This window comes from Dasypus novemcinctus, chromosome 14, assembly GCF_030445035.2.
Source record: "Dasypus novemcinctus isolate mDasNov1 chromosome 14, mDasNov1.1.hap2, whole genome shotgun sequence".
NCBI classification, from domain to species: Eukaryota; Metazoa; Chordata; class Mammalia; order Cingulata; family Dasypodidae; genus Dasypus; species Dasypus novemcinctus.
In genome coordinates, this window is record NC_080686.1 from 65969625 (window position 1) to 66113803 (window position 144179).

A 144179-nucleotide genomic window follows, 5' to 3' on the forward strand; every position below is an offset into this window, starting at 1 on the left:
TGATTATACACTTTCTATAGAATAGCCAGAAACAGCAGCTATGTACAGTGGGGAAAACAGAGAGAGATTGAGAGGTGAGAAATTTTCTTGTTTGTTTATTTGTCTTTTTTTGTTTATTATTATTATTGAAATAATGAAAATGCTTTAAAAATGATTTAAGTGATAAATGCACAACTATGTGATTATAGCAATATCATTGATAGTACACCTTGGATGAATTGTATGCTTTATTAATGTGTATCAATAAAATTTATTTTAAAAAAAGACAGAACTACAAGTGTTGGAGAAGATGTAGAGAGATAGGAATACATAGTCACTGTTGGTGGGAATGCAGAATGGTACAGCCACTGTGGAGGACTCCTTGGCAGTTTCTAATGAAGTTGAATATACACTTAGCATGGGACCTGGCAATATCATTGCTAGGTGTATACCCAGAAGAACTGAGAGCAGTGACATGAACAGACATCTGCACATTGATCATAGCGGCGTTATTCATGATTGCCTAAAGTTGGAAAAAACCCAGGTGTCCATCAACCAATGAATGGAAAACAAACTGTGGCATATTCACACGATGGAATAATGCAGCTATAAGAAGAAATGAAGTCATAAAGTATATGACAACATGGATGAACCTGGAGAACACTATGTTGAGTGAAGCAAGCCAGACACAAAAAGACAAATTCTGTATGATTGTGTTACTATGAACCAAATATATTGTGTAACGTATTGTATGATTTTTAAAAAATTTTATGTATCCAGTACATTTAATTGAGAAATGTTTTTATTTGATGGTTTTCTTTTTCTTTTTAAATTATTGTTTACATTTTTCTATTGTTAAATGTACAAAAAAATTAAATCGAGCTAAAATTAATAAAACTCTTATCAGAAAGAAAAAAATACATGGGGAGCGGATGTAGCTCAAGTGGTTGAGCACCTGCTTCCCAAGTACAAGGTCCTGGGCTCAATCCCCAGTACCTCCTTAAAAAAATCAACATCCATACAAACATACCTGGCCAGTTTTGGCTAGATGACTTGAACAGTCTACTCAGTTGAGCAGGTCAGAGGAGCAGGGGTCTTGATATAAGGTCCTGATGATTCATTCTCATGAGAAGCTCATATTGAGACACGTTGGCCTTGCCTACTTCTCTACCCCCAGGACCAAAGATGCCCTTTTTAGTGGACTACTCAAAGTGTTCAGTATGAGGAAGCCCCCTACCTCAGGCGATAATTATGGAGGAGAATCGTGGCAATTTGGGGACATTAAGAAGGATAACCAACTTCATGTTGTGAAGGAATGGCAAGAACCACAGCGCTGGTCAGAGGTAGCACCTAATGGTGTTGAACAGGAAGTATCACAGCGTTCAAGAACTTCTGAGCAACAGAGGACGTGCTTCCAGGTAGTTAACATACCTAGAACCTGTTCTCAACTTGGAAGTTGCTCATTTCCTTCAAAGAGTGAGTGATTGTGAAACTCCTTTCAATACAGCACTGAGGTTCAGAGGGACAGTGGAGAACTGCATTTCCAGGCTAATGGGGTGACCAGACAGGTGGCTTCAGCTTGAACTGTGAAATGCGTATATATAAGAATAAATTTCTTAAATTCCAGCAGTACATGATTCCCACCATAGCCAACACACTTAAATAATATTGACAAAGAGGCAGCTAAAGTTAAGAGAATGAATTTTGCGCATCTGCAAATGGGGAGACTGAGAATTTTCTGTAATTGGTGTGATAGCCACAAATAACACTTGTTTTGAGTAGAGTGAGGCAGAAAAGGCTTGCTGGACAATGGGAAAAAAGGAGCTGACTTGAACCACAACAGAGAGACTATGGACAAGAATAACTAAGGTTTTTACCAATTCACTACAGAGGAAGGATGGGTGTAAGCCAAAAGAACATTGTATGTTAGTTGGAGTGTTTGCTCAATAGCCCAGTGCCTGGAATGTAAGAGGGATCCAGTAAATATCTGTTGAATGAATGGGAAAAAGAAAAAAGCTTAAACTAACTGGTGACTATTGCACAGAGCTCATTTTATTATGTACAATATAAAGCCATAAATTGAAGAACCACTTTAGATCCCTACCACTGTAGTCAAGACCGGTGAGCACAGTGAAAGGGCCAGGTGAGCAGCCAACATTCAGAAGGTGTACTTAAGAAGGCTTACTTCTGAGCAGATAGGCCACATGCTAAAACTGTATGTTAAATTATCCTAGGAAAGAAAAGGCCACAGGTTGACAAAACACTCCTCTGTCTCAAGTGTGGGATTTCCGTGTTTGTGACACTGGCCAGGGCCTTCTGCTCTGTCCCAGTGTGATATTGTTAAAGGAAGCAGACACAGACCAGGCGTGCCAGTTGTGTCAGCCCCTCTGTTCACTTAGCACTTTGCTGGCGCACCTGGGAAGGTGGACAGAGGTGAGGACCTGGCTTCCAGTCCAGCAATAATAGTAATGACTTCAGAGGAATATTTATTTTGTACATGTACCCAGACGTTTGGAAATGAGCTTTAGAAAAATCAATAGAAGCAATATAAACTGTGGGGGAGACTTTGAAAACTTATCTTGTAACTCTCTGTGTTTTATTGAAGGACACAAAAGTTATTAAAATTTTTTTAGTGTTTCTTGCCAAGCGTGACTAAAATATAACCTCTCTTTCTACACACACACATACACACACACATTGAAAATAGAAGTTTTGATTTTTGCCCATTTCTGAGAAAGCTTCTTATCCTAAGGCACTTAGGAAGTTCCAATCAACCCTTTCTGCCAGGGCTACTCAGGGGAGTGGACTGCCTGAGGTGCCAGAATACTTGAATTTTCCTCCCCGCAGTGCTACAAAGAAATCTTGTGGAAGTCATTTAATTTCTTGGGACTCATTCTTCAGCTGCACAATCAAAGGGCTGGGCTAGAGTACCTCTGAGGTGTGGTTACCGCTAACATCCTGGGACCCTGAGTCCCTGCTTGACCAATATGTCCCTTGGAGCCACCTGAGTGAAGACTGTGTGGACACTGGCGGTCTTCCTGCCACCTGGGAAAGGGGAAGAGGCCAAGGGTGTCCATGCGCCCCTTCTATTGGTAACGGCTCTCTGACTTCCCTTAGGGAAGCCACCACCCCTCATCCATGTGCTTTGGGTGGGGCTCTGACCAGATTCCAGACAGGTCTGGACAATCTGTGCCCGAACCTCCCAGGACCCATGATGGGTCCAATCAGAGGGAATCCCAGGACATCTGCTCTTCCTGGAAGAGACTCGGTTTCTACCTGGACCTGGAAGGATGAGAAGCTCGGTGTGCTGCAGACATCTTATCACCAAAGAGGAGAGCTTATCTAAGAAAGGAGCCAACACAGAGGCAGGATTGCTAAGAGATGGAGAAACCAGGGAGATCCTGATGACAGCGTGCCTAAGCCTTGGACTTTTCAATTCATTGAAGTGATAGGCTGTCGTCTTCTTGGTGTAACTTAGGTTGGGTTTTCTGTCACATGCATGAACAGCCCTAAAGTTTCCAAATATTTCTTAAACAGGCAGTATTTCATTTTCATCTTTTTATTCAGTCATTTAACATAACACAAAGATTAAGTCAAGGGAAGCAGACTTGGCCCAGTGGTTAGGGTGTCTGCCTACCACATGGGAGGTCCGCGGTTCAAACCCCAGGCCTCCTTGACCCGTGAGGGGTGGCTTGTGTGAGAAACAGGAAGTAGAACACTTCTCAGCCACATCAAAAATTAGTCAATGAATGTACATTTAGAGGTTTTTATTAATAGTTTAAAGTAGATATGTTTAAATGATTTTCTCATTGAACTTTTTAGATTAACTAACTAATCTCACCAGTCCTGATAAAAGGGAACCTATTAAAAATGTTTTTTCCTAATAGTTGTTTTATTTATTTCTGTTGTTATCAAACTTTATTTCAAATTCAAAAAATGAAAAAACAGAAAAAAGCAGCACAACAAGTTATGGAAGTATTACTCCTAAAAAGTTCTGTTCAGGTACTTTTTTGTTTTTGTTTTCTTGTTGTATGCTTATTATCTTGTGGGGTTTTTTTTCTTTTCTTTTTATTTATTTATTTCTCTCCCCCTTCCCCCTACTGTCTGCTCGCTGTGTGTTCTTTTGTGTCCACTTGTATTATCAGGCAGCACTGAGCAACTGCGTCTCTTTTTGTTGCATCATCTTGCTGCTTCAGCTGTCCGTGTGCGGTGCCACTCCTGGGCAGGATGCGCTTTTTTCAAAAGTGGTGGCTCTCCTTGTGGGGTGCACTCCTTGTGCATGGGGCTTCCCTACTCAGGGGACACCCCTGCATGGCATGGCACTCCTTGCGCGCAGCAACACTGTGCATGGGCCAGCTCGTCACACAGGTCAGGGAGCCCTGGGTATAGAACCCTGGACCCTCCATATGGTAAATGGACATTCTATCAGTTGAGCCACGTCGGTTCCCTATTCAGGCACTTTTATCTCATCTAATTCCAACTAACGCAATTGTTCCTCTAGTGTTCAGCAAAATACACAAATGAACACAGATTAGTTAAATGACATAGTCACAATTTCCTTATTAATGAAAAAGAATGAAGAGAAAAAAATGCTTAATCATATTCATACCTCACAAAACCATACCCCATATTCCTTTTTTTAACCTGTAGCATTAATATAGCACATTCTTTGTTTTTGCTACAAAACCATTGCAATGTTGTTGTTAACATAGTTAATAAATTGCATTAGTTATATTTTTCCCATATATCACCACATTCTTAACACCTTATAGTAGAAGACCTTTCCTGTATCTATATTATTAACCACAATCCTCTTTTGATTCAGGATATCAAAGACTATATTAACTAATTAGGGGTGCAATATTTTGGGAGGAAGGTTATATAGGCTCTGGGTAGGTTATTAGGGGTTGAGGGAAGGTATACCAGGTGAAACAAACAACATACAAGTATCGGGGTAGAAGTGAGGAGGAGTGATCATTTCAACCCACAAGGTAGAACCTGGTGTTCTGAGCGTGGCTCTCAGCCCAGCAGGATCAGCAGGACCCGGAGCTTGTGAGAAATGTAGACTTCAGGCCTCACCATGGATAGACAGAAGCCCCTGGTGACTCACACTAACCTTGGAAAAGCGCTGTTTTAGGGAGAGCGGGAGTCTTCCTAAACTGCACTGAAGGGTTAGTGTGGTGCATAATAAAACAGTGACAACTGAGTTTAAACAGCACCTTCTATGTGCTGTCAGTCCTCAAACATCCCCCGTCTTGTGAAATAGCTTTGCTCTTTATTCTCAATGACAAAACATTCTTCTCTGCTCTCTGTCATCTGTGTGGTTGAAGTTTGTGTAAAGAATACATCACTATCTCAAATAATGCTTTTTGAAACGCAATTGCCATGTAAAACATTTTGACCATAATATTTCTTTGCTTTCTTTGTTCTCTGGGTTGCAAACTCTTATAGGTGGCATGACCATGGATGCCGCAAATATTTCAATCTCTGAGAAATGAGCAACGCAAAGCATTCTGGTTAGAAGAGGGGTAAAGTCAGCTCAAAACACATAGTATGTGGAATATGGGAATGCTAAACTAGATTGAGCCAAATCTTGGAGTGTGTGGAATGGATCTTGATACTCCTACAGAGCTGTGTGCTTAACATTCATGCAAAAGGGGAAGAGTTCAGAGAAACCTTCTCTTTCCCAAGGAAGCATTGAGCAGTCTTTCTTTTCCTTGCCCAGACCAGAAAATATAAAATTCTTTTACCTTCTTGCTCCTTCCTGAGATCAGAGTTTAGCCTGTACCGAACAGGGTAGAAGAAATAGCAGCAGCCACCCGGATGGTTTGGGCACTGCTGGAACACCATAAATATGCTCTGCCTTGCTCACTGGCCGAGTTTTGAGTCAACCTCCTGTTCTGATTAAATTCCTTTCAATAAGAAAGACTCAGTGGGTCTCCACGCACCTTATTCTTTTTCTTACAAAGGGGGAGGGAGGCAGCGGCAGACAGAGGGCCCCTAATACTGTACTAAATGCACAGTGTGTCGGGCTAGGTCCTGGTGCTCGTTGCTTCTGTTTAACCCCAGAACTAAACCCAATTGTGATGGGGATGAGTGGGGAGGGGAATTCCTTGCCCTCACAGTGCACATTGTGTGCTCCAGAGTCAGAAATCTGAGCGTGGGAAGAACTGGGTTAGCCTTAGAGAAAGGGCCATGAGGACCATGGTTCTCTGCAAAGAGCTGGAGGCTAAAAAATTAGGCTGTACTTGCTTACCAACCATGATTCAACGGGGCCTTTTCAGCTCCCAATACAACCTTAGAAGTACCTGAAATGTAAGAAAAATTCCTGAGAAGCACCAACTCTTTTCTGCCTTTACTCTCTACCACCTGAATCCTTACGGAAATGTGTGTATCTAACCAGCATATTTTAAAAACTTTAAAAGTCCTATAGATGCATTAATAATATTTAGTTTGCTTTTATATTATTTAAAATTGTACTCAAATGAAAACATACACATATTCTGAAACTTTCTATGCAATGAATCATGTTTTGTAGATTTATATTTATATTGAGATTTGATATATATGTCATCTCTTTTAACTGGTGTAGAGTATTCCAACACATGAATATATCACATTTTATTTATCTATTCCCCTAGTGAATAGCACTTAGGTTGTTCCAATTTTTCACCATTAAAATAACCTTTGCTTTGAAGTCCAGCCACTTGGACTCTTAGGTCCTAAGTTGGGTCCTCAACTTTTCCTGTTGTCATTGCAGTGTCGAAGAAGTCTCCTTGTGTGCGTCCAGTGAGGCCCTCTGGCTTTCACAACTGGCTTTCACCCTCAGCTGTTCTTTAACTTTCTGCAGCATTTAGCAATATCCATCCAATCAATTATTCTTATAGCTGCCTTTTCCTTCAGAGTCTCAGATGCCTGATGTGTAGCACCTGCTAGTGCTTTCGCTCCCTCTGGTACACACTCCCAATCCACCCCCAGCAAAAGACTGAAAGGTCACCTTGTGGTGGTGTCTGGGCTCCACCAACCACCAGAGATGGGGCCCTTATTGCAAGTAGGACAGTGAGCAAATGCAGGTCCCAAACCTCATCTTCTCACCAGCTTTCTTGGCCCACTCCCAACACCAACAGTTGCAGGTTAGACTCTCCAGACGTTTGGGGTGCAAGATGTTTATTAGAGACCAACACCTGTGAAAGAATGGGAGCAAAGCAGGATTGGGTCATGGAAGACATTAATCTCTAAATTAACTGTCAAAAAGCCTTTGGCAACTGGGCAGGGAAAACTGGAGTGAGTAGCGCTTGTCAGAACTTCCCCGGGTTAGGTCAACATGGCTGGGTCTTTCTACGCCCTCTTTCGCGGTCACTGGATTCAGGCTGTCCCGGGAAGGGCATGACCTCAGCGAAGCAGCTCTTTGCAGCCCTCTGAGGTTGGGGAGCTGAGCGCTCAAGGCTCTTGCTGACTGCACTCGCGGCTGTGCAGGACGTCCTGGAAGGGCGGGGCACCTCGTCTCCACTCAGACCTTCAGGGTCACATTCCTCACGCCCAGCTCTGTCTCACATGATAGTTCTGACACAAGTTCACTTAGAGTTGGCAAGCTGATTGTAGGAGACCACGGAATTATAATACAAGTCGAACAGCATAAATCTCATCCTGAGCCTGAGGAAAAAAAGGCCATTTATTCAAACATTTTGTTTAAATCCCCTTTGTTATTTATTTCAACATGGATACTCACAATGAGAATATTCATTTATATTTTGCTCTTTTAAATGTCCTAGGGAAAAAATCTTGAATGATTTTTCCTTTCCAGCACCACTGGAAAAGCAAAGTCATCTAGTAACCCCTGTTACTAATATACAGTTAAACTGCACATAATTGAGCAGTTTCACATGACTGTCATGGGTTCCCTCTGCAGAGCTGAATCACATATACAAAAGCAAACACTAGAAGAATAACAGAAACGTGGAAAATGAGAGGAAGTCCCACTGTTAGAGACCCAGCAGGAAGGGAGTTTGGAGGTTAGCCATGACCTGAATTCTACGGGTGCTAAAGTCATAAAATGATGTTAGTCAACCCACAAGTGTTTACTTAGCACCTTGAATGTACCTCTAAGGTGCCATATTGTCCTGAAGAGAAGAAGCACAGGGCCTCAGTGACTTGCCCAAGGATGTTGCTGGTTTCTAGCAAAACTGGTACCAAAACCCAGGCCTCCTGGCTCTAGTACAATGCTTGTTTCTGTCTTCGGGTTGCTCGCTCTTCGGCCCAGAATGACATGTTTGGTATGCATATGGGTATAAAACAGAGCAAAATGAGAGCTAAATATTGCATCTTTTTTGAAACTGCTCCACTTGCGAGGTCACTGTAGCATCTGCTGTTGGTACGTGTGGGCTCTGGGTGTGCTTCCCCCACCCCTGTGCCTTCTTCCCTTTGCTGGCCAGGGCTATCTTCAGGCAGACGGGTGTGGGGGGTTAATATTCCCAGACCCTTCCCTTGAATGACACAACTCTGAGATGTGACCTATGCTGACGCGAGAGACAAAGTCAACACTGCAGGCTATCACCCCATTATTCAGCCTCTTTCCTTTTCTGGTCTCATTTCTTTAGTCCCCTAATAGATTGTCCTGACACTTCCTAAGACATACTTTTCATATGAATTCTCCTCATCTCAGAATCTGCTTCTGGGGAACCCAAATTTAAAAACCATCAACTCTGGACTTACACTATTATCATCATCATCATTACAATAACAATTATTACGATTACTATAGCTACCTGACATCTATTTAAGGATCTGGGTATTAGAGAACTTTGGTTAAAATCCTGGATCCATGGCTGACTCGCTGTTTGACTTTGGACATGCTGTTGAACCTCTCATATCCATCTATAAGTTTCCCCATCTATAAAACATGGAAAATAATCTCTGCCTCTCAAGGATAGTAAGTGCCTATCTTTATGTGGGTGTGTGTTGGGGGCTTGGCACTCAATTAGAGAAGAGGCCAGGTCGGTGCCACGGGATTCACATGGTGCTGTGCAGTGAGGCTGCAGCAAAATGATTTGCAGAAGTGTCTACCACTGATGCCTGTGACCACAGAGTGAAAAAAATGTTGCCAAGTCTTGCTGATGGGGGTTGGGGAAGGGGCAAGAGAAATAGTATCCTTCATGGGAGTACATTGAAGGTTTTCTGTAATTGCATATGGACATACTGGTAAACCTAGTCAAGCAAGCTCCCAGAGGGGACTGGAGCTTTGTAGGAAAAAGTGGTGGAAAGTTGGAGACGCCAAAGAGAAGAGAGTAAAAGAGGCACAAGCATTGGATACTTGGAGGGGAAAAGGGGCCTAGTCCAGTGAGGTGCTGGAAAGGAGGATGGTGATGGAGGTGGGAAGGCCAGAGGCATAATTGGGGTAGGTGAAACTGGATGGTGACACATACATAGGCAAACACCCAAGGAAGACACGCTTCCAAGAACAAAGCTTAGGTCCCGATTCAAAAACAATATTTTTTAATATGTGCCAGGCAATAGACAGGGACTTATTGCTTAAAAAACCACAACATTTGTAGGGAGGGCCCCTGGGTGGTGATTTAAGATGGGCTGAAAGCCACTCCCACATATTTCCTTGCACTGGCCAGCAGTAATGCCTGGAATTCTCATAATTAATTAAGCTATTGCTTAAGGCATGAGTTTTTAACTTGGAGTCCAAGGACCTTGAATTCAGGGGTTCTGTGAACTTGGATGGAGAAAATTTATATCTTGATTTTTGCTACCATCTAACTGAAATTTTAGTTACGAATATGGCCCAGAAAACTTAGCACTCCCTAAGACAGTTTCACCAAAAGATATTTTCATCTAACATTATAACTACTGTAGATATTTCAAAATATTCATGCTCATCATAATTTGAAATTAAGGAAACTACTCAATTTGCCTCTAGATCTTGCTTTTTAATGTATTGTATTAATCAGCCGAAGGGGTGCTGATGCAAAATACCAGAAATTGGTTGGTTTTTATAAAGGGTATTTATTTGGGGTAGGAGCTTACAGGTACCAGGCCATAAAGTATAAATTACTTCCCTCACCAAAGTCTATTTTCACGTGTTGGAGCAAGATGGCTGCTGACGTCTGCGAGGGTTCAGGCGTCCTGGGTTCCTCCTTTCTAGGGCTTGCTCCTTCCTGGGCTCAGTGTTCCTTTCTTCCCGGGCCTGACTTCTCTTTTCTCTGTGAGTTTACTTTCCAGGACTCCAGCTTAAGGCTTTAGTATCAAACTCCAACATCAAAACTCCAACATCAGAAACCCTCAACTCTGTCCTTTGCCATGCCTTTTATCTGTGAGTCCCTGTACACCAAGGGGTGAGGACTCAACGTCCTGACGACATGGCCCAATCAAATCCCTAATCATAACTTAATCATGTCCAGGTACAGACCAAATTATAAACATAATCCAATATCTATTTTTGGAATTCATAACCATATCAAACTCTACATGTCTTAATAAAGAAGAACATATATTACTATTTCACATTTAAGAACAATTTTTTAAAAATTAAATAAGTTGCAGGTTTACAGAAAAGTCATACATAAACTATGGAGTTCCCATTTGCCACCCTATTATTATTATTATTATTTTACCACCCTATTAACACACTGCATTAGTGTGATATATTTGTTATAATTCATGAAAGAGTATTTTAATAATTGTACTATTAACTATAGTCAATCATAATAACATTTTGAAAACAGTATTTCAATATAATTGCTTTTCCTTTTCATTTTATTTTGTGCATTTAAAACCATTATTCTGAAAAGAGATACATAGAAAAAAAAAAAGGTTCGAGGCATTGAAGGTCACAAATAAAAAGCTAATGTGAGTAATAGTTACTCTTTTTCTTTAACACTTAAATGAAACTTTTCATCCACCAGTGGGACCTGGAGAGAAGAATGCAATAGAAAAGGTGAATTTTGACAAAGGAGAAAGAAAATGAAGATCTGCTGGGACAGAGCTGGGTGCTGGCACCTTACCTGGGACTTCAGTACCCTGGAACGTCAAGTCACAAAAAAGGAAAGACAGTTATCGAAACAAAACAGAACAAAACAAAACAAAATAAAAAATCCCCCTTCTTTCTACAAAGTGTAAACTGAGGGATGATGCCTCAAGAGTAAGGGAGAATAGAGTTCCTCAAAGCCAATCAGTCCATGATCTGCCATATTACCTGGGCATTGCTAAAAATACATTTTCCTAGGCCTCAGCTTAGAGAGTGAGAATCTGTATTTTTAACAAAGCACACCAGGTGATTTGGGGATAAAATATTCGGTAGGGATCTTGCCTAGGTAAGATTGTTGGGATAGAAGAAAACAATGCAGCTTTCCAGGGAAGGACTTAGCTCTCTTTGACGTGCTGATTTGCACCAGCCATCCCAAGAAATGAAGATTGCCATCTCTGCTGAGTTCTAATTCAGGGGACCCTCCACTCCCAGGAATTTTAATTTCTCTGTCATTCATGAATATACGGTATCGTATCCTTCAAAGCCCCATGCTGGGGCTTCTTTTGGACTAGATTTATCTTTTTAGTAGGTCTGAGTTCTAACAACACTTCCAGTCCCTATTATATAGAGTGAAATCTTTATTTATTCACAAATGCTTATTATGTAAATTATAACATTCTAACCTTAATTAAATGCGATATTTTAGAAGGTCTGAGGAATAGAAACACAGTATGTTTCAAAGAGAGATTTAAATTGCTAATTAGCAAGCTTTGGAATGTGAGGAAGGATTGTCACAGATTTAGCATGAAAACCACATATAATTTTCCTATGTAGTAATCATCTCTTACGTTTTGGTTTGAGGAACAGAAAGAACAAATGTAGCACAAGGAGGAAACTTTTTTGTGTTAAAGGTAATGAGGATTTATAATATAAAGCAAAGTCTCTTTAAAGACCTGGAAGAGCCTCTGCCCACCAGGAAAGTGCTTTCTCTTTAGACCCCACGTGATTTTGCATTTTTGGTCATGCTGAAAAGAATTCATTTTTCCTAATGCTGTTTGAGTTCTACATTTTGGTGCCCAGACCATGGAGGTGAAGTAATACATAAGAGACACACATAATAGAAATATAAAGAACAAGCATATCACCAGATAATATACTTAATCTGGAACAAAGACTTTTTTATTTGCCTAAGGCTCAGAGAATTGTGCCAGAGGATGCTGCAGGGAATTAGAATTGTGTTCCTCCTTTTCCAAATCCAAAATTGCATCTTAGCCAGTTACTCCATATTCATTCTCTCTAACCAAGACATAGTATTTGACTGCTAGTGAGACCTCATTGTGACATTTCTATGGTGTGATTAATGACAATTCAGCCGATTTTTATTGGGTACCTTCCCCATAGGTCTGAGCTAAGCCCTTTAAGTACATTGGTTCATTGGCCCTTCACAATAACCCCATTCGGTAGGTTTTTATCATTCACATTTTACAAAATGAGGTTTTACAGTGGCTGGCCCAGAGTAAGCATCCAGTGAATGGTAGCTATTGTTTTTGTGGGTTTTTTGGAAGATTTCTTATTTATTTATTTCTCTCCCCTTCCCCGCTCCCCGCCCCCCCCACCGCCCCAGGTTGTCTGCTCTCTGTGTCCATTCGCTGTGTATTCTTCTGTTTGTATTCTTGTCAGCGGCACCGGGAATCTGTGTCTCTCTTCGTTGCATCATCTCGCTGCGTCAGCTCTCTGTGTGTGCAGCACCACTCCTGGGCAGGCTGCACTTTTTCGCACTGGGCGGCTCCCCTTACAGGGCACACTCCTTGCGCGTGGGGCTTCCCTACGTGGGGGACACCCCTATGTGGCACAGCACTCCTTGCACGCATCAGCACTGCACGTGGGCCAGCTCATCACACAAGTTAGGAGGCCCTGGGTTTGTACCCTGGACCTCCCATGTAGTAGGTGGATGCTCTAGCCATTGAGCCAAATCTGCTTCCCAGTAGCTATTATTTTTAATCATCATTACTACGTTTATGAATAACTATGAGGTGATCAAGAAAATTCAGATTTTGATTTGGGCTTTGGAAAATAGGTTCAGTTTTGGTAGATACAGATAGAAGGACGCAAATAGTCTAATATAATCCTAAAACTGAAGGAAGGAAACTATGTAGTGTATTTGGGTAATTAGGAGTAAATTAGCTTGGTGAACTAAAGAGATTGTCTTGAGGCTGAAGCTATCTACCCCCCAAGAAACATGTTCTTAAACTTAATTCTGAGGGTGTGAACCCTTGTTAAAAGGACCTGCTGATGAGGTTACTTCAGTTAAGGTATTGACCAACTGAATCAGGATGGCTCTTAAATCTATTACTGCAGGAGGGGGAGGGGGAGGGGGAGGGGGAGGGGGTACAGGGAGCAGCCAGAAGCTGGAAGTTAATGGAACCAGGAAGCAGGAGAGGCTGCCCTTTTCATTGCCATGTGAAAGAAAAACCAAGGACCGAGGATTTAGCAGCCAGTCCCAGAATGCCACAGTCTTCTGAGGGAAAACATTGCTTTAATGACCCCTAGAGTTTGGACTTCTTCTAGCCTCAAAACTATGAGCCAACAAATTCCCGTTGTTTAAGCCAATCCATTGTATGGTATTTGCTAATAGTTAGGAAACTATAACAGAGGTATAGTTGGAGCCATGCCTGAAAAAATAACTTGGGGTGTGATATTTGGGGTTTGCTAAGCTAGGGAGTTTGACATGAATTTAAAGGGGATGAAAATTCATCAACAGCTTCCAAATGGAGACCTGTTCTGGAATATTTGAGAAGGATGGAGAGTGGGGAGCAAGGAGAGGGATCCATTTTATAGACCCCTGCAGCAGTTGGAAGTGACAAGCCTCAGAACTATTCCAGGTTTGAAGTGATAGTCAGAACCTGAACCAGGACAGTGGTAAGAACAGAAAGGAAGGGGTATGGTGAGAGAGATTGTGAGAGAGGACTTATCAGGACTTGGAGACAGGTGAAAATTATGAGGAAGATGAAGAAATCAAAGAGGATCTCGAGGTCTTAACCATTGAAGGACTATATGATTTCCAGAAAGACAGGAAGGTTTTCAGGTATAAATTGATAGTTCTGACTTTGGACACATTAATTTTTATGTCTGTGTTAAATATGCATAACATAAAATTTACCATTTTAACCATTTTTAAGATGTAAAATTCATTCGTACCTAGTACATTCACAATGTTGTGCAACCATCACCACTATTTAGTTTCCAAATATTTTCATCATGCTGAAAGGAAACCCTGTACCCATTAAACAGACACTCCCCAATTCCCTCTTTCCAAGGCCCCTGGAAGCTACTAATCTACTTTTTAAAAATCTTTTGAGGTACTGGGGCCAGGGATTGAAACTGGTTCCTTGTATGTTGGAAGCCAGTGCTCAACCACTGAGCTTTACCAGCTCCCCTAAATTGGTTTTTTCATTTGTTTGCTTGCTAGTGTTGTTAGGAGGTACCAGGGATCAAATTCAGGAGCTTGTATATGGGAAGCAGGTGCTCAACCACTTGAGCTACATCCACTCCCCTAATCTACTTTCTATTTGCCCATTATGGACATTTCCTCTAAATGGCATCATACAATAGGTGACTTTTGCAGACACATTGATATTTTATTTAGATCAGAGCAGTTGTACATTTATAGAAACATCATGCAGAAAGTACAGTCTCCACATATAAACCCTCTTTCACACACATTATTTTACCTATTACTAGTATTTTGCATTAGTGTGGTACCTTCGCTACAATTCATGAAACAACAGTATCATGATTATGATATTAACTCTAGTGCACTGTTTACATTGTGTTGTCCAGTTCTTTAAGTTTGTGTGTAATAATGTATATGCAACCTAAAAATTCATTTTTTCCCTTTTTTGAATATACAGTTCAGTGGTGTTAATTATACACACCAGGGAAGTGGATGTGGCTCAAGTGATTGAGTGCCTGCCTACCACACGGGAGACCCCTGGTTTGGTTCCCCGTGACTCCTAAAGAGAAGATGAAGAGACACATACAGCACACAGAGAATTGATGCAGAAAAAGATCAGTGAGCATAAACAATAAGGAGGGGGGGCTAAGCAAAAATTAATCTTTTTAAAAAAAAGTTACATACACCAAGTTGTGTCTCCATCGCCATCATCCATTGACAAAACTTTTCCATCACCCCAAACAGAAATGCCATATCAATTAAATATTAACGCCCCTTTCCTGTCCCCTACTTGGCCCCTGGTAACCTGTATTCTAGTTTCTGGCTTCATGAATATGCTTATTCTGCTTATTTCATGTGAGTGAAATTATACAGTGTTTGTCCCCTGGTGTCTGGCTTATTTCACTTAACCCAGGGTTCACCAATGTAGCAGCATTCATCAGAACTTCATTCTTTTCTATGGCTGAATAATATTTTATTTATCCACTCATATGTTGATGGACTCTTGGGTTGCTTTCACCTTTTCACAGTTGTGAATAATGCTGTTATGAACATTGGTGTGCAAATGTTTGTTCAAGTTCCTGCTTTCAATTCTTTTGTGTGTATACCTAAAAGTGGGATTGCTGACTCATATGGTAATTCTATACTTAACTTTCTGAGTAATCTCCATGCTGTCTTCCACAGTGGTCACTAGACATTGGTGGGGCCACTCATCTTCTCCTAACCTCCCAGCTTCTGAATGGCACATAAGATTATAGGAGCTTAGGAGAAAGAGTGTAGTTTTGTGGCGTAAAGATTGTAGGTCTTTTTTTATTTTTATTCACAACCTCATGAAAAAAAATTCAATTATGGTCAGTAGTTCCATCTTTGAAGATGGCAATTATATTGTTTTATTTTTATGTCATTGTCTATAGAATCTTGAACTGACATTTAATAAGCATCTACTACATCAGTCAGGTCACTTTGGCTACAAGTAACAGAAACACAGAAACAAACTGACACTAACAAAACTTTGGAAATTCTGAGGTAGAGCAGTTTTTGCGGTTGGTTGATTAGTGGCTCAACAAGGTAATTAAAGACTCAAGTTTTTTCCATTTCGCCTCTCTGCCATTCCCCATGGAAGCTTCATTCTCAGGGAGGTAGGAAGATTGCTTCAGCAACAGGAGTAGGAATATCCAGAGGAAGAACAGAAGCCACCTCTTCTTGCAGCACTCTTCTAGGAGTGAGGAAACTTCACAGACACTTCCCGGCAGACTTCCCCTAATGTCTCATTGGCCAAAATAAGGTCACATGCAAATACCTGAACCAACCGTTGGCAAGAAAAATAGCATTGCTTTTAAACAAAGCAGATCAACTTCTGATAGGTTTCTCTAAAGTACGTGGAGAAGTATAAGTTCCAGAACAAATTTGGGATTCTGTTAAAAGTAAGGAGAGAATGAACCTTGGGTGGACAACTCTTATATGGAGGATACATGATCAGTCTCTAGAATTAAAAAGAAATGTTCACTTATGATCCCTATCTGAAAGGAGCTTTTAATCTAGTTGGTGATAGACACATCAAAAACATGACAACAGGGCTTTTCACACAGTGCTGGACACACAGCAGGCACCCCCCAATAATTGTTGGATGAATGAATACATAGTAGTACAGCCTAAATACTAAATATAGCCATACTACAGAGGTTCAGAAGAAGCATTGCTCAACAAGTTCTAAGGCAATGATTATCAAACTTAGTGAGGTCTTTAAAATTCAGATACCCGGGATACAATCCCCCAAATTCTGATTCAGTGTTTTTCATGGGCCCCAGGTATCTATATTTTTAACAAGGACTCTATGTGTTTCCAGTACAAGCTTTATTGGTGTTAGGAAAGATAGTTATAAGGGTGTGGCTGGGTTAGGTAGGTAGAAGTCCCAAAACAAACAAAAAATCATTTAATGAATCATCATATTAAAAAAACTAGCCGTCTACATTATATTTGTACAGTGGTTTCTAGGATCTACTAAATAGTGTTTTAGCATTCTTATCTAAGACGTATGTACAAAGGGAACTTATGGCACAACTTTTCCCTTCAGGGCCTTAAAGTATTGACTGATTAGGGAAAGGAAGGGTGAACTACAGCTTAACAAAAAATGTTTCCAAGTTTGAAAGTATTTGTTTTATTTATGAATACATTCCCTTGTAAAATTATCAGGTTGGGTTGCTTTTTTTTTTTTTTTTTTTTTTTTAGGGTAGGCAAGGGAATAAAGAGTTTATTAAGAAACCAGAAAATGAGAAAAGTACACAGTCCGAGAAATGGACTGCTGGTGTATATCAGGTTCCTTTTTGATAAATGAATGGATGAATGGAAACATTTGCTCATATTTATCCTTCCTCAACACAATTATCCCCCTTACTTTCTTTATAATTTATTATACCTTTTAAACTTATAAATGTAAAGATAGACTTCTAGTTCTCTCTTGATTACAAAATTTACATTTTTTGAAATATAACTTAAGTTTGCCACAGATCTTATTTAAATGTCTAAAGTAAAGAAATAAAGTCTAAATTGCATCCAGTAGATTCATTCATACTTGCTTTTAGTTGCCAAATTTTCATTTATTTTCCTTTCTTAATTCACCCTTTACTTTTTGCCAGTAGTCATCCCCTTTGCTTAATATGTGTGTGTGTTTTATTTCATTTTCTCAATGAATTCACTGGCACTGGTAATGACATCTTTTTGGATTGGATCTTGGTAAAACCTAGTTGGAGACTGTATATCATAATCATAATCACAGTCAAAATTATATAGTATTATACTTATGATTTCAAAGCATTCTCACCTCTATTATTTCAATGAACCTCTACCCCCAAACCTTAAAATTTATGAGATTTTAATATTAATTTAATAAAACAGGAACCTGATACTTTCTCAGGATCATACAGATATTAAATAGTGGAGCCAGGAAGTGTTTTTTGTTTGTTTGTTTGTTTCCTTACTTGTTTGTTTGGGTATACAATGGTGGATTCAGTATAAACTTGATTTAATGTTGTGGGATTTTTTTTTTCATTTAAAAAAATGTATTGAAGTATATCACTCACACATAAACATATATAAACAAGTGTATAGTAATAGTTGTGAACGTACAAAACAAACATACATAGCATCATACAGGACACTCAGAACTCACCCTACCACCAATAACTTGCATTGTGGTTAAACATTTTAAACTAATGATTAAAGAGTATTGTCAAAATACTATTACTAACCAAAATATTTTCCCCCAACCTACCCTATTATTATTATCTTTATATCATTTATGTGTGAACATATGTAAACAATAAGTGTATAGTAAAAGTTGTGGACTTACAAAGCAAATGTGCATAGCATTATACAGGGGTCCCATACATCAACCCTCCACCAACACCTTGCATTGTCTTAAGATATTTGTTACAGATTATGAAAGAATATTGTCAAAATCTTACTACTAATTATAGTCCTTATCTTACGTTTGGTGTATTTTTCCCCCAACCCACCCTATTATTATTTTTTAAATATATTTTTTATGACAGAAGTTGTAAATTTATAAAAAATCATGCACATGCACATGCACAGAATTCCCAAACAACACCCCTCTATAAACACACCACACTGATTGTTATCATGTCCATAGTGTACATTTGGCATACATTCTCCATACTGCCTGATTATCAACACAGTACATCTTTGGCATAGATGCAAGCATATTACATTATTACTGCTAATCACAATCCGTAGGTCACTCCAGTTATATTTTTCTCATGCTTCTCCACATTCCCACCACCCTGCAGTATTGATGTACATTTGCTGTAGCTCACAAAGGACACTCTTGCATCTGTACCATCAACCACAATTCTCATCCACCTCCTGGTTTACTGTGCTATTCAGTTCCTAGATTATTCTCTAACATTCTTTCAGTTGGAATTTACATCCCTAGACTACCATTTTCAGCCACATCCCCATTTACTCCCTATGTGTTATCATCCACTTAAAAGTGGATTCCTTTAAGAATCTACCACCTACCACCAGGGCTTGAAGATATTTTCCTACAATTTCTCCTAGAAGCTTTATGGATCTTGCTTTTATATTTAGGTTTTTGATCCATTTTGAGTTAATTTTTGGGTAAGGTGTGAGATAGGAGTCCCCTTTCCTTCTTTTGGCTATGGATATCCAATTTTTTCAGCACCATTTATTGAATGGACTGTTCTGCCTGAGCTGTGTGGGTTTGATAGGCTAGTCAAAAATCACTTGACCATACATAGAGGGTCTGTTTCTGAACCATAAATTTGGTTCCATAGGTCTATGTGTTTTTCTTTATGCCAGTACCATGCTGTTTTTACTACTATAGCTAGGTAAAACAATTTAAAGTCTGGAGATGAGAGTTCACTTTTTCCTTTTTTAAGATGTTTCTGGCTGTTCAGTACCCCTCACCCTTTCAAATAAATTTGATAATCATGTTGTGAATTTTTTAAAATGCTGGTGGAATTTTTATCAGGATTGCATTGTATCTCTATATCAATTTGAGTAGAATTGACGTCTTTATGCTATTTAGTCTTCCAATCCATGAGCATGGAATGTTCTTCCAGTTATTTAGGCCTTTTTAAATTTCTTTCAACATTGAGTTGCTGTTTCCTGAATACAAGTGCTTTACATGGTTGGTTAAGTTTATTCCTGACTATTTGAGTTTTATCTGTCATATTTTATTTTCACTACTCTTTTGAAACTTTTGGTTACTTTTGTTGATATAATCTTCATTTCTAGACTCTCCTCCAGACCTTTCTCTCCTGTCTTTTCTTTTCAGGCTCTAGCAGATCCTTTAGCATTTCCTGAAAATCTGGTCTCTTGGTTCAAAATTCTCTGTTTCTGCTTATCTTGAATAGTCTAATCTCACCCTCATTTTTGAAAGACAATCTTGCTGGATATAAGATTCTTGGCTGAAAGTTTTTCTCTTGTAGTATCTTAAATATATCGTACCACTGTCTTCTTGCCTCCATGGTTTCTGGTGAGAAATCAGCACTTAATCTTATTGGGTATCCCTTATATGTTTTGCATTGCTTTTCTTTTGCTGTTCTCAGAATTCTCTCTTTGTCTTTGGCATTTGACATTCTGATTAGTAAGTGTCTCAGAGTTGGATTTTTTTCAGATGGGATTTTTTTCAGATTGTGCTTCTTAGACATGGATATCTATGTCCTTCAATGGGGTGGGAAATTTTCTACCATTATTTCTTCAAACATTCCTTCTGCCCCTTTTCCCTTCTCTTCTCCTTCTGGGACACCCATGACATGTATGTTTGCATGTCTTTTGCTGTCTTTAAGTTCCCTGAGACCTTGTTCAATTTTTTCCATTCTTTTCTTCATCTGTTCTTTTGTATGCTCACTTTCAGAGGCCATTTCTTCAAGCTCACCAATCCTTTCTTCTGCCTCCTCAAATCTGATATTAAATGATTCCAATGTTTATTTAAATTTCATTTATTGTGACTTTCATTCCCATAAGATCTGCTGTTTTTCTATGTATGCTTTCAAATTCTTCTTTGTGCTCATCCAGAGTCTTCTTAATATCCTTAATCTCTTTAGCTGTCTCATCGAATGTATTAAGGAGATTTGTTTGAACATCCATGATTAGTTGTCTCAACTCCTTTATGCCATCTGGAGGCTTATATTATTCCTTCAATTATTCCATATCTTCCAGTTTCTTGGTGTGGATTATAATTTTTTGTTGGTGTCTTGGCATCTGCTTACTAGAGTATTTATTCTGAGTGCAGTTTTTCTCTTTAGTTTAGGGCTTCCTGTTCTTTCTCCCTTGCTGGTTGTGTGGTAGAAACCAAGGATGTAGTTGGTGCTATAAGCTGTGGAGGCTCAAGCTGCCCTCATTTCCCCAAGGACCGATGAAGCTTCTCCCAACTTTCTCCTTTGCCAGAGGTAGGAAAAAACTCACAGCTGTGTGGAATAATCCAATTTCTGCAGGCCTAGACTGTAGTTGCCCAGAGAGACTGATAAGGCTTCACACCCCTTTCTCCTCTGCCTGGGGCATAGATGGAGCTGCAGGTGTGGGCAGCAATCTATGCAGCGTAGGTCCAAGATAACTGCAGTTGCCCTAGTAGACTTCCGATTTTCAGTCTGTGCCAGTCAAAGGTACCTGTAGTTATCTGGATAGGCTGGTGCAGGACGCTCCAGCCTCCTCTCTGCCAGAGGTGGAGCTGAAGCCTAGGCTAGGGCTGCAAGCCAATCTTGGTCAAAGAAACTGGTTCCTACTGCCACTGTGTTTTCGGTCCTGGCTTCCCCTCAGGCTGGGGGTGGAGTCAAAATGGCAGCTACCAGCCTCTTTCCAACTTGGACAGATTCACACTCTAGCTGTTCCTAGGTTCCTAGGATTTAATCTTAGCCAACCTAGTATACTAATCAGTAGCCAAAAATCAGTGGCCAATTGTCTCCTCCTCCTCTATTTTTGGGAAATGGAGCTTCCAATTCCAACCACAGACTAGCTCCTGGGGTGGCTTGCACTGCTGAAGTAGGATAATCACTGGTCTCTGCAGCTTGGCCAATAATTTCCTGGAGAGGCTGGAAGAAGTCCCCACCGCTTTCTCCCTCCCAGAGCTTAGGCTAGAGCTGCAATCTGATCTGGATAAAAGAAACTGGTCCCCACCACTTGATTTTCAGTCTGCCCTGCTTCCCCTCATGCCAGGCGCAGAGTTAAGATGGCAGCTACTGGCCTCTTTCTGGCTTGGATAGGGTCAAACTCTAGCTGTCCTTAGGATTGTACTTTAGTCTGCTGAATTTATTCATCAGTAGCTGCAGTTGGTGCCCAACTGTCTCTTCCTCCCCTGTTTTTGGGAAGTGGAGGTTTCAATTCCAGAACAGCTCCTGAGGTGGCTTGTACCTCCGTGGAGGATGGGCATCTGCCTCCCTGGCATGGAGCGCTCTTCTTATGAGTCTTCTCTGCAGATGGGCAGTCTCCTCCTTCCATTTCTTCAAGGATGAATCTTTTATACCAGATGGGGTACTAATGTACGATGTCAACAGTAGTGGAAACTGGGTGTAGTATATAGGGGAACTCTCCGTACTACCTCTAAAACTTTTCTGTAAATCTAAACCTGGGGTTCTTAACAAGGGGTCTGTGAACTTGAATTGAAATATAAAAAAAAATTATTCTTGTTGGGACATGTTGGTACATGAATTAGTCAGTCAAAGGGGTGCTGATGCAAAATACCAGAAATTTGTTGGTTTTTATAAAGGGTATTTATTTGGGGTAGGAGCTTACAGATACCAGGCCATAAAGCATAAATTACTTCCCTCGCCAAGTCTATTTACATGTGTTGGAGCAAGATGGCTACCGACATCTGTGAGGGTTCAGGCTTCCTGGGTTCTTCTCTTCCAGGGTCTTGCTTCTCTCTGGGTTCAAGATTCCTTTCTTCCAAGGGCTTGTTCCTTCCTGGGCTCAGGGTTCCTTTCTTCCTGGGGCTGGCTTCCCTTTCCTCTGTGAGCTTACTTCCCAGGACTCCAGTTTAAGGCTTCAGCATCAAACTCCAGCATTAAAACTCCAGCATCAAAAACCCTCAACTCTGTCCTTTGCTATGCCTTTTATCTGTGAGTCCCCACATACCAAGGGGTGGGGACTCAACACCCTGATGACATGGCCCAATCAAAATTCTAATCATAACTTAATCATGTCCAGGTACAGACCAGATTACAAACATAATCCAATATCTATTTTTGGAATTCATAACCATATCAAACTGCTACAGTGCGGGTGTGATATATTTATTAAATAATACACAGTATAATATGGACTTAGTAAGGGGTCCATGTTTTTTCACCTGACTGGCAAAGGGTCCATGGAACAAAAAAGTTAAGAACTCCTTTTCTAAACTATTCTAAAGCAAAAATTTTATTAATTTTTTTTTTACCTGCCACTGCTCTGGAGGGAGATACTATATCTTCCAATACTGTTTGTGACATAAACATCCTTGTGAGGAGAGCCCAAATCAAAGACTGTCAGAGCCTTGGCTCTCAAGGCATGCAGAAATGCATGAGGCTTATGAAAATTGTCTCCCCTTAACTTTCTGTATTGGGCCAAAGTATTAATGTACATGATACCTTAGTGATTGTACAAACTCTGCCTTGACCCATAAAAGGAAGGTTAAAGAAATTCTATTGTCTGTAACATCCCTGGCCAGTAAATTAAAGTTGACCTGAATGCCTTCCATGGCCAAGATGGTGTAATTGATCACTTCACCAAAAGTGAAAGGCACATTGCTTATGTTTTCTAATTGTATGGCTTCCATTTTATCTATAACTGCTGCAGAGTGTGCATAAATAATGAGTCAGTTATCCCTCTGGGAAAAACTCCAGGTAACCAAAGAAACTTCATTTTGGTGACATCTCTGCATTTGTCTGAGGGTTACATGATCTATTGAAAGTGTTTTCTCAAAGATCTCAAGGTCTCTTATGAATAACCCTAAGGGGTAAGTTAACATGTTTTCTGGAGGACGTCAAGATAATGCCTGGCTTTCATGCAGGCCTGGGGATACACATGGTATCCCTGGGAAGAAAGTTTTGTTTATAATTGTTTTGACCCCAAAGGGACCTATACTCATTCAAAGGGCACAGGTTGACAGTGCCAGCAAACTCGAATGCAGAATAGTTGGTAAGTCTTAGTGTTCTAGGGTCCTTTTGAATATTTGAATAATCCAGTCTAGTCTTTATTCATGGATAAACTGCTTGAGGGCAGCCAAATCTCTCCTGTTTGTCCATGCCACCTGACAGGTGCCACTTATTCATCCCAAAGAATGACCAAGAAATGACTACAGGATGGGGGTTGGGGAAGACATCCAGAAGTGTTGATAGGTGTTTTGTGTGATAGGTGTAGGAGTTGGGGCCATCCTTTGCTGTTTCTGAAAGACTGATTGGTAAGTTTAAAGGGAATAACAATCAAACAATGGTCAGGGCATTGGGCAGGAGGGGACAGGCATGGGAGGGAATTAAATTTAGGGTGCTTGCAACAGTTTAGGAGGGCCACACTGGGGTGTTTTCCCTCATAAGGAGGGTTCCATGGATGATTCTGAAAGAAAAAGATCAATAAGGACGTTTGCTCCTCCATACCTACTTAGGTCTAGGTATTATTTCCCCAGGTGCTAGGTTCTTGTTCTCCCTCCACAGTCACAAAGTCAGTGTGTTCCATTCTAGTAGCCATAACTTCATCTTTTCCCCAGTCATTCTCTACTCACACTCTGACCTTTAATCCGGAAGTTATGTTAAAGAGACAAGAACACTTTTGTAAAATTTACACACTCATTATGTTCCCAATTCGTACTTTCTGGGTCTTTGTAGGGAGACTTGGCAAGTAGAGTACTCAACAAAGTGGTCATTATCTTCTGATCTCTGTAACAGTGTTTTGATATGAGTTGAAACCTCTGTATACCTAGGAAAAATATTGATAGTTGTCATTATAATGGAGCAGACCTAGGGCTGACCGCCAGATTAGAGAGGAAGTACCTCTGTCTAGGGAAGAGTTAGTAAAAGCCATAGACCCATTTGGGCCACTGTCTTTGAACCTCCGTGGCCTGCAACTACTTTCTCTATTTCTCCTCATTAACAGGCAATAAAGTGGAGGACCATTCACTACTCAGCAGACCATACAATCTGGCCTTCAACTGACTCCTGGGAACCATATAACTTGGCTTCCTACCAATTCCCATGTACTTTCCTCAATTTCTATTAATGTGCCCACGAGGTTCTCATTCTTTCTCTTCCAGAAAGCCATGTCTCTGATGCATCTCATCCATATCACCAACACTATCAAGAACTCTGACAGTCTGAGGTTTTACTCTACAAATTAGCCTGGCCCACCACAGTTGCATGGATGCTGGTAGATGACAAAAGACTCCTGTTTCACAGAGAGAGGACTTCATTATTCACAGCACAGCAAGAAGAACATCACCATACTTGCATGAGTTTCCCTTGTCTCCAGTTCCTGCAGGAGGTATGTGGATGGGCCAGATGGATGCCTGGACATTAAAAGAGAGTAACCCTGAACTTGGGGAAGCCAAATTATTTTTTTAAATTATTTTAAAATTTATTTTACAACCTTAAAATAATTGCAAACTTCCAGAAAAGTTGCAAGAACTACTATGTACACTACAATCAGTTCCCAAATGTTTAGATTTTGCCACAGCTGCTTTACCATTTTTCTTTCTATTCATCCATCATTTTAAAAAATGTATTCTAGTCACATATACACAACCTAAAATTTCCCTTTTTAACCACATTCAAATACATAATTTGGCGGTGCTAATTGCATTCACAATGTTATGCTACTATCACCACCATTCATTACCAAAACTTTTTCATCACCCTAAAGATTAATTTCCCCTTTCCTACCTCCCCCTACCCCCAATAACCTGTATTTTACTTTCTGACTCTATAAATTTGATTATTCTAATTATTGCATATCAACAGATCATATAATATTTGTCTTACATGTTTAGTTTGTTTCACTGAATATGTCTTCAAGGTTCATCATGTAGTTGCATGCATCAGGAAGTCATCCCTTTTAATGGCTGAATAATATTCCATTGTATATATATACCACATTTAAGAAATCCATTGATCAATGAGTGGACACTTGGGTTGCTTCCATCTTTTGGCAGTAGCAAAGAATGCCCACTATGAACATTGGTGTACAAATATCTGTATGAGTCCTTGCTTGCAATCCTTTTGGGTATATATCTAGAATTGTGATTGCTGGGTCATGGTAATTCTGTACTCTCTAGGGAACCACCAACTATTTTCCACTGAGGCTATTTTCCATTTTCCACTCCCACCAACAATGAATGAGTGTTCATATTTGTCAACATCCTCTCCAACACTTGTAATTTTCCATTTTTTAAATTGTAGCCATTTTAGTGGGTGTGAAATGGTATCTCATAGTGGTTTTAATTTGTATTTCCCTAATATCTAGTGATGTTAAGAGTCTTTTCATATATTTATTGGCCATTTATATATCTTATTTGCAGAAATGTCTATTCAAGTCTTTTGCCCATTTGTACAGGAGTTGTTTGTCTTTTGCTAGTAAGATATAGGGTTTCTTCAGTATTCTGGATATTAAACCCTTATCAGATATGTGGTTTCCAAACATTTTCTCTCATTCTTTAGGTTTTCTTTTCACTTTCATGATGAGGTTCTTTGATGAACAAAAGATTTTTAATTTTTATGAGGTCTCAATTATCTTTTTTTGCTTGTTTGTTTGTTTCTGTGCTTTTGGTATAAAGTTTAAGAAACCTTTCCCTAACACAAAGTCCTGAAGATGCTTTGCTATGTTTTTCTTCTAGGAATTTAATAGTTTGGGTTATTATATTTAAGTCTTTGATCCAGTTAGAGTTAATTTTTGTATACATTATGAAGTAGGGGTCTTCCTTCATTCTTTTGCACATGTACATCCACTTTTCCCAGCACCATCTGTTGAAAAGACTATTCTTTCCCCATTAAATTGGCTTGGTACCCTTGTCGAAAATCAATTGGGGGAAGCGGATTAGGCCCAAAGGATAGGGCGTCCCCTACCACATGGGAGGTCCAAGGTTCAAACCAAGGGCCTCCTGATTTGTGTAGTGAGCTGACCTGCATGCAGTGCTGATGTGCGCAAGGAGTGCTGTGCCACGGCAGGGGTGTGTCTTGCCTAGGGGAGCCCCACGCACAAGGAGTGCACCCCGTAAGGAGAGCCGCCCAGTTCAAAAAAAGTGCAGCCTATCCAGAAATGGCACCACACACACGGAGAGCTGATGCAGCAAGATGACGCAACAAAACGAGACACAGATTCCAGGTGCCGCTGACAAGAATACAAGCGGACACAGAAGAACGCAAAACAAATGGACACAGAGAGCAGACAACTGGGGGGGCGGGCAGGGAGAGAAATAAATAAATAAATCTTTTAAAAAATCAATTGGCTATATTAATAGATATGAGATTTAATTCTAAACTCTGAAGTCAATTCCATTGGTTTATATGTTTGATTTTTTACCAGTACCATGCTGGTTTTTTTAAATTAGAAAAGTTGTAGGTTAACGGAAAAATCATATATAAAGTACAGAGTTACCATATAATATCCGATTATTAACAGCTTGCATTAGTGTAGTACATTGGTTATGATTCATAAAAGATCATTTCTATAAATGCACAATTAACTACAGTCCATCATTTACAATAGGGTTAACTATGTTGTACAATCCTATGATTTTTAAAATTTTAATTCTAGTAACATATACTCACCTAAAATTTCCCGTTAACCACATTCAAATATATAATTCTGTACTGTTAATTAAGTTCCCAATGTTGTGCTGTTATCATTACCACTCATGAACAAAACTTTATGATCAAACCAAATAGAAACTCTGTACAATTTACGCATTAACTTCCCATTCTCTATCCCAACCCAGTCCCTGGTAACCTGTATTTTAAATTCTGACTCTAGTAGTTTGCATATTCTAATTATTTCACGTCAGTGAGGTCATACATTTGTCCTTTTGTGTCTGGCTTATTTTATTCCACACGATGCCCTCAAGGTTCATCTATCTTGTCATACGTATGGGAAGCCCATTCCTTTTCATAGCTCAGTAATATTCCACTGTATGTATATATATGACATTTTATTTGTCCATTCATTGGTTAATAGACATTTGGGCTCTTTCTTTCTTTTGGCAATTGTGATAATACTGCTATGAACATTGGTGTGTGTAAATATCTGTTTAAGTCTTTGATTTCATATCTTTCGGGTACACACCTAGAAGTAGGATTGCCAGGTCATATGGTAATTCTATACATACTTCTCTGAGGAACTGCCAAACTACACCATTTTCCATTCCCACAACAGTGAATGAGTATTCATATTTGCGCATATCCTCTCCAACACTTGTAATTTTCCATTTTTTAAATAGTAGCAATTCTAGTGAGTGTGAAATGGTATCTCACTGTTTTTTGATGTGCATTTCCCTAATGGCTAATGATGTTGAGCATCTTTTCATGTGCTTTTTGGCCATTTATTTATCTTCTTTGGGGAGATGTCTATTCAAGTCTTTTACCCATTTTAAAAAATGGCTGTTTGTCTCTTTATTGTTGAGTTGTAGGATTCCTTTGTACATTCTAGATATTAAACCTATATTGGATATGTGGTTTCCAAATATTTTCTCCCATTGAGTAGCTTGTCTTTTTATTTTCATATGAAGTCCTTTGATACACAAAATATTTTTAATTTTGATGCGATCTTACTTATCTATATTTTTCTATTGTTACTTGTGTTTCTGTATGAAATCTAACAAACAATTGCCTAACACAATGTGCTGAAGATGCTTTCCTACATTTTCTTCTAGGAGTTTTATAGTCCTGGTTCTTATATTTAAGTCTATGATGAAATTTTTTAAAAATATATTTTTATTTATTTTCAAAAGATAGATTACATAAAATGTTATTTTAAAAAAAGGATTCCCATATGCCCCACTCCCCACACCTCCCACTTTTCCCCACATTAACAACATTGATTGCAATTGATGAACACGTTTTGGAACATTGCCACTAAGCATGGCTTATAGTTTACAATGTAGTTTACACTCTCTCCCACTCAATTCTGTAGGTTACGGCTGTATATATAATGACCTGTATCTGTTGTTGCAATGTCACTCAGGACAATTCCAAGTCCTGAAAATGCCTCCATATTATACCTCTTTGTCCTTCTCCCTGACTTCAGCACCTCCAGTGGCCACTGTCTCCACAATCTATGATCCAATTTGAGGTGATTTTTGTGTATGGGTCTTCCTGCATTCTTTTGCACATAGACATTCAGTTTTCCCAGCACCATTTGTTGAAGAGATTATTCTTTCCCCATTGTGTGGACTTGACCTTCTTATCAAACACCAATTGGCCATAAATAAGGGGATTGATATCTGAACTCTCAATTGAATTCTATTGGTCTGTATGTCTGTCCTTGTGCCAGTACCATGATGTTTTGATTACTGTAGCTTTGTAATAAGTCTTGAAATTGGGAAGTGAGAGTCCTCCACCTTCATTCTTTTTTTTCAAGATGGTTTTGGCTATTTAGGTCCCCTTAACTTTCCTTATAAATCTGATGACAGGCTTTTCCATTTCTGCAAAGAAGGCTATTGTAGTGTTGATTGGGATTGCATTGAACCTATAAATTAATTCGGGTAGAATTGATGTCTTAACAATATATAGTCTTCCAGTCCATGAATATGGAATGTCCTTCCATTTATTTAGGTCTTCTTTGATTTCTTTTAGCAACGTCTTATAGTTTTCCATGTATGGAACCTGTATAAGACCTGTACATCCTTAGTTAAATTTATTCCTAGATATTTGATTCCTTTAGATGCTCTTTCTTTCAGATTGTTCATTGCTAGTGTATAGAAACATTACTGATTTTTGCATGTTGATCTTGTATTCTGTCATTTTTCTGAAATCTTTATTAGTTCTAGTAACTATGTTGTGGTTTTTTTAGGATGTTCTTTATATAGGATCATGTCATGGGCAAAAAAAAAAAAAAAGCCTTTTTCTTGCCTAATTACTCTAGCTAGGATTTCCAGTACCATATTGATTAACAGTGCTGACAGTGGGCATCCTTGTCTTTTTCCTGATCTTAAAGAGAAAGTTTTCATTCTTTCACCCTTGATAGCTGTGGATTTTTCATATATGTCTTTTATCATGTGAGGACATATCCTTCTATTCCTATTTTTCTAGGTGGCCTTTTTTATCAAGAAGGTGTTGAATTTTGTCAAATGCCTTTTCTTCATCAATTGACATGATCATGTGGGTTTCTTCCCCTTTACTCTATTAAAGAGGTGTATCATACTAATTGATATTCTTATGTTGAACCAACCTTGTATACCAGGGATAAATCCCACTTATTCATGGTGTATAATTCTTTTAATGTTCCGTTGGATTCACATTTACTAGTATTTTGTTGAGGATTTTTGCATTTATATTTATGAGAGCTATTAGTCTGTAATTTTCTTTTCTTGTAGTATCTTTAACTGGCTTTGGTATTGAGGTGCTAAGGTGAGTTAGGGAGTGTTCCCTTCTCTTTAATTTTTGGAAGAGTTTGAGCAGGATTGGTGTTAACTCTTCTCGGAATGTCTGCTAAAAGTCCCCAGTGAAGTCATCTGGTCCTGGGCTTTTCTCTGTTGTGGGGTTTTTGATTACTTATTTAATCTCTTGTTATTGGTCTGTTCTGTTGAGATCTCATATTTCTTCTTCAGTTTTTCTTAATAAATCAATTTTATCGATACATATTAAGAAAGTACATAATTCATTCAAAGTGTACACGCATCGGTATTTGGTATAATCACATAGTTGTGCATTCATCACTTTAATTGTTATTAGAGAATTTTCATTATTTCAATAATAGTAATAATAAAACAGACAGACAAGAAAATTCTTCATCTTTCAATCTCTCTGTTTCTGCTGCTGTACATAGCTGCTATGTACATAGCTGGCTATTCTTGCACAATTATTCATTTATTTATTAAGCAGTTTTGTTGAGATATATTCATATACCATATGATCTACCCAAAGCATATAGTCAATGGCTTTTAGTATAATCACAATGTTGCACATTCATCACCACAAAAATTTTAAAATAATTTCATTACTCAAAAAAAAAAAAAACCACTCCACACCTCTTAACATTCCTTCCCCAGCCCTACATAACCACTAATCTAATTTCATCTTTTCAATTTATTATTGAGTCAGTTCAGGTAGTTTGTGTGTTTCTAGTAATTTGTGCATTTCATCTAGGTTATATAATTTTTTGGTGTAAAGTTGTTCGTAGTGCTCTCTTAGAATCCCTTTTTCCCCCTGTGGGGTTGATAGTAAGTTGGCTTTGGTTAGGTGTGTTCCAACCCAATCAGGGAGGTTCTTAATCCTATTACTGGAGTCATTATAAAGAGAAGGTGGTAGCCTTTCCTGGCCTCTCCCTTGTGACACAGGAGCCAGGGGTCACTGAAAGGCAGCCCCAGAATGCCAGTTTTCAGGAAGAAAGAGTCACCTTGGTGGTGTTTTGATTTGGACTTCTCCTTGTCTCAAAACCATGAGTCAATAAATCCCTGTTGGTTAACCCGACACATTGCATGACATTTGCTTGAGCAGCCAAGGAAACTAAAAGAAATAATACAAATACAGAATGTTCCTCTCTTACAAGGTATTAAGAATATGGTGACACATGGGGAAAATACAACTAATAAACTTATAGACATTATAAGTTAACAGTAATATTATAATATTTTTGCAGCAATGGCAAAGAAGTTGCTATAGCAATGCTAAGAATCAACAATAGGTGGGTATATGGGGGTATGGGACTTTTCTTTTTGGAGTAATGAAAATGCTCTAAAATGGACTGAGGTGATGACTGTACAACTCAGTGATAAACTGGGAGCCACTGAGCATATGCTTTGGATGGATTGTATAAGACAGGGGACTATACAACACAGTGACCCCCATGGTGGATGATGGATTGTGGTTAACATACAAATACGATAACATTCTCTCATGAAATACAACAAATAGACAATATTAACACATGGCATTAATAGTAGGATGTTTGTGGGAAAAATACACCGAATATAAGCTATGGACGAAGGACAGCCGTACTATTAGGACAATGTTCTTTCATCATTTGTAACAAATTTGTCACTACAATGTAAGGGGTTGATGGTGGGGTGCTGCATGAGAATCTTGTATGGTATCCTATATGGTCTGCATGATTGTTTTCTAAACTCACAACTTCTTTAATTAAAAAAAGCTACAGGGGAGCATATGTAGGTCAAATGATTGAACACCCACTTCCAATGTACGAAGTCCCAGGTTTGATCACTAGTATGTTCTAAAAACAAACCAAAAACCAAACACATGAAAAAAAACAATTCTCATTGGGGAGCAGATGTAGCTCAGTGGTTGAGCACCTGCTTCCCATGCATAAGGTCCTTGGTTCAATCCCTGGTACCTCCTTCAAAAAAAATTTATAATGAAAAAAATCATTACAGTGGTTTGAAAAACCAAAACCTCTCTCCTTTTTCTTTGTCAATCTGATAAAGCTTTGTCAGTTTTATTGATCTTTTCAAAGAACCAATTTTTGTTTTCATTGCTTCTATAGCTTTTAAAATACTCTATCATTTATCTCTGCTCTAATTTTCATTATTTCCTTTCTTCTGCTGGCTTTGATTTGCTCTTCTTTTTCTAGAGCATCCAGTTTGTCCTGAGGTCTCTGATTGGAAATGTTTCTTCTTTTTTTAATGTAAACATTTAGAATACAATTTCTCTCTTAGCATTGCCTTTGCTGCATCCCATAAGTTTTTGATATTTTGAGTTTCATTTTCTTTCACCTCAAGATATTTCCTGATTTCCCTTGTGTATTAGTCAGCTAAAGGAGTGCTGATGCAAAATAGAAAAAATTGGTTGGTTTTTATAAAGGGTATTTATTCGGGGTAGGAGCTTACAGACACCAGGCCATAAAGCATAAGTTACTTCCCTCACCAAAGTCTATTTGGAGCAAGATGGCTGCTGACGTCTGCAAGGGTTTTGGCTTCCTGGGTTCCTATGTTCCTGGGCTTGCTTTTCTTTGGCTTCAGTTTCCTTCCTTCCTGGGGCTGGCTTCTGTCTCCTTTGTGAGCTTACTTCCCGGGGCTCCAGCTTAAGTCTTCAGCAACAAACTCCAACATCAAAACTCCAGCATTAGAAGACCTCAACTCTATTCTTTGCCATGCCTTTTATCTGCAAGTCCCTACTGAGGACTCAATGCCCTAATCATAATTCAATCATGCCCAGGTATAGATCAGATTACAAGCATAATCCAATATTTCTTTTTGAAATTCATCAATAATATTAAACTGCTACACCTTGTGATTTTTTCTTTGACCCTTGGTTGTTTAAGAGTACATTGTTTAACTTCCACATACTTCTGCATTTTCCAGTACTCCCTCTCTTATTGATTTCTAGCTTCATTCCATTGTGATCAGAGAAGAAGATACATTGTATGATTTTAATATTTTTGAATATATTAAGACTTCGTTTTTGACCTAACATATTATATCCTGGAGAACAATCACCAGGCACTTAAAATGAGTGTTCAGATCTTTTTGTGATTCATAGGCACAACGAATGGATATTCACGCATTTGTGTGAAATGAGTGTCCCTTAAACCTTGTTATGATGTGAGCACATTACCTGCCTGATGTGAACTGATAATAAATAAATAAAAATAAAATGAGTGTTCATTATTTTTGCTTACAACTTTTTGTTCAGACTCCCCTCCTTCCCCATTCAGTTAATCAGTTGCTCTATGTATTAATAACCATTTTTAAAGATATTTGTAAATTTGGGAAATTCAGAAATTCAAAGTAATAACAAATAGGGGACTGAAGAGAAACTGTTTATAATTATTAAATACAGTAGTTTTTGGTTACCAACATTATAACTACTTAATATTAACTTACTGGGCTGTTACTTTTAGGGTATAAGTAGAAATTGATGAAAATTAAATAGATTTAGTCCATAGGCTACATTTCTTAGTACAGAAGAGTAGTTGGAAAATCTTTCCTACTATGTCATTTATAGGTGGATTGAGCAAATTAGAAAGCAATAATAAGGTGAATAAAATCCCAGAAAGAAGGTGGGAGGGCAGAACTCCTTTTTAAAAATTTTTAACTTTTAATGTTTTATCTTCTTGTTTCTATGAACATTTGCTGCTCCAAAGGTGGTTTCATAACATTTCAAAGGAGAAAATGACGAAGATGGTCATTCCAATTAGTTCAGGGGCCAAGAATACAGGGAATGGAAGGAAGGAGCTGACATTTTAATTACTCAGATATCACAGTACCTCTTCCTTTCCCCTCCCTCTGTCATATACATATTAGGTATTTGGCCTTTCCTTTGGTTGCAAAATAGATTCTGCTATCACCCGTTGAATGCTTACCATGTGTAATGCTTATTCAAGGCTCTCTGAGTAAAAGGTGGTCTCAGTAGGATTGATAAAATGTAAAGAGTGAAATAAGCTAAATGCCATAAGTGCCATGAGAATTCAGAGTATAAAAGGATATGTTTACAAGAGACAGTATGAGAGGCATTATATTGCAGAGATTAAGATCACATGGACCCTGGAGCCATATAATCTGTGTTAAGAACTCAGATTTGGTCAAAGTACATAATCACCAGTGTATTAGTCAGTCAAAACGGGTGCTATGCAAAATACCAGAAATAGGTTGGTTTTTAAAAAGGGTATTTATTTGGGTTATGAGCTTACAGATACCAGGCCATAAAGCATAAATTACTTCCCTCACCAAACTATATTTACGTGTTGGAGCAAAATGGCTGTCATCGTCTGTGAGGGCTCAGGCTTCCTGGGTTCCTCCCTTCCAGGGTCTTGCTTCTCTCTGGGTTCAGGGTTCCTGTCTTCCTGGTGCTTGCTTCTCTTTCCTCTGTGAGCTTACTTCCTAGGGCTCCAGCTTAAGGCCTCAGCATCAAACACCAACATCAAAAACCCACAAATCTGTCCTTTGCCATGCTTTTTATCTGTGAGTCCCCACCCACCAAGGGGTGGGACTCAATGCCCTAATGACATGGCCCAATCAAAGCCCTAATCATAACTTAATCACACCCCGGTACAGATCAGATTACAAACATAATCCAATATCTATTTTGGAATTCATAACCATATCAAGCTGCTACAACCAGTGCCTCAGTTTCCTCATATGTAAATGGGGATAATAATAATCTTACAGGGTTGTCAAGATGATTAAATGAATTAATATGTGTAAAGTACACAGAACAGTGCTGAGCACACAGCTAAGTGCTACAGAAGTTACAGCTGCTGTTGTTCTATCTGGTTACTGGGATTAGAAAAAGCTTCATGGATGAGGAATTCATTAGCAGGGAATGGAACGGAGACACCCCTTAGCTGACAGCCCACCTGAGGCTTCAGGAGGATGGATCTCTTCAACTCCTGTTCCAGGCAAGGTGGACACAGACACTCCTCACCTGCCATCCTGAGTCCATAGCTCCAGTTGCAAATGTTTACGCTTATGAAGAAAAATATTCTTGAAGGATGTATCCAAGAATTTTCCATGAAAGGTAAAATAATGGGTGATTTCTTCTTTTGGCTTATCGATACCTTCTAATTATTAAACAATTAAATGTATTAAGTGTTATAATAGGAATAAGCATTGTAGGTTGTTTAGCAGCACCATGGCCTCTATCCGTCCCGTGCTACTAGCATTCCCCTTTCCAGTGTGACAACCCAAAACCTCTCTAGACATTATCAGATGTCCTCTGGGGGGCAAAATCATGTTCGGTTGTGGACCACTGGTCTAATGCATTTATTCATTAACCCTAAGTAGTAAACTCTAAAAATTCAAGATACAAACTTCCATTTCCAGCACCTTAATTACATAGCGGGCTTAGTTCCTCAAAGAAATCTTTAATAAGGAAACAGATGTGGCTCTACCAGTTGGGCTCCCGTTTACCATGTATGAGGTCCAGGGTTGATGCCCAGGGCCTCCTGGTGGAGGCAAGTTGCCCTGCATGGTGACCTGACGCATAGGGTCCCCTGCGTGGGAGTGCCCCCATTCACAGGAATGCCACCCCACAGAGGAATGCCAGCTGACGTGGAGAGCTGGGGCAGCAAGATGATGCAACAAGAGACACAGAAGAGAGACAGTAAGAGACATAGCAGAACAGGGAGCTGAGGTAGCGCAAGAGAATGTTTGCCTCTCTCCCACTCCAGAAGGTCCCAGGATCAGTTCCGGGAACTGACTAATGAGAATACAAGCAGACACAGAAGAACACACAGCGAATGGACACAGAGAGCAGATAATTGGGGGGTAGATAAAGAAATCTTTAAAAAAAAAAAAAAGAAATCTTTAATAATATATCATTGTTGTTCTAATTTATATTTTTAATACTAGTAAGGGTGAACATTTTCTCATATATTTCAGCCATTGGTAATCCTTCTTTTCTCAAGTGTTTGTGCTCTTTGCTCATTTGTCTTTTGGGGTCTTACTATTATTCTTATCATTTGTCTGAACTCTTTATATAACGTAACATGGATATAAATTTCTACAAAAAATATAGCTCACATAAAGCATCTGACTTTGTTTAAGCAACAATTGAAGCAATCTCAAATAGAAGTCCTTTATCATATTGCTTTCTTCTTTCTCTTCTCTTTTCCCTTCACTTCCCTGTGCCTCCCCTCCCCCCCAAACAATTTCTGTTTCTTTTCAATAGAAACTGATTTAGTCATCTCTGGTTCCTTTGTCTCTATTTACCCAAGATCTCAGTTTATTTTCCAATCCACTGGTTTATCAAGGTATTTAAATAAGGACACTGCCTTTCCTAAAGAGACTATCAGTACCAACTTTCAAGATATCTTGAACATTATGTGGGAGGCAGGTGTAAAAAAAGATTATGAATCCCATGGTCCTATTTGTTTAAAATACGTTCTTCACTTTAATTTAAAATGTTATCTTTGTCCCTTGAATAAGTTGTAAGGGGGGGAAAAATCACTTCTCTATACTTTCTTTCCATGCTTTCAGCTTAGAAGGTGCTTCCAGAAGGATAGTATCTAGAGAGTTGGAAACGGAGGGGAAAGTATGGCATACCTGTTCCACATACTTAAAGGGTCAGTGCTCCTATGCATGTTATAAAAGCAAAATTCCTCTCTCCTTGTAAATTAGAAAGCAATTATGCCATGCTTATGGTAATCATGTTTGCTAAAATTTTAAATGAGATATGCTAGTCCTAATAATTACAGCTAACATTTATTGGATGCTACATTATACTGCCTCTCATGTATAACATGGTGATTAAAACATTGGAGAGTGTTGAGGTCAGAAGTAGAGGCACTTGAGTTTAAAAATTAAGATGATGAGAAGTCATCTAACAAAAATTGTCTTTAGGCCCATTTTGTGATGCCAAATAAATCCTGGGAATTCCTGGCAAGTTTCCAAAGCTGTGCTATATAACTGCTTATTGGAATTGCCTGAATTCCATCCAAAATTAGTGAAAAGCATTCAGGTTAGGGGTAATTGGTTGGTTGTTACTACTACTGAGACTCTGAAGAATTCCTTGGTGAACTTTTACAGAGACACAACAGACAAGGCACAAGACAGGTCAGGAAACTAGGGTCCTATAATATATATTAATATAGCACCATTTACCAGGTGTTTCCTATGTGCCACCCATATACTTCTTTCAATCTTCACATTAGCCCTATCAAATATATATTACACCCATTTTACAGGTGAAGAAACTGTTTAGAGAAACCTAAGGGCACAGAGGTAGTAAGTAGTGGAGCTAGGATATATTTTTTTCCTAACAAATTTTATTCGTACATATTATTGGTACAGCGCAAGTGTATAATCAATGGAATGGAGCCAGGATTTAAAACGAGGTCTCTATTCCCTTATGCCAAACAGCTTTGTGACCTCTAATTCCTCGCTTTCCTCATCTGTAAGAACTAAATCTGAAAGGACTAAATGAGAAAATCTCAAAGGTCTCTACCGTTACTAAAACTGTTCTATATTAGAATAACACTACCAATCTTCTCAAGTCAATAAAATTACCAGGGTTCAGAGGAGCCGCTTGCTTCCTTTTTTCCCCAAAGGTATATACTTCCTCCTATCCATGCCTGTCCTGAAACCTTCCCTGCCTTTTCATTATCTAACGTGGTTTTAACTATTTACGATAGCTATCACACAACACACACGACTTCTGAACAAGATGCTCCTGGTGGCAAGTAATGATTCATTCGCTCAAGTAGGTAATCCTAGGAAAATTAGCACAAGGCTTGGCGGATCGTGAATGCTACATGAACATTTATGGAAGTAAGTCTAATTGGACAAGTGGAAGAAAATGTGAATCGGCCGAAGCAAATTACTGAGGCTATTACTCAACAGTGCCGAAGAAAACCCCGAGTGGAAAAGCCTGTGAAGGACGAATTCAGCTGGAAACAAATTCTGACGCACCGACACTCGAAGATGGGGGAAATTGTAAGGGATGGTAGCGAGTGGCATTCCCTTCACGGGAAGAGACACCACCGGCAACATGGGGAGAAGAACAGAGCCAGCACCAACAACTGGCGGGCTCGATCCCTCAAGGATCGACCTCCCAGCCAGCTCTCCTCTGGGGCCCGGCAGCAGCGGCTGCGGCTGCGCAGTGGCGTGCGCCGAGGCGGAGCAGCGCGCCGCGGGGTCAGCTGACTGCTCTAGTTGGCACGTGACTCGGGCCGTGGGCTCTGGGGTTCAGGAAGCCGTGAGGCCGGAGCTTAGGTACGGGAGAGATGGAGCGCTGAGCCGTTAACGTCTGCTGGCCTGTTTGCCTCCTTACCTGTTGCTGTTGCCGCCTCTTGGTTGACGTCTTCTTGGGTCAGTGAGCGTTGGCTACCCGGGATGGGGTGTCTTGGCCAGGCCGCTGCGGTCACCGTCTGGAAAGTATGGGGGCGGGCGCGGAGGCCAGGCCGTGGCGTTGGAGTTAGCTGGGTGGCTGTGTGTGATTTCTCGGCTCGGGTTCGCCATCGCCTTGGGCCTAGGCTCTGCCTCTGAGGAAGAGGAATGAGGGGGAGAAAGGGCCCTAGGAGGTATTCAGTGGCAGGGACAGAAAAGGAGAGACAGAGCGGGTGCGGGACTTTTCTCTGAGTGGGGATCACAGCACATTTCACGTCCCCTGTTTGACGGTAATGAAAGGGAACAGAGTGGCCCTAGTGAGGACCTGGGGTGGTGTGGGTGGGTGGATGGTTCAGGGGTTCACAGCAAGCGCAAGAGCCTTCACTGCGTGTGTGCGTGCAGGGAGATGGCAGCTTATGTGGTCTAGGAGCCCCCAAGTGCAGGGAGGGTCCCTAACAGAGGGCCCAGGGTCCTTGTAGGCTGAGAAATCTAGAGAACTCAAACCTTTTTTTTTTTTTTTTTGAGTGGGGGAAGGGTAGGCCAGAAACTCCTGAACGGGAACTTGGAGGGAGAGTCAGATAAGGCCAATTGAATCACCTGAGAAACAGTAAGGGAAATAAATATTCTTTAGAGGAAATATGGTATGTTAAGGAAGATCAGACATTTCAGTGAGAATTCGGTGCTTAGCACTATGCTGGTAAATAATGAAGGAGGGGATGCAAACAATCCAGCTTTAGGAGTTTGCACTATGGTTGGGGAGATAAGTCATACACATGACACATTTAAGTATTATGAGGTTATATGTAATTATAAAAAAGAATGCTAAATGCTTCAAAAGTGTGGAGTGGGGAGAGATATACAGATGTGTGAACTGGCCTTAACAGGAGAAACATCCTGGAGAAAAGAAAACTTGAGTTGGCAAACAAGTGAGGTTTGAACAGGCAGAGAGAAATGGGATGAAGTTCCTCAGCAGGAAGAGTTAGCGGATTTGAAGACCTGAAGATGAGGAAAAAGAGTGGTCCTGGGGAAGTCAGAAAGTTCTGGTTTGTGGTGAATTTGAATTGTGAAGTGGGAAATAAGGTTGGGGCAGGTAATGAAGACTTTAAAAAATATTCATTAATTTATATACTCAACTAATAGTTATTGAATGCACACTCTATACCAGGTAGTGTGCTGTTTTAGGGCAATGATGTGGAAAACAGAGTCCTTGTCTCTATAGAGCTTGCAGTCAAATGGAAGAGATGGATTTTAATTAATAATCATGCAAGTGTGAAATGTGCTTTGAAGGAATAGCAGAATGCTGTGAAGAATTTACCAGGGACTTGACCTTAATGGAAAGTTTAAAATGGGCTTTGCTGAGGATATGACATTGGACCTGAGGTCAGAAAAGAAATTCAAAATTAACTGGGCAAAGAGGTGTGTGAAGGTGTGAGTGAAAAGAGCACTCCAGGCTGAGCGAACAATATATGCCAGGACCCTGAGATTTGAGAGGATAAGGGTTTTGAGAGGTTGAATGAGGGCCAGCATGGCTAAAACTGGGAAAGGAGGCAGAGAGAGGGAGAGAGGGAGAGAGATCTAGAAGGATAGGGTCAGGCCCAGCAGGGCATTTATTCCAAAATCAGAGGGAAGCCAGTGACAGCAGCAGGCAGTGGAGTGGATCTTTTGAAAAGATAATTCTGTGGAGGATGGCAAAAGTGAATGAGGGAAGACCACCTGAGGGGGTCGGAGTTGTCATCCAGTTATGAGATTGCAAAACAGTATAAACTTTACTGTAGGAACTGGAGAGTCCCTGAAAGATTTGAAGGCAGGCCACTTAATCTCTCTACGAAGAAATTAAGGGGAATGTTTTAACTGTATTCACTTTTAGAGGGGCTAAGGAGTTTGGAAAGGGAAAGAATAATTAGAGTCTATTTGTATCATTTGCTGAGGTGGGAGGAATTTATTCATAATTATAGCTACTGGCCAAGCAGTCTTGAACTACAAAGGGGAGGCTGGATCATTTTGGGTAGGTAGGAGACCTCTTTTCAAAAATTTGTCTTGGCCTTCTACACACATTTATCCTTTTGCAATGGCATCTTTTTTTTTTTAAAGGAGGTACTGGGAATTGAACCCAGGGCCTTGTACATGTGAATCAGGGGCTCAACTACTGAGCTACACTTGTTCCCTGTGGCATCTATTTTGGAATATCTTTTATTGAAATATGGTCAGTCATAGAGAGGATTCGCCTTTCAGGTTTATTTTATTTACACATATTTTTGAGACAAAGTAGGTAAAATTGCTATTCAGGCAAGCAGATGTGGCTCAAGTGGTTGAGCACCTGCTTCTCACATGGGAGTTCCCGGGTTCAGTTCCCCCATGTTTCTTTAAAAAAAAAACAAAAAACAAAAGCAACCATAGGCCAAAAAAACACAACAACACAGAGGAGCCTATGTGGCTCAGTAGTTAAGGGCTGACTTCCCACATACGAGGTCCTGGGTTCAATTCCCTGCTCCCGGTAACTCAACCACAAAAAAAATTGCTATTCACTGTATAGATAGGAATCTTTCTAGACCCTTAGTACTAGAAACAGAGAGGTAATGTGATTTGTCTAAGTCTGGCAAACATCCACAGTCTGCTGGTGTTTTGTTCCTGATGATTACCTGCACAGTATTTGCAATTACATCAAGAGAGAAGAGTGAGTTTTTTGACGTGCATTGTAATCTTTGATTTAGCACTTTGGGTGAACTTTTTCTAAGTAGGACAGTTTCAGGGGGTTTGGCAGTGATGATCATTGCTTAAAAACCCAACTCTTTGTAAACTTAGGTAAACCTATTCAATTTAAAGTTCTCCTGGAGCAGCTAATAAGGAACAAGGTGAGCGGAAAGTGCTTGGGTTGTCAAACATTGTTATTTGGCAACAAACAAGTTTCAAATTGTGCCAAAAACCAAGTCTCAGGGTTGTGTCTTACAACTCCCCGTATCTTTTTCTCCTTCGGTGTATCTTGCAGGAAGTATATAAAAGAAACTTTACTTAGGATCTGACTAAAGTAAATGCTCAGAGCTTGCAGGGTTAGTATAATTCTGCTTTTAAAACTGGGCAGGAAATAGTTATTTAAATTTTTTGGAATACTAGTTTTAGGATCCTAATTTACAGTAGTTTTTACAACCTAAAGAGAAACTTTTAGGCTTCAAAAATCTGATTCCATGATTATTCCCATAACTTATGAAATAATTCTATTGACCAAAGAGCAAAAAAAAAGAAATTGTCCTTGTATACATCTTGATCTGTCTCTCAGAATAAATCTCTTTTTCCTCACTGGATTTGGAATTATATACCATTTTAGTTATAAATACATGTTAGAATTCCATTCATTTATGTTTTTGAGATAGTAGAAACCATTAAAATAGGTCCTGGGAAAGATAGATCAGGCAATGAACCAGGGTAGTCTAAACTTTCCTTTTGACACAAGTGCTCCTTGGAACTAGAAATTTAGTAAATTAAACCCAAAGCAATCAGAAGGAAGGAAATAAAGATTAGAGTTGAACTAAATAGGAAACAGCAACAACAACAAAAAAATAAAATCAACTAAACCAAAAGTTGATTCTTTGAAAAGATCAGTAAATCGACAAACCTTTAGCTAAACTGATAAAAAATGAGAGGATAAAAATAAAATCAAATAAAAAGGTGGACATTGCTAATGATCCTCCTGAAATTAAAAGGACTGTAAGTGAATACTACAAACAACTGTATGCAAATAAATTAGATAACCTAGATGAAATGGAAAATTCTTAGAAATAGAAACTATCTCCATTGACTTAAGAAGAAATAGAAGATTTCAACAAACCATTTACTAGTAAAGAGATTAAAACAGTAATCAAAAAACTCCGAACAAAGAAAGGCTCAGGACCAGATGGATTCACAGGGGAATTCTGCCAGACATTCCAAGAAGACTAAACTCCAATTCTGTCTAAATTCTTACAAAATTGAAGAGGCAGGAACATTCTATAACTCATTCTACAAAGCCAACATCACCCTCATATCAGAGCCAGATAAAGATACCACAAGAAAAGAAAACTACAGCACATCCTGTCTTAAATGAAACAGAACACTAGGAATAAAAGGAACCTTCCTCAACATGATAAAGGGCATACATGATAAGCCCACAGCTAACATCATACACACTGGTAACATCCTACTCAGTAGTGAAAGACTGAAAGCTTGTACCCAGAAAACCACTGAAAAAAGCATTGCTTAAAGAAAATAATTAAGACTTAAATAAATGGAAAGATATCCCAAGTTTATGAATTGGAAGACTATATTGTTAAGGTATCAATAGTACCCAATGCAATTTATAGATTCCATGCAATCCCAATCAATATTCCAACAAACTTCTTTGCAGAAATGGAAAAGCCAATCATTAAATTTATATGAAAGGGCAAGGGTCCCTGAATAGGTAAACCCTTCTTGAAAAAGAAGAATGGAGGTGGAGGAATCACATTTTCTGACCTTAAAATCTATTACAAAGCCACAGTAATCAAAACAGCATGGTTCTAACACAAGGACAGACCTGTAGACCAATGGAATAGAATTGAGCGCTCAGAGATAAACTCTTAAATTTATGGCTGATACTTGACAAGGGTGCCAAGTCCACTCAATGAGGAAAGAATATTCCTTTCAACAAATGGTGCTGGGAAAACTGGATCTCTGTTTGGGCGGGGGAGGAGGACCCGTCCATCATCCCTGCCGCACATCATATACCAAAAAAACCCCCTTAGAATGGATCTAAGACCTAAATATAAGAGGTAGAATTTCAGGGCCTCGTTTAGACAATGGTGTCTTAGACTTTACAACTAAAATAGAAAAAATAGATAAATGGGACCTCAACAAAATAAAGCTGTTAAAAAATTTTCTATCATGAAAATAAAAAGACAACTTACACAATGGGAGAAAACATTTGGAGACCACCTACCTGATAAAAAATTAATATCCAGTATATATAAAGAAATCTTTCAACTTAAAATGACATATAAATTTTAGAATGGATAACAGACTTGAACAGATATCTCTCCAAAGAATATATACCAGTGGCCAGAAAGCATGTGAAAAGATGTTAATATCATTAGCCATCAGGAAAATACAAATCAAAACCCACAGTGAGATTTCATTTTCCACTCTTTAGAATGACTGTTTAAAAAATGGAAAATAGCAAGTGTTGGAGAGGATTCAGAAAAATAGGAAATCTCATTCATTGCTGGTGGCAATGTGAAAGGGGGTGACTGCTGTGGTAGACAGTTTGGTGGTTCCTCGGCAAGTAAAGTTTAGAACTACCATGTGATGTGGCAATCCCATTAGTAGACACTTATCCAAAAGAATTGAAAGCAGGGACTCGAACAGATATTTTCACACTGATGTTTATAGCAGCATTATTCACAGTAGCCAAAAGAAGGAAGCAACCCAAGTATCTGTCAACCAATGAATGGATAAATAAAATGTGGTATATACATACAGTGGAATATTATTCAGCCATGAGAAGGAATAAAGACTGAAACCCTAATACATACAAGAACATGGATGAACCTTGAAGACATCATGCTGAGTGTAATAAGCCAGACACAAAAGGACAATTGTATGATCTCACTGATTTGAAACCGTTAGAATAAGCAAACTCATAGAGTAAGAATCTAAAATACAGGTTACCAGGGACAGGGTGAGGATAGGGAATGGAAAGTTAAGGCTTAAAATGTTCAGAGTTCCTACTTGGAATGATGAAAATGTTTTGGTAATGGATGGTGGTGATGGTAGCACAACTTTGGAATGCCATTAACTGCACTGAAATACATATCTCAGTATGTTTAAAAGGGAGATTGTATATATGGTAATGGGTTAGAAAATTTTTTAAAATCCATGGAATTACACTACACAGTAAACCCTGTGTTAAACCATGGACTTTAATTAATAGAACACTTGTAAAAATGTACTATCAGAAGTTGTAACAAATGTTCCACATCAGTGCATGGTATTGGTGATGGTGTGGTGTATGGGAATCCTGTATTTTATGCATGATTGTTCTGTAAAGTTACAGCTTTTCTAATAAATACAAAAAAATTCAAAAACAAAAAAAATTCCCATTTCTTGCAACATTGAATTTATTATATAATCATAGAAATGCCTTGTTTTAGTATAGTAGCTGATCTGAATAACCTGATGAAAAAAAGAAAATTGATTTTTAAAAGTCCTAGGCTTCATCCCAGAATAGATTCATGGAATATAGGAGCAGAAAAGGATGTTGGATATCATAATCCAATCCTCTCATTTTACAAATGAAGAAATTTATGTATACTGTGATACGCAGGGCTAGGATTAAATTTCATATCTTTGTATGCTCAGTGCAGTGCTCTGGCCATTATCTTGTGCTTCCTGAAGTTCACATTTGGATTTCCTCTGGCTGTAGTGAGATTACTCAGCTTTATCTCATGATTCAAACACAGCTATTTCTAACCAGCTTTGTTTTTATCTTTTGCATTTTCTCTAGGGTTCTTTGTTAGGATGTCATGTCTAAACTCCTAACTTTTCAATTTGAATTTCAAGTGTGAGGATACTACTCCACTTAAAATGTGTTTACATGTGTGTGTTTATATGCCATAGTTTTTTATTTAAAAACTAGGAAACAGGAGTATACAGAAAAAGTGGAAATATCCATAGTCCATTCTCGAGAGAGAATCAACAGCTTTTAAAATAATGTAATGATTATAACTATGCATATCCCTTTTTCTTTTGAATAATTTCTTAAAGTTGGGCTATCTGGGTTAAAGGGTGCACTGTTTTATGTCTTTTGGGTAAATATTAACAAATTGTCTTCTAGAAATTCTTCACCTTTTAAAAAAATTAAAGAACTTTCTTGTGCTCCACCTGATAGTTACTTTAGACCAGGGGTCCTTAAAAAGGGGTCAGTGAGCTTGAATTGAAATTCAGAAAAATGTTCTTGTGGGGACCTGTTGGTGTGGATGTGATATGCTTATTATTATTTTTTTATTTCTCTCCCCTTCCCCATATTCCCCCCCCCCACATGGGTCAGGAGGCCCTGGATATTGAACCCCTCCATATGGTAGTTGGATGCTCTTATCAGTTGAGCCGTGTCTGCTCCCCTGTGTTTCTTTGATATAGCTTCTCGCTTCCAGTAGCTCTCTCTCTCTCTTTCTGAATTTCCTTCTCCTACAAAAGGACTCCAGTAATAGAATTAAGAATTAAGACCTTTTCTGATTGAGGTGGGACACACCTTAACTAATGTACCTCATCAAAAGATCCTACTTAAAATAGGTATACACACAATGGAATGGACTAAATTTAAGAACATGTGTTTCTGGGTACATAACAGCTTCAAACCACCACATGAGTAGGTAGGGATTTATGAAACAATTCTTTCTACTTTTGTTTATGTCTGAAACTTTCCATTGTAAATTTAAGTTTATTAACAATAAAAACAACAAAAGGAAGATAGTGTGGTAAGTGCATAACAGTGGCGTTTGTAAGACATTAAGTGAAAAGAAAGGCTGTTTCCCACCTGGTCACTGCGGAGAACCTTGGAGGGTAGGATAGGTTGGGATATTCCCTGTCTCATAGGGTGGTTGTGTGGATTAAATAAGGATGCATGCATTTAGCACTTTTCCCATACTCCCCCATTATCAATATAGTACGTCTTTGGCATAGATGCATGAAAATTATGTTGTTACTGTTAACCACAGTTTACAGATCACTCCATTTGTATTTTTCCCATGCTTCTGCACATCCCCACCACCCTGCAATAGTGATGTACGTCCACTCTGACTTACAAAGGACACTCTTGTGTTGGTACCACCAACCACAATTCTCATCCACTTCTGGGATTACTGTGCTATTTAGTCCCTGGATTATTCCCCAGCTTTCTGTCAATTGGCATTTACATCCCTACACTATCCTTTTCAGCCACATTCCCATTTATAAACCCCCTGTTACTAACTGTAATTTGTTACCATCAACTCTGCACATTTCTACACTTTTACAGTAAAGTTAATTAAAACTTATATATACATTAAATATCAGTAGTCCATCTCAGTCTTCCTCTTATCTCCTTTAAGAATCCATCACCTACCACCAGGTCTTAAGGATATTTTCCTGTGTTTTCTTCTAGAAGCTTTATGGTTCTTGGTTCTTGCTTTTTTTATATTTAGGCTTTTGATCCATTTTTAGTTAATTTTTGTATGAGGTTTGCGATATAGGGGTCCCCTTTCCTTCTTTTGGCTATGGATATCCAGTTCTCCCAGGACCATTTGTTGCTGCCAGAGCTGGATGGGTTTGACAAGCTTGTCAAAAATCATTTGACCATAGGTGTGAGGGTCTGTTTCTGAACCATCAGTTTGGTTCCAGTACCATGCTGCTTTTATACCACACCATAGCTAGGTAATACGATTTAAAGTCCAGAAGTGAGAGTCCTCCAACTTCACTTTTCCTTTTTTTAAGATGTGTTTCTGGCTATTCAGGACCCCTTACCCCTTATTACCAAATAAATTTGATAATTGTGTTTTTCATTTATTTTTAAAATGCTGGTGGAATTTTTATTGGGACTGCATTGAATCTATATCAATTTGGGTAAAGGTGACATCTTAATGATATTTTGTCTTCGAGTCCTTGAGCATGGAATGTTCTTCTGATTATTTAGGTTTCTTTTGGTTTCTTTTAACATTGAGTTGTAGTTTTCTGAATACAAGCACTTTACATCGTTGGTTAAGTTTATTCCTAAGTATTTGATTCTTTTAGACACTATTGTAAATGGAATTTTTTTTTTCCTGACTTCTTCCTCAGATTGTACATTACTAGTGTCTTTTAAATCTATTTCATCTAAGTGTAGCTACTTCGGCCTTTTGTTTTTTGTTTTTTGCTTTTTGGTTTTTTGTTACTGCATGTGTGGAATATCTTTTTCCAGCCTTCCACTTCAATCTATTGGTAACCTTGGATCTAAGATGAGTCTCTTGCAGGCTCATATTTTCTAATCCATTCTACCAGTCTGTGTCTTTTGATTGGGGAGTTTAATCCATTAACATTCAATGTTATTATTGTAAAGGCAGTTCTTATTTCACCCATTTTGACCATTGGGTATTATTTGTCATATTTTATTTTCACTAATCTTTTGAGACTTTTAGTTTTAATTTCTAGATTCTCTTCCAAACCCCTCTCTCTTGTTTTTTTCTTTTCAGACTGTAACACATCCTTTCATATTTCCTGCAAAGCCCGTTTCTTGGTTACAAGCTCTCTCGGTTTCTCTTTCTCTGTGAATATTCTAAACTTGCCCTTATTTTTGAAAGACAGTCTTGGCAGATATTAGCTTCTTTGCTGGAAGTTTTTCTCTGCAATATCTTAAATATATCAAAGCACTGTCTTCTTCCCTACATGGTTTCTGATGAAAAATCAGTGCTTATACTTATTGGGTACCCCTATATTTTATGCATTGCTTTTCTCTTGCTGCTCTCAGAATTCTCTTTGTCTTTGGCATTTGACATTTTTATTAGTACGTGTGTCGAAGTTGGTCTATTCAGATATTTTCGGATGGGAGTACATTGTGCTTCTTGGACATGGATATCCATGGCCTTCAGTAGGGTTGGGAAATTTTCTACCATTATTTCTTCAAATATTTCTTCTGCCCATTTTCCCTTCTCTTCTCCTTCTGGGACACCAGTGACACTTATGTTTGCTGTCGTTTAGTTCCCTTAGGACTTGTTCAATTTTTTCCATTGTTTTCTTCATCTGTTCTTTTGTCTGTTCGCTTTCAGGTGCCATTTCTTCAAGCTCACCAGTCATTTCTTCAGCTCCCTCAAATCTGCTCTATGTTTCCAGTGAATTTTAAATGTCTTTCATTGAGCCTTTCATTCCTGTAAGATCTGCTATTTTTCTATGTATGCTTTCAGATTCTTCTTTGTGCGCATCCAATATCTTCTTTTTTTTTTATTAAAGATTTATTTATTTCTCTCCCCCCCCCCCCAGTTGTCTGCTCTCTGTGTCCATTAGCTGTGTGTTCTTGTGTGACCCCTTCTATCCTTATCAGTGGCACCAGGAATCTGTGTTTCTTTTTGTTGCGTCATCTTGTGTCAGTTCTCCGTGTGTGCAGCGCCATTCTTGGGCAGGCTGCACTTTCTTTTGCACTGGGCGGCTTTCCTTACAAGGTGCACTCCTTCTGCCTGGGGCTCCCCTATGCAGGGGACACCCCTGCGTGGCATGGCACTCCTTGTGCGCATCAGTACTGCGCATGGGCCAGCTCCACACAGGTCAAGGAGACCTGGGGTTTGAACCGCAAACCTCCCATGTGGTAGGCGGACGGCCTGTCCATTGGTCCAAGTCCGCTTCCCCAGTGTCTTCTTAATACCCTTAATCTCTTTAGCCATCTCATTGAATTTATTAAGGCTTCCCCTCATACCGGGGATGGAGTTAAAATAGTGGCTACCAGCCTCTTTCTGAGTTGGACAGGTTCAAACTTTAACTGTTCTCAGAGTTATACTTTTGTCAGCTGAGTTTACTAATCAGTAGCTGAAGTTGTTGGCCAATCTTTTCTCTTCCTCCCCTGTTTTTCAGAAATGGAACTTCCAATCCCAGCCACAGAGTAGTTCCTGAGGAGGCTTGTGCTGCCAGAGTAGGATGATCACCGACCAGCCTTGGAGGCTGTATTTTCCTGGAGAGGCTGGCACAGGACCCCACCCTCACCCCCAGCTTACTCCCTGCCAGAGGTGGGGCTGGGGATTAGGCTAGAGGTGCAATTCTATCTGGATGGAAAGAAGCCAGTCCCTGCCTTCACTGTGATTTTCAGTCAACCCTGCTTCCCCTGTGCCAGGGGTGGAGTTAAAATGGCAGCTCCTGGCCTCTTTCAGACTTGACAGGTTCAAACTTTAGCTGCTCTTAGGATTATACTTTAGCCCACCCAATTTATTAATCAGTAGCTGAAGTTGGTGCCCAACTGTCTCTTCCTCCCCTGTTTTTGGGAAGTGGAGCTTCTAATTCCAGCCATGAATATCTCCCGAGTCTGCTTGGGCCGCCAGCAGAGGATGGGCACTGGCCTCCACAATGTGGAACACTCTACTTACGAATCTTCTCTGCAGATGGGCAGTCTCCTCCTTCTATTCTTTCAAGGATGTTGTAGGAAGCTCTTCTGGTCTCCTGGAGCCCCCAAACAGGTGCTTTAGATAGCTCTGGGTGTTTACTAACTGCCCTGTAGCACGAGCTCTTAGCTAACTCTAAGAGCTTCTTACTTGCTGCCATCTTGCTGGTTGTCCAATTAATTACATTTTTATAATTTTATTTTTATAAAAGTTTAAAAATATTTAATTGTGAAATACTTCACATATACAGGAAAAGTTCGAGTTTTTCCGATTAACAGATACATATGTACCCACTACGCAGATTTAATATTTTGCCATATTTTCCTCAGATCTTTTTTCAAAAATATATTATGCACACAACTAAAGCGCCTTTCCCCTATGCATTTTTTTAAAAACTTTCTATAAATACCTATGAACAGTGTGTTTTTCTGTTGGGGAAATACAAACTCTTACTGTGCTAGTGTTGGGAACTGCTTTGAAGAATGGTTTGACAATACCAGTAGAGTTGACCATGCTCTGTTATCAGTTATCTATTGCTGCTAATAAACCACTCCCAAAACTTAGTGGGTAAAAGCAGCAGTGATTTATTTCTCATGAGTCTGTGGATTGTCTAGGCAGTTCCTCGGCTTCTTTTTTCCTGGGCTCATTGATGTGGCTGCATTCAGCTGGAGGACTGGCTGGGTTATGTGGTACAGGATGGCCTCACTCGTGTGTCAGGCATTTAATATTAGTTGTTAGTTGCATTGGTGTCGATTTTCCTCCCTGTGGCTTCTCATATCTTCTAGTAACTAGACTGGTTTCCTAATGTGGTAATCTGAAACACAGACCAGGAAACACAAAGGAAAGTTGCAAGGTGTCTGAGCCCTGAATTTTGTTACTTCCATCTGTTTTGTTGGTCAAAATAAGTCACAAGGCTAGTCCAGGTTCAGGATGTAGGGAAGTAGACCCCACCTCTTAATGAGAAGAGTGGCAAAGTCACATTGTGTAAGAGCATGTGAAGACTTGTCACCATCTTTGAAAAGAGTCTACCACATCATCCCAGCTCCTTAATTGTTTTACTCCTATGTGTCTGTCCTGGAGAAACTTTTTCACTAAAACAGAGACAGGTGCAAAATTTTTCTTTGCAGAATTGTTTATAATAGCAAAAAAGTAAAAGCAGTTGTCCTTATGGAGAACAATAAATAGTAATTTTTTTCTGCATGTAATTGCTACCATATAGTAGTTAAAATGAATGTATTATATCTACATGGATCACCATAGATAATTTTTAAAAGTGGTTGAGTGAAAAAATTAGGTTGGAAAATAATAGAGAATATATTTATATAATAGCCTTGAAGCTTTGCATTTGAAGTTTCTCAGGTAGGCTGATGAGGGTTTTGTTATAAATCAAAGCATACCTTTGGATAGCCTCAGTAGAGCCTGGTGCTCGTCACTGCATTCCATCCTTGGGTGGTAGTAGCTACAGTGCTTTCTGGCCACAGACTAAGAGCCGTGTTTGGGCTAGACATTGCTAATAAGCCTGTGGTTGGCTTGTTGACCAATTGAGAAAGTACAGCTCTTACTGCAACTTCATAAGTAATGTTGGAAAAACCATCTTAGAGTATAATTTCTTGTGGTATTCACTTTAATACTCTATTTTGTAGCTGAATTTCAGTTTCCTGTCTGTTAATGGTGAGGCTGATGTGTCTCATAGAGGTATTCAGAAGAGTACTTGAGATAATAATGCAGAAAACACTTACAGCAGTACCTGGTCCATGGTAGATACTCTAAATGGAAGTTAGAAAAAATAACCTAAGTAGATAGGGTGGCATCTATGCTAAGTTCACTTTCAGTGTTGTGATGACTAGGTAGGATGACTTTAATTAAAATGGATTACTGAAATTATGAAATACCATTATTATTAATTATAATACTTTATATCTTCAAGGAAATTTAAATTTACAGAGTCCTTTCACATTCATTATCTAATTTTGTTCTCAGGACAACTTTGTAAAATGGTTATCTTCAATTATAGACATGAATCCAAGTCTCAAGAGAGGTTAGTTAGAATGCTTACAGTGATTCCACAGAGGGCATAATAAAGTGTACATTTTCATTTTTACTAGTTACTTAGTATTTGTGTGCTTTTACCCCCTTTGATTCTGAATAGATCTGACTTTGGTGTGTGTATAGAGGTGATAGGGTTTTTTTGTTTTGTTTTTGTTTAGGAGGTAGAGGGATTGAACCCAGGACCTCATACATGGAAGCAGGAGCTCAGTCACTGAACTACATCCCCTTCCAGGGATTTTGCAAAAAAGAAGACAGGAGGATGTAGGATGTTTCTTAATGGGGCTCTTTTTGGGTGATAGTTAGCTACACTGCTTTCTGGCCACAGACTAAGAGCCTTGTCTGGGCTAGCCTCTCTTCCATTCACTTCCATTCATCCAGTAGTGTTGTATGAAAATCCTTTATATATTTAAAAAAAAAAAGTCATATTTTTAAATAGCAAGGCAAATTGGTAAAAGTTGTTTGTTAATTTGTAAATGTCTCAGCTCAGTGCCAGCTAAGTATACATTGGGGATTTGAGGAGATTTCCTTAGGTATATTATGTATTTAGGTCTTTTATCATCTTTTTTTCATAATATCATAAATACAATCACCTTTTACCATTTAGATAGATTTACATCAAGGGAAGTAAAATTGACTTTACTTTGGATCATAATTCAAGTGTTGGCTTAATTTTATTGAAACCAATCATAGGTTTTCACTTGTCCTGAGACTGAAGCACTTTAGACACAAACGATTAAGTGGTTTTTGTTTGTTTTCTTTTGCATTTCAGAGTGTCTTGACTTTGGAAGAAATACCTGGTAGCAAACATGACTGAATTCTGGCTTATATCGGCTCCTGGGGAGAAAACATGTCAGCAAACATGGGAGAAATTGCATGCTGCAACTACGAAGAACAATAACCTTTCTATAACTTCAAAGTTCAACATCCCTGACTTAAAGGTACAACTGCACTTTCCAAAATAGTGTAGGAATTCATAATCCAGTTTTTCTTAGCTTTTGATAGACATGAAGTACCCAGAAGAGAAGAAAACTCTCTTGTTTCTAGCAGTTGTCGTAATTAAAATGTGTCTTCTTTCTTCAAATCTTCAGATTTTAGATAGTGAGGAAATTGAGATTTTAGAAGTAAACCCCCAAAACGAAATGGCATTTTTTGTTACTTAAACTGTTTTGTGTTCTTCTAAGTCATAATTTAAATTGCCGTAAGAAATCTCATGAAACTATTTGATATATTACATTCGCAAATAAGATTTTCAGAAGTAAAAAATTGTAGTGTATATCACAGTGACTCACTTTCTGTTGTTACATTTATATAATGTTCACTTAAGTAAATATTTTACAATAGCACCTACTTAAATCATACTTGATGAATTGAACCTAGGTATTTAATCTAGTTAGTCTATGTAACATAATTCATGATTGGTAACCTAGCAGCTTTGAAGGGAAGCAGGCTACAAGTAATTAGCTGAATGAATTTTTGTAAAGGATGGATAAGGTGGCTTGGGTGGTTTGTAGCTGCTGGAGGTGTGAGCGTCACTTTTTGGTAGAAGTGTGGCCTGGGATGAACCACACTCCTGCTAGAAGCAGGGGAGCCAAGCCGGAGCTATGGCCAGTACTACACTGGTAGCAGTTGAACTGACCATTGCTGCTGCAGGATTTGCAAGCTGTTGTGTTTTCCAAGCCATGAAGCAAATGGAGCCTCAAGTAAAACAAGTTCTTCAGTCTCCCAAAGTCTGCCTCCAGTGGTGGCTGTTACAGAGGTGGGTTTGAGACAAAACAGGAGGCAGCATTGATACTAGGTATAGGCCCTCCTGCCAATAAAGGAAAAATAAGAGATGCTCATTGATGAATCATGCTCTTAAATAACCCAGATGAGGGATGAACTCCTTATTTAGCAGCCAAAATCAGTGAAGCTAAAGATTTACTTAGAAGATCAAGTTAAGAAATGAAGTAAATGTATGAAGAATTTTAAGTTCATATGAATTTATGTGTATGATTACCAACTCTTTATAATAAAAAGCCTCAAAGCTGTAATTTTTAAGAAAAAAGAAAGGATAAGGTTATGGTGTTTATATTTTACTGGTTAACCAAGTAAGGCAATTATAAACAGCACTCATTAAATATTTTTGGGGGTGGTTATGAATTCCTTTGAGACATAGCTATAAACTCTAGGCATTTATCCCAAAACATGCACATTTACACACACAGTTTTGTATACATATTCACTTATTGAATCTCTGATACACATCTGCCAGAGCCCCTCTTACAAAGCATGATTCAAATGGTTCACCATCCCTGCACAGTACAGACAGAGGCACAGACCTGCCTTTAGGGAGTCTTCCTGTTTTAAATGGTAGTGTACACATAGATTAGACAATTATCTTGTACATATTCACAGCTTTGAAAGATCTGGCAAACTTTGGGTCTTTTAACTCCAGTTGCACAGTATTAAACACAGTATGGAGAACTTAAGATTTATGGTCTGTTCAAATTCTTGTTTTATGATCTTGTAAAAGAAAACAGGATGAAACCTAAATAATAAATTGCTTTCTTTTCCTTTTAGGTTGGCACACTAGATGTCTTGGTTGGTTTGTCAGATGAACTGGCTAAACTGGATGCATTTGTAGAAGGGTAATGTATTGACTCATCTACACAGAGTAGAGCAAAATGAGCCACAATTATCAGACCACCTGGACACACTGGGTTTATTATCACATGGGTACTCCACTTACTGGAATGGTTTTAGAAAATGGTGATTTTATTTTTGGTAAATTTTTAGAAGTCAACTTAATGAACATACAGCTTTATAAAAGGCACCTGTTTTAAGTATGAAAGTGGTAATTTATTTTTTTTCATTGGGCCCATTTTTTTAAAAAGTAGGTTTTTGAGATATTCACATACCTATAGTTCTCTCATTTAAAGTGTACAATTCAATGTTTTCTTTTAGTATATTCACAGATATGTACAACCATCACATCACCAGTCAATTTTAGAATATTTTCATCACCTCAAAAAGAAACCCTGTATCCTTTAGCTACTACCTCCATGTGCCTCCACCCTCAATCTCTCCCCAGCCCTAAGCAACTACTTATCTACATTCTGTCTCTCGATTTCCCTGTTCTTGCCTTGCATTTGAATGGAATCATATAGTATGTGGTCTGTGACTGGCTACTTCCACTTAGCATAATGTTTTCAAGGTTCATCTGTGTCATAACATGTGTCAGTACTTCATTACTTTTATGGCTGAATAATATTCCCTTGCAGTGATATACCATATTTTGTTTATCCATTTGTCCATTGATGGGCATTTTGATTGTTTCTACCTTTTGACTAGTATGAATAATGCTGCTATAAACATTCATGCATAGGTTTCAGTATGGGCATATGTTTTTCATTTCTATTGGGTATATACCAAAGATTAGAATTGTTGAGTTGTATGTTTATTTCTATGTTTAATTGTTGAGGAACTACCATACCGTTTTCCAAAGGGACTGCACTATTTTACATTCCCACCAGCAGTGCAGTGTATGAGGGTTCTGATTTTTCCACATTCTGACCAACACTTGTTTTCTAACTTTCTGATTCTCACCATCTTTATTGAGATATAATTCACATACCATGCAATATGCCTATTGAAACTGTACGGTGGTTTTTAATGTATTCAAAGAGTTGTGCATCCATCACCACAGTCAATTTTAGAACATTTTTATCACCACGCCCCAAAAAAAAAACCCATACAAAACTGTGTACCTTTTAGCATTCCATCTCCTCCTCCGTTCTTTTGTCTCTATAGATTTACCTTTTCTAGACATTCCATATGAATGAAATAATACAGTATGTGTTCTATTATAACTGGCTTTTTTAACTTAGCATCATGTTTTTAAGGGTCATCCACCTTGAAGCATATATCAGTACTTCATTTGTTTTGTTTTCTTTTTTTTTGAGGAGGTGCTGGGGATTGAGCCCAGGACCTCATCCATGGGAAGCAGATGCTCAACCACTGAGCTGCATCCCCAATGAAAGTTGTTTTTTTTTTCTGTTTGTTTGTTTTTAGGAGGTACCAGAGATTGAACCCAGGACCTTGTACATCAGAAGCAAACACCTAACCACTTGATCTACACCTACTCTCCAATCTCTTTTCTTTAAAAAAAATGTTTTTTAATTAGAGAAATTGTAGGTTTACAGAAAAATCATGTAAAAAATACAGTGTTCCCGTATACCCCATCCCCATTTTTACACTTTGCCTTAGTGTGGTACCTTTATTACAGTTGATAAAAGAACATGATAATTGTACTACTAACTATAGTCCATTATTTATAGTAGGGTTCTCTGTTTTATACAGTCCTCTATTTTATGTTTTAAAATTTTTATTCTAGTAACATATTTACGACCTATAATTTCTCCTCTTAACCACATTCGCATACATTATTCAGTGCACCTACAGTGTTGTCCTACCATCACTGCCATCCATTTCCAAAACTTTACAATCAACCCAAATAGAAATTCTGTACATTTTAAACATCAACTTCCCATTCCCTACTCCTTCCTCAGCCCCTGGTAATCTGTATGCTAGATTCTAATCCATGACTTCGCTTATTTTCATTATTTCATATTGTAAAATCATTCAATAATTGTCCTTTTGTGTCAGGCTTATTTCATTCAACATGGTTTCTTCAAGGTTCATCCATGTTGTCTCATGTATTAGACTTCATTCCTTTTCATGGCTGATTGCTATTCTGTTGTATGTATATATACCACATTTTGTTTATTCATTCATTGGTTGATGGATACTTGGGTTGCTTCCATCTTTTGGCAACTGTGAATAATTCCACTGTGAACATTGGTGTGAAAATATTTGTTCTAGTCCCTGCTTTCTATTCTTCTGGGTATATATCTAGTAGAGGGTTTGCCAGGTTATATGGTAATTCCATATTAGTTTTCTGAGGAGTTGTCAAGCTGTCTTCATAGGCAGTGGCCATCGATTTCACATTCCACCAGCAGTGAATAAGTGTTCCTATTTCTCCACATCCTCTCCAACACTTGTAATTATCCATTTTTTTTAATAGTAGCCAATCCAGTAGGTATGAAATGGTATCTTATTGTGGTTTTGATTTGCATTTCCCAAATAGGGGGTGATGTTAAGAATGTTTTCACGTGCTTTTTAGCTATTTGTGTATCCTTTTTGTAGAAATGTCAAGTCTTTTGCCTGTTTTCGAAGGGGGTTCTTTGTATTTTATTGTTGATTTGTAGGATTTCTTTATATAGTCTGAATATTAAACCCTTATTGGATATGTGGTTTCTAAATGTTTTCTCCCATTGAGTAGGTTGTCTTTTCACTGTCATGATAAAGTCCTTTACACAAAAGCTTTTAACTTTGATGAGGTCTCATTTATCTATTTTTTCTTTTGTTGCTTGTGCTTTGGGTGTTAAGTCTAAGAAACCATTGCCTAAACAAGGTCCTGAAGATGCTCCCCTACATTTTCTTTTAGTGGTTTTTTAGTACTGCTTCTTACATTTAGTCTTTGACCCATTTTGAGTTAACTTTCATATATGGTATGAGACCAGACTTCCTCTTTCATTGTTTTGCATATGGATATCCAGTTTCCCCAGCACCATCTGTTGAAGAGAGTATTCTTTCTCAATCGAGTGGACTTGGAGCCTGTTAAAAATCATTGGCCAAAGATGTAGGGTCTGTTTCTGCTCTCTCAACTCAATTCCGTTGGTTAATATATGTTTCCTTTTGCCAGTACCATTCTTTTTTAACCGCTGTAGCTTTGTGTAATATACTTTAAAATCAGGAAGTGTGAGTTCTCCAAATTCATTCTTTTTCATGATGGTTTTGGCCATCTGGAGCCCTTTACCCTTCCAAATAAATTTGTACACTCTTGAAATTTTGGTTGGGATTGTGTTGAATTTTAAATCATTTTGGGTAGAATTGACATGTTAACAATATTTAGTCTTCCAGTCCATGAGCATGGAACATTCTTCCATTTATTTAGATCTTCTCTGATTTCTTTTGAAAAGTTTTGTAGTTTTTCTATAAGTCCTTTACATCCTTGGTTAGATTTGTTCCTAGATATTTGCTTCTTTTAGTTACTTTTATAAGTGGATTTTTTCTTGATTTCCTCCTCACATTGCTCTTTACTAGTGTATAGAAACACCACTGATTTTTGTATGTTGCTCTTGTATCCTGCTACTTTGCTGAATTTATCGGCTTTAGTAGCTTTGTTATAGACTTTTTGGAACTTTCTATATATAGGTCCATGTCACCTGCAAGGAGTTCATTTTTTCTCTCTTTCTTTCCATTCTTTTTCTTGCCTAACCACTATCCTAGAATTTGCAGTACAGTGTTGAAAAACAGTGGTGACAGAGGGCTTCCTTGTCTTATTCATATCTTAGAGGGCAAGCTTTCAGTCTTTCACTGTTGAGTATGATGTTAGCTGTGGAGGTTTAAAAATATTCCCTTTATCATGTTGAGGAAGTTTCCTTCTATTCTGAAAGGATGCTCTATTCTGTCAGATGCCTTTTCTTTTCTTTTTTTGATTTAATTTTTTAATTTTTTAATTTATTTCTCTCCCCTTCCCCCTAACCCCCCAGTTGTCTACTCTCTTGTGTCCATTCGCTGTGTGTTCTTCTGTGTCCACTTGTATTCTTCTCAGCAGCACTGGGAATCTGTGTCCTTTTTTGTTGTGTCATCTTGCTGTGTCAGCTCTCCATGTGTGCAGCACCACTCCTGGGTGGGCTGCGCTTTTTTCGCGTGGGGTTTCTCTCTTTATGGGGTGAACTCCTTGCGCATGGGGCTCCCCTACACGGGGGGACACCCCTGCATGGCATGGCACTCCTTGCTTGTATCAGCACTGTGCATGGGCCAGCTCACCCCATGGGTCAGGAGGCCCTGGGTTTGAACCCTGGACCTCCCATGTGGTAGACGGACTCTCTATCACTCGAGCCAAATCCGCTTCCCTGCCTTTTCTGTATCAATGGAGATAATCATGTTTTTTTCCCCTGTAGTTTTACAGTTTTGCATTCACCCTTTTAGTTTACCGAAAATCTTCATTTCTTCACACTATTCCAAGTTGCTGTCTCCTGTCTTTTCCTTTCAACTTACAGAACTTCCTCTAATAGTAGGATAGGTCCTTTGTTGCTGAACTTTCTCACTATCTGTGAATATTTTAAACCTGCCCTTATTTTGGAAGGACTGTTTTGCCAGATAAAGAATTTTTGGTTGGCAATTTTTTTCTTTCAGCACCTTAAATATATCTTACCACTGTCTTCTTACCTCATAATTTCTGATGTGAAATTGGCACTTATGCTTGTTGAGGATCCCTTGTATGTCCTTTCTATTGCTGCTTTTGGAATTCCTTATCTTTGGCATTTGACATTCTGATTAGTATGTGTCTTGGAGAAGGTCTGTTAGGATTTATTTTGTTTGGAGTATGTTCTGCTCCTCAGACATGTATATTTGTAAGATTTGGGAAATCTCCAGCTGCTGTTTCTTCACATATTCTTTCTGCCCCTTTTCCCTTCTCTTTTCCTTTGATACCCATGATGCATATGTTTGTGCACTTTGTGATATCACAGATCTCTGAGTTACCGCTAATTTTTTTCTGTTCTTTTCTCAATATGTTGTTCTGACTACATGATTTCAATTGTCTTGTCTTACTAGTTTGCAGATTCTTCTGCCTGTTCAAATCTGCCGTTGAATTCCAGCATATTTTTTTATTTTTTCGTTTTTTGAGATACTGGGGGCTGGCAATTGAACCTGGGACCTTGTATGTGGGAAATTGGTGCCCAACCGCTGAGCCACATCCACTCCCCTTTGGTGTATTTTTATTATTTATTTATCTTTTAAAGATTTATTTCTCTCCCCTCCCCCCCACCCGCCCTGTTGTCTGCTCTCTGTGTCCACTTGTACCCTCGGTGGCACTGGGAAACTGCGTTTCGTTTTGTTATGTCATCTTGCTGCATCAGCTCTCCATGTGTGCAGCACCACTCCTAGGCAGGCTGCGCTTTTTTCATGCGGGGTGGCTCTCCTTGCAGGGTGCACTCCTTGCATGTGGGGCACCCCCACATGGGGGTGCCCCTGCGTGGCACAGCACTCCTTATGCATGGCAGCTCTGCGTGTGGGCCAGCTTACCACACAGGTCAGGAGGCCCTGGGTATTGAACCCTGGACCCTCCTATATGGTAGGTGGGCACTCTGTCAGTTGAGCCACGTCCGCTTCCCTCCAGTGTGTTTTTAATCTCCATTTTCAGCCTTTCGTTCCCGTAATTTCTGTTAACATTTCTTCCCCCCCACTCCCCGCCTTGCTGTTTTTTGCTGTCTGTCCATTCGCTGTGTGATCTTCTGTATCTATTTCTCTTTCTTTCTTCTTGTCTCATTTTTTTCCTCTAGGATTCACTGAGATTTGATCCTGGAGACCTCTGCTGTAGAGAGAGGTTCTCTATCACTTGTACCACCTTAGTTCCTGATTTCTTTTGTACCTCACCTTGACTTTCCCCTTCTTCTTTCTTTTGTTGCATCATAGTCTTGCTGCATGACCCACTTGTGTGGGCACTGGCTTGCTACACGAGCATGCTTTTCTTTTTTTTTTTTTGCTAGGAGGTCTCAGGGATTGAACCTAGGTCCTCCCATACGATAGGCGGAGGCCCAGTCATTTGAGCCACATTCACTTCCCAAACATTTCTTTTTAAACTTTCAAATTCTTCTTTATGTTCACAAATTATCTTCTTAATATCCTTCAGCTCTATATCAATATTTTCCTTCATCTCCTTAAATTGATTTAGGAGATTTGTTTGAACTTGTTTGATTAGCTGTTCCAAATTCTGTGTCTCCTCTGAAGTTTTAATTTGGCCCCTTGACTGAGCCATATTGTCCTGTTTCTTAATATAGCTTGTAATTTTTTGCTAATGTCTAGACATCTGATTATTTTGGTGTGTTAATTCTAAAGGTCAGTTTCTCCTTCTTGCCTAGGATTTTATTGTTGATTGCCTCTTTGACTTTTGGTCCAACTTACTCTGGAACTTCAGAGTAGCCTGTGCTTAACTGCTCTGATTTTCTCAGCTGTTCTTCATCTAATTCTTTCTCTGATGTGGTACAACTTTTTTTTTTATTCCTGCCCCCCCTTGCTTGGTGTTATTCTGTGTCTTCTCTTCTCGTCTTCTCTTCACAAGGCATCAGGAACCGATTCCAGGACCTTCCGATGTGGGAGAGAGGCACTCAGTTGCTTGAGCCACCTCAGCTCCCTGGTTTTTTGTGTCTCTCATTGTCTTTCCTCTGTGTCATTTTTTTTTGGTTGCATCATCTTATTGTGTCAACTCTCCACAAGGGCCAGCTCTCTGTGCCGTAGACCAGCTCTCCCCACAGGCCAGCTTCCCTTCACCTGGAGGCCCCAGGAATCAAACCCAGGACCTCCTGTATGGTAGATGGGAGCCTAATCACTTGAGCCACATCCACTTCCACAATTTTTAATATTGTACTTTTTGTGCAGTTGTTTCACCTCCAGGAGAAAGCTTCCTTTCCTTTGTTCCTTTTCCAGGAACCTTGATCTCTTCTGCTTGTTTTTGCATTGGTTTTCTCTCCAACTCGTATGATTTTTTAAAACTTCTCTCCCTTATTCATTGCCACCTTTTCCTTACACTTTTCAATCTTGGGGCTGTCTTAAAGCAGTACAGTACCCCCTGCCCATATGTTTTCTTTTTGCATTTTCTGCCTTCAGTTTCTTCCCATTAGGGTATCCCATCCTGGAGACACATCTGTGGTCAGTCTAGAAAGGTGGGTCAATCCAGAAATGTCTATTTTGCATTTAGGTGTTCCAGCAAACAGAGATTGGATTGACAGTGCACACCCCTTGCCAGCGGTTCTGCCGTAGCTTCTTTTTTCCCCCCTTGGGGGCACTTTTGTATGTGGTACTCCTCAGCACTTGTATTCCATACACCCTTGGTGTCTATGGCCTTGGGTCCCTGTACCTGGTATGTGTGGGGTTCTTACTCACTACTGTGTGCCTCTGTGGTCTGCAAGTGGCAGGAGGGACCTGGGCCAGGCTGCCTCTGTGGGACTCCTAAGGTGCATGGGATGGAGTAAGGCAGAGGGGTCCAAACTGGCTGCTCTGGGAAGAAAATCCCCCACCTCATTTAAGTGATTCTTTTTATTTTCCTTCGAGTCAGCCTTGTATAGTCCTTATATGGTCTCTTTTGTCCTCCAGATTTCCAAGCAAGTGGGGTTTGTTCTTCTATTAGTTGATTCTGAAGGGAGACTTTTCCACAGGGTGTCTTACGTTGCCATGTTGATGGTCTCACCTCAGTGCTTCATTTCTTTTGTTGGCTGAATAATATTCCATTGTTGGTCTATACCACATTTTATTAATCTGTTCATCACTTGATAGCCATTTGAATTATTTCTACTTTTTGGCTATTATGAATAGTGCAGCTGTGTATATTTGGGTATGAGTTCATGTGTGAACATATGTTTTAAATTTTCTTGGGTATGTACCTAGCAGTGGAATTCCTGGGTTGTGTGGTAACTCTAACCTTTTGAGGAATTGACAGATTGTTTTCTAATGTGGCTGTGTCATTTTACATTCCCACCAGGGTTTTTTTTTGTTTTGTTTTGTTTTAGTTTTTAATTATAGATGACATCCTTTTGTATGTTGAGTGCTATCTCATTTTGTTTTTGTTATACATTTCCCTGTTGGCTAATAATATTGAGCATGATTTTGTGTGTTTATTGGCCATTTATATATCTTCTTTGGAGAAATGTGTATTCAGAAACTTTACACATTTTTAAATTGGGTTATTTGCCTTTTAATTATTGAGTTATAAAAGTTACTTAGATATTTTTTATGCAAGTCTCTCATCAGATATATGATTTGCAAATAATTTCTTGTATTTATTGGTTGTCTTTTCACTTTCTTGATGGTACCCTTTGAAGCACAAAAGTTTAACATTTCAGGGAAATTCAGTTTATCAATTCCTTCTTTTCCTTTTATTGCTTATGCTTTTGGTATCATATCTAACAAACCGTTGTCTAATCTAAGGTCACAGATTTATGCCTATGTTTTCTTCTAAGAGTTTTTTTGTTTTAGATCTTATATTTAGGTCGTGATCCATTTTGAGTTAATATTTGTATATGGTGTGAGGCTAGGGTCCAACATGATGCCCTCCTTCTGTGTATCCAGTTGTCACATAGCACCATTGGTTGAAAGGCTCTTCTTTCTCCATTGCGTCTTGTTGCCACCCTTGTCGAAAATTAATTGACCATGTGGGGTGTATTCTGGGCTGGCTCAGGTTTCTTTATTAATAAAACATTAAGGGGATGTCTGGTGATCATAAGACTTCAAAGTTGTAAAACAGGGTGGGGGTATAAAATGGGGATCAGTCACAGGTTTTTACAATCACAAGATAAAGGTAATGTAGTTTTACAATGATTATCAGAGATCAAGGCATCTGGATTCTAGATCAGCAAGTTTCAGTAATTTCAGGTATTTATTTGTGGCTATCCTATAATATACTAGAAAGTAAAAAGGCATTTATATAATGATTCAGTAATCATAGTCATTTGTTAATTCTTAAACATCACTTACAATATTAGAAGAGTTTGTCATCTCTGAAATCTGGTTACACTTTGTATTTTAGATGAAAATGGGGGAAAGAATTTTTGATAACTTTCTGCATTTTGGTTGATTAACATACTTAGTTCACAAACACTGACTCTTAGGCTCTAGAACTTTAAATACTCAGGGCTTAGGTAAATAGCTCTTAATTTGTAAAATACAGAGTTTTGGAGAATCTTAAAAGTAAGTATTTAAAGCTTTAGAGGAACAGGCTTGAACAGAGAGAAACTTATTCTGGAAATGTATATAGAAGATTTTTTCCATTTATGACATATGCTTTTCCAAATTCATATGGCCATCACAAAGCAACTGCTTTGTCAGTACAGGCTAAGTAAGGATTGCAGAGTGAGATCTTTTAAGTCTACATAATAATGTAGAATTATGTATTGATGGTCTTTAATATTGGAGGCAAGAAAGCCTAATAGAGACAGTTTTGCAGTAGGTTAAGCAAGAGATGTTAAAAATCTCAACTAAGGTAGGCAGGTGGCCATAAGAATAGAAAAGAGGGATTAAAAGAAAAAGCTAAAAATTACTTTTAGGGCTCATAATTCCATGTGTTTATATACAGCAAACATGAAAATAGTTATTGATGATATACTCAAAGGACAAATTAATGGAAAGTATTGACTATTGGTTTCTTGATTATAGGTTTTTAATTAAGAAAAGTTTGAGAAAACTGATTTTTTAGTTGCCATCCCTGAGGTATCTTCTCTGAAGTCTCATTTGCCTTATTAGAATATCAAGTCATTATAAAAGAGTCATTGAGAAAAGGAGTTACCAAGAATGTAATTATTAACATTTATTTACCCCCTTATTTAATCAACTGGACGACCTTATGGGTCTTTAAATTGTCAGTGGACCTTCCTGAGTATAATATAAAGCTTGCTCACATTTTTAGGGGAAGGTATCTGAAAAGTATTTAGGGTTAAGTGGAGTTGGTTTGGTCAGTAGAAGCAAAAGGTCCTTGTGCAGTGTGTCAGCTATTCTTTTCTGTGTTGCTTTACAAGTCCATCTTGTTCAGTCTTTCTCAATCTTTGTAAGGAATTGAAAAAGCATGTGGTTGTCAGACTTTGGTTAAATTGACAGACAGTACCTTAGTGACTCACATGTTCCAGTTTTTAAAGTCTAAACATTGTGGTATGTGGAGCAAGTTATAGTTTTTATTTTCTCAGTAATGTAATCATTAGCAAGGTTTTTAGGTGATCATGTGTACATTGACATAACTACTCTTATGAAGATGTGTAAGGGAGATCGTAATGTTCTGCAGTGTTAAGCTCATGTATTTGACACCAGGCGATTCCACAGTCTGAACTGTTTCTTTGGTAAACAGGTATATTGTAGAATGTTCATAGCAAATGGTCTCTTTCCAAGGTGCTTGTGAAGTTATATTGGGATAATAGTTCATCTCCTTTGAAGAAAAGGGTGAATTGTGGAGACATAGCCTACAAACCCCAAGTTAAACATCTTGGAGATTTATGACATTTTTTTCCCTGTAATTTTCTATTTTCTTGGGTTTGAGATTATTCAGCATAGGGTTGTCACTCAAATTTAGCCCTTCTATCACTTTTTGCTTGTCCTTTTTGGTTCTTGTTAAAACTGTTTCAGGGATTTCTTAATTTGTCTATCAGTTTCCTCTCCTTGCCATGGTGCAAATAGCCATCTGAGTAACTGTCCTCTGCCTTGTGATCATGATATACCCACTTGAAGTCTAACAGTAGAGACCCCAGCCGACCTTCCTAGCTCTCTTCCCCTACCCTTCAGTCTGCCACTCTGGTTAATCTGGACCTCTTACCGTTCTCTGAATGATCATTGCTTTACTGCCTCTCCTTATTTTGACTCATGTGATGCCCCATGGTAAGAATAATCTTTCTTCTCATTGAATCCTCCTTTCAGAATCATTCCCATCCTTGATTCCCCTGCTCAAGAGCTGTTATGTTTTCTTAATTGTAGTAGTTGGAAGTGATCCCTTCTTCATTTGTGTGTGTCTGTCTTTAACAGCTGGCACTTACCAGAGCTTGCTTTGTTTTGGTATCTCTCTTACTGATTTTATTTTATTTTTTAAAAGATTTATTTATTTATGACACACACCCCCACCCTTGTTGTTGCGTTGTTTGCCCTCCTTCCTATGTGCTCTCTGTGTCTGCTTGTCTTTTCTTTAGGAGACGGTGGGAACTGAACCTGGGACCTCCCATGTGGGAGAGAGGGGCTCCATCGCTTGAGCCATCTCAGCTCCCTGCTTTGTTGTGTCTCTCATTGTCTTTCCTCTTTGTGTCTCCCTGTTATGCCTGCTGCACCTGCCTGTTGCACCAACTCACTGTCTTGCTCATCTTCTCCAGGAGGCACAGGGAACCAAACCTGGGACCTCCCATGTGGTAGGCGGGGGCTCAATTGTTTGAGCCATATCTGCTTCCCTCCAATTGATTTTAAACAATGTAAAGGTAGTGACTTTGTCTTGTGTAATTTTGTATCCTCCCCAGGGCCCAGAAGTTGACTGGAAGGGGGAAACAGCACTGGACTCCCAAATCAAGACACCATATTTAAAACACAGTTCTGCCGTTAACTGCTTTTGTGACTCTGGATAAGTCACCTAATTGCTTTATACTTTGGTGTCTACTTATAAAATGAAGGAGTGACCAGTCAATATATAGGTGCCTTGGTAGTTTGGGAACTCTGGTTTCCTACATAGCACAATAGTTCCTTGCAAATAGTAAATGCTTAATAAATAGTTAATGAATAAATGATGTAGAACCTCATGCTTCATCACTATTATTGCTTGTGTTCTATTGTCTGTTGGACCCCTTTTGTCCTAGGTGAAAGCACAATGTCTGGCATGTAACGGGTACTCCTTTGTTGGTCCTTTCAGTCAGATCCATTGTCTGGTTTCTCATCATAGAATGTATGACTATTTACAGACTGTTTTCCACTAGCTTCCCACTACTTTCTTTCCAGACTACTAAACTCTTTGCGTGTAGTCTCCTTAAAACTCTACAGTTTTTCAGTTTGTGTGTATATATATATATATATATATATATATGTAGTACCTATTCATTCTGTGTGATACAGATACTTATACATATAATGGGAACATAAATGGTCAAATTCAAGTTTTTATGTAACATGTTCGTTGTATAGCATAGAATTTAGATAGTTTTCCTGAAAATGATTATTGATTTTTTTTCCTCAAGTGTGGTTAAGAAAGTGGCTCAATACATGGCTGATGTATTGGAGGACAGTAAAGATAAAGTTCAGGAGAATCTGTTGGCCAATGGAGGTAAGCTAATGTTTCATGATTTAATAATTATTAACTTAAATAAAGTGAATGACTTTGCTACAAAAACGCAAATTTTTTTTTAATGGTCTATAGATAAGTGTATTAGGTACAATAAGAAGCTATTAAAATCTGAGTTGGGTGATACTGCCACTTATATGCTGATATGCTGTTCCCTGAAACATAATCTCATGTAAGACAGTATAATATGGCTAATGATACGGATATCAAGTGTTCCTTGAAAACAGTCTTACAAAGATTTATCTTAGTTCTTTTTGGGACTATTTGATAACTCATATTTGCAAGAAAGTGTCTGAGATATTGTTCCAGCATCTGATAAATAGTGTCCCAGCATTGTTCTAGCTGAATACCTGCAGTTTTTGCTAGCTTTTCACATTAATACATCCACATCTCTAGCCTTATGTTAGACATTATTAATTTTATTACAGGGTGTTTTAGTTACCTAACTGCTCTGACAAATACCACACAACAGAAAGGCTTAACCACAGGCACTTACTGGCACAAGGATCAATGACTAGAAGGCTTTCTTCTCCCTGGGGTTGGTGTCTTCTGGTTGGCTGGTGATCTTGGATTCCATGTCAGTACATACTGTGGTGTTTTCTCCTTTCTCTTCTGGCTTCTGCTAACTTCCAGCTTCTGGCTACTTCCTGTTTTTTCCCTCTGTGTCTGAATTTCGTTCCATTTATAAATGACTCCAGCAATCTAGGTTCAAGGCCAAACGGATTCAGTTGGCTACACCTTAATTTAAAATAACACCTTCAGAAAGTCCTATTTACAGTACTGTCTTAGTTTACCAATGGGCTGCCAATGCAAAGTACCAGAAATGTTTTGGTTTTTATAAAGGGGTTTTATTTGGGGTAAAAGCTTACAGTTCTGAGGCTGTGAAATGTCCAAATCTCAAGGTACCGTCAGTGGTGCCTTCTCACTAAAATCAGCTACCATTGATGCTGGCGTCCTACAGTGTGGTGATCCAGGCATATGGCAGGGCTCGTCTCCTCAGCTTTGAACTGCTCTATGAGTCCAGCCTCTTGGGCGCTTTGTGCTTAAGGGATTTTCTGGTCCTTTCACATAGCAGGATAAAAAAATGGAGGCTTCTTTTTTCTCTTCGTCTATGTTTATGTGAGACCCAGCAAGAGAATAGAGACTCAACCTGAGTCACGCTTCACTGAATCCAATCAAAAGCAATCTAATCAGGTGATCTAAAGTGAATCTATGCAATCAAAAGGGAATCACACCTAGAGGAATAGATTAGTTTAAGAAAGCAATCTTTTTCTGGGGTTCACAAAATTCAAACAGTCACAAAGGGTTCCCACTCAACAGGAGTGGATTAAGATTAAGAGCATGTTTTTCTGGGGTATGTAATTCAAATCCCCAACACAGAGTTATGCATCTTGCCCTTTAATTTATGATATTTCTTTAATCTTCATAAAATAGTCCACTACTGACCTCTCTGTGGCTAGACTTTTAGTGGTTTGTCTTGAAAGTAAATAATCCTTTCCTTTTATTCTCTACCATATTGTCTGCTGTGATTAGGTCACTGTATTTTAGATCTCGTGTTTCTCCGATCTCATTTTGTCTTGCAAATAATGTTCAATAAATATTTATTGAATCAATAAAGGAGATAGTAATTTAATTTTGTTCTTGGTTATAATAGTGATCCTAATCTAATTGTTGTTTCTATTAATTTGTATTTGGAGACAGAAGAAAAGAGGGGAGATAGGGGAGATATGTTAATTTACAGTCCCTTTACTGATTTTCTCAGGTGTTTGATGAACAGAGAGTCCAATAGATAGAACAGGGTTGACAATTTATGGGTAATCCATCTAAAATTGCTTTTGGAATCTATCTAAAATTAGCTTGTGTGTATTATGTAAGGAGAAGTTGAGGATAGATATTTTTATATGAATTACTTTTGTCAATTAGCTCTGCCATACTTGACATTTGGTTTTCCTGACCTTGATCCCATTAGACTTGATGGGTTAAGTCTTCTTAATTCTTCAACTTCCAGGGAAGTTGTTAAAACTCTTTGGTTCCAATTGTATTCTCCCTATTTGAAAGCAAGAAGAGCTGTGTTTTAAAGATTATTGAAGTGTAGCCTCCTAGAAACAGTCATCATATATCTTCAGTTTCAGTAAATTGGCAAAAAAAGAACATTTTTGTCAACTTGTGCTTATTTTGAGAAGATGATTTGAAGTAGCTTTTTTTTTTATAATTATTACTTTTATTTTCTCTCCCCTTCCCCCCCGCCCCCAGTTGTCTGTTGTCTGTGTCTATTTGCTGCGTGTTCTTCTTTGTCTGCTTCTGTTGTTGTCAGCGGCATGGGAATCTGTGTTTCTTTTGGTTGCGTCATCTTGCTGTCAGCTTTCTGTGTGTGCGGCATCATTCCTGGGCAGGTTGCACTTTGTTTTGCACTGGGCGGCTCTCCTTATGGGGCACACTCCTTGCGCGTGAGGCTCCCCTACACAGGGGACACCCCTGTGTGGCATGGCACTCCTTATGTGCATCAACACTGCGCATGGACCAGCTCCACATGGGCCAAGGAGGCCCAGGGTTTGAACCGCAGACCTCCCATGTGGTAGACGGACGCCCTAACCACTGGGCCAAGTCCTCTTCCCAATGTGTGTGTGGTTTTTGTTTTTTTTTTTTTTAAAGATTTATTTATTTATTTATTTCTCTCCCCTTCCCCTCCTACCCCAGTTGTCTGTTCTCTGTGTCTGTTTGCTGCGTGTTCTTCTTTGTCCCCTTCTGTTGTTGTCAGCAGCACTGGGAATCTGTATTTCTTTTTGTTGTGTCATCTTGTTGTGTCAGCTCTCCGTGTGTGCGGCACCATTCTTGGGCAGGCTGCACTTTCTTTTGTGCTGGGCGGCTTTCCTCACAGGATGCACTGCTTGCGCATGGGGCTCCCCTACACGGGGGACACCCCTGCGTGTCAGGGCACTCCTTGCGCGCATCAGCACTGCACATGGGCTAGCTCCACACGGGTCAAGGAGGCCTGGGGTTTGAACTGCAGCCTCCCATGTGGTAGACGGACACCCTAACCAGTGGGCCAAGTCCGTTTCCCTGAAGTAGCTTTTTAATCTTCATGTCTCTTTTTCCTATTACGGGACTATGGGTCTATGTATATATTAAGTCATCAAATTAGTAGAAGAGTCTTAATACATGTATTTTAAATTTTGAGTAAGAAGAGATCTTCAGATTGCAGGGTAAGATTTTTGATTAATCCATGTTACTTAATATAGTTCCACATCTATTTAATCAGAACTCTTCAGAAATGAGATCTTTGCTGATTTTCTGAAGGCTGGCTTCTGCATTAAAATGTATTACTGTGTAATAAACTATAAAAAATTTCACTGCTTCATCTTCTGTAATGAATTTATTTCCCCATTTCAGTTGACTTGGTTACTTATATAACAAGATTCCAGTGGGACATGGCCAAATATCCAATCAAGCAGTCTCTGAAAAATATTTCTGAAATAATTGCCAAGGTAAGATCCAAATGAAAACAAGTAGGACACATTGATTTATAGTGGCTTTATATTTTTATAAATATTTAGCTGTGAAATACTATACACAAGTATAGTATTGACAAGGTAACTTAATTATATGTCCCATACAAACAGGAGGTACCTTTTACAACTTTACTGAAAAGAAAGATGTTAAAAAAGATATTTTTCACTTATAAAAATAGAATCCTCAAGTTTTGTAGTTTACTTATTAATCTTGGTTAACTTTAAGTATTGTGTCAACAGTGTTTTAAATAAGTAGCTTTAACATTTTATAATTATTTATAAATTTTAAGTGTAACAGATCATGCACAGTAGGAAATTGGAATCTATTAAAGGTTTCTGAATAATTTAGGTATATGATAATATAAACACTTAAGTTTTATATATGGCACTGCTTCAAAACATTAAACTTTATGGGATTTCTGACTCCTTCTGACTATTCGTATTGATCCTCTATCCAGAAAAATACCCATATTTATGTACCATATGATTTTACGTTCAAGTTTCAGGGAGAGTATACCCATACCTATCAGTCCCTGAAACCCATCCATTAACTCACCAAGTTGAGTTCTTTTTATCTTGGGAAGTCCTTCGATGAGAGAAAATACAAAATTCTTTCCCAAAATTATAATGAGGCAAATCAACAAGGACCTATTTGCCAACAATTGTAATGGCCTGGCGAGGGTGATAGAATGGGTAATAAAATTACTTGGACTGATTTTTCCCTGGTTCCAGTGACCTGGTGGTACAGTATGCTCTTGAGTTGAATGTAAATGAATAGACTATCAAAGGTTTTAACTAAATTCTTATATAATTTAATGAGGAGTAGTTTGATAATATAAAGTAGTGCTATTTATATATCTACATAAAATATGACTGAACCTTATTTAGCAAAGCTTTAGTATTTCCTTGCTTCCTCATATTATTAGAAGCAAAATTGTTTAAAATAAGGATGTGGTATTTCTTCCTCATTGGGCATAAAATATGAAACTTGAAAATTTATAGACTGCTAACACAGTACTTTGGGTAATTTTGAATGCAAATTAACATTGAGATTTAAAAGTAGAATTAAACTGCAGGCTTTGAGTAATCAGAAATAATTAAAAAGAAGCAGGTTACAGAGAACCACCTATAACTACAGAGCTGATTTTCAGTTAAGTTCTTCAAGTGGAAATAGCAGTAGTATTTAGTATCCTGGGTGATTTATTTATTATATATTAATACAGTTGGCATTCTCTCTTCATTGATGGCATTTACCTGGTATGTATTCTGAAAATATAAATTGATTTTAATGGCAGTCTAAGCCAAATAATCTGGAAGGGAAATCTGTCAGAGAAAAATGTAAATGGTATATATGACAATGAAATAAAAATGTGGAGAGCAACTGTTTACCTTCCCAAAGTGGTACATTATGGCTCACATGCAAAATCTGGTAGAAAGTTTAGAGAGGGTAGTGGGTCATCTTGAGGCAATATCCTAAGTCTCTGACATGCACCATGGGTATGGAGACAGACATCCAAAAGGAGCAGCTCCTGATGTGGAAGCATTTGAGTTGCTCCTTGCCAGTCCTGTAGCAGAGTACCTTAAGATCAGTAAAGAGATTGGGGGAGATGGGCAGAAGCACATGGAGATGGTCCACACAGACCTGAAGCTGAAGCAAGCTCTCTTGGTTACAGTCTTTCAGTGCCAGCATCCAGCAGGTAATAAGCTTTCTGAATTCTTGGCTCCCATCTCAGAACAGATCCAAGAAGTGATATAACCTTTCAAGAGAAAAAACGAGGCAGCAAGTTGTTGAATTACCTGTTAGCTGTCAATGAAAGCATCCAGGCCTGGGTTGGGTGGCTATGGCTTCTGTGTGAAAGAAATGAATGATACTGTCATGTTTTATACAAATTGAGTCCTGAGGGAGAACAAAGATATGCATAAGAAGCATGTGGACTGGATCAAAGCTTACTTAAGTATATAGACAGAGCTGCAGGCTTATATTGAGTATGATATCACTGAACTGGTCTGGAGCAAAACAGGCCCTGTGGCAAAAGAGTGGATTGCCATCTGAACCCTCTGCTGGATCGGGTCATCCTCTCTCCGCCTCCACCAGATCCCTCTCTCCCCTCCCACCAGTTCCCACCAGTTAAGGTTCAGATGACTCTGCTTCACGCTCAGCAGTGTTTGCCCAGATTAATCGGGGGAAAGCATCACACACGCCCTGAAACATGTATCTGATGACCTGAAGACTCACGGGAATCCTGCCCTCAAGGCTCAGAGTGGCCAAGTATCCAGTAGTCCCAGACAGTTTTCCGCACCTAAACCAGGAGTCGGTCCCTCCATCAAAGCTGCCACAAAGAAAGAGCCAGCTCTACTTGGACTGGAAGGCAAGAAGTAGAGAGTGGAAAATCAGGAGACTGTTTCTAACCTCGTGATTGATGATACAGAGCCGAAACAGGTGTCTTACACATAGAAAGTGTCAATACAACTTTGAAAATCAAGGGCAACATTAACTCCATTACAGTAAATAACTGTAAGAAACTCTGTCTGGTGCTTGATAACATGGGGGGCATTATGGAAATAATCAATTGTAGGGATGTCAAAGTGCCATCCATTTCCATCAACAGAACAGGTGGTTGCCATGCTTATCTGAGCAAGAATTCCTTACATTGTGAGATAGTACTATATCTTCTGAGATGAATGTCCATATTCCTACAGAAGGCAGTGACTTTGAGTTCCCAGTTCTTAAGCAGTTCAAAACCCTATGGAATGGGCAAAAGTTGGTCACCACAGTGACAGAAGTTGCTGGATAAGCAAAGGGCCACTGGGTTCTTTGCCCTCTCTCGTACAACATGGGATAAACCTGTGACAAGACGGTTCTTTTCTAGATTTCCTCTGCCTTTCTGCTCTTAAACTGCATCTCTGCTTTGAGAAGCACAGTGTGGCAGTTTAATATTATTGATGAATTCCAAAAAGAAGTGCTGATTATGGTTGAAAACTGATATGTTCCTCTGGGCTAGTGATACCCTTCGATTGTATGATTCAGAGGTTTCACTTTTACTTGATTAAATTATGAGTAGGGCTTTGATTGGGCCACATCATTAGGATGCCCTAAGGAGGTGGGAACTCACAGAGAAAACATGGCAGAGGACAAAGTTAGAGTTTTAATGCTGGAGCCCCAGGTAAATGCACAGAGAAGCAGGTATGTGAAGAAAGGGAGAAGGCTCCATTAGAAATGGCAGAGGCCCTGGGAAGAGGCATGAGTCATTCATCTGATAGTGTATAGCTGGCCTGTGGAGAGAGCGGAGTAGCTGAGCTCAGAGAGAAATGAGCCCCAGGAGAGAGAGGAGGCTTATCCCAGCCTACAGCTGATATTGGAAGAAGCTGGGATCATGGAGCCTTAAGGGGAAAAGGAAGCCTGAACTCTTGCAGATGTCGGCAGCCATCTTGCTCCAACATGTGGCAACAGACTTTTGTGAGGGAAGTAACTTATGCTTTATATAGCCTGGTAACTGTCAGCTTCTACCCCAAATAAATACCTTTTTATAAAAGCCAACAGATTTCTGGTATTTTGCATCAGCACCTCTTTGGCTGACTAATACAACTATACCTGCCTTCACTGAAATATACTTCAGGCTAAGATTTGGGGTGGGATAGCAGGTCATTTGATCATCTGCAAGAAGGTAGAGCTTTTCTATATCAGCTCAAAAAGTCAGTTCTTTTGGAACTGCAGACCAGGATTAGTAGGCTTTAATAAGCTTTCAATTTTTGAGGGTTACTCTGTCAACAGTCTTTTGGGAAGAATAAAACAGTCCCCAGGAAATAATAGATAATAATGTTCATACAAGTCAATCTTTTTCTAACAATGAGCATGAGGATAGCAACTGGTGTGATTCCAGTTGGTTCTTCTAACTGAACTAATTTTTCGCTGTTGACAAGTGAGACTAGGGCTACACCAGATTAAAGGCTGAGGCCTGGCCATCTAGCAGTCCAAGCAAAATTGTTTATTATAAGCATTACTTTTATTTTGCATTCCATACTGGGTCTGCCTGAACCATGAGATAGTAGGTTCTTCTGCACCAGCTCCTGTAGTGTAGCAAAGTTAAAGGAGTCTTTGACCTGTTCTTTTTCTCTGGGATCTCTGCCTAAGCACCTTCTTACAGAGATGAATTAAAAAGAAAAGGGTGGTGGTGGTGGGGAGGAAAAGCAGTACCCTATTACAAGGGATCTGGCATGCCTTCCATCTTTACTGCCTTTTCTTCCCATGTCATGCTCAGCAGCTTATGACTTCTGTCCAGGCACCTGAGCAGAGGACCAAAACCTCCACTGCAGGCTGGTTTTAGGTTGCTGTTTATGGCAAAACCTTGCACAGCACTGCTAATGAAAATTAGCAGTTTCCCCTCTAGGACAAACACTTATCAAAATATGCAGCTTTTTTGGTGGGAGAGAGATTGTCCTGTGCCGCCTACCCATCTGTGGAAATAATCCTTTATATACTTTAATTATACAGTAAATAGAATAAAGTTAATACCAAAAATAAAATAAAAATGTGATATGGTAGTTGGGGTGGTTAGTTTTATATATAATAGAATCAAGAAATGGCAACAAGATAAAAGGTGGAATGACATAGCTGAGTGCTTATCAGATTGCCTATTTGATACATTCCTCATTCATATTTGGAATTGAAAGTAGTCTTTTTGTTGGATTATTGATGAGCGTGTTTTAATGTTGTAAACATTAAACAAAGTTTAATAACTTTGTTATTAAAGTAGCAAAGTTAAACATTTACTTCCCTGTATACCTGAGATATTTGACATATGAATTATAAATGTTATTGGGTTTTTCAGAGAAGACTGTACTGTTTAGATATATCAGCAGGGAAACAATCCTTGTCTTTAAGCTGAAAAACAAATTTTAGGATTATTGAACAAAATCACATTTTAAGATCTTGTATTCTTTTGTTTTTGAGTTATATGTTTATGGTTATAGCTCATTTTTGTTAAGGTTTGAGGACATACATGTTCAAAAGATCACGTGTAGGGAAGCAGACTTGGCCCAGTGGTTAGGGTGCCCGTCTACCACATGGGAGGTCTGCGGTTCAAACCCTGGGCCTCCTGACCCGTGTGGAGCTGTCCCATGTGCAGTGCTGATGCGTGCAAGGAGTGACGCACCACCCAGGGGTGTCCCCTGCGTAGGGGAGCCCCACGTGCAAGGAGTGCGCCCCATAAGGAGAGCCGCTCAGCGTGAAAGAAAGTGCAGCCTGCCCAGGAATGGCGCTGCACACACGGAGAGCTGATACAGCAAGATGACGCCACAACAACAAAAAAAGAAACACAGAATCCCGTACCTCTGACAACAACAGAAGCGGACATAAAGAAGAACACGCAGCAAATGGACATAGAACAGACAACTGGGGCAGGGGAGGGAGAGAAATAAATAAAATAAATTAAAAAATAAAAGATAACGTGTAAAATAATTTTAATTGAACAGTACAGTTTTTTTTTAAGATTTTATTTATTTAATCCCCATCCTACCCCCACCCCCACCCCCCCCACCCCCACCCCCACCCCTGGTTGTCTGTTCTCTGTGTCTATTTGCTGCGTCTTGTTTCTTTGTCACTTCTGTTGTCGTCAGCGGCACGGGAAGTGTGGGCGGTGCCATTCCTGGGCAGGCTGCACTTTCTTTCGTGCTGGGCAGCTTTCCTTACGGGGCGCACTCCTCGCCCGTGGGGCTCCTCTACGCAGGGACACCCCTGTGTGGCAGGGCACTTCTTGCGCGCATCAGCACTGCACATGGGCCAGCTCCACACGGGTCAAGGAGGCCCGGGGTTTGAACCGCGGACCTCCCATGTGGTAGGGGGGCGCCCTAACCACTGGGCCAAGTCCGTTTCCCAGAACAGTACAGTTTTAATGCTGGTTTAGTTCTTCAAGACTTGAGTACGTTAAATATGTCAATATGAGCCTGGGAATACAAAGGTGAAAGAATACTGCTCTCAGCCTGTAAACTGGAATAAGGAATAAGGATGGGGACCAAAGAGATGGAACACAGAGAAGACTGGACTGGGTATACCTTAATGAGATTTTAAGAGAGGTGATATTTGATGAGGGTCTAAAAGGGCATGCTGGAGGGCAGGCAGAGAAGAGAGGAGCCAAGAGGAGGACCCATTTTTAAGGCATGGAGGTGGGAAGGAACGTAGAATTTCGGAAAGATAAGACCACTGTGGTTGGGCATTAGGTAGGTAGGAGAGTGGCAAAAGATGAGGCTTTTAAAGGAAAGTCAACATCAGGACTTTATATGAAGACTTGTTAAGTCAAATTAGAATAAAGAACATGGGTTTTAAATATGTAATATTACTCACCTTGTGAGAATTCTTGAAATAAGAATTATTTACAGAAAATTTTGTTCCTGATTATTTAGTGAACAAAATTGAGCAATAATTTACCACCAAAAGAAATGGACAAATATTAGGGCCACAATTTATTAATGTTATGAGTAGGAAGTTACATAGTAGAAAATGGTATAGTCACTCATGAAAACAATTATTGTACAGTGACTTTTAAAGCCATGGTTACATGGTAACAAACCACAGAAAAGACTAGGGCTGTTAAATTTAAGTTGAATGATTTTCCTGTTTTATTTAGAATTACAAATTGAATCAGACCTTCTGTGAGGTGGAATGTTATTGCTTAAAATGTAAAGGAAAAAGTCTACTCAGAGATGATTAGTTTTAAACTGTATGCTACTTAACATCATCTTTTTGGTAGATGGAAGTGTTATTAGGAGAATAAGATTTTGGAATTTCAAAATTGACACCTTAGAAATCCTCCAGCCTTGTAATTTTAGAGATGGAAAAGTGGAGGAGACACAGAAAAATGTATCTGCACCTTGTAAAAATGAAACCGATAACCCTCTGTCCTTTTTTTCATATCCTAATTTACATTAGTGTGTCTGATAAAATAGAACTAATAAAATGCTGTCCCAAGATCAGTGTGAGCTGTGTTTTGAATAGGGTCAAAAAAGTAATTTTATTAGGTTAGAATTATTTGAATTTTGAGGATATATTCTAGTATTTAGAAAGGTTTTTTTTGCATGTATCACATCTAAGTCCATATTATTACTCCAATTTACAGATAAGGAAGCAGACTCAGAGAGGTGAGGTGACTTATCCTATATCACACAGTAATAGTGTGGGAGCCATGAGTTGAAACCAATTCTTCAAATCTTAAATCTAGTGCTTTATGTTTTCTCTCTAAATTGTTAGTTTTAGACTTCTTTCTGAAAAATCAGTTTTGTAACATTTATAAATAAATTCAACTAAAATTTTAATTTCATTGAAAAAATATTTTGTGTAATGATAGTGAAGTTGGAATAATTTAGTTCCTTTTGGAATTTTAATTAGTAATTGTCAAACCTAGTAGTGGTCCTACATTCCATTTACATGACTTAAGAAATATTAAGTAGGGAAGTGGACTTGTCCCAGTGGTTAGGGCGTCTGTCTACCACATGGGAGGTCTGCGGTTCAAACCCCGGGCCTCCTTGACCCATGTGAAGCTGGCCCACGCGCAGTGCTGATGCGCGCAAGTAGTGCCTTGCCACGCGGGGTGTCCCCACGTAGGGGAGCCCCACGCGCAAGGAGCGCGCCCCGTAAGGAGAGCCGCCCATCGCGAAAGAAAGTGCAGTCTGCCCAGGAATGGCACCGCACACACACAGAGCTGACACAACAAGATAACACAACAAAAAGAAACACAGATTTCCCATGCTGCTGACAACAACAGAAGCCAACAAAGAAGAACACGCAGCGAATAGACACAGAGAACATACAACTGGAGCTGGGGGGAAGGGGAGAGAAATAAATAAATCTTTTTTTTTTTTAAAGAAATATTAAGTAATTAAGATACATGTAAAATAAACACATCATCTATTAGTAGAAATTATCACTGCCATCAAAAATAAAGCAGCATATTTTTAAAATGATTTTTTAAAGGTTGAACTTTTAAAATAGAATCGTTTGTAGATCGGGAACTAGTGAGTTTTTTTTGGTAAAAGTAAATGGTAAAGTATAGCTATTTTAATTGAATTGGGACAGATTTAGGAAAATTTTATTTTTCTTCTTTTATTTTAAAGGGGGTAACTCAGATTGACAATGACCTGAAATCTCGAGCATCTGCATACAATAACCTGAAAGGGAATCTTCAGAATTTGGAACGGAAGAATGCGTAAGCATATCAAGTATATGTGAATGTTAAAAATTGGGGAAGCATTCTAGCATATATTGAGTTAGATATTGTTGGGTTTTAGTAGGTTCCAGTTTATGTTGTTTCTGTTATCAAAATGGGTTTTTTTTTAGTACACAGAGAAAAGTCCATTAAGGTGTAAATTTACAGATTTAGGCTAGTTAAAACAAGTGTGAGGCTGATTTATTATACTTGTTCGTAATACTTGGAAGTAGAATTAGGTCCTGGTTTATCCCTTTTTATTCCTTGATATTTCACTGAAAAAGTGGCCAAAGTTAATTGTTTTAAATTAAATCATAGTTTAATTTAAAACTAAAAGGAGCTTAAAGACTCCTTTTATGATGTAAACAGTCATTTTCTAATTTGTATGTTTTCCAAGTTTATTTTTCACACAGTTGGTTTTCTTAAAATAGGACACACTTATTTTGATTGTTCTCCTTTTATTGGGTATAACTATTCCAAGTAGCTTTCAGAACTTAACTACTCAGATTATCCATCCCTGTCCAGAATCCCCAGAGGGAAAGGTGATTGGATACTCGTCAGTGATGTAACAGAGCATGACATTTTAATTATGAAAGATTGTTACTGGAAGACCACTTGAAGATTGATTTGAAAGAGATGGTTATTAGGCTAACTAACCAAATGATACCCAAGGTGAGGGAGGAAATCCAAAGGTTGTGCTTAGGTGATAGAATTTTATAACTATGAAATAGACTTTAATTGATGTCTAATGAATAGCAGTTTCCCAGACATGATACTATATATGTAATCAAGAGAAAAGTTGAGTTAAAATAATTAAACACAAAGGGTGATATTAAAGGCAAATTTTGCCAAATGTTGACATATCTTTGGTTACAGGGATAGAAACTTTTCAACCAAAAAAATTTTTCTCTTTTTTATTTTATTTTCAGCTAAATTTTGACTTCTTAACTACGACTCCTGCTTATCTCTTAAGACAAATACATATATAAAATATGTGACCGAATAGCCTCCAATTTCGTCATTATAGCACATAATTATTTATGTAATTAATTGTAACACATAGTTATCAGCCTAATGATTTTTTTGTTATTCCTCAGAGGAAGTTTGCTAACTAGAAGTCTAGCAGAAATTGTGAAGAAGGATGACTTTGTTCTTGATTCAGAGTATCTCATCACATTATTGGTGGTAGTTCCAAAGTACGTCATTCTATTACAAATGGTTTTTACTTATTAAAATATAAGAAGAATGTTAGTAGCTGATATTGCAGTTTGAAGTATTCTAGAAAACACAAGTGTAAAGGGAACCTTGCCATTCATTCTGTTATCCAACATATTTTCATGAGACACGTGCAGTGGAAATAAGTTCATAACCTGTCATCTCAAGTACAACTTGAGATTCCAAATCAAATTTAGAAACTTGGTAGAGTTGGCTATTTAATAGTTAAGTAATGCTAAATTATTGGTTTTTTAAAATTTTTTAGTTTATTTTCTTAAAGATTATTTATTTCGCCCCCCATTGTCTGCTCTCTCTGTCCATTCACTGTGTGTTCATCTGTGTCTGCTTGTATTCTCAGTAGGTGGCTCTGAGAACCGATCCTGGGACCTTCCGGAGTAGGAGAGAGGTGATCATTCTCTTGAGCCACCTCAGCTCCCTGGTCTGCTGCATCTCTTATGGTCAGCACTCCTGTGCTGGGCAGCACTCTGTGTGGGCCAACTTGCCACATGGCCCCGCTTGCCTTCGTCAGAAGGCCCTGAGTATCAAACCCTGGACCTCCTGTATGGTAGACAGGAGCCCAGTTGCTTGAGCCACATCTGCTTCCCCATTGGATTTTTTAAAAACACAGATTTTTCAAAATGATTAGGGAAGTCTTTGTGTTTGTGTTTCTTTATGACTGGGTAGGATAAATTAAGCCCCATAAGAAGCAAATGATGGATTAGATCAGGGGGTTAGCAAACTTTTTCTGTAAAGGGCCAAATAGCAAATATTTTAGACTATGTAGGCCACATGGTTTCTGTTGTGACTACTCAATCTGCCACATCGACTTTGCCATTGTGGCTGAAAACAGCCATAGACAATAAATTAAGCGAATAGATATGGCTGTGTTTCAATAAAATTTTATTTGCAGGAAAAGGCACAGGCTGTGAGCATAGGTGGTCGATCTCTGGATTAGACGACCCTTGAAGTGTCCTTTAGAGTAGACCTTCTGTGTTAATTAGCATTTTATCTTTGTTAAACTTGGTCAGATGAATCCTTTGAACACTCATAGAGCTCTCTATGTTTGTGTGTGGTGGAGTGTGAGTGTGTGTATGTGTTTTAACCACTGCTAATCGTTTCACTTCCTTACACTGAGCTCTTGCTATTGGGGAATCCCTGGGATCCAGACAGGTGGGAGATCTGGGACTCCTAGGGCATCATTGCGCGAAGCCTTCCCTCACTGTGCTCTGCATTTTTATCTGGTTAGGAAATGGAGTATTGGAAAATGATGCCTCTTTACTGCAGAATGCAAGCTTCTGGATTACTCTTTACACAAGGAGAAGGGCTTAAAACCAAGGGTTTGGTTCCTAAAGTTTTATGTTTCAGTTACATAATTTCCTCTCTCCTGCTTCCCTGCTAGGAACACTGATCAGTTGTAGCAAATTTCTCTGTATCTTTGTTTTTGTACTATATAGGAAAATAACTGCCCTGGTGAAAGGTTTGTCTTATTCAACCTTTACTTAAAATTTGTTCTTAAAACTAGAGGTTTTCAGAATTTTCTGTACACTATAATTGAAACATAAGCTCTAGGGCACTTTAATGAATTATTCTCTTTCCTAGCCTACAGATACCACCATTGTTAATTTTGAATCTCAGATATAGTGGTTTCTCCCCACACCCTCAAAGCCAAGGCTTCTAGAGAAGGTTGTTGCACAATGTTCCTTGACGACATAGTTTACTGTCACTTTTTCTTACACAATACTTCCTGGTACACTTTACTTTCAGTAAATACAGTTTTATCTAGTCTTTCATAATGGCCACTGAATGAAAATGGTAGGGATTTCAGCATGGCCTTTTTCTTTTTTTAAATGAGGTAATGTATATCATCCATACAGTTTAAAAGTTATTTAGGCTCTGTCTGTTGCTAAATTTCCTTTCCAATCTTATTTCTAGGATGTGCCTGTTTTGCATTAGTTATTGGATGTAGGAGGATGGGAACTATATTAGCTGCTTCACTTAGTGTATTAAAATTCATTCTCCAGTAGGAAACTTGAAGCTTTTTATGTTCAGTAGATTGAAGATGTATTTACTATTTGTCTAATAGTTCTTTCTTTTCTTGTTTATGGCAGGAAATAGGACTTGTTTTTTTCCAGTGCTTATTGTATTTTTTTTGCAGGTTAAACCACAATGATTGGATTAAGCAGTATGAAACACTAGCTGAAATGGTAGTTCCAAGGTCTAGCAAGTAAGTATGTAAAACCAGTTTATTTGTAAAGCCATTTATTTCCCAGACAATTTTTTATATAGTTTGGATATTAGATTAGGAAATACCTTTGCTATCTTTCCTTTGCATAAATTTATAGTTTTAGTGCCTACATCACTTTTACCTTATAAATAAGAGTGTTACATTACATTTAGTTATCATAATTTTAGACTTAGAAGGAATGTTGCAGTCTGTTTGGCTCACTTATGTTTATAGATATAGAAGTTTGAGGCTGTAGAGGTAAAGTAGTTTGCCCAGAGTCACACATCTCATTAGTGGCAGGACTAGAACTAGAACCCTAATGTCAGGTGTGGTACTTTGCTGCTGCCTGCTGAAAATTCTTCATTTCATATTTATTGCATTCCTACTGCATGTATATAATTCCTCATTTTACCTTGCAAAGGAACTGTGCCCAGTTGGCTCCTAGAATGCCATGCTCTAATTCCACATATTTACCATAGATTTTCAGTGGGCATAGATTTTATCTAATCTATGTTTTCCTTAAAATAAATCTTATGAAGTAATTTTTTATTTGTGTATTTAACATACATTTTCAAAATCGATATTTCCACCAGTTCTGTGAAATAGCTTGGGCAGTTATCATTCTCGTCCTCTTAGATGAGGAAGTCAAAATGCAGGAAAGTTAAGTAGCTGCCTCAGGTCTACAGCTGTGTATGTGTTCAGTGGCAAAGTTAGGACAAGAACTCAGGCCTTGATCACTCTGGGACTTGAGCACTCTTTTGACTATATGCCGAGTAATTTTTCTTGTATGTTGCCATTGCCGTGAGACATGTTTTTTGGGAAAATATTAAATACAGGGTAGGGTTCTTTTGTACATACATTTCTCAAGAGGAGGCAGCCTGGTGAGTGGAAGGTATAGAAGATGGTAAAGAAGTGGTATTAGTAAGGCCAGGCCCATGAAGTATTTTCTTCTCGTGTACCATTGTGTCCTGTGGAAGGTAGCTAATAGTAGAGACAAGAGTTCTAGACCTGAGGATCTGAATCCTAGTGTTCATTCCGCTGCTAACAACTTGCTGTGCAACCTAGGGCAAGTCTTTTAACTTCTCTGGGCCTCCTTTACTTTGTAAAGTGAGCATTGCACCTTCCTGTATGTCTCTTGAGATCATTTTAAAGTTTGATACACAGAGTATGCAAAATTTAAGACAATACAGTTTTATTTTAGTTTCACAAATGTTGATCTTTTGAGAATTAAGCCACAGAGCTGTGCTTGTCATGAATTTTTTTTTCCACTTGGGGAATACCTTCCATTCACACCAGCCCTTCACATGGTAAACTGAAGATTAAGATTGTGTCATGATACTAGTTTCTCACCTAAACTGTTTATCCTGACAGATGTCACCTTCTCATCCCTTGGCGCTCTGGGGGGCACTAAAGCCATAGAGGTTGACTTTATGTCTAGCAGACAGGTAGAGGAGGAGAGTAAGGACCCATGACACACAGACTGTCCTCTCTAGTTGTCATATGCCAAGCCAGAGTTGAGGTAAGTGGTATGCAGGCTAGTTAAGTAGGCCCCAATCTGTTCTGAAAGCAGTAAAAATATTACTTCAGAGATTTAGACCTTTTGAAAATCACTTTAACAGTTTAAAGGGAAAATGGTCAGACAGTAATGTTTAATGCAGGCAGTACTGGTATGGTGAATGTCCAGTAAACACACCGGTTTTGTGAGAGTTCTCAAGTGTTACTCGCTCAGTGGAAAGATTATTCTGCCTGTTTCTCAATTCAAAATACATTTGAAGTCTCTTACTTAAATGTGGACATGTTTAAACTTAGTCATAGAGAGCCTAGCATTAGTTAAAACAAAGTGTGTGTTAGCTCATGTGTGTTGGCAAGTAGACTTTGGTGGGTGAATCTGGAATTTTGTCTACTCTTTAGGAAAGATCTCCAAGATATGCTGGACTTTTCTTTTTCTTGTCATGATAGCTAACATTTTCAAGTAATTCCTGTGTGCTAGTAATTGTTCTAAGTCCTTTATACAAATTAAATCAATCCTAAGTAGAAACACTTGTTACTTTTTGGCGTGGCTTTTGAGTGATTATTCCATGGAGCAGTGAAGATGAAAGGGTGATTTTGAGATAGAGGAAAAGGTTTGAAAAACCTCAAACCTGAAAAATAATTTCATTAAAAAATATACAAAATCTAGTTATTTGCTAGGTATTCTTCATAAGACTTAAGAGATTGGGCCGTCTGAGATACATACTGCTGTTACTGTGTGGGTAAGTGCAGGGATGTATCTAAATGCATGTTCAGGTTACAGCCAAAGAAAGGGAGGTGGGGCTGCTGTTCTTTTTGTTGGAAAAACTAACTGTTCAGAAAGTGTTTGTATTTCACAATTATTTTTCTTTTTTTATGTCTACTTATGCTTGTTAAAATAGTTTTGGTCTCTGTCTTTGGAAGCACCACCACAAACTCTTTAGTGCCTTACAGAGGTTTTGTTTAGGGAGCTACCATTCCAAATGAAGCTGAGGAGCCCAGCTAGGAAGGCCTAACACAGCTACTTAACCGCTATGCAGAGAGAAGATTCCCTTGTGTCTTAGAGCAATGAAATGGGTAGATTAGGGAGCAGAGGGGATGGCAGATCTAAGTTTTAGGAGAGATGTGAGAAATCAGAATCAGTACAGAGATCACAAGCTCCAGAGGGCATTGCCAGTCACATAAGTCACCGAAAGTTCCATAAAATATCTGAAAACACTGACTAGCTGTTGAGTTTGTTCCTCTAGGTTCACTTGTACCTATTAGAAGATGGTATTATTACTTCTACAGCTAAATGAAGAGAATTAGGGTTATACTAGTAGCACTTATGCAAGTTAGGTTAAACTAGCCTGCTCCCTTCCAGGCACAGCTCCTGGCCATCATCCTATCTGAGAGGGGTTCACATCCATGCTCAGTTATTGAATGTTACTTTCTCACATCTTCTGTCCTTATGGATTTCATTTTTGTTTCTTTACCTTGGTCTCATATGGTCACTTAGGATCACTGCTGGTTTTGCCTTGGTTTAAAATTGATACAGCATCTGGCTTGTGAGCTTCCTGATCCTGCCTCCACCTGATTTCTGCATCCTTGACCTGACGCCTGACTTCTAACAAGGCTTTTCCTCTGGCATCTTTAATCTATAAACCAACTCTTTGACCAAAACCTCCTTTCTTTGTTTACACTCCCACTGAACCTGCCGCTGAACCTTTCCGCATCTCCAGTCCTCAACCCTCTGCTTCCGTTGGCTTTGCCCACTTCCTCCAATCTTGCTTGCTGCTCTGCTGAGCCTGGCTTCTCCAGTCACTGCCTCAGCCATTCTCTTGCCAGCCGCATCAGCTCTGGCTTCTGCGACCTTCTGCAAATTCCCATTCTGAATTAATTTTTAATGTAGTCTCCTGGCTTGTACCCCTGAATTGCTGGGTGAGCTGGAGAATATCTGATTGCTCTGAATATTGGTCACATTGCAGTTAGGCTAGTCAGTTTCAGCAGGACACTCTTCTTTCATCAGCACTGTTTTCAACCACACCCATCGTCTGATCGCCATGTGTAGTCTGCCTTACCCCAAAGCTTCAGACCCACCTAAGCAGGATGGTCCTGGACAGCTCCACGTGGATTGGGTGTTTCCTAGACAGACACCAGTGTCACAGCCTTATGGCTCCCATCCCACTCCCAAACTGTCTATTCTGCTTGTGGTGTACCTAGAGATCCTAACCAGATGCACAGTAGCTGGTCGTTTTGGCCTCTTACCTCTCCCTCAGCATTCCGTGTAATCAGTTGTGCCATTTCCACCTTCTGTGGTATTTCTTCAAACCATATGAAATTTCTTTTGTGTTGGTCAAGAGGGCAAGAGGTCCTTACTTTGCCTTTTCCACCAACCCCCACCCACCCCCATCTCCAGTACCTACTGCTGCTGCTTCCGTTTATACTTCATTTGTGTTTTGTCTGGATTGTTGTAATCACCATTAACTAGTCTCCTTATTTCTTGTATTTTCCCTTCACAGCAGTCTTCAGTATTACTGCCATGTTCATCTTTGGGATATCCAAATCTGTTTGGTGCTCCCATGTTAAAACCCTGCCTGTTTGTTCTTACTTTTACTTCCCCTCTTATTGGTCACACACATTTTCCAACTGTACCTAATTTCTGGCAGTTCCGCAAATGAGCCATACTATCCTACACCTGTTTATATATATGTTTCATTTATTAGGCTCATCTTGATGTCAGGGAACTGCATCCTACTAGTTTTATTCCTAATATCTTGCAAGAGGTTGGCCCATTTATAGAGGCCCAGTACATGTTAAATGACTGAAAATCCATTGTACCATTATACTAAGAAATACCTTTCCTAGGGAGAGGAGGAAATATGAGTGATTTTTTTTTTAAATAAGGTGGCATAGTGAGATCTAGTCACAATAAGAGCAAGTTTTTATCCTTACATCTTTCACCATAGGCTTTTGAGTAAGTCACACACCTGCATGTGTGGATAGGTTTTGCTATTAGCCAGGTCTCCGTTGGTGATAGGAACCCACATAATAGATGCTCTGCTCATTGACACAGGTTGGTGTCAAACATGAGATGCTTTTGAAAGGGCCTTCAAAATGGCAAAGTGCTATACAAATTAAAGAATTAGCATAATTCTAATTAGATGTTGCTATGGCTCTGAAGCCTCTCAGGTTGGATTTGGATTCTGTGATTAAGCATTGTAGTTGCCTCCTGGATTTACTTGGTTAATCAGGCAGTTCTTAGTTTTCTTGGACAAACAAAACTAATTTTCGTGTGTGTGTGTGTGTGTGTGTGTGTAATAAAGTACCTTTGAATTCCACAAATAACTCCCTTAGTTTTGTAAAACTTGTCTTCTTTCTGGATGCTGAAGAAATAACTAAATATCATTAAAAAACCCAAAATACTCAGAAAAATAGAAGATCCTCCTCCCTCCAAGTAATATTTTTCCACCCTAGGAGACCACTTTGCTGTGTACCTCTACAAGCAGACCTTGCATGTGGGTCTCTGTACATAAGTAGTGATAGGGAATATGGAATTTTTAGAAGCCAGAGTACTCATACTCTATGTGAACTGTAGTTTGCCTTTTTTTTTTTTTTTTTTTTTTTTTTTGAGTTCACTGGCAACACAGAGATGGTGGCGTAGGCCTGCCTTAGCAGTGATGGGCTGGAATGGAGACATGATAAGAAAAGCTGGCTGCATGCTTAGTAAGGAAGGAGAGGGACACTGGAAACAAACCATCTTGACAATTTTGCGTAGGCCAGCCTATCACTGATATAGATAGAAAATCATGGTTGGAGGCTTTGAGTTAGTTTAATTTTGTTGGTTAGTGTATTAGTCAGCCAAAGGGGTGCTGATGCAAAATACCAGAAATTGGTTGGTTTTTATAAAGGGTATTTATTTGGCGTAGGAGCTTACAGATACCAGGCTCTACAGCATAAGTTACTTCCCTCACCAAAGTCTATTTGGAGCAAAATGGCTGCTGACGTCTGCAAGGGTTTAGGCTTCTTGGGTTCCTATGTTTCTGGGCCCTGCTTTTCTCTGGCTTCAAAGTTCCTTCCTTCCTGGGTCTGGCTTCTCTTTCCTCTGCTTGCTGAGTTCCCGGGGCTCCAGTTTAAGTCTTCAACTTCAAACTCCAAAATCAAAACTCAAACATAAAAGTCCTCAACTCTGTTCTCCGCCATGCCTTTTATCTGTGAGTCCCCACCCACCAAGGGAGCTCAATGCCCTAATCATAACTTAGTCATGCCCAGGTACAGATCCGATTACAAGCGTAATCCAATATTTCCTTTTTTGGAATTCATCAATTATATTAAACTGCTACAGTTAGTAAGAAGTAAATGTAATAATATTGAGCTATTAAGGGACCGTAAACAGAAAGTCTCAGTGTTTCCAGTGTTTGAGGCATTCCTGAGGGGGAGAGCATTGACATGGCTTGGAGAGGGCTATCTTACCCTGTTGTACCTCAATCTCCTAATTCTGTCCTTAATGTGAAGGAGAGCAGGGTATGTAAACCTTATAATGGACCCTTTTTTTTTTTCCTTCCCCCCCAGTGTTCTTTCAGAGGACCAAGACAGTTACCTTTGTAATGTCACCTTGTTTAGAAAAGCAGTTGATGACTTCAGACACAAAGCCCGGGAAAACAAGTAAGACTATTCATTTTTGTTTTTAAATTTGTTTTAAAGCAGCTCTACACAGCTTGGACAGTTTTGTTTCCCCGCCCCCAAATTTAGATTCATCGTTCGTGACTTCCAGTATAATGAAGAGGAGATGAAAGCAGATAAAGAAGAAATGAACAGGCTTTCTACTGACAAGAAAAAGCAATTTGTATGTGTTTTTAATATTTATTATAATCAGTATTAAGCAGAAGAAAAACTGGTATTGATTTTCTTTGATGTAAAGGAAAGCAAAGCATCTCTGATTTTGCTTTGAAGACGTTTGAATTTTAATTATCTTTTTCTATTGAAAAATCAAAATGAATTTCTTCTAAGCAAGGGTAGATCTGTGACTTGTTCTCTTAAAATGCATACATAAAATTAATTACTCCCAAATTCATATCAAAAATTAATTTTATTTTTTAATTATCTTTTTTTAAAGTGAATAGATCACACAAAAAGAAATTAATTTTAAATGCAATGTTTTAGTTGATGCCTGTGTAGTGAGGGTGTTGTAGGTAAATGATAAAGTTCTGTCTTTTTCAATAAAATTCCTGAGGTGAATGTTTGAAATGCTCCAGTCTTTTATTGAAGCAATTTGTATATAAATTACTGATGAGTTAGTATGTTGTAGGTAAAGTGGGAAACAGGGATGGATTTGTGAAAATGAAAGATGGTGTCAGCTTTCTTGCCATCTTCAAGTGTAAGATTCCTGCAGAGACTAAAAACATGTATGGAAGGGGCAATGTGGTGAGTGAAAATGTGTTTCTCTTGTAATATGAGAGGAAATAAAGGCAAGTTTTGTTTAAAATTATTTCTAAGACCTTCATAAAGCATATTTCCCTTGAGAGAGAAACAACCAAGTAATGTCTAACATAGCCAGCTTGTTGGGAAAGATCCACAATCCTTTTAAAGAATATGTATTTTGACCAAAGACTTCTATTTTGTTTTATCTGTTTTGCTTAAATTAATTGGTTGATACATCAAAATGAGCTAATAATGTTACTCAGAAGACTGTTAGCTGAATTGAAAATGTGTGTTTTCTGAGTATGGAGAGGAGCTCTTAAGTTACCTGAAATCTCTTCCTTTAAAGAGGCTTTTTTTTTTCCTTTTTTCAGGAGGTACCTGGAATTGAATCCAGGTCCTCATACATGGGAAGCAGGCACTCAACCACTGAGCTACACCCATTCCAAAAGAGGTGTTTTTATTTGTACTGGAAGTCATACTAAGTATTCTAATTTCAGAAACAACTTACATTACATAATAAAATCATTAAAATTTTAGAGCATGAAGAGGTTTTAGAGTAGATCAACCCCCTTATTTTACAGATAAGAAAACCGAGACCTAGGGATAGTAAATGACTTGCCTACATTACTGTTTATCTCTGTTCCTGAGAAGTTGTTTGTAAGTTGAATTCTATTTTAAATGTATTAAATGTTTTACAGTATTGCCTAGTAAATTTAGATTTTAATATTTTGGTTCTCAAACCTCAGCCCTATATTTTGTTCAAGTTTAAAACTACTTAGATTAAAATATGTGCCTTTTTCTAAGCAGTGGATTGGTTCTATGCATTTTAGTATTTATTCAGGTTATGGAATAGTTCCTAACCTTTCCATCTAATTTAAGGTAAAGTATCTGAGATAATGAGAATAATACTTGAACCATTTTTGTTTTTTTGTGTGTGTTTGTTTTTGTTTTGTTTGTTTTCACTTCATTTTGAACCATTTTTGAAGTAAATTATAATATGACTTAATTTTCCTCTAGAAATCTAGTGGATAGTTACCTTTCTGAAAATCTTTGGTCTATCTTGATTGCCTTTTTCAAGAACAAATTTGTGGTTATTTTTCTTTTTTTCTTTTTATAGGGACCACTTGTACGGTGGCTGAAAGTGAATTTCAGTGAGGCGTTTATTGCCTGGATTCATGTGAAAGCGTTAAGGGTTTTTGTTGAGTCTGTTTTAAGGTAAAGGATGTTAATTGAGAAACTTGAACTGAAGATAGATCCCTTTACATCCAGACCACCATTATAACATGGTCTACTAATAGGAGATTGATTTGGAGAAACCAAAGGGCCATTCGTGAGGGAGAGATTATCAATATACAGTTTCTAAAGTGCATATTGGTTCGCCCTTCAACACAGGGTTTAGAAAGAGAGCTTCATGCTGCTGTACTCTCTGGTTCTGTTCTTATGAAGTATGTAAGTTAAAGTAAATCATAAAATATTAATGCTCATTTAAAAGGAAGGTCTTTCAAGTATTTTACATGTAATTTTGATACCTAATATACGAAAGACTTGTTGAATTCATTTTTTCATGTTAGCCTAAAATATTTTAATATTTTCAGATACTTAAAATATTAATCATCTTATGATCCTCTATACGTGTTGCACATATCAGAGATAGTTTTTAAAAAAAAACATCAGTATCCATACCAGTTTCCTCTAGTTATCAAAGTAGATGTGCATGAGATAATTACGTGCTATTTAATATTACTAATTTCTGATGATATTCATATATTTCCTTAAGAATCATAAAGTAATTCCTAGTAGACAATTGGATATCATTTTAAAGAGAAAAGGTTTTGTGTCTGTGTATTAATTGCACTTGTAAATGTGGTCATGAAAATGAGATGCCCTCTCTCCTTTGACCATGGTTAAATAACAGTAATAATAAATAAGATAATACTTGCTTTAAAAAGAAAATATCTTCATGTGGTTGCTTATATTGCATGCTGTATTTCCTCTTCCTTATAAGGTATGGCTTGCCAGTGAACTTCCAAGCAATGCTACTTCAACCCAATAAGAAAACAATGAAGAAACTGAGAGAAGTATTGTATGAATTATATAAACATCTAGACAGCAGTGCAGCAGCTATTATTGATGTAAGTATCTGTTAGATAGCCTAATAGAGTAGGAACTGAAATGAATTTCAGAAAAAATTAATGAGAAAAAATAGAAAAGGGATACTTTTGTGATACTTAATCTTTATTACTTTGAGGTTCTCCATTAACTCTAAGTATGTTAAATAAGCTTAGCAAGTGATTAACATGTTATCACTTGACCTGTGTTGTAAGGAACTTAAGTTTCTCTAATTGATACAGCATTATTGCCTGAGCTGGCGTTTTATAAGACATACTATTTCTCCAAACCTTTTTTCCTTCTTTTTTTTTTTCCAGATAGAACATATCCTTCTACAGTCTTTTATTAGTGTTTACAATTGTTTCAGTGAATTTATATTGTCACTTAAAAAATTCTGCTGGAGGTCTCATTCATCTAACATATATGTACTAGGTTGGCAGTTTGCTAGAGGCTTTCACATGCGTTTTCCTTTACTTTAATCTTTAAATCTTTGAAAGAGATCTGGGAAGCATAGCTGCTATTACCTCTCTTTTGCATGTGCAGAAATTGCAATCCCAGGACATTTTAAGACATTTGCCCAGGACCACTGGACTAGTGAGTGGAGGATCTAGAATTGAAACCCAAGACTTGAGACTTTCTTAAATCTTTAAGTGAAGGGGTTACTTCTGGAAAGTTTTTAATTTTTATAACTACTGAAACTCCGTTTTCTATATTTTGTTACTTTTTACCTTTTACTCAAAACCGCACCCTGTTTTGAAATCCTGAGGTTGATAAACTGTTAATTGTAAATTTGATACCTCTGAGTTCTTAAGCTAGAAACCTGAAATTTTTTTTAGGTAACAAAGGAGAAGTAGCAGAATGTAGTGGTTAAATGTGTGACCTGTGAGCAAGATTTCCTGAGTTAACATCCTGGCTTTGATACTTAATGGCTGTAACCTTAGAAAGCAAGTAAGAAGTAACATTGAAATGGTAGAAAGCCATAGTATGGGAGCATTTTTTTTTCTTGTAGTTGCAAGCATATAAAATAAAAGCATGCATATATTTTTACTATATATGTATATAAATAGTTTCCAAAACAGAACTCTATGTACTCTAGATAGCCTCTAATTTCTCTCGAAGGTCTAATCTTGGCAATGAATGCTCTCGGCATAACAGCCATGAGGAATATATTACAAACTTTATGAGCCCAAGGTTTTCTCTTAGCTAGAATCCCTTCGAGTGTATCCTGTTTTCCACCCCTCTTGCTTCCAGAGGTCCATGTAACTATTATAACACCAAACAGTTAAACACTGCCCATATTTTTAAAATAATAATATAACTTAAGACAAGCTAATATCTATTAGTACTCTTTAGCTGCTAACCAATATACAAGTGTTTCACATGTGTTCTGTCATATAATCTTCACTTCAGCCTTGGGAGGTGTGTGTTCTTTTGCCTGGTCTAGATAAGGGAAACTGAGGTCTCAGCTGAGAAGGCCTAGGTCGTATCGCTGGTAAGCAGGAACACCAGGATTTATTTAAACGATGTTTTTTAACTCTGAGCTAGAGTACTTCACCCTGTTACACTACCCTCTTGCTCGTATCTTCCAGTGACGTTTCATCCACAGCCCTTTGAGGTACTTTGGGATCCCCGACTACGGGGTGGAGAAATGCTGTTATTTTTAGTAGATAAAATATTGCCAAAACTAGCATACAGAAAAAAGTTAAGCTGCTTTTCATTATTTGTTAAAAATCAGAGCATATTGTTGTTGTGTGAAAATGCTATCTTAAATAGCAATGTGCTTGCCAAAAGCACCTTTTGTGAGAAGGATGCCTTCCTGCTCTGAGAAGAAAAGTTTGTACACAATTATCTCAGATGGATATTACGGAAGGAAATGCTTTTTCTTCTCTGTTTTAGTTTCCTAGGCTGCTTAAAGCACACCACGTAAAGGGTTGGCTGAAACAATGAGGATTTATTAGCTTACAGTTTATGACCAAGAAAAATATCCAAATCAAGGCATCACTTTCTTCCTGAAGACCAGCTGCCAGCAGTCCTCAGCTCTTCTGCCACAGGGAAGGCACATGGCAGCGTCTGCTGGTCTCTCCCTTCTCTTTCGGATTTCACTGCTTTCAGCTTCTTGCTTCCATGGCTTTCTTCTTTTCTCTCTGTATCCATTCCATTTATATAGGACTCCAGTAATAGCATTAAGACCCATCCTGAACGAGGTGGGTCACACCTTAACTGATGTAGTCTTTGCAAAAGGTCCTACTTACAATGGGTCTGCACATACAGGAGTGGATTAGATTTAAGAGCATGTCTTTCTGGGGGTACATACAGCTTCAAACCACCTGTGAAGGTGGTTCTTAAAGTTAATCCATTCCTGTGGGTGTGGACCCATTGTAAGTAGGATCTTCAGGTGCGTAGAATCTTACAATGGGACCCATCTCATTCAGGGTGGGCCTTAATCCTCTTATTGGAGTCCTTTATAAAAGAATGAAATTCAGACAGAGAGAAAGCCATAGAAGCAAGAAGCTGAAAGCACTAAAACCTGGAAGAGAAGAGACAGGCTAGCAGGCACTGCCATGTGCCTTGCCATGTGACAGAGGAGTCCAGGATTGTTGGCATCTGGTCTTCAGGAAGAAAGTGTCACTTAATTATGCCTTGATTTGGACATTTTTCTCAGCCTCAAAACTTTAAGCTTATAAGTTAATAAATTAGCATTGTTAAAAGCCAACCCATTTCATGGTATCTGCATTCCCTCAGCCTCTACAAACTAGAATACCACCACAACCTCATATAAAGGTTAGGTTTCTTTTCACCTTACTTGAGATTTCAGAAATTATTTTTAAACTCTAATATGTTTAAAAGTTTTTGCTAAGCTATTGCCCAGTAAACATAAGCTGAAACTACTTTCTTAGAGCCATATAAAAATAGAATTGGCAGTATTTATTTTCCTAAAATTTCCCACTCTTCTAATGTTATCAACCATCTCTGTGTTTCATGCTAAACCATTCCGGTCTCTATCTCAGTGTATCTCAGACTTCCTGGGATGAAACCTTTATAGTGTAGAAGAGTGACTACATATTCCCTTTAGTGGTTGGAAAACATACTGAAGGAGTCTGCTATTAGCCTGAAATCTTAGGAATTTAATTTTCCCTCCAAAAGTATGGGGAATGAGCATTTATTCTATACTAAGTCTATATGTATTGCCTTTTAAAAAATATTAAAAACCTATCTGATTAAATCAATAGTTTCAGCAGGTGTCCTGTGGCTTTGCAGATCTCTTGGCACCCGTGCCCTAAGGGGAGACTGAAGCCCTATTTGAGAATCGTGCCTTAGCCACGATTTAGGCTGTTAGCCATGTTTAGGCTGTTAGGGCAGAGTTGTGTATTTGTATCAAGGGTTCTCAACATGGGATCTGTGGAACTGTCCTGAGGAACTGTTTGTAGATAGAATTTGATGCTTACTTGGAATTTTGGCCATCATCTGGGAAAAGTCTTTCTTCTAGTTTTCTTCCAGAACAGCTCTGTCCAGTAGAAAGCCACACATGTAATAAAAAAATATTTTAGTAGCCGTCTTTAAAAGAGGTTAAAAAAAACAGGTGAAATTAATTTTATTTTTTTAAAGATTTATTTATTTGCCCCCCCCTTGCGGTTTGTTTTGTTTTGGTTGTTTTGCTGTCTGTTCTGTGTCAATTCACTGCACCTTTTTTTCCTGTGTCTGCTTGTCTCCCTTTGTTGCATCATCTTACAGCATCAGCTCTCACTGCGGCCCATGGGCCATCAGCTCTCCGCGGCACGCAGGCCAACTTGCCTTCACAAGGAGGCCCTGGGACACAAACTCAGGGCCTCCCATGTGGTAGATGAGAGCCCAACTGATTGAACCACAGCCACTTCCCTGAAATTAATTTTAATAACATTTTATTTAACCCGGTATTTCCAGAATATTTTCGTTTGTGGCTAGTGGCAACCATATGGGACAACATAGTTCTAGAAGCTCTGTGTATATCTATTACAGACACACTTGTGGAGTAAGCAGTGGGAGATGTAGCCAGGGTGGTGTCAGAAAGGTCAGTTATTTTTCTTTATATTTGTCTGAAGAGTAATTTGCAAAAAATTTTAATTGTCCTTTATGCATAATTTTTCAAAATTACAATAAAGGGATTCAACAGGAGCCTAATAAAAAAGGTAATGTCTTGGCAAAGACCAACATATAATATCAGTATTAACTATGTATTTTGAAAAAAAGTAAATTTAAATCTTCAACTCCCACCAAACACTAAAACAGCATTCTTGGTAGTCTAAAGCAGTGCTTTGCAATCTGAGGTGAAAGACCAGGTTTGTTTTTGTATTTTTAGCTTCAAATTCTGTTGCAGACTGATACCTTTTCAAAGTACAATGAAAATGAGTAACTAGAAAATTGAAATGGAGAACAAAGCATTTAAAATACAAGCCCAAATTTATCTTTTAAATTCAACAAAAAATTACACTTTCAAAGTGTTAAATAAATCTTTAAAAAAAAAACGGGAAACGGACTTGGCCCAGTGGTTAGGGCGTCCGTCTACCACATGGGAGGTCCGCGGTTCAAACCCCGGGCCTCCTTGACCCGTGTGGAGCTGGCCCTTGCGTAGTGCTGATGCGCGCAAGGAGTGCCATGCCACGCAGGGGTGTCCCCCGCGTAGGGGAGCCCCACGCGCAAGGAGTGCGCCCGGTAAGGAGAGCCGCCCAGCGCAAAAGAAAGTACAGCCTGCCCAGGAATGGCGCCGCCCACATTTCCCGTGCCGCTGACGACAACAGAAGCGGACAAAGAAACAAGACGCAGCAAATAGACACTGATAACAGACAACCGGGGGGGGGGGGGGGGGATTAAATAAATAAATCTTTAAAAAAAAACAAAAAACAAAGTGTTATAAAAGGGAAGCAGACATGGCTCAACTGATAGAGCATCTGCCTACCAGTTGGAGGGTCCAAGTTTCAATACCCAGGGCTTCCTGACCTGTGTGGCAAGCTGGCCAACATGCAGTGCTGCCGCGCGGAAGGGTCCCCACGTGCAAGGAGCATGCCCCACAAGGAGAGCCGTCCCACATGAAAAAAGCACAGCCTGCCCAGGAGTGGTGCTGCACACAGGGAGAGCTGACGCAGCAAGATGACGCAACAAAAAAGAGACACAGTTTCCCGGTGCCACCTGACAACGCAAGCAGATGCAGAAGAACACACAGCAAATGGACACAGAGGGCAGACACCGGGTGGGAAGGGGAGAGATTAAAAAAAAAAAAAAAAAAAGTGTTATAGAAGATTCCAACTTTTCATTTCTGTACTTACTCATTGTGCCCTGATAATAGTTTGAGAACTAGTGTATGTTCATGGACCATACTTGGACACAATTTAAAGAACTAAATGAAATAAAACAAAAAAAGCAAAAGCCATTTTTAAAAAATTGTTCTTTCTCAATAAAAGACTAAGTGTGAAGTGATGGTGGGATGAGGAAAATAAATCACAGAAGAAAACATGACTAGATTTGGTTTCATAAAATAAAAATTTTAAAACTATTTGTAGGAAAATGTTTGCAACAAATACAGTAGACAAGAATGGGCAATTTATAAAAGAGAAACTGCAAATTGCCAGTGAACTTACAATATGAATAGCTTCATGCATATGTATTTTCGTATTGGTGGTATATATTAGGGTAAGTTTCTGAAAGTGGGATTTGCAAGTTTGAAAGGTAAATGCCTATGCGATTTTGCTAGATATTGCCAAATTCCCTTTCACAGGGATTGTACCATTTTGTAGTCCCACCAGCAGTATGAGAGTACCTATTTCCCCACAGCCTCACCAGTAGATTTTGCCAGTCGGTTGGGTGAGGAATAGTATCTCGGGATAGTTTTAATTTGCATTTCTCTTTTGTTTATGATTTATCATAGATTCTCCATAGTTTTCCAGGTATGCAACCAGAGTCTTCCAAAAATAGTTTGTTTTTTCCTTTCCTATTCTTCTGTTTCTAATTGTTTTCTCTGGTCTGATTGCATTGCCTCCTACGTCCAGAACAGTGTTAAATAGTAGTCGAGTTCATGACATCTTTGCCTTGTTCCTGCATTTAGTGGGAATGACTCTAGGATTTCCCCATCAAGCGAGGTGCTAGCTTTAGGATAGAGATATATCTATATCAGAACATTTATATTTAAAATTAAAAAGGCATTAGTTTGGATTTTTTTTTTTTTTTAAGAAAATGGTAGAACTTGAGCATTATGGCTCTAATAGTATTTTTCAGTCAATAACTGTGTTGAGTACTGGCCCCATTTGTCCGGTGCAGTGAATACAGGAAGCCTAGGAACTGGGCTTTGCGTGCCTTGCTTACCTCATGCTCCTGCTGGCACTTCCAGCACGCTGCCTTGCACTCCTGAGATTGAGCGGCACTGCCGTGCTCCTGTTTCTTTTCCCTTTGTTACTCTTCCCAGCTTCTTCCTCTTGCCAGACTACTTGTTCTCTAAAGTCAAGCTCAGCCTTACCACCTGGCTCCCTCAGACACGGGTTCACAAGTGTGGGTCCATGGCACTTACCCTCGACTCTGAATCAGTCCTTGAGGATTGGGTCTAGTGATCTGGATGTTTCAGATGTTCTCTGGGGCTTCTGAGGCAGGGTTGAATATGGGGAACCCCTGACCTGCACAGTCCTTGGACGACCGTTCTGTGCCACCTGCAGTTGTGAGGCAGTCGCCCGGCTCCCACCATACCCCCACCTTTACTGTTTCTCAGCACCTCAACCTGGTCAGGAAACACTTGAGTAAAGGAAGGGCGGGACTCGTGCTAAGTAAATAAGGTATATGAGGGAGAAAAGAGAGAGGAGACTGGTTTCTAAATCTGTGCCTATAGATATATAATAGATGATCTTCTGCTAAATATATGGTAACATCTATAAATGCATGTTTGCATGCATGTGTACAGTAAATGCCTTTCTGACAGTTTTCTGTGTTGCTTTTTCAGTTCCACTGAAAATGAGAACAAAACATTATTGTTTAGGAAAAACAGTAATGGTGGTAAATTACTAGAGTGTCATTATGTATTACTACAATCCACTTGAACAACAACTTTCTTTAATCCAGGTTTTCTCTCACTCTGCTCCCCCAAAGTCGTGTTTCCTTGGTCTTGATAGCCCACCGTAAGAGGATAACAGATCAGAAAGAGTAGTGCTAGGTTCACAATTTGAGTATGGTATTTTGCATTTTAAAATGCTTTACCATGTTTACACTGTTTTATACTTGTTAAAACTGTGTCTTGCTTTTAGTGTTTCTCACAGCCAGCCATTACTTGCTACTGTAGATCAGACATTTATCACTGCAGAAATAATAGAAACAACCAGTTATACTAGTTGTCTGCAAATATTCCAAGTTACTGAAAGGAATAGAATAACTTTATTTTATAGAAGTATTGGAGTCAATAGGTAAACATTTTAAAAGGAAGTCTCATTTTTCTAAAATTGTGTGCTGTTCAAACAAAAGATATAAACTATATTTGTTTTCATTTTGTTTACTATCTGAAATTGTAGTGGGCTTTTATATTTTTTATTTCAAATATCTTGCTGATTTTTCTCTTTAGTTTAGCATGGTTGTATCGCACATGTGCGTTAGTTAGAAAAATCCGTTTTTCTTACTATATAGAACATGCCAGCAATGCATTTCTAATTTTCGTAGAATTATAGATATATATGAAACCTATTTGTTACATTATATCCTGTGAGTAAATTTTTATAACATATGTAATAAGTAATATTTTAAAACACTTGGTTTATTTTTTTCCGTTTTGTAAGTCTTTTACCCCATAAACTTAATACTCCACACCTGAGATTTAAAAAAGCAATCTTTCACAGTATTTACGGGAAAGAGTGGTAGAGTCATGGCCAAACACATCCAGACTCTGAAGTCAGAGCGTGCTGGAATCTGGTTGTACTGGTTAGTGTGTTTCCTAGGGCAGGTCAACCTTTCTGAGACTTTGTCTCCTCATTTGCAAAATGGAGAGAATTCCTAACTCAGGTTAAAGTAGCACAAGTGCATAAATTTTGTCCAGAGTAGGTGTTCACTCAGAAGGTACTTGGTAATATTTTCCTTCTTCCTTTTTTGAGTTCTCTAAGTATGTATTTGAATAATTATCTGATTTTTCTATAGGCTCCTATGGATATTCCAGGCTTAAACCTGAGTCAACAAGAATACTACCCCTATGTGTACTACAAGATTGATTGCAACTTGCTGGACTTCAAGTAACAACGGCTCCTCCTCAGACAATCCTGCCCTTGTGTTGGTGTATGCAAACAGAAATAGGTTGCCGTATGGTAGAACTTTTATCCCTTTGCTCGCTTCTTACCCCTTTTCCTAGGTGAATTCTCCTGTAGTGGTCCATTTCTGAACATGTTATTTTTGAAGAAAAATGTATGTGTTGTTTCTTTTTATTGATCAGGTCTGTAAATGTGTACTAAAAAAAATCAGAGTTTATTTATAAACAAGAGAGTTTATTTAAAGTGAAGGTCTTTTCTCATCAATATTGTGGTATACATTAATTCCATTTGTTACTGTTGTGTACAAAGGCCTTGTTTACAAGGGAATGGTGTAAACATTTATACCATTTTGTTCACTGTATTTAGTAGACATAATTGTTTAATAGTTATTGAATCGTGATGTAAGAAATGTGACAATATTCAGGTTTATGCTTTCTGAATGTTTCAAAATACAATCTGTGAGCACTGTCAACACCCACAGGAAAGAATAAAATTACCTGTGCAAAGGTGTATTGTGGTGTGTGTGACTTCAGAAGATTACAGTTTAGTTGGAGGGTTTAATAAGTTATGTCATAGCTAACGTGCTATGCTACTTTCAGGAATTTGTTATATGCTGAGGTGACAGTTTGTGTCTGACTTGTGTGTGATTTAATTATACCAAATTTAGGTCAGAGCACAAGTTTGGAGATTATTTTTCAGGGTATTTACAAGTAGACACTTAGACTTCTGGTTTCTCAATTAGGAAGTAGGGTAATTTTGAATAAAATAGGGAAAACTATGTAGCTTTTTTCCTGTCTTTATTTTTCCATTTTCTTTTTAAGCTACAATTATACAAAGGTTTTGTTTATGACAAAAGTCTGAAAATAAAGACATTGCTAGCCTTTAAAATCTCTTGAGATGAATAAGTTTAGCATCCTGAAAGAGTTTTTAAAAGAGTTTTGTTGTAGTGCATCTTCACTGTATATTCACAGACGTGTAAATAGGAGAAAGATTTACGTTTTATTTTAAGCACATGTCTAAGTTATTCTGTTCCCTCTATTTAGAACATTACATAGCCTCAAATCCTTTTTATTTCACAATTTAAAAATTACTTCTGAAGTAGTTACTAACTTTAAACAAATACAGACTTCTGTAGTAAAGCATGAACCCCACATTTCTACTCCTGAGGGATTTTAGATACTCTTTTTTTTTTTTTTTTGAGGTACCAGGGCCAGAGATTGAACCCAGGACCTCATATGTGAGAAGCCAACGCTCAACCATGGAGCCACCTCAGCTTCCCTGGGTTGGTTTGTTCGTTTGTTGTTGTTTTTTGTTTTTAGGAGGCACTGAGAACCAAACCCAGGACCTCCTGTGTAGGAAGCAGGCGCTCAACTGCTTCAGCCACACACGCTCCCCTATGTATTCTTAGATAACATGGAATATATTCTCTAACAGCCTCTCTGTCTCTCTTCTCTCTCACACACACACCCACCCCTCTAGTTTATTTTATTTTTTTAAATAATGGGATCATACTACCCATATTCTGTGACTTGCTTTTTTGCTTAATAATAAATCCAAGATATCTTTATACATCCATCTATCTAGAACTACCTCATGGCTTTAACTAGGTACATGGTATTCCATCGTGTGTTTATACCATAATGTATTGGCCAGTCACCTATTGATGGATATTCAGGTTGTTTTTAGTTTTTGCTACTACAGACACTGCCACCAGATATGTCCTTGCATATACATATTTGCACACTTGGATTAGTGTTTCTGTAGGAGATATCTGAGAATTGGGCTTTTTGTAGGGTCATGGGATATGTGTATTTAAAATTTTGACACACTACCAAGTTTTTGGTCAGAATTCTAAATTTAAGACATGTCGGGAATGCAGATTTTATTTTTAATTTTCCTTTGAACAACAGGAGGCTAAAATTTTTTGTTGTCAGAAAATTATGGTTCTCTATCTTCTTCAGCAAGAGCTCTTTGAGTCTTAGGCCCATAAAATGGTAATAATATCTCTGTCATACGGTTTGAGGACTAGAGTAAAAGATTGGTAGGTAGCCTCATAAAAATGACTTTCAAAGCTTTATTTAGACTTCCATTTTTTTTCATATGAGTAGGTAAGGACTGTATCAGGTTTAAAATCCCAGTGTACGTTTGGAATTTATGGGACTTTTTCTATCATTTTATCAGGGATGCAGTATGGCAGAGTGACTGAGAGAGTGGCTCTGGAGTCAGACTTCAGGCATTCACCCCCAGCTCTGTACTGATTACCATGTGAGCCGGGGCACAGAGTGACCTCCATGCCACAGTGGGGATAACGATACTGCCCACCTCAGAGGGCTTTTGTGGGTGAGGAAATGAAATCCCATGTGTCCACAAAGGGCTTAGAATGGTGCCTGATGAGCTCTTGCTATGTATACTTAATACTGTCATAGAGAAGTAGATGCAGCTCCTTTCCCACTTGTCTTTAATTGGGGAATTTCAATTCCCCATATCACTGTGAGTTTGAAGGTTAGAAAGAACTAATTGTGTGGGGGAGAGTGGGGTGGGTGGGTAATAAAGTTTGTGTAACATAACAATAAAGCAGTTTGAGTGTCACTGGGCTTTCGAGGTTGGGTTACTCACGGTGGTTGCGCTTCTGTGCTTGGGGAGGGACTGTTGCTGAGACAGCGTCTCCTCTAGGCTAGAGCTCAGAAAACTCTATTCATTAAACATTTATGGAGTGTCTGTTAGAAAGCGGTAGGCTGACGCTTTCACGTATGGTGCCTCATCCTTCCCCACGTTGTTCGGGATGGGAGGAGCCGGTGGGTCCCCGTTTAACAAATGTGGAGATTTAGGTTCAAACAGGAGCTAAGTGATTTCTTTTTAAATTCTTACCCTGAATCTACATCTAGGGTTTCTGAGTGCTGGGCCTTTTCCTTCGTATCACCAGGGACTGTATGAGTGAGCTGAACGCATTCCTGAACCTCAGGTCAAGATAGACAATGGTATAGATTAGGTGTGGATAATTGGTGATTAAATTGTATTGGTATTTGGGGGACCGGGATTTCATCAGTGGTAGGTGTGTCTAGTTGTTATATGCAAATTTCAGTAGCCTGAGTTGGTCAACCTAGAAGATTTTTCTGGCTCTGAAATTACTGATGAAGCAGAAACTCTGTGGTCTGCATGAAACATATCCCATGGGGGTTTTGGGGTGAGCTCGTGCCAAGTAGTACCTTTAAAGTGATAATACTCTTATTTTCTCTCCCTTCAAAAAAAAAAAAAAAAAAAAAATTTAAATAGTCCCAAATGTTGAAATAAAATATAGGAAATTGATCTGAAGATGAGGTTTTTCTCCTTCATTTTCAGCTGCCTTTTTTTTTTTGTTTTTAAGAAAAACCAAAAGTAAGATATGCGTTAAGGTTACACAAGCATGAGTAGTGCAGAACAGCTTATAATGAAAACCTTGCCTGCCTTTTTATAAAAATGTTGTCATTTACTGTTAACATCAGTAAAAGATGGTTTGTCCTAGAAGGCCTAGAGGAAGCATTGAAAACTTTGCTAATTTAATTCAAGTTTATCCATTTCAATAATGAAAACTTAGTCATGGTCTTTATTTTTTCTAGCATAGATAGCATTTTCTAGCATAGATTAATATGTGGATGTAGTTCAGGCATTTTAGAAAAATAATTTGGCACATCAGAATCATTTTATTCACTAGTGGATTTATCCTTAGGATATTTTCAGTTCTGAGCCCCAGGACTTGGGCGAGAAAAAGAGAACAGATTAACCATGGAAGTGATTAACAGTAAGAGAATACCTTCTGGGCTTATTTAGCTCTAGAGAAGAAAATAAGACTAAGGAGAAATGAGACATCTTCATTCAAAGGAAAATCAAAGTAATACAAGAAGAAAAAAGCCTAAAACAAAGCAGGACGCAGTCATCAAAGACCAAGAAGACATTCCCTGACAGTTGCTCAATATTGAAATTAATTAGTTTATCCAAGCAAGCCCTTCTTACTTGGTGAATTTAATAAAAATGCAGACTCATTGCCAAACTCCAGAGATGTGATTTAGTCTTGAATAGATCCCAGGAATAATAGACATTTTTAACTGACATCCTGGAGCATCTGCTGCTAGTGGTCAGCTGATTACAGTCTGAGACTGCCTTTTAACATTTTTTTCTCTGAATCCCCAGACTGGGTCATAGACTTAAGATATACAAGCATCCTCACAAATTATCTTCAATAATTTCAAGAATTCAAATTATTTTCTCTGTTTCACACAGACAAGACTTAAAATATGGACAAGCAGCTTTTCCTACTCTGTTACATGAAGAGAAGATGCATTCCACATCATTAAACAATGGGACTGGAAAGCTTTGCTTCAGCAGAAACTAATCAGTGGAGGCATCCTCTACCCTTACAAGGCCATAGAATATCAGGTTGAAATTTGGAAAAACTGTCTAAAATGATCAAGGTCACTTTTTTTTTTAATCGAGAGCCCACTTCAGGCATGATTTATCCCTGCTTATAAAGTGTAAAAGAACAGCCCAAATGCAGACTTTAAAATAATGGGTTGCCTGAGGGAATAAAAAGGATGGACATTAAGATGAAAGTGGAAAAAGGTAAATGCAGCAAAGGTTATTGTTAGTGTCAGACAAAAGAAGACTTGGACGTATACTACCTTAAACTTGGAAGTTTTTTGTTTTGTTCAGAATGCCAAATCCAGAGCAGCTTGTGTATATTTGTCCATTTCCTAGGTATGACCTCGGTGGGCAGTTCTGTGACAGAAGTAATTCTTAATTATCTTTTTTTGTTTCACCAACACAACCTGCCAGATTTTGTAGTTAACTATGTAGGTACATATTTGGATTGATTTTCACAGTAACATGTCAGTACAGGTTTTATCTGTCAAAGCCTTTTATAAAGCCATTTGTTTTTTAAAATAAAAATTGTGACTGCACAGGCATGTATTTTACCACATGAGGGCACCCTCTCATAATTGAAAAGTAAACCAGTACCTTTCCTCTCCTCCCCACTCACCCCACTCATTGTTGGTTATGAAACATAAGGTCAATTTAGAGAAGCCTCAAAACACTAGGCAGCATTCTGTATTTCATTACAAGTGTTCAGTAATGTAAAGCTTTCGGGAAATGCTAAATACCTCATGCTAACTCCCTGGTTCACCTCAGCCAATGTGTGGGTATGTGTTTAGTGTTACCCGCAGTCAGCAGACTGTTGCCAGCCAGGGACAACGTTTTAACCAGTTAAAGATGAAACGGAAGAAGTAAGGACATTGATGTGTTGTGTGTGCTCACGCACATGTAAACCTTTGTTCAGCAAATAGGTATTGAGCAGGTAATATGCACAAGGCATTGTCTTAGGCCCTGGTGATACAGTGCTAAACAATCAAAAGGCACAGAGCTTACAGCCTAGAATCTGGCGGAAGCCTTACTTGACCAAACACAAACTTGGCAACTCAAAAGTTTAAACAGCATTTTACTCACCTGTGAAATCCGAAGTCTGAAAGCACGCTGGATTAAAGGTATTTGTCCAAGTTCTGTAGTATCTGTATTATCAGTGGGTAAAGAATGGACCCAGAAGTTTTTCAGATCTGACCAGCCAGTTGGTCTGGTTTAGCACAGTGCAAAAGAATTTGCTGGATGAAGGAAATGATCTGTATCTGCACTACCCAATAATATGGTAGCCTCTTGCCGCATGTGGCTGTGGAGCATTTGAAATGTGTCAAGGGTTACTGAGTGTGTTAGTCAGCCAAAGGGGGGCCGATGCAAAGTACCAAAAATCTGTTGGCTTTTATGAAGGGTATTTATTAGGGGGTAAAAGCTTACAGTTACAAGGCCCTAAAGGGTCCAGCTCTCAAGGTTGCTTTCTCACCAAAGTCAGTTGCCGCATGTTGAAGCAAGATGGTTGCTGATCTCTGCGGGGTTTTCAGCGCTCCCCTTGGGGCTTCCGTTCCCCCGTCCTCTTGAGGCTCAGCGGGCCCAGCTTCTTCCTAATCTCAGCTGTAGAGTGGCATAGGGCTTGTCTCAGGGCTTCCTGTGTCAATCTTGGCTCGCTCCCAAGGTCAGCTGCAAACTCTCAGGCAGATGGCTCATCTCTCCCTGGGGTCCCAGGATCAAAAACGATAGAGCTCTCTCTTCCTGTGTGTCTTCTTGAGTGAGTGTCCATTTATATCAGCCCACCATGGGGGCGTGGACTCCACCTGCGTTACACCTTACTGATGAAGCCCGATCAGAAGCCCTAAATTGATTTTATCAGGTAAATTTAATCAGAGGCCCCTCACTGGGTTTAATACAATCAAAGGGTATCACACCCAGAGGAATAGGTCGGTTTATAAACATAATCATTTTCTCTTGGGGATTAATAAATAATTTCAAACTGCCGCACTGAGGAACTGAATTTGTATTCTTGTGTAATTTAAATTTCAGTAGCTCTGTGACCAGGGCCTACTGTGTTGGATAGTGCAGATCTAGTTGGTCATACTTGGGTTCTGTCCTTGAGTTTCCAGTGTGCCCCATATCTTCGGGGGATTTTGTTCCTCCAAATGGAAGATCCAGTCTAACCTCTGTTCACTCTGACAGGTTTAATTTCCTATGATGCCCAGGACACAAGGAGAGGGAAGGATTGCCTTCTGAATTGTCTGTGTGGACTCAGATTGCTGTACAGACAGCAGCATTCTTTGCTCACAAAAGGCAACTACATAGGCTTTGTGCTGCCTTTATGTGCATGAGGGTAAACTGGTGACAGTATTGAAAGACCAGAAGCTGCTCCTGATGGGAAATATTGAAATACTGAAATCAGGGGACTTGAAATCGCAGCTGTGTGACAGAGCTCTCTCAGTGTTCATGGTGTGCAGGCCATTTCCTGCCAGACTCTGTGAGGAGACAGCAAGAAGATAACTCAGCACATGTTCTTGAACAATGTCTGTTATCTCTCTCTTATTCTTTCAGGAAATTAAGAGTTTCCTAAATTGGTGAAGCAGTTAAGGTGTCCAACAAGAAGTCTAGCAAGTTACAGGAAAGAGGCAAATTGTGTGCTAGAGGGGTAGCACCCTGTCATTGGGTGGTGGTGCCCCCTCAAAATATTAACATATTGGTGTGGCTCTCACCCACTCATACTGGAGACCAGTGGCCTTACTCTGCAGGACACCTGGGCGAGAGAGGAAGGGGCCACGTGAGAGCCAGCGCCTCCCCTTCAGCCTCAGCTCCCACCTCTTCTCTGCTCCTTGCTTCTCACCCTTTGCATTCAGGCACTTCCAGCACTCTGGAGGCTCGTCTCTCCCCATCCCTTGCTTCCAGATTTGTCCACTGGCCTCGTTTTTCTCCCCAGTCTATTTTGACAGCCTCCTGCTGACTGGTCTCAGTTTCTGCTCACCTTCTGTTCACCCTTGCAGTGCTGCAAGAATAGTCAAGTCACTGTTCCAAATCCTCAAGAGCTCCTCATTTGCCCACAGAATAAAGGCCCTTTGTTCAAATTGAATTGTTTCCATCTTTTTAATTTAGCATTTCTCTGTTAACGCCTTGTTCTTTAATTTGACCAGAGCCTCTTTGGGGAATTGAAGCTGTTGATGTTTGTTAGGAGTGCTGCAACAGGCATTCCCTAGCCTCTCTGCGCCTGCCTCAGGTCCGAGCTCTGCCAGGGTGATCTCGGGCAGTCTAACATCCTGGGGTCTGAACCCTGTTCTTCATCGGGGGAAGAGGGGTAAATACGATAAACACTACAGGACTATAGTGAGGATTAAGCTTCACGATAGACATTTTCTAGCAAGGTACACGGCACAGGATGTAGTCAAAAACATCTGCTGCTCTTTTTATTGTTAGTATTATCCTTTCCTATACTACCTAGTTTTTTTTTTTCATTTCTTCCTATATCTTATATGAAATAAAATTAGTTTCCCTTTAGTTTATACCTAAACTAATTGGTTACATCTATTTAGAAAGCAAATCCCCCAGTAAAAACTTTCCAGGAGCATATGACCAGCAGTTCTACTCCTGGGTATTGAGAATTGAAAACATGTGTCCATGCAAAAACTTGTGCATAAAAACTCATAGCAGCATGATTCACAATAGCCAAAGGTGGAAACAACCCAAATGTCCATCAGCAGAATGAATGGATAAACAAAAATGTGATTCAAATCCATATGACAGAATATTATTAGCCATAAAAAAAGGAATGAAGGTACTATTAATGTGCTACAAAACAGATGAACTTTGAAAACTGTAAAGCGAAAGGAATGAAGCCAGACACAAAAGGGCACATATTGTGTGATCCACTTCAATGAAATGTCCAGAATAGGCAAATCCATAGAGACAAAGTAAATTAGCGCTTGTCAGGGGCCAGGGTGTAGCACTAGAGAGGAGTGGCAGGGTTTCTTTTGGGGGTGATGAAAATGTTCTGATCAGATAGTGGTTATGGTTGTAAAACTTTGTACTAAAAACCACTAAATTGCACATTTGAGAAGGGGGAATTTTATGGTATATGGATTATATCTCAATAAAAAAGATGTCAGGAATTATCTCAGATTTTCTATTATATAAATTAATTATTTGCTTATATAAATTTTTAAGAAACATTTGAATTCCCTTTTTTTAAAAAATTCCATTTTATAAGGACTTTTGCACTTTAGGGTTTACTCCTTTTACAATACTCTCTTGCTCTTCTTTAATCTGAGGTATAATAATCTTTTCTGTCAGTTTGCCTTTTTACCTTCCGTGTTTTCTTTTTTCCATTCATTGTTCCAGGCAGACTTAGCCACAGCAGTCTTCAGATCTCTCCTCCATTTCTAGGACTAAGTGACAGAGTAGCCCACAGCACTGGCTCTGGCTTCAGCGGTCATGCTTCATTCTCAGCCTCTGAAGAAAAGGTGTCTGGCTGATGATAAGTGGTTCCTCGAATATATGACAACCTGACTAGGTAAAAAAGTGCCCTGGGCACAGTCATTTGTTCTACAACCATTTCCTGGGGGCATCAAATACCAGTTTCTTGAGGACAGAGTCCTCATTCACTCAGCAGTTATTTATTAGGGCTCAATACCTGGGTGCTGGGGTGAGAGCAGGTGAGAAAAAGGGGTCTGCCCTCGTGGAGCTTATCTGCTAGTAATTGGAAATAGCAGTAAACAAATGATAAACAAGACCTTTACCCTCCAAATTTAGGAAGGCAATAAAACACCGTGAGGTGAAAGAGCTACTGAGAGTGGGGAGAGCTGCTTAAGGCAGGGGTTCAAAGTGGGCCTTGCAGAGGAGGTGACATTTGGGATGCATCTACAAGACGCCCACCATGTGAAGAATGAGGGGAAGAATATTCCTGGCTGAAGAAATAGCTAAGGCCCAGAGAAGGAAAGTGGCTCTGAGAATTTGAGTAAAAGGTCAACGTGGCAGGGTGAAGTTCAGCGATGGGAGTATAGGGCTCAGGAAGTGCAAATGAGGTAGGGTCGAGACCTACTAAAAAAGGGCCCTGTCGTAGGATCTAATGCATTTTTCTGGGACCACTGTAACTGTGGTCTTACCTGTTTTTAACCCCAAATTCTTAACATAGCGCTTGGTACATTAGTGTAGTAGGTGCTTGGTTCTCTTTCTCAAATGAATTTTTTTGAGTGTATGCAATGCAGGGCAAATGCTGGACTCTGTACCCAAAAGCCTTTCTACCATGTCACTCTTCAACTGTGTTTTGCAAGCATGTTTTCATGCTTTCCTACAAACATCTGTGGAGATCCAGGCAAGGTTTAGCAATTTGTATGCTTTATTACTGATTGCTTTTGCAGCTCCCCTGGTTTCTCTGAAATCATATCATCACATGTTTATAACATTGGTTAGCATTTTAAATAGCATTTGACACATAACTGGCTGACTCTGCAACCCCATATTAGTCACACAATAAGAGCCAACATGACAATAGTATTTTTGTTGTCTCAGTGTTTTTTCTAATACTCTGGTGGCTGCCTCATTTTCCCAGTATGTCTGTATTGCTCAGGTCCACTTTTCTGAGAGGGGAGGGTTGTCTTTTTGCTTCAGACTGTAACAGGCACTTGCTGAGAGATGAGGCTACAATCTCCACTCATTTCACTTAATATAAGAAGTGAGCTTTATCATATAAATTCTGCCCCTCTAACTTCTCTTTTGCGTCTGCCTCTTAAGTTAATTTAAGGTATTTGTTGGGGTCAGCTATATTGGATGCCTAACATTCTTTGGAGGATGTTGCCATTTTGGAAAGACCCGAGCACTGGAATATGTGAATTGATTGCTTGAAAAGTGTTGGTGTTAGTTCTGGACTGGGCCTGTGTAATTAGGTACTTAGGTTGAAAGGAAGTGTGAAATTTTCCATAGTCACAGCTTTCCAGATTTTAATTGGCTGCTTGCCCTTGCATCAGAATTTCTTTTCCAAAAGAAATGATTTTGGCAGGCTCTTATCTTTCCAACCAGACACATATTTTCAGGTCCCCCTAACTAGGAAAGTTACCTCTTCAGCTATAATGTGGTACACGATGTTTTCCCTATTTAATCAGTCTCCTGAAGCCAATTAAATTCCTCATTAAAGTTGTAAGGGGACAGCGGCATTTATTAGACTCCCCCTTTTTTCTTTTTTTCTTTTTGATGCTATTGCCTACTATTTATTTTTCTTTGTCTTTTTTGTTTCCTAATTTCTCTTCCTATTGTTTGCCTCTTTAAAATCTTTCTTTTAATATTAGGGTTCCCTTTTGACTGTTTCACATTGGTAATTCTCATGTTTATTCTTACTCTTTTTTTTCTTTTTCCTCGCTTCATTTCAGAACCCCTCGCTCTTTCTGGAAGTTGAGGGAAGTAAGCTATAAAATAATGCAATCAGGCTGCCCTTGCTTTCTCAGTCTCCACACTGCCCAATCCTGGGCATGGAGTTCTTTCATTCTTTGTAATGTACAGAAGTTGAAACCCCAAAAGGACTCAAATTTCTGTTCCTAGGTCTGACATTATGTTTACACCTTTCTTTTCTGTTCATGCTGGCTGTGTGCCCTTCTACTAGTCTCTGCTCAGCTATCTCCCATTCCCCACAGCATTTGTTCCAGATCTTTCCCCCTTTCTTCATGGTCTTCCCAACTTCTGCCCCTTCACTCTCTGCTAAAGAGCTGGCCTCCTGTTTCTCAAAGAAAACGGAAGCCATTGGTCTTTTTTTTCATTTTTATTCTCCCCACTCCTCCCCCCCCCCCCCCCCCCCACTCCTGAGATGTTCCCTTGTCTGTCTGCTTGTCCTCTTTAGGAGGCACTGGGAACCGAACCTGGGACAACCCATGTGGGAGGAGAATGCCCAACCTCTAGAGCCACTTCCGCTCCACACTGGTTACAGAGTCTGCTGGTTGTGGCTTCTTCTTATGGTGGCGTCTGCTTGTTGCAGCGTCTCCTTATTGCAGTGGGTGCAGTGTCTGCTTGTTGCAGTGCCTGCTCATTGTGGTGGTTTCAAAGTCTGCTGGTTGCAGCATCTACGACATCTGTTGGTTGTGGCCTCTTCTCGTTGGGGTGTCTGCTCCTTGCGTTGCTTGCTGTGTTTGCTGTTTGCAGCGTCTACTCGTTGCAGTGTCTGCTCATTGTGTTGTTTGCAGCGTCTGCTGGTTGCAGCATCTGTGACGTCTGCTGTTTGTGATGTCTGCTCATCTTTAGGAGGCACCAAGGCCCAAACCCAGGATCTCCAGGCGAGTGTCCAATAGCTTGAGCCACATCTGTTCTAGCCATTGGTCTTTTACCCTTGGAGCCTTCTGGGTGCTGGGCTCCGTGAGATGTGCTAACCACCATCATTTCCCAAACTTCTCTCTACCTCTGTCCTAATTTTTAGAAGGCTCTCTTCCTTTCTGCTGTCTTACCTTCTAGGGCCCAGCCCTCTGCACACAGACCTTGGGCACTTCATTTGCTCCTACAGTTTTCTTCTCTTTCCTGTTTGTTTTTCCCCCTTTTTATTTGTATTATATAAACACTTTGCTCCCTTGACCCCATGTCTCCTCTCAAGCTACTCTTTACCCCTCCTTTTCCTACCCCATTCTTTGTTCTTTTTAACCTCCAAATAAGCCCTCAACCTGCTGAAAGCTACTGTCCGCCCATCCCCTGAAACTCTGCGTGGTGTGGTCATCCACAGCATCCTGGTGAGACAAGTGTGGCGGACACTGCATCCACAATTGTCACTGTAGACCGCCCTTTCTTCCTCAAACTCCCAGTTCTCCTTCCTTGCATTGTTTCTCCCTTTTCTCTGCCAACCTTTATGCCAGTGGCTCTCAATCTTGACAGTGTACCAGGTGGTTGGCTCTGCCCTGGAGTTTCTGATTCAGTAGGTACCTGGTGGAGCCTGGGCTCTAATGCTGCTGGTTAAGGAACCACTTGGAGAACCACCACCCCACACACCTACATTGCTGGGTTGCAGAATGTTCTCTTACTGCATGTTCTTGGCCTCATCCAGTCTGTCCCTCGGATTTGGGTATCATCTCTGTGCTGATGACTGCAATCTCTGAATCTCATCCCCACTTCTTTCCAGTCTGGCAGGTTCTTCAGTGTTTGTCAGAGGGGGTGCTTTTGGCATTTGGGATGTGACAATTCTCTGGCGAGTTGAACTGTCCTGTACCTTGAAGGATGGGTGGTCCTGCCCCTCCACTGTAACACACCCATCAGCCATCCACCAGTCATCCACCACCACCACGCCGCCCCCGTCCAAATGCCCCCAGAACTGTAATGCTGCTTCCTTGTGGAGAAGCCCTGGATTCCCCACAGCCTGTGCTTCCTGCGTCTTAGCACACACGTCTTCAGTCAAGCAGAGACCTCCCTCCACCCTCCCAGCTTTTACTAGGTCACCAAATTCCATCAGTTCATTTCTAAAAGAGCACTCAATTCTGTCCCTTTCTCTGCATTAGATGTGGCATGGTTAAAAGCACAAGTTTTAAAGTCTGGCTTAACAGGAATTCAAATTAAATTTCCCTTTGGCCATTAGCAGTTGTGACCTAACCTCTCAAGTTACCTGGCCTCTCTGAATCTCAGTTTCTCCCATCTGTAAAAGGAAGGTAAGACCTTCACATGGTTATCGTAAGGATTAGAAATAAGAGGTACTGAGCACTTTTCCCCAACACAGACTGGACTCAGAGCAGATAATATCACTTGCTGTGGGGTGGGTCATTTTGCTGCCTGATGTGCACTTGAACCTTTAAGTTATACCAGCCACTAAATTCCCTTCGTTGCCTTAGCGGGGTTTGTGACAACCTTGAGTCCTGACTAAAACAGTGAGTATGGGTGGAATTAGAGGGTTTATTTGTTCAAATAATGTAGCTGTATCTTCCCATGTCTTCACCGAAACTTTGTTGAATGATGTATTGTTTTGTGGTGCTCTTAATTATTTCTCAGGCGTATGTCTGAGGATCAAAGAGCTCCTGCAGTTTAATGGAAGAACTTCTCTTTAGCTAGACAGTGGTAGGGTCTTCATTTTTTTCATTTATTCATAATTCTGTGCCAAGCTGCAGGACAGAGATGTGTCTGCTGCTAGGGAGGTGACGTAGGCAGGACAATTTGAACACTTGGACTGTGAGGCGGGGCAGGAGTCTAACGGGAGACAGTGCCCAACAGCACGAGGGAAGCAGTCCTGCCCACTCTGCCCTTTGGCCGCTGGCTGGAGGCAGTCTGCTAACAAGACACAGGCAGCCTGGAGGGACTCAAGTACCAAGACAAGCATCCGGGAATCTCCAGATGTTCCAGGAAAACCAGCATGGTGAAAGGCTGGTGCCAAACTCAATAAACAGAAAAGCTAACATGGAAAACACGAATCAGGTAGACTATGACTTTCAAATAATATAAGAGGACATTACAATCATGTGTATGGCTAAAAGCTAGTGTCCTGGCAATCGTTAGATATTAAAATGTATTACTTGTCTAAGAATTTATCATCAATCTACTTTAATCTTCCAATAAATCCCCCCAAAGTATCTGAATAGTAGGTGCTTAGCACACATACTCAATAAATGTTGGCTATTATTAAAGTCAGCACATGCAGACACAAGTTGAAGAACAATATTACAGTATGTGACTATATTATTAAAACAAAGTTCCATCCTTCTCTATATCCCCTTGTGTGTGTGAATGCTGAAGAGGTCTAGAGAGCAGTTAGTGCTGGGAAGAGGCCCAGGCTGGGAAGTGGGAGTGATCCACAGGACTTTTCCTTTAGCTTGAAGGGTGTGAAATGTTTACAGTGAGGATGTATTCAAGTCCAGTGTGTAGTCAGCCAACGGGGTGCTGATGCAAAATACCAGAAAATTGGCTGGTTTTTATAAAAGATATTTATCTGGGGTAGGAGTTTACAGATAAGGCCACAAGGCATAAGTTACTTCCTTCATCAAAGTCTAATTTCACATGTTGGAGCAAGATGACTGCCGATGTCGGTGAGGGTTCAGGCTTCCTAGGTTCCTCCCTTCCAAGGTCTTGCTTCTCTCTGGGTTCTGGGTTCCTTGCTTCCCAGGGTTCCAGCTTCAGCATCAAACTCCAGCATCAAAAACCCTCCAACTCTGTCTTTTGCCATGCCTTTTTATCCGTGAGTCCTTTTGGTGGGTGGGGACTCAATGCCCTAAATGACATGGCCCAATCAAAGCCCTAATCATAACTTAATCATGCCCAGGTACAGACCAGATTACAAACGTAATCGAATGTCTATTTTTGGAATTCATAACCATCTCAAAACTGCTACACTCCACCCTCTGAATTCCAAAAAGACACTGCAATATTTTTTAAAAACTTAGTAACAATGCAAGTACTAAATCATTTCACAATTGATTTAAAGAAATACAGTTTGTCTTGGGGCAAAGTCCTGTCTGCTATAGACCTCTGAAACTTAGAAAACAATGTATCTGTTTCCAATATACAAACGGACAAAGGATAAACATTTTCATTGCAATAAGGAGAAATTGGAAGGAAATGAGTCACAGATCTACAGTTCAGTAAACCTGGAGGGCGTCCTCCATTCAGTTTCAGTCTGAGAGTCATTTTTAAGATGATGGTTTCTTCTCCTTGGTGCCTTATGGGAACCCATACTTTCCACATGTTGCGCAATGGCCATTTTCTAGGTTCCACTCTCATCAAGCATCTGGGTGTCAACCAAGCTCTAGACCTCACCCTCTAAGAGTGTTGGGGTGATTGCCACACCTTATCTGATCTTTTGGTTAGAGTCTTAACCCACCTAGTACAGTGACATGAAGACACCATTCCCCCTAAACTTTGACAAACAGACTCAACGCACTCAGAACAATGAGTTGACCACCTGGCCTTTACTAATCCATGGGAGACAGTCCACCCCTCTCTACCCTGGGATGGCAAAACTCTCCCAAAACATGGAGCAGGAGCATCCATCCTTTTCAACTGCCAGGACAAACTCACCCTCTCTGTACACATGGGTGGGATTCCTCTCTTGGCCCAAGGTGATGTCCTAATTCCAGATCTCAGCTTTCATGGTTTTCCTCTTAAAGTTGTTCCTCCATCACTCTCTCTTTTCCATGCCCTTTTTTGTTTCCAGGCTGACAGTGGTTTTGTTCATACAGCTCTCTCAAAAACCTAGTTGGTTTAGCATGCAGGAGGCAGGGGTCCAAGCCATCAGACAGTAAGATTTTCCAGAAGTCTCTCCTAGATAAATACATCTTCAATCTTGATTTACCAGTTCCAAATTTAGTTAAGTCCTCCAATTGGGCACTTTATCTGGGATCTTGATTTACAGAAACTTGAAATTTCCAGAATCAGTTTCTGTTTTCTTTGTGCCTGACAGTTCAGTACTCAGTATAGCTCTCTAGTCTAGCATTTTGTTATAAGCTACAAGCAGAAGCCAAGCCACATTCTCTGGGTTTGCTTTGGAAAATCTTCAGCTAAATGCCCAGATTTGCCATTTTCAAATTCTGCCTTCCATAAAATACCAAGAGTTAATCTTGCTAAGTTCTCTGTAACTTTAAAACATGGATCACCTTTCCTCCAGTTTCCAATAATAGTTTCATCATTTACTTCTTTTCTTTTTTTTTAAGATTTATTTTATTTATTTCTCTCCCCTTCCTCCCCCTGCCCCCAAGTTGTCTGTTCTCTGTGTCCATTTGCTGCATGTTCTTCTTTGTCCACTTCTGTTGTCAGCGGTATGGGAATCTGTGTCTCTTTTTGTTGCATCATCTTGCTGTGTCAGCTCTCTGTGTGTGTGGCACCATTCTTGGGCAGGCTGCACTTTCTTTCATGCTAAGTGGCTCTCCTTACAGGGTGCACTCCTTGCGTGTGGGGCTCCCCTATGTAGGGGGCACACCTGTGTGGCACAGCACAACTTGCATGCATCAGCACTGTGCATGGGCCAGCTCCACATGGGTCAAGGAGGCCCGGGGTTTGAACCATGGACCTCCCATGTGGTAGGCAGATGCCCTATCCATTGGGCCAAGTCTGCTTCCCATCATTTACTTTTAAGGCATCATAAAAAGTCTCTTTAGCATCCATATTGCTATCAACAGTCTCTTCAAAGCAATCTAGGTCTTTTCCATCAAGCATCTCACAATTCCTCCAAACAATACCCTTTACCCATTTATAAAACTGTTCCAGTATTTTGGTAATTGCAAAAGCACTACCCTGCTCCTGGTACCAAATTCTGAATTAGCCAAAGGGGTGCTGACACAAAATACCAGAAATTCATTGGTTTTTATAAAGGGTATTTATTTGGCGTAGGAGCTTACAGACACCAGGCCATAAAGCATAAGTTACTTCCCTCACCAAAGTCTAATTTCGCATGTTGGAGCAAGATAGCTGCCAATGTGGGTGAGGGTTCAGACTTCCTGGGTTCTTCCCTTCCAGGGTCTTATCTCTCTCTGGGTTCAGGGTTCCTTGCTTCCCAAGGCTCCAGCTTCAGCATCAAACTCCAGCATCAAAACTCCAACATCAAAAACCCTCCAACTCTGTCTTTTGCCATGCCTTTTATCTGTGAGTCCCCTTGGTGGGTGGGGACTCAACACCCTAACGACATGGCCCAATCAAAGCCCTAATCATAAATTAATCACACCCAGGTACAGAGCAGATTACAAACATAATCCAATATCTATTTTTGGAATTCATAACCATATCAAACTGCTACATCCAGTATTATTTTTTAATTAGAATTTTTTTCTGGTTTAAATAAAGAAGAGCTAATAAAACCCCACAAAAGCCTGCTATTATGATATAGTTAATGAGATGGGAATTTGTTTTATCCCCTTAGCACAGACATTACAGGTGACTTTAAAAATAACATTTGTGTTAATCTTCATTAATTTATAATCCAGTGTTTTTCAAATTGCAAGCCAAGAGCCTTTACAGGGTTGTGAAAACAGTATAGGGGATTTCAATTAGCACTTAAAAAAAAAGAAGAAGAAGAAAATAGAAGCAGAGCAGCCTAAAGTAGAATATAATAAGAAAAAATAGTGTGCTTCATGAGTAGTTACGGTAAATATTGCTTTGTGAAACTTTTTGATATCAAATGTATTTCTTACTGGGGGTCATGACCTCAAAAGTTTGGAAAACACTGGTATAACCCATTTTCTTTCTGACTTAGTGTTTTACTCTGCTAGGTTTCTGAAATGAAATACCAGAAATGTGTTGGCTTTTAACAATAGGGATTAATTGGCTTGCAGACTTACAGTTCTGTAGCTGAGAAAAGTGTCCAAATCAACGCATCATCAGGCTATTCTTTCTCTCTGAAAACTGACTGCCAGCAATCTTGAACTTGTCTGTACCATGGCAAGGCACATGGCATCATCTGCTGAGGAGCTCTCCCTTCTCTCCAGGTTTCACTGCTTCAGCTTCTCGCTTTAGTGGCTTTCTCTCTCTTGGTCTGAATTTATTCCATGTGTAAAGGACTGTAGTAAGATGATTAAGACCACCCTGGGCCATGCCTTATTGACAGAAGTAACCTAGTCACAAAGTCCCACCCACAATAGATTTACACCCACAGGAATGGATTAACTCTAAGAGCAATTTTCTAGGATCCATTCGTCTTCAAACTGTCACACTTAGCTTGCTAAACAAGATTCTTTTTTTTTCTTTCACATATATTTGCAGTGTACATTCTCTTGAATAGTTAAACACTAAAAGCAAACACTGCAGGTTTCTTGCCATTTTCTCAACAATTTCAGTTTAGCAGAGCAGAAACAACTAAATGGTAAATGCCGAGTAGGAACTTGTAAGCTTCTTGCACTTGCTGATTAGCACGGTCAGAGTCTCTCAAAGTGAGATATTTAAGGGGCTTCTCTTAGATTCTGAAGGGCATCGTTCTTTTGGAACTTAATGAGAGAAGAGCCAGCAACTAGATGACCTGTGGAGAATTAATTTTAACCTAGATTTCCTGTTGCAAAATATCAAAGAGATATGTTTAGAATTGTAAATATTTCATATGTGTCCATAAAGTATCAAGAAGTCAAACTAAGTAGAAAGAGGACTTTAGGGAGTAAGTTTTCTGAAGTCATGCCAAGGATAGACATAAAAGTATTCCTTTTTCCTTAATAAAAAAAAAAAATTTATTGTCTGTTTTTTAAAAAAGTTTTTTTTTTATTGTGCAACCATATAAGTTCATTTATCATGTAAACCTAGTAAATTGCAGTTATCAAGTAGAATAGGTTTAATAAGAGGAATTGCTTAGTTGTTCACTTATGACAAATATTTTAAAATGGAGACTTAACTGCCTTTTCTCTTGCTTTTTTCCTTGTTTCCAAACAGCACACCTAACTCCATCCTCTCTTGGAGCTAATTGTTTCAGTTAGCCATTTCAGCAAATGCTGCAGTGCAGGACTCTTAACTGGGACCTGGAAGAGCCTTAATGTGAAAGAGCAAGTGAGGCCCAAGGAAAATCTCTTCAACTGTTGTGGAAGCAGAGAGATTCAATGGTCGTGAATGGAAGCCCAGGACTCAGTAACATTCTTGGGAAGGAAAATTTATTAACGACCGGCCAGGCTCGGGGATGCCTGTTCAAAAACCTGAGCCCTGAATAGGATCTTTGGGTTTCTTTTATACAGAGGATGTAGGAGTGGGGAGTCAAACGGTGCTTACATGCAAAAGGATTTTTTGTTAGCTTCTCAGAGTTTCAAGTGTTTATCTGAATATCAGATAGGTCTTGAATTAACACATACCCCCCACATTCCAGGTAAGCTTGAATTAACACATATCTTCCACATTCCAGGTAAACTTGAATTAACACATTTAGCTTACACACACAGCCCAGGTTATTTATGAAGAAATGCACGTCCCCCCCCCCCCACACACACATCCCATATCACTACCATGGCCAAAGTGGAATTGAATTTAGTTATCCATCATTTCTGTTCCACGAAGGAGAGAGTTTAAAACAACCCATAATCCCACTTAACTATTTTATTTTGTAATATGTTACATTGTGTATGTGTGTGTGTGTGTGTAGCATAGCTGTGATCATTCTTTTATATTCTGCTTGCTATTCTGTTTTCATTTATCTAATGCATTTTTATCTGGTGTGCTTAATTATCCACTCTTAATTTCACTGCAAGTGTTTGAACTAGTTCCTTTAATAGAAAAAAGAATGGAACTCGATATAGATGATCACATTCAAATCTATTTTTTTTACTACAGAAGCAATTCTCCTGCTGTTGGGCTTTAAGAAACAGTAGGTCCTAAATAGAAAAGCAATACCCAGTCTTGCCTTATTTACTACTGAACTAAGCACCACCTACCAGCATTCTCAGAATCAAGGTCTGTTTCCAATCCATAATATTCCTTGAGAATTTTACTTTCATGATTGGAAAACGCAGCTTCGCAGCTTCGGGGAAATCCTTCAATTCTGAATTCATACTTCTCAAAGGCTTTTGCGAGTGGTCATTGTGATGGAAGAACCTGTAAGAGCTAAGAACCTTTGGCATTCTAGTATCATTGTTTGCATGTGGACAGGGAGCCGGGGAACTGCCCAACTGTCTTACTATCACAATGGCAGTATACACAAAGGTGAGCCTCAAGTAGCAAGGAACTGAAACCAGACCACATCCTCCTGTGGGCCTCACTCAGATGGAGTATGGAACGTTTCCCTCCCACATGGGTTCCAGGAACTGTTTCTTTTGTTCAGTATGTAACTAATGAGAGGCTGAGGGGCAGTTCTACTGAGATCACAATAAAAATAATTGATTAAGCAGATGTTAACTGGGTAGGGAGTTTATGACAAGAAATATGTTTACATGGTGGGATTATAAAATCCTTTGTCCATCTGCCTAGGATGGTTTTGAGAGCAGAGGGATTGGTGATAAAGGCAGAAATGGGGTTGTCTTAGTTCGCCAGGGCTTCCACAACAAATACCACAGACTGATTGTGTTATCGGATACAGTGGTCAGTGTTGAGGTTCTTGGCTTCGTGGCAAGAAAGATTTCAAGGATGAGCCACAAATTAATTAGGCAGGCAGAGCATTTATTGGGGGTAAAGCAAGAGAACAGAAGTACAACCTTCAGAGTTAAAGGCAGGCATACTCAAGGGATAGAAATGTGAAGTTCAGCGTTGGCATCCCGCTTTATGGCGGTACAGGACTCCAGGGTCTGAACTGATGGCAGATCTAGACTAAGCAAGGGAAATCTATCGGGAGGTTGATTTGCTTAGCGGTGTGGGGTTACTGTCCGGGGGTGATTGGCTTCTGGCTGCTGTCTGCGAGCTCTGCGGGACGCGTTGGCCGGCAGTGATTGGCCTCTGGTCACTGTCTGCTAGACATGAGGTAACCTGAAGGTAGGTGAGGGTGGTGGAGCCCCTCCTGCCCCTTCCCTCTTTCCTACCATGTAATGATGTTGTTGGCTGCCTTCTGAGAATGCAGCCCTTGGGTGTGTGTGCTGTAGGCTGCCCCTTCCTAACTTGCCTATGTGCGTCAGCAGGCTGATGTGAGTTAGCAGGCCATTGCCACAGGTTCTGTTTGTGTGGCTTATTAGGTTTTCTGTCCCCTTCATCCTTAGGTCCTTATTCTATCCTGCCTCAGTTGGCTTAAAAACAGGAATTTATTGTCTCACAGTTTTGGACACGAAGTCCAAAATCAATGTGTTGGTAGGCCATGCTTTCTCTGAAGTCTGTAGCATTCTGTCAGTGCCTTGCTGGCAATCTTTAACTCAGTCTCTACCTCTATGGCATGGTCAATTTTCTCCTTCTGTTGTCCTTTCTTATAAGGACACCAGGCATAATTGGATTAAGGCCTACCCTGATTCACTTTGACCTCGTCTTGACTAATAACATCAAGAGAGGTCCTATTACAAATAAATTCATATCCACAGGACAGGCGTTAGGACTTGAACATGTTTTTGTGGGGGACATGATTCAACCATAAAAGGGATGTCCTTTAGAAACCCTGATGGGCTCAAGGATTTCATACCAGGTCATAATTTCAGAGGCACTTTAGGTGGAATCAGTGATACATGGTGGGAGAAGAAATGCAACTCCTGCTGCTCCCAGGGCTATAAAACCTGTGACTTCCCCTCCCCAGCAATTAACTCTTCTCCTGCAGCCAGAGTCCCCAGCTGCCCCCAGCAATTGTTGAGGCTATCTATGTTATTTTGGAAAAATGAATGACAGACATCTCAAAATATTCAGTAGGTGATGCCTAAGTTATTTTTGTCAATTTGTATGGTTGGAATGGTGGTATCATTTCTAGAATACCAGAGAGCTTCTGTGAGTTCACCAATCCAAACAGTAATATTGGCTAAATTATAAAGCTGCTTCTACAGTCACAGTTCGTTGGGCTGTGATTTACAAGTCTACCTGTGACAGGTGTGGCTCCTAAGCACTTCAACCTTCCTAAATGTATCGCTTTTAAAATTTTAAGCTTAGTGTCATTGTATGATGCATATCAAACACCAGTGGATGAGTCAAACTTAAAAGTTTGGTTGCATAGGGATTGTGGAAATGTCCTGTTCCATTTATATTTTTGAAACAAAGGAAGAAATTGTAAGCCATATACGTTACGGAAGCAATACATTGCTCTGAAGCCTTGAGGTCTGAAAATTTCCTATCTTTTTTTTTCAAAGATTTATTTTATTTATTTCTCTCCCCTTCCACCCCCCCCACCCCCCCCCACCCCCCCGTTGTCTGCTCTCTCTGTCCATTTGCTGTGTGTTCTCTGTCCGCTTGCTTTATCAGGCAGCACTGGGAATCTGTGTCTCTTTTTCTCGCGTAATCTTGCTGCGTCAGCTCTCCGTGTGTGTACCACACCTGGGTGGGCTGCACTTTCTTCACATGGGATGCCTCCCCTTGCAGGGCGCTCTTCTTGTGCATAGGGCACCCCTACATGGGGGCACCCTTGCATGGCTTGGCACTCTTTGCACGCAGCAGCACTGCACATGGACCAGCTTACCACACAGGTCAGGAGACACTGGGAATCGAACCCTAGATCCTCTGTACGGTAAGCAAACACTCTATTGTTTGAGCCACGTCCGCTTCCCAAAAATTTCCTATCTTAATCCACTTTTTTAAGTCTTTGCCTATTATGTCCAAAGTCTGGTTGTCTCTGTTCATGGTTTCTGGATTTTTATCTTTTCTTTTGCATGGGCCATTTCCTGTCTCTCTGTCTTGTAATCTTTTGTTGTACACTGTCAAGGAAACCTCCACAGGCATCCCTCTGGGTTCTCACCCAGAGCAGATGGATTGGAGGTCACACCTGAATGGTGCTGAGAGAGAGCTGGTTTATTAACACCAACAGGATAGGATATGTGTTATCTCAAATCTGCCTCCCCCAAACCAGAGGACTAGGAAATTTTATGGATTCAAATGGGAGGGTAGAGTGGTTACCATCACAACAGCAAGTATACACAAAAGTGAGCCTAGGGAAGCAGATGTGGCTCAAGTGATTGAGCTTTCTCCTGCCACACGGGAGGTCCCAGGTTTGGTTCCTGATGCTTCCTGGAGAAGATGAGCAAGACAGTGAGCTGGCGCGACAGGCAGACACGGCGAGCTTACGCAACAAGAGAGACACAGAGGAAAGACAATGAGAGATGCAACAAAGCAGGGAACTGAGGTGACTCAAGAAATTTGAGTGTCTCTCTCCCACATGGGAGGTCCAGGTTCAGTTCCCAGTGCCTCCTAAAGAGAAGATGGGCAGATACAGAGAGCACACAGCAAATGAACACAGAGAGCCGACAATGAATTCAAACAATGAGGAGGGGAATAAATAAAAAAAATCTTTAAAAAACAAAACACTAAAAAGGCGAGCCTAGTTTTGAAATAACCATAAATCAAGGATAAGTCCAGTCTAGAATTACCATCACAATAGTAGGTATACATAAGGGTGAGCCTAGTTTTAAAATAATCATAAAGGAAAGGTTAGTTTAGCAAGATTTAATAATTTCAGGTATTAACTCTTTGAGTATTCTTAATATACTAGAAAAGTAAGAAAAAGTGTATAGTAAGTGTTTTTTGGTAATCATAATTATTTGTCAATTCTTAACTCAGTTTCAGGCCTCATTTTCAGTTCAAAACAAACTATTTGCTAAGGGTTGAGAATTGACAAATAATTACGATTACTAAATCATTATATAAATGCCTTTAAATTATTAAATAGCGAATGATTAATACCTGAAACTACTGAAGCTAGCTAGAGTGGTCTCACTCCTGTTTATGGTTACCTTTGTGAAGGTAATTCTAAATTGACTTTACCCTTGTTCATTGATTAGGCTCGCCCTTTGGTATGCTTGCTATTGTGATGGTAGTTCTAGATTAAATATATCCTTGTTTATGGATTATGCTCACCCTTGTGCGTGCTTACTCTTGGGATGGTAACCACTCCCCGCTCCTGTATAATATCCGTATGGAAAACCTTGTGCACGACCTTATTCTGTGCTTTCCTATCTCAGAACCTTGGTCTGTGAAAGTGATTGTAACTTTGCAACTTCCTCTGGTTTGGGTTCCACCCCCATCTTGTTCAACCCCTTAATTATTCATTAGCAACAGAAAAATTAAAGAAAAAACATTTTTTAAATTACTCATTAGCACCCTGATGTTATAGATTATTAGAATGCCTGCAAATCAGAGAGTCAGTTTTTGGGCTGTCTAAGAAGACTGACCTCCTTTGCTTGTGCAACTAAAGAAGCGCTCTTTGAAATCCCCTGCGTCTCAAGAAATGGCTTTTAAGATGCATCAGGAGAAAAGCACCCACTTTTACTTGGTATCAACTGGGCACTTTTATCAAATAACCAGCTAAAACTACTTTAATGTTAGGTTATGGAGGACAGGACTGCCTCATTCAAGATCCTGGTGTTTGCAGAATCCAAGGTGGGGCTGGGTTTAAATTGCTGTGGTTCACTGTACATTTTAATATTTTAAAATGTTAACTATGGGATTTAGTGCCTCAGCTATCTATTCTTACCAATTGATATCCACTAATTGGTATTCAGTGATATGACAGAAATCTCTGAGTGCCCAGAACTAGCAAAAACAAACCAATGCAAAAATCAGAGTCTTTGTAAGTTAGCTCTGTATTGGCTGGTACTCCCTCTCAGTTTAGGCCTCCTATCAAGGACATCAGCCTGAGGTGAATGGGACGTGCAGGGGCTTCTCCGTCTCTTCTGAGCCTGTTCTAAGGCTGTCTTGCCCTGGGTTTGTTCTTGTTTATGGCGTTAGGAATTCCTCCATTTGCAAGAATTTGAATGCCCCCTCTACTCACTATGAAATAAACTTCCTCCCAGTCCAGGGTGCTCTATTGTAAGACTTAAAGCGTAATGTTTGCCCCAGGTTACTTTGGTTTAATTGTTTCTTACACTGCTTCAGCTGTCTTCAAGCTGTTTCTGCGGGCAGGGCAAGTTCTGCGGGGAGGAGACAGAGATGAGCTTCTTGGTTCAGTCTTTCACACTGCCACTCAGTAGAATGGCACCAACGTACAGGCACCTCAGTATGTGTACAGGGGTTATTCTGCCCCCTTGGGGACAAAATCAGGGCCCTATAATGGGAGTGCAGGTTGGCGTCACACTGTGCTGGGGAAGGGGAGAGGGGGAGGCCAACAAAGGTGCCATGAGGTTCTCCTACTGTTTTAAAGTGGTGTTTTCTTTTTTTTTCAGATTTACTTTTTATTTCTTTCTCTCCCCTTCCCTGCCCCCCGCCCCCAGTTGTCTTCTCTCTGTGTCCATTCACTGTGTGTTCTTCTGTGTCCGCTTGTATTCTTGCCAGCGGCACCCAGAATCTGTGTCTCGTTTTGTTGCGTCATCTTGCTGCGTCAGCTCTCCATGTGTGTGGCGCCATTCCTGGGCGGGCTGCACTTTTTTCGCACTGGACGGCTCTCCTAACAGGGTGTACTCCTTGCACGTGGGGCTTCTCTACGCAGGGGACACCCCGGCATGGCAGGGCACTCCTTGTGCGCGTCAACACTGCATGTGGGCCAGCTCATCACACAGGTCAGGAGGCCCTGGATTTGAACCGTGGACCTCCCATGTGGTAGGTGGATGCCCTATCTGTTGGGCCAAATCTGCTTCCCATAAATTGGTGTTTTCTTGATTCAGAACTCACTCAGTTACTGCAACCCTTTAGCAGTTTAATGGAATTTTGAGAAAGGTGGCTCTGCCAGTTTTTTCTAGTTCAAAGATTCTGTGGAGACAATGTAATGCCACAATACATGTAACCCATTGTGTTAGTCAGGGTTCTCTGCAGAATCAACCAGAGATATCTGTCAATAGTGTGTGATTTTATAAGAGTCTCTCACACAGCTGTGGGATGCACAAGTCCAGGTTCCGCAGGCAGGCTGCACACTAGGGGCTGCAATGAAAGTCCAATGAAGGTTCTTGATGAGTTCTGGAAGACGTTGGCTGTCCAAAGACGAGCTGGGAAATTCTCACTCAATGCTGGAATCACTTCCCCTTTTAAGGCATTCAACTGATTGGATAAAGCATCACTCATTGCTGGTGGCAATCTCCCTGATTGATGTAGTTGTAAGCAGCTATCTATGATTTACCACTGCAGTAAAGTCAATGGTGACTAAAGTCCATAAATGCCCTTGTATTACAGCTAGCCCAGTGCTTGCTTGACCAAACAATTGGCCACAATTACCTGGCCAAGTTGACACAATAGCCTAACCATCGCACCCATTAATTAATTGTTTTTGTAATTTGTCCAGTAAAATGTATCCCACGGTCGCTAGAGAATTTGTGAGGCATTCCCCAAATAGGAATTACATGTTCTAGTAGTTTCTTGGTGACTGTGGTGCATCTGCCTTTCGACAGAGCAAAGCTTCTATCCAACCAAAGAATATATAATCAGTAACACATGTTGGTTGGTACCCAACAGCAGGAGGCAATTTTATAAAATCTAGTTGTAAATATTCAAAAGGGCCAGTAGGTGGCGGAGTAACCCCATTAGAGACTTTGATAGATTTCTCTGTTATGGCTGACAGGTAACATGTTGATGATGATAATCTAGTTTGGCAGCTTTTAGGAAACAGCCCCACCACTATTTTAGCATAATTTGTAACATTTTACCCATACTATGAGTGAAGTCATGCAAGATTTCTATGATGGGTGTGTTTAAAGATTCTGAGAGAACTGCACTATCCACAAATCCTTCACTGTCATTGAATCTACAACCTTTATTTTCCCAATGTTATTTTTCCAATTCTGGAGCCCATGTTTGTCTGGAAGCCAAACTTTGAGGAGTTATCTGGTTGGGACAAATTTCATAAAGTGCCATCCAGATTACCTACGTTTATGGTCTCTGTTGTAGTAGATTTAGCATAACTAGCCAAAGCGTATGCCTGGTTTTTAGGCTCAGCCCTGTGAGAATGAACTTCTATTTTTATAATCACTATTTTAGAAAGTGACAAAAAAGCAGTGAGAAGTCACTCTCTTGGGAATGGTTTTTAATGGGCAAGCAATTGAACGTGAACAACCCCCATTGTTTCCCTAGCACACCAAAATTGGGCAGTACCCCAAAGGAATATCTGCTATCTGTATATAGATTTCAGATTTTCTTGGGGCTGTTTGACAAGCTCGAGTGAGAGCCTAGAAGTTAACACTTTAACCTCCCTTTTCTTTCCCTTCCTTCCTTCCTTCCTTCCTTCCTTCCTTCCTTCCTTCCTTCCTTCCTTCCTTCCTTCCTTCCTTCCTTCCTTCCTTCCTTCCTTCCCTTTCCTTCCCTTTCCTTCCCTTTCCTTTCCTTCCCTTTCCTTTCTTTCTTTTAAGTTTATTTCTGAGTTGGAAAGATTATGTCCCATTCCCCATTTTTAGAATTTCCTGTATTCCTCCATGAAATCTTGGCTGCCAAAACCATAGACCAAAAGCATGAGGACCTTCTTTTTCTTGCATCTTAGTGGAAACCTTAGCAGCAGACATTAACTGTCTGTCAGAAGTACATCTCCCTTTCCAATTACATCATATTGAGTGTTAACAGCATATCCTCCCTGATCGTTCTCTTCTTTATTTTTTGCATAAGAGCCATCAACATATAATGTGAAATCAGCTTTTGTTAAAGGGTGTGTCTCTTGCAAATCTCTGTGGAGACTTTACAGATGAGAAACTGTTTCAATGCAGCTACAGTCAAAGCAGCTCTGACTTTCCCAGTCCTCAGGGGAGGGTAAGAGTGTAGCAGTGTTAAAGAGGGTCACAGTACTTGATGTGAAGATTTGAGGGTGTTAAGTAAAAAGCTCGTAAGAGTGAGTCTGCTGGTAGATAAATGCTGGGTCAAGTTGGATCTCAATGATCCTTCAATTGCATGTGAGACTTGCAAGCTTAAAGTGCTGCTTAACATCAGGCCTGAGGCAGCCTCGATGAGTTTTGCTGTGGCTGCCACAGCCTGTAGGCACTTCAGGGAAGTCCTGGCCGCTGGGTCAGGCTGCAGGCTGTAAGGAGCACTAGTCCATCCCTTCCTCCAAGTTCCTGAGGGAGGACCCCGAGGGCTTGATTTTTTCATCCATAAATGAATAATGTGACTGGTTTATCATAATTAGTGCTAGAGATAGTTGTAAAGATGATTTTAATTGGCAAAAGGCCAATTTCTGCTTTTTGCCCAGGGCCAGGGTTCAGAAATGGTATTTCCTATATGTTCACACAGAGGAGGTGCCAACAAGGAGAGTCTGGAACCGGGTTTCTACAATATAACAGCCCTAGAAATACCCTTAATTGCTCTTTTGACAATGGACAGGGAAATTCCTATACAGTGTTAATTCTGTCTTGGGAGAGGAAAACTCAGTCTGCTGTCAAATTGTGCCCTAAAATAGTGGATCTTTTTCTTTACAAATTGTAATTTTTTCCTTTGGAACCTTATGACTTTTATAGGCTAACTGCTGAAATAGATATATGCAGTCTATCTCAAAACTGTAGAACATAATAACAAGTATTCATATATGGAATGAGGGTAGACTCTCTAAGAAACTGTAAAGTGTTAGATGTTGGAGTGAGACAATTGGGACGCGGAGACCAGCAATTACAGGCAAGGATTTATTGAGAAAATCCAACAGGAGAGGGTCTGAAGATAGAAACTTCAGCCCGCCTCTAGCAGAGGCAGTCATGAATGTATACAGTACATCTATAGACAGGAACATGCGTAGTCTGTGGGAGTGGGTTGGGGCTTGGGTAAGACCCGAGGGCCTTTAGGGATGGCTGGGGGTGGTGGGCTAGGGACAGTGAATTCTAGGAATGTGGGAAGGGTTAGTGGGGTCATTTGGCTTCTTTGTCTATTGTGAGAAAATGAACCGTATCTGGACACATAGGCTCATGATGGGGGCTGCTCTATGTCACAGGATGTGGCTCCTTCTAAGTAAATGGCTGGTCGCACTTCCACAGTGGGGCAGGTTAATAATAAACTTATAACTTCTGCACATTGGGACTGTTATTCGGGTCGGGAACTAGGGATGGGCCTAGTCCTGTCATTCTCGGGGTTTGATTAGAAAGTAGGTCTAAGAATGGACAGCCAGGCTAACACATGAAGGGTGGAGGAACGGGGGCGTCGACTCAATCTGGCTGCTTCCTGCTGTTAGGGGGCGTAGGGGGTTTCCTTCTGGTGGGGCTCGGCGGGTGGGGTTTAGCATTCTGAGGTGGTTATTGATTGTTGTTCTCGTAACAGGAAGGTCCCATTTACATATTCTTGTGTGGTTGGTTGAACAGCTGGGTAGATGAATTGGGTGAGGAGCTATAGGAGACAAGGGCCACACATGAAAAGGAGAAAAATAATTATTAGTGGGGTTATTAGGGGTATCAGTATAGCTTTTAAAGGTGAAGAAAAAATATAAGGAAAGAGGAGAGTCAGGATTGGCTTCTGTAATTTTCATCTCTTGCTCTCTGAGTAATTTCAATGTTTTCTTTTAGGATGTTCAGGTTTTCTTCTACTTGTCCAGTCTTATTTATGTAGAAGCAACAGGTTTCATTAATAATAGCATACATGCCTCCAGCTGCAGCAGTAAGAATGCCAAGAGCTCTTCGATTTTGAATGACGGTTGAGGCTAGGCTATTGATTTCCATTTGTTGATTATTGATTTTTAAAAACTGTCCTTACTTCAGCTCCTACACTTTGATTTATTGGACTTACCCCACTCAGCTAACATGGAGTTGAAGAAGGTCAACCACCACACCATGGAGCCTAGAGTGTCTACAACTGAAAGCAGGAGGATTGCATCCAGTATCCATGTGGAATCTAAGCCCCCACTTGACATAGATGTGCAATGGACACAACCAATCCAATGTCCACAGAGAAAATGTGGAATGGGTGTGGGAAGGCTAGCCATGGTGGCTGCTGGGTTTGGGGAATGGGAGGAAGAGATGAGATGTGGAGGCGTTTTCGGGATGTGGAGTTGTCCTGGGTGGTGCTTCACGGACAATTACGGGACATTGTAGATCCCCCCAGGGCCCACTGGATGGAACGTGGGAGAGTGTGGGCTATGATGTGGACCATTGACTATGGGGTGCAGTGATGCTCAGAGATGTACTTACCAGGTGCAATGGATGTGTCATGATGATGGGAGAGAGTGTTGCTATGGGGGGAGTGGGGGGTGGGGGCAGTGGGGTTGAATGGGACCTCATATTTTTTGAATGTAATTTTTAAAAATAAATAAATAATTAAAAAAAAAACTGTCCTTTATTGGGAGATACCCGATAACCTTTTTCTCCAAGGAAATTGAGTAAGGTTAACAGTATTAGAGATAGAAATGGGTAAGGAGGGATTGCAGAATAGAAGATCCTGCACATACTAGAGAAGACTACAGAAAGGGAGGTTTAGAATAGAGAGGGCTTGGGAAACAGACTTGGTGCAGTGGTTAGGGCGTCCGTCTACCACATGGGATGTCCGCGGTTCAAACCCCGGGCCTCCCTGACCCGTGTGGAGCTGGCCCATGCGCAGTGCTGATGCGTGCAAGAAGTGCCCTGCCACGCAGGGGTGTCCCCCGCGTAGGGGAGCCCCACGCGCAAGGAGTGTGCCCATAAGGAGAGCCACCCAGCGTGAAAGAAAGTGCAGCCTGCCCAGGAATGGTGCCGCCCACACTTCCCATGCCGCTGACGACAACAGAAGCGGACTAAGAAACAAGACGCAGCAAAAAGACACAGAACAGACAACCGGGGGAGGGGAGGGGAATTAAATAAATAAATAAATCTTTAAAAAAAAGAATAGAGAGGGCTCGATGTAGCGCTTGCCCAAATAGATGGTGGCCATCTCTGTAACCCTGAGGAAGAATGGTCCCAGTTAGTTATATCAGGTTTAGGGGGTCATCTGGGTCTGTCCATGTAAAAGCAAATATATTTTGAGAGTTTTCATCCAGGGGGATTTTGAAAAAGGCACCTTTGAGGCCTATTACTGTGTAATGTGTGGTTTGGGGAGGGATATGCGATAAGAGGCTATAGGGGTTGGGGACTGAGGGGACTATGGGCTGAGTTGCCTGGTTGATGGCTCTTAGGTCTTGTGCTAGGCAATAACGGCCATTAGGCTTTTAACAGCTAAGGTAGTGTACTGACTGGAGAGCTGGCGGGGCCTAACAGCCCTGCGGCACAAAGTTTGTCGATGGTGGGTTGAAGTCTGCGCTTGGCACTGAAGGAGAGAGGATATTGGGGAATGTTGATGAAAGAAGAGCTGTCTTTTAGGGTGATTCTTGCAGGGGAGAGGTGTGAGGCTATTGAGGGAGAGTCGAAGCTCCAGACTTGGGGGTTTACCTCCTGGTTGTGAGACTGGAGGGATGTCGGTAGGAGGCGAAGTAGGAGTTAAGGCTGGGGCTGGGGACAAAAGGAGAAGGAAGCTAGCTAGGTCTTTCTGAGGAGTCTGAGGGCCTTCCTCTAATTTCTGCAGTTCTTTTCTGATATCTGGGTATGCCTGAGTGATAAAGTGGGTATGGAAGTATAGCCATCCAAATTCAGAATCTGGGTCTAAATTAGTATATTTGAGAAGCGATTTAGTTAATCTATTTATAAAGGCAGTGGGGTTTTCATCTGATCTTTGGGAAATTTCTTTGATTTTGTCATAATTTACTGCTTTGAGGGCTGCCTTTTTTTTAAATGGGTCTCCTTATCTTTGCTTATGAAATTGTTCTTATTTGATTTTTTTAAATTTATTTTTTTACTTTATTTATTTATTTATTTATTTTTAATTAAAGTTACTAGATCACAAAGAATGTTACATTAAAAAATATAAAAAAACAAGAAACATAAGAGGTTCCCATATAACCCACTCCCCAACCCCCCACCACATCATTTTTGTAAATTGTATTTTTTAAAAAATATATACATCACAAAAAAAATGTTACACTAAAAAATATAAGAGGTTCCCCCCACACCCCCACACCCCACTCCTCCCACACCCCCACCCCACTCCTCCCACACCAACAACCTCCCTCATCATTGTGGCACACTTATTGCACTCGGTGAACACATTTTGGGGCACTGCTGCACTACGCTGATAGTAGTTTACCCTGTAGTTCGCACTTTCCCCCAGTACATTCAGTGGGTTAGGGCAGGATATATAAGGGCTGCCTTTTCGATGCCTTCTATCACACAGGCTAGAAAGTGTGCCATGCGATCTAAATCTCTAGAGCCTGTCTGATATTCCCATGGAGGGGAGGCTGCAGGAACTGCGTCAGTGCCAGGGGCATGTAGGTGAGGGTCCTGTGTGTGTAGGGAATCGGCAAAGGCAGTGGCTGCAGCCCAAATGCAGCTTTTTTTTCCAGGGGTGGTAGAAGAAGTTCTATGACATAGACATCCTGATGTGTGAGATCGTAGGAGCAAGTGAGGAGTTGGAATTCTTTAATGTGTGTAGCAGGGTTCTCTGAGAAAGCGTCTAATCACTCTTCTCTCCGACTAAGATCTGAGAGTGAGAAAGGAACATGTACTCAGATGATTCCTTCGCTCCCGCCACTTCCCTAAGGGGAAGCAGGGGGGCCGAGGGTGGCTCGGCTTGTGGCCTGGAGGGAGGCATTCCGTGGGAATGAGTATGAAGGGAAGAAAAGGAGGTAGGAGTGGAGGGAGGGGACAGAGGTAGAAAGCCTGAGTCGGGTGAGGTCGGAGGCTCCGAAGGGGATGCAGAAGGATGATATGGAGGAGGGGGAGCGAGTTCAGATGGATCAAAATCAGAAGAGTCTTTAGGTGTGGGTGTCTTATGAGAAGGTTTCTGATTGGGCAATAGGATTTGGTAAGAGGAACACGACTGACAGAGAGAAGGATGGCTACGGAGAAATAGGAAGGCCTGAATGTAAGGGACCTCTAGCACTTGCCATTGCACTGATGAAGTTTTCCAGATCTCTGAGGATCTGTACGTCAAAGGTGCTGTGTTCCGGCCATTGACTTTCATGCTCTAATTTGTGCTAGGCCAAATTGTAGTGGAGTAATAGATAAGTTTCTTGGGCCTGATATCTCCTTCAGGATATAAGGTTTTAAGGTTCTGAAGGAGGCAGCCCAGCGGTGTAGTTTCTGGAGGAGCCGAAGGAGTGTTTCCCATTTTCGGAAGTTGGGATGAGGTCAGCTCAAAGGTTAACTGAGCAATCAGGCACCCCTGAGTCAGTCAGAGAACCTTACCAGCAGGAAGTCCACACCAAGGACCAGACGTCTCTTGATTCCTGAGGGGCTTCTGGGGATGCAGGTCAGACACCTGCTGTGGTCCCCCAAAATGGAGGGGATCCTAAAATAACAGGAGAAAGAACAGGGTCCTCCAGAGAGTTTCCTTAATTACCCAGCTGGTAATCGGAGTCCAGTGTTGTATGGAGCCACAGCCACGGCAAGGGTAGGTCCCTCACCAATCTGCTTGTCTCAACGCAATCCCAAGAGTCTCTGAGGTTCACTCTGCAGAGTTCCAGGAGAGGGTGAAAAGGAGGATAGGACCCAGAGTTGCACGATCAGGATCGAGGAGTAAGCCCAGGCAAGCTGCCGCTGCCCATTGCTTCCTCTTTCCAAGATCAGGCAACAAGCTCACCAACTAGGATCTGGGAGTAAGCCTGAGCAAGCTGCTGCTGCTCACTGCTTCCCAGGTTGCAAGGTATGGTGGCGAGGGTCTCCTCTTCCCGGATCCTGGGTTCTGGCATCAAATGTTAGATGTCGGAGTGAGACAATTGGCACACGGAGACCAGCAATTGCAGGCAAGGATTTATTGAGAAAATCCAACAGGAAGGGGTCTGAAGATAGAAACTTCAGCCCGCCTCTAGCAGAGGCAGTCATGAATTTATATAGTACCTCTGTAGGTGGGTACATGCTTAGTCTGTGGGAGTGGGTTGGGGCTTATAGGGGGCTAGGGAGCCATGGGCTAGAGGCAGTGAGTTCTAGGAATGCGGGAGGGGTTGATGGGATCATGTGACTTCTTTGTCTGTTGTGAGAAAATGAACCGTATCTGGACACGTATGCTTACAATGGAGGGCTGTTCTATGTCATGGGATGTGGCTCCTTCTGAGTAAACAGGTGGTCACACTTCCACAATGGGGCAGGCTAATAATAAACCTGCAACTCCTGCAAGTCAAGGCTGTTATTCAGGTTAGGGGCTAGGAATCAGGCCTAGTCCTGTCATAAAGTAGCTAAATTTGATATATGGCTTCTCTGAATCTTTGTGGCATGACTCAGTATCCTGTTGATTTTTCCAAATAAAGGCAAACAGATACTGGCTTTCCTGGTCACCTGGGATACGGAAAAAGGCAGAGCAAAGATCAGCTACTGTGACCCACCCAGATTAGCCAGGGATGTTGGACAGTAAAGTGGTTGGATTTGGAACAACAGAGAATCTAAGTAGTACAATCTTGTTAAATACCTGCAGGTATTGTATGGACCTCCACCCTGGCACGTTTGTTTTTTTAACTGGCAGAATGGGAATATTTCATGGGGCTTGTACAAGAAATTTTTAATCCTCAATTAAATCCTCCACTGTTGGCTGGAGTCCTGATACTGTCTCTGATTTTAAAAGATATTGTGGCTTGTGGTAACTTAGGTAAATGCTTAGAGTGATCTATGTCAACTTTTATAAGTTCAGCACTCTTAATTCTTCCTATATCTGTAATCACTTGCCCACAGCTGATTTGGCACTTCTGGTAGTTCTAACTGGATTCATGCCCCTTAAAACTAGATGTAGGTTTGTTGAGTTCTTCCTGAAGAATACAAAGGAACTCTGGTTCTGGAAGTTCTGGGAATTCTAAAGTAATTTCTCCCTCTGCAGAGAAGCTAAGGTAAATGTTTAGTTTAGAAAGTCCTATCCCAAAAAGTTCACTGGGGTAGTCTTGCATAATAAAAAAGCATTTCTTTGTTCTTCTACAAAAAGCCCAAGTGGTCATTTGGACAGGTATAGACTGGTTGTCCAACGTGATTTGTTGAATGTGATTTGAGATCCCAACAACCTACATATTCATGTTATTCCAAGGGATTTTTTTGTTTTATTAAGTTGTTTATTAAGTTTTATTAAGTTGTTTTATTAAGTTGCAGTTGATAGAGTTGCTAACACTATACTATGTATGACTCTCCATTTATTTTATGTTTCTGTTTGTTGATTTAGAACTATTACAGGAAATAAGGTACTAGAGGATCCCTCGGAGCTCCATCAATATGCTGATGTATTATTTTCTGAGCCAAACCTTTTGGATTCTTCCTGTTAAGGAAGAGAATGATTTAAACCTGGCCCTGCATAGGCATTCTCTTTTTCTAATGCCTGAGTAGTTACCTGCATCAAGAACAAACATCCCTAGAAGGTGCCTTGCATTTTTGAAACTCATGGAACCTTTGAAAATAATGAGGAGGCTGAGTAGGTCTCTGGCCTAACTCTCCTGGGTCCTTGCCAGTGTTATAGTTGCTGGTTCATAGGCTTATTAGTCTTACTGGCTTTTTCTTGGTCTAAAGTTCTTTGAAAATGTTCTGCAAATTTTAGTTTTTCATCTAATAATGCAGGCTCCCGCTGTTTTTTGGTTTAGTATAGAAAATCCTGAAAGCTTTGTAAAAACTATTTCTCATCTTTCCTTATTATCATTAACAGATTCATACTTCTTTTGTTTACAAGATTGAACTGTGGATCAATTTGTTCTTGGGAGAAAAACAATTGGAATAGAATAGCATCTATTAAGTCCTTGGCTATCTGCCTGGTGCCCTCTGGCCCATCCTGACAAACCTGGGCGTCATCTCCATAACATCTTTTTCAGGATCTTCCCATCTGGCCTGCCTCATCCATTTCCATGGCTCCCCTGGGCCCAAGACCACGTGTATAAATTGGTATAAATCTGGAAGCCTGGGCCCATAAGCCCCAGTCAAAATATTCAATTATTCAAAAAAATTTTGAGGATTTTCCTTGGGGTTTGGGAAATCTTTGGCCATGGCTCTGAGCTCAGTTTGTTTTTACCTTTGAAGAGTTTTATTTTTATTTATTCATTTTTAAAAAGATACCTAGAGGACATAAATGTTACATGAAAAATGTAGGGGATTCCCATATGCCTCACTCCTTATCCCTCCCACACTCTCCTACATTAACAACATCCTTCAATAGTGTGATATATTTGTTACAATTGATGAACACATATTGGAGCATTGCCACTAAGTGTGGATTATAGTTCACACTCTTTCCCACAAATTTTTTAAGTTATAACAAGATATATAATGGCCTGTATCCGCCAACTGCAACATCATTCAGGACAATTCCAATGTCCCGAAAATGCCACCATATTATGCCATTTTTTTTTTAAAGATACTTAGGTTACATAAGTGTTAGATAAAAAATATAGGGGATTCCCATATGCCCCACTCACCACACCTCCCACATTTTCCCACATTAACAACAGCCTTCATTAGTGTGGTACAGTCATTGCAATCAATGAAAACATTTTGGAGCATTGCCACTAAGCATGGATTAAAGTATACATTGTAGTTTACACTCTGTCCTACCCAATTCTGTATGTTATGGCAAGATGTATAATGGCCTGTATCTGTCTTTGCAATGTCATTCAGGACAATTCCCAAGTCCTGAAAATGCCCCCGCATTACACCTCTTTTTCCATCTCTCTGCCCTCAGAAACTCCAAAGGCCACTGCCTCCACATCAATGACATAATTTTTTCCATTGCTAGAATCACAATAAGTCTATAGTAGAATACCAGTAAGTCTACTTTAGTCCATAGTTCATTCCCCAGTCCTGAGGATTCTGGGATGGTGGTGTCAACTCTACCTCTAATTGAGAGGGGGCTGCAATCTGTTAGGCCAATGGATGGGACTCTCTTGCTTGCAGCTGTAGATTCTCTCAATTCCTTTTGTATGGTAGTTGTCCATCATCACCTCCTTGTTGTCATTTTGAAGTCTCTTAGCATATAAACTTGTTTGTCTTTACCTTTTCCTCCATTCAGTCAATAGCATTCCAATAGCATTGCTAGTTGGTGCTTGGTAGTAATCCCTTGGTGCTAGGGAGGCTTATCCCTGAGGGTCATGTCCCATGCTGCGGGGAATGGGACATTGAGTTTGGCTTAGAGAGAGGCCACATTTGAGTAACAAGGAGGCTCCCAAGAGGCAACTCTTAGGCACTATATTACTAGGCTAAGTTTTCATTTCAAGAGTAAAAGTTCATAAGCACAGTCATCAATATCAAGAGCCTGTCAATGGTCCATTCTTCTTCACCAGTTATTGCCCCTGTACTTGGGGTATTCTTGGTATTCCATTAGAGAATGTGGCAGAGCCCCCCAGGATGAGAATTTGATATTTCTTCGGTTATCTCCACCCACCACGGCAATGCCCCATGAACATTTAAACATATTTATACGCCTTATATGTATGTCAGGTGAGCTTTCTCCCATGTATCCCCCATCACTGACACCCACACCAATGATCTTCCCCTGCCACTGTTGTAACACTTCTGTGATCCAAAACTTCTTAAAAAATGAAGCCAATAAAATAGCCAAATACAATTAATGAGAAAATGAAATACTTATAGTTTTAAAAATTAGAAATAAAGTACAAAAAATTTCTAATTTAAAAAAACTGGTATAATAGAAACTAATGAAAAAATATTAAAAAAAAATTTTTTTTTGACCTTTTGCCTTTCATCACTGTAAGATCCTCTGTGTACAGTGACATTTTCTTCCATTTATTCCCCCAGCATCTTACTTTTCTCAATTTGTCTTCAAAGATGTTTTAGGTCACAGCAAAGTCATGTACAGAATATAGGGGATTCCCATATATCCAATATCCTCCCCCTTTTCATCCTTTTCCTATTAATAACAGTTTATATGCAGATGGTTCGTTTGATGCACAAATATTAAAACATAGCTACTAACCATGGTCAATGATTTACTTATGGTTTACATTTTGGACCATACACTTTTATAAATTCTGATGTAATTTAACATGGCCTGTATCTATCATAGCAACATTATGTAAAATACTTCCATCACCCCCAAAATGCCCCTTGTTCCATTTATTCTATTCCTCCCTCCCTCTTCCTTTGGGCCCATGGTGACCACCAGTCTTCACTCCTTGAAGGACAAGATTCATAGTTACTTGCCTCTTCACTGAGGGCTTGACACACTGGTCTGTCCTCCCTTATTAGGCACCATCCATGTTCTCGAGAGACTCCTGCCCCTCTATCTGAGAGCATAGCAGGCTTCCCCAGGATGGGAATCCACCACCTTGCTGCTCATTATGTGGGTCTCCACCCACTGATAATAACGCACTATGGCAAGATGAACACACACACACTCCCTAGAAACCTGCCCCAGGTGCACCCTGTCCCTAATGCCCCCCCCCCCACATCCAGCACCCCAAACCAGCAACCCTCACTTGCCACACTACCAACAGAGCATTTCCCTCATTGTAGTTTCAACCATGTACCCACTAATCCCCAGTGTTCACCTGCTCCCTCCCCCAACCCTTCCCCCAGTTCCATGGACAGTCCAACATACCCTCCCCATGCTATCCCCCTGACAAACCAGCACCACCTAGCCCAACAGTATTACACCACTGTCATGCCCCTCCACTGTACAACTACACAACTTCTACCTTATCATAGATTTTGCCCATATGGGTGATGGCTCACAACCTTCTTCTCCCTTTCTATTTCCTGTAAACCTATCTTCCAGACTAGCTCTGTGAGTCTGCTCAATTTGCTTAATTCATATCAGTGAGGTCATGTAATATTTGTCCTTCAGTGCCTGGCTTGCTTCACTCAACATAAGGTCCTCAAGATTCATCCATGTTATCCTGTGTGTTAATACTGTATTTCTTCTTACAGCTGAGTAATATTCCATTGTATGTATATACCACAATTTGTTTATCCATTCATCTGTTGAAGGGCATTTGGGTTGATTCCAACTTTTGGCAACAGTGAATAATGCCGCTATGAACATTGGTGTGCATGTATTTGTTCGTGTCCTTTCTTTCAGTTCTTCTGTGTATATATCCAGCAATGGAATTGCTGGATTATATGGCAGTTCTATAGTTAGTTTTCTGAAGAACCGCCTGTAGCAGTTTGATATGGTTATGAATTCCAAAAATAGATATTGGATTATGTTTGTAATCTGATCTGTACCTCGGCGTGATTAAGTTATGATTAGGGCTTTGATTGGGGCACATCATAGGGCATTGAGTCCCCACTCCTTGGTGGGCAGGGACTCAAAGATAAAAGGCATGGTAAAGGACAGAGTTGGGGGTTTTCTGATGTTGGAGTTTTGATGTTGGAGTTTGATGCTGAAGTCTTAAACTGGAGCCCCAGGAAGTCAGCACGCAGAGGCAAGAGAAGCAAGCCCCGGGAAGAGAGGACCTGAGCCAGGAGAAGAACACAGAGGAATAGAGATGGCTCCTTAGACATGGCAGAAACCTCAGGGAGAGAGACAGAACCATTCACATGATAGTCTACAGCTGACCTTGTGGACAGAGGCAAAATCTAGAAAGCCTCATAATCTGTAACTCACCTTGTGGAGAAAACAGAGGAGCTGAGACCAGAGGAACCCAGGAAGACTGAACCCTCGCAGACATCAGCAGCCATCTTGCTCCAACACGTGGAAATAGACTTAGGTGAGGGAAGTAACTTATGCTTTATGGCCTGGTAACTGTAATCTCCTACCCCAACTAAATACCCTTTATAAAAACCAACCAATTTCTGCCATTTTGCATCAGCACCCCTTTGGCTGACTAATACACCACCAACTGCCCTCCACAATGGCTGCACCATTCTACCTTCTCACCAGGAGTGGATGAGGGTTCCCATTCTTCTACATCCTCTCTAACACTTGCAGTCCTCTGGTTTTTTAATAGCCACCAGTCTAATGAGTGTAAGATGGTATCTCAATGTAGTTTGATTTGCATTTCCCAAATAGCTAGTAATGCTGAGCATCTTTTCATGTGCTTTTTAGACATTTGTATTTCTTATTTGGAGAAGTGTCTATTCTTTAATTGCTTTGTAAATGGGCTTTTTTTCTTGATTTCCTCCTCAGATTCCTCATTAATAGTGTACGGAAATGCTACTGATTCTTGATCTTGCAAACTGTGACTTTATTGAACTCATTTATAAGCTGTAGAGGCTTTGTTGTAGATTTCTCAGGACTTTCTGTGTATAGGATCATGTCACCTGCAGAGTGAAATTTTTACTTCTTCCTTTCCTGTTTGGATGCCTTTTATATCTTTTTCATCTCTAAGTGCTTGAGCAAGTACTTCTAACACAATGTTAAATAGGAGCAGTGAAAGTGGGCATCCTTGTCTTTTTTCCAGATCTTAGAGGGAAAGCTTTTAGGATTTCTCCATTGAATATGATGTTAGCTGTAGTTTTTTCATATGTACCCTTTATCATATTTAGGAAGCTTCCTTCTATTTCTATCTTTTGTAGTGTTTTTATCAGGAAAGGGTATTGTACTTTGGATGTTTTTCTGCATCTGTAGAGATCATTAGATTTTTTTCTTTCAGTCTGTTTATGTGGTGTATTACATTGATTGATTTCTTATGTTGAACCATTCTTGCATACCAGGAATGAAACTCACTTGGTTATGGTGTATAATTCATTTGATGTTTGTTAATTATGATTAGCAAGTATTTTGTTGAGGATTTAGTATCTAAGTTCATTGGAGAGATTGGTCTATAGTTTTCTTTTCTTGTGATGTCTTTGCCATTGGTATTAGGGTGATGTTGACATCATAGAATGAGTTAGGCAATGTTCCTTCCACTTCCATTTTTTGGAAGAGTTTAAGCAGGATTGGTGTTAGTTCTTTCCAGAATGTTTGGTAGAATTCACCTGAGAAGCCATCTGGTCCTGGACTCTTCTTTGTTGGGAAGTTTTTGATGACTAATTCTGTCTTGTTACTTGTGATTGGTCTGTTGAGTTCATCAATTTCTTCTTTTGTCAATGTAGGCTCCTTGTGTGTTTCTAGGAATTTGTCCATTTCCTCTAAATTATTGATCTTGTTGGCATATAATTTTTCAAAGTATCCTTTTATAATACTCTTTATTTCTGTGGTCTGTGGTGATATCTCCTTCCTTGTTTCTTATTTTATCTATTTGCATCTTCTTTCCTTTTTTCTTAGTGAAGCTAAGGGTTTGTGAATTTCATTGATCTTTTCAAAGAACCAGCTTTTGGTTTTGTTTATTTTTTCCAGTGCTTTCTTATTTTCAATTTCATTTAGCTCTACTCTAATCTCAGTTATTTCCTTCTTTCTTCTTCCTTTGGGGTTAGCCTGTTGTTGTTTTTCTAGTTCCTCCAAGTGTGCAGTTAGGTCTTTGATTTTAGCTTTTTCTTCTCTCAATATAGTCTTTTAGAGCTATGAATTTTCCTCTCATCACAGTTTTTGCTGCATTCCATAGGTTTGATATGTTGTACTATCATTTTCATTCATTTCAAGATAGTTACTGATTTCTTTTGTGATTTCCTCCTTGACCCACTGTTAGTCCAAGAATGTGTTGTTCAACTTCCATATCATCGTGTCTAATCTGGTTCTCTGTCCCTTACTGATTTCCAATTTCATTCCATTGTGGTCAGAGAAATTAATTTGTATAATTTCAATCTTTCTGAATTCATTGAAATTTGTTCCATGGCCCAGCATGTGGTCTATCTGGAGAATGATCCATCTGCACTTGAGAAGAATGTATATCCCGCTGTATTTAGGTGTAATGTTCTGTATATGTCTACTAGGTCCAGGTCCTCTAATGTATTATTAAAAGTCTTTGTTTCTTTATTGAATCTCTGTAGAGATATTCTATCTAATGGTGAAAATGGTATATTAAAGTCCCCTGCTATAATTGTAGAGGCATCTATTTCTCCTCTTAGTTTTTCCAGTGTTTGCCCAGTGTATTTTGAGGCACCCTGGTTAAGTGCATAATGTTTATGATTGTTCTTTCTTTTTGATAGGTTACCCCTTTTATTACTATATAGTGTCCTTCTTTATCTCTTACCATAGTTTTGTATTTAAAGTCTATTTTGTCTGATATCAGTATAGCTACTCCTACCATTTTTTGGTTATCGTTTGCTTGTAAAATTGTTTTCTAACCATTTACTTTCAGCCTCCTTGCATCCCTGGGTCTAAGATGGGTTTCTTTTAGACAGCATATAGATGGGTCATGTTTCCTGATCCATTCTGCCAGTCTATGTCTCTTAACTGGTGAGTTTAATCCATTAACATCCAGTGTTATTATTGCCAAGGAATTATTTACTTTAGCCATATTTTCTTTTGGTTTATGTATGCCATATGTTGTTTTTTATTTCTCTTCTTATCTTTTTAGTTGTTGAGCTCAGTTTTTGACCAGGGAGTGAAAGTAGTCTGTCCAACCACTTCAGAAGTACCAGAGAGCTGAACCGTAAAAGGCCTCTGTTTAGTTTCTGACTCTTCTGAAGGAAAAGGGAGTTTAGAGAATAGATAAGTTGTTTCAGAGTCTTTAGGCAGAGAAAGATAAGAGAGTGAAGGGGTATTTGGGCATTAAGTATGTCATCTTCCTGTCCGCTTTGCTTAGTTCCCTTTTATGTCATTTATTTTATTTTATTTTTCATTGACTTTTTGTAATGAGTCTTTGAGGGAGGCTGTCTTAATTTCACTTTGTTTCTTTGTTATCTCTGAATACCAATCACAAATGCATCCCATTGCTTTGGAGAGATGTGGGATCCCCTCATTTTCCAATTGTCCTTTGAGGAAAACTACTTTATCTAAATCAAGAGTTCTTAAACTCTTCTGTTCCATGGACCTCTTTGCCAGTCAGGTGTAATGAATATTTCTGTAATTTATTTATTACGTACATTCATAAGGGAAGGAAACACTAAATTTCCATTAGAGGTCAGAGAAAATAAAGATAATGTTAATTTTTTTTCATTGCAGTCTCACAGACCCTGTGAAATCTTTCCATGGACCTTTTGAGGGCCTGTGGACCCCTAGTTAAGAATCCCTAAACCTGAACTAAGATTACTCCATTTTGGCCACAGAAGTTCTAAATTATCCTTAGAAAAGTTTGACATTTTTGTAAAAATAGACAAGTTTGGGGACCATTGTTTTAAAACATGGGCCCAGCCAGCACCCAAGCTGGCTGGGAAGGGTGCGTGGGGTAAGGATGGGAGGCAGATTCTGAATTTGTTGAAACTGAAGAACTAGTGTTACTTGTGGTCTGATCCCCAGACCTGTTTATCTGGACTCTAACCGGACCCTTAATCTGATTCCTAGACTTGGGCTGCTGTCAGTAGCAGAACTGAGTGCAGTTCATGGAATTCAAATTCAGAGAGGAATTTATCCCTTGACCTCTGGACTGGTATCACGAGAGCAGAAAGCACAAAGGTCTCCATAGGTACCTTTCACCTGTTGTTCTTGTCACCTCCAGGAATTGTGGGGTCTTCTTTAGATCCCACTTCTGATGCCAAAACTATTAAATAAAATATTACTCAAGACATTAGTACTTGAGTGTTTTTGAGCAGTTAGAATGATTCATGACTTGGGGCAGCATCCAAACTGTACATGGAAAGGAGCTCCCATGACACAAAAAAGAAAGGAAAGTTATATGGGGTATACTCAGAAACTTAAAGTAAAAATATTTAATTGGTTACTGTAAAATTCCTTTTATTCTTTTAGGAATTTGGTGACCTTAGGATTAGATATGACACCTAGTAGACAGAGGCTTCTCTACATTCCATTTATTCTTTTTTTTTCAATTTATTTTATTTATTTTTTCCCTTCCCCCCTTGTTTGCATTTGCTGTCTGCACTCTGTGTCCATTTGTTGTGTGCTCTTTTTTTTTCCTAGGAGGCACCGGGAACCCAACCGCAGACCTCCTATGTGGGAGGGAGGCACCCAATGGCTTGAGCCACCTCTGCTCCCTGCTTGTGTCTCTCATTGTGTCTCTTCGTTGCATTATCCTGTTGTGTTAGCTTGCCACGCCAGCCCATTGCATCAGTTTGCTGTCTTACTGGTCTTCTTTAGGAGGCACAGGAACCAAACTCAGGACCTCCTATGTGGTAGGCAGGCATGTAACTGCTTGAGCTACATCCACTTCTCTCCATTTATTTTTAAGCAATCTGTTGATCTCCATTTGTTATATTTATCAGGCCTGATACATGCAATTAGCTTAGAACAGTGCCTGGTACAGAGTAAGTGCTGTATATATGTCTCTCGTTATGTTATTATTATAGTTCCCAAACAATCAAGTATGTGGACCTGGGATTTTCATTTGAGTGGCTCATCAGCAGTTTGAGTGCTGGTCTGAATTCTATGCAGGCCACTTTTTGACAGATGGCACAGCTCTGCTCTAACTCTTGCCAACATCATGAAATTCTCTCTCTCTCCTGCCTGCTATTAGAACTGAATTTCTTAAGGGTAGGAGGCTGCGTGAGGCTTGCAGGCCCCTTTTCTTCTGCAGAGCAGGGAAGAGCAGAGTGGGGACAGGAAGGTGTCTGCCATGGACAGCAGAGAGCCCAAGGATTCCTTATGTAGAAAAGTGTCACAAGAGGATTCTCAATGCTGTGAGAAGGATTGTGGCTTTTATTTGGGGAGGGGAGCTCTAGAATACTTGAAGTATCAAGAAAGCCTGACTTACACCCCTTCTTCGGAAAGACAGCTGTTACTTTGAAGAAAGCAAGTTTTCCCTTTTTTTTTTTTTTTTTTGTGGTGTGGATTTTTTGGAAAGGGTTAACTAATCTTTTTGAGGCTTGCAGGACTCTTCTTAGAAGGCTCCCAAGAGTTTGTCTGAAAATTGGATGGGAAAAAAACAGGTGGTCAGGACTTCCCCGACAGAAGGGAAATCCAGTTATACATGTGCTAAATATAAAAATAAATGTTTGCATTATAGAATTGCTTTGGTAGCATGATTAGATGTAGGGTTTAAGATATATACCTGAGGATCCTTTACAACAGAAATCTTTAAATGACTCTCATTATAGATGGTGCTTAAAAGTGAGACCAGAGGCATTAGAGTTACTGAGTATCAATCAGATAGGAAGCATGAAATAATTATTGCAAATTTATATCATCACCAACATTTATAGAGGGCTTAACAGGTGTTAGATGAGGTGAGGAGCCCCCGCTTCTCTAGACAGGGGGCTCGGGGTGGGGAGGCACAGGCGTGAGAGGACGCACAGTGACTCAAAGGACAACTGCGGAGACGAGGCGGATGGCGCAGGTCTACTTTATTGAGGAAGTACAAGCAGTTTTATAGAGTATGAAGAGAGGGGATTGGTGGAGGGTGATTGGGTTCTGATAGGCTAGATTAGCTGTTGTTACCTTATAAGGGCATAGAAGCAGAGCTCGTCTACTAGGCTGGTCAGTAGTTACTAGGGAGAGCTTAAATTTGAGAGGGCTGAGCTGGATAGCTCGCTGATAGGTGGAAGAGAGCAGGCGTGTCTTTCTGAGGTAGGAGGCCCTGAGATTGGCCCAGACGGAGGTGGTGCGAGGGGGCTTGCGTGAGTTTCCCCTGTGGGGAGGCGTAGGTGCATACCTCGTCCCGAGGGGCCAACCAAGGGAGGCGTATTTCGTGCCTCAGACCTCGGAGGCGGCCAGTTCTGAGAGCCAAACTTTTGCATGCTTGCCCTCAATTCCCCCTTTGTTTTCTTTTAAGGCTAGGGTGGAGATAGCCAGAACTCGCTGGTTCTGCTTT

General features: G+C 39.8%; 1 protein-coding gene, 1 non-coding gene and 1 pseudogene across 2 annotated transcripts; all 3 read left to right on the top strand.

The window, feature by feature from the left end:
- Positions 1-33039: 33039 nt before the first annotated feature.
- Positions 33040-33143, top strand: LOC111763920 (small nucleolar RNA U13). Its single transcript, XR_002796646.1, has one exon. It is a non-coding gene; the product is annotated as a small nucleolar RNA U13 (small nucleolar RNA).
- Positions 33144-38115: 4972 nt separating this feature from the next.
- Positions 38116-99304, top strand: ATP6V1C1 (ATPase H+ transporting V1 subunit C1). The gene is made up of 13 exons (XM_004457584.5): positions 38116-38325; positions 52261-52429; positions 54051-54118; positions 66284-66369; positions 69778-69872; positions 78003-78094; positions 79192-79290; positions 81465-81533; positions 87594-87686; positions 87774-87867; positions 89560-89657; positions 90448-90574; positions 98688-99304. Exons 2-13 carry the CDS (start codon positions 52298-52300, stop codon positions 98781-98783), a joined length of 1149 nt encoding a protein of 382 aa, XP_004457641.3. The 5' UTR covers positions 38116-38325; positions 52261-52297; the 3' UTR covers positions 98784-99304.
- Positions 71292-72691, top strand: LOC101428137 (adenylyl cyclase-associated protein 1 pseudogene; annotated as a pseudogene).
- Positions 99305-144179: the final 44875 nt, after the last annotated feature.

Excerpts from the sequence above, each read along its gene's own strand:
- ATP6V1C1 (XM_004457584.5), top strand. The coding sequence starts at position 52,298 with ATGACTGAATTCTGGCTTATATCGGCTCCTGGGGAGAAAACATGTCAG. Across the intron at positions 52,430-54,050 it reads TCAACATCCCTGACTTAAAG|GTTGGCACACTAGATGTCTT; the intron begins GTACAACTGCAC and ends TTTTCCTTTTAG. Across the intron at positions 87,687-87,773 it reads CACAAAGCCCGGGAAAACAA|ATTCATCGTTCGTGACTTCC; the intron begins GTAAGACTATTC and ends CCCCAAATTTAG.